The sequence below is a fragment of the Oreochromis niloticus genome, linkage group LG18, assembly GCF_001858045.2.
Source record: "Oreochromis niloticus isolate F11D_XX linkage group LG18, O_niloticus_UMD_NMBU, whole genome shotgun sequence".
In the NCBI taxonomy this organism is placed as follows: Eukaryota; Metazoa; Chordata; class Actinopteri; order Cichliformes; family Cichlidae; genus Oreochromis; species Oreochromis niloticus.
The window spans coordinates 37,643,892-37,788,070 of NC_031982.2; the positions used below are offsets into that span (position 1 = coordinate 37,643,892).

The 144,179-nt window shown below is 42.4% G+C and overlaps 4 protein-coding genes, 3 long non-coding RNA genes and 4 gene segments (V, D, J or C); 5 read left to right on the forward strand and 6 right to left on the reverse strand.

Moving 5' to 3' along the window:
• Positions 1-5,328: 5,328 nt before the first annotated feature.
• On the reverse strand, positions 5,329-12,573 carry LOC106097647 (gastrula zinc finger protein XlCGF8.2DB). Of its 3 annotated transcripts, XM_019363251.2 has the most exons (3): positions 12,306-12,564; positions 7,753-8,121; positions 5,329-5,975 (listed from the first exon to the last, which is right to left on the reverse strand). In XM_019363251.2, exons 1-3 carry the CDS (start codon positions 12,475-12,477, stop codon positions 5,695-5,697), a joined length of 822 nt encoding a protein of 273 aa, XP_019218796.1. In that variant the 5' UTR covers positions 12,478-12,564; the 3' UTR covers positions 5,329-5,694. The 3 variants fall into 3 exon arrangements, with proteins under 3 accessions (XP_019218796.1, XP_019218793.1, XP_019218795.1); XM_019363248.2 differs by lacking the exon at positions 5,329-5,975 and having other exon boundaries at positions 6,872-8,121; positions 12,306-12,573; XM_019363250.2 differs by lacking the exon at positions 5,329-5,975 and having other exon boundaries at positions 6,872-8,121; positions 12,231-12,336.
• An 894-nt stretch (positions 12,574-13,467) lies between these two features.
• On the reverse strand, positions 13,468-22,412 carry LOC102079115 (zinc finger protein 3). Of its 5 annotated transcripts, XM_025900180.1 has the most exons (4): positions 22,118-22,407; positions 20,106-20,225; positions 18,255-18,734; positions 15,305-17,078 (listed from the first exon to the last, which is right to left on the reverse strand). In XM_025900180.1, exons 1-4 carry the CDS (start codon positions 22,287-22,289, stop codon positions 17,032-17,034), a joined length of 819 nt encoding a protein of 272 aa, XP_025755965.1. In that variant the 5' UTR covers positions 22,290-22,407; the 3' UTR covers positions 15,305-17,031. The 5 variants fall into 5 exon arrangements, with proteins under 5 accessions (XP_025755964.1, XP_025755965.1, XP_019218797.1 ...); XM_019363252.2 differs by lacking the exon at positions 15,305-17,078 and having other exon boundaries at positions 17,159-18,734; positions 22,118-22,412; XM_025900179.1 differs by lacking the exons at positions 20,106-20,225; positions 22,118-22,407 and having other exon boundaries at positions 13,468-17,078; positions 18,255-18,392.
• A 6,863-nt stretch (positions 22,413-29,275) lies between these two features.
• LOC112842805 (T cell receptor alpha variable 38-2/delta variable 8-like) lies at positions 29,276-29,965 on the forward strand. The segment is given in 2 exon segments: positions 29,276-29,477; positions 29,568-29,965. Coding segments are annotated over 2 exon segments (429 nt in total).
• An 8,362-nt stretch (positions 29,966-38,327) lies between these two features.
• On the reverse strand, positions 38,328-43,811 carry LOC100690514 (zinc finger protein with KRAB and SCAN domains 8-like). Its single transcript, XM_005465095.4, has 2 exons — positions 43,458-43,811; positions 38,328-40,516 (listed from the first exon to the last, which is right to left on the reverse strand). The coding sequence occupies exons 1-2, from the start codon at positions 43,627-43,629 to the stop codon at positions 39,597-39,599; spliced, it is 1,092 nt and encodes a 363-aa protein (XP_005465152.1). The 5' UTR covers positions 43,630-43,811; the 3' UTR covers positions 38,328-39,596.
• A 7,945-nt stretch (positions 43,812-51,756) lies between these two features.
• Positions 51,757-52,628, forward strand: LOC109203499 (T cell receptor alpha variable 18-like). The segment is given in 3 exon segments: positions 51,757-52,030; positions 52,121-52,504; positions 52,591-52,628. Coding segments are annotated over 3 exon segments (468 nt in total).
• A 55,646-nt stretch (positions 52,629-108,274) lies between these two features.
• LOC112842833 (uncharacterized) lies at positions 108,275-109,268 on the reverse strand. The gene is made up of 2 exons (XR_003214852.1): positions 108,958-109,268; positions 108,275-108,335 (listed from the first exon to the last, which is right to left on the reverse strand). It is a non-coding gene; the product is annotated as an uncharacterized LOC112842833 (long non-coding RNA).
• Positions 109,269-115,854: 6,586 nt separating this feature from the next.
• LOC109203623 (uncharacterized) lies at positions 115,855-119,358 on the forward strand. 4 transcript variants are annotated; one of them, XR_002063390.2, is made up of 7 exons: positions 115,855-116,056; positions 116,602-116,641; positions 116,788-116,834; positions 117,141-117,185; positions 118,488-118,556; positions 118,758-118,832; positions 119,228-119,358. It is a non-coding gene; the product is annotated as an uncharacterized LOC109203623 (long non-coding RNA). The 4 variants fall into 4 exon arrangements; XR_002063391.2 differs by having other exon boundaries at positions 119,262-119,348; XR_003214832.1 differs by lacking the exon at positions 119,228-119,358 and having other exon boundaries at positions 118,758-119,067.
• Positions 119,359-121,418: 2,060 nt separating this feature from the next.
• Positions 121,419-125,169, reverse strand: LOC112842852 (uncharacterized). Its single transcript, XR_003214878.1, has 3 exons — positions 124,724-125,169; positions 122,144-122,235; positions 121,419-121,949 (listed from the first exon to the last, which is right to left on the reverse strand). It is a non-coding gene; the product is annotated as an uncharacterized LOC112842852 (long non-coding RNA).
• A 6,352-nt stretch (positions 125,170-131,521) lies between these two features.
• Positions 131,522-132,322, forward strand: LOC109203624 (T cell receptor alpha variable 38-1-like). The segment is given in 2 exon segments: positions 131,522-131,760; positions 131,914-132,322. Coding segments are annotated over 2 exon segments (423 nt in total).
• A 4,817-nt stretch (positions 132,323-137,139) lies between these two features.
• LOC109203500 (uncharacterized) lies at positions 137,140-140,341 on the reverse strand. The gene is made up of 3 exons (XM_019362879.2): positions 139,996-140,341; positions 138,698-139,411; positions 137,140-138,268 (listed from the first exon to the last, which is right to left on the reverse strand). The coding sequence occupies exons 1-3, from the start codon at positions 140,339-140,341 to the stop codon at positions 138,243-138,245; spliced, it is 1,086 nt and encodes a 361-aa protein (XP_019218424.1). The 3' UTR covers positions 137,140-138,242.
• A 1,866-nt stretch (positions 140,342-142,207) lies between these two features.
• Positions 142,208-142,976, forward strand: LOC112842801 (T cell receptor alpha variable 3-like). The segment is given in 2 exon segments: positions 142,208-142,496; positions 142,581-142,976. Coding segments are annotated over 2 exon segments (435 nt in total).
• The last annotated feature ends 1,203 nt before the right edge of the window (positions 142,977-144,179 follow it).

Consider the following 144,179-nt stretch of genomic DNA (forward strand, 5'->3'; position numbering starts at 1 on the left):
AATATCAGATTACTCAATTAACTGGTCAAAATCTACAGTCCTTCCGATTAATTGCTCCTTCCATAATTCCTCTTCTACTCCACTGCAATCGGGAAATATAAAATATTTAGGTATTAATGTTTCTCCCAAGCTTGCAGATCTAACTAAATTAAACCATATCCCACTTTTAAAGAAAGTAGAAGGTGATCTGGCTAGGTGGAAATGTCTACCCATATCACTCATGGGAAGGGTTGCCGCTATAAAAATGATGGTATTACCAAAAATAAATTATTTATTCTCAATGATCCCAACTAAACCGCCGCAAGATTGGTTCAGATCTCTAGATTCATATATGTCCAAATTCCTTTGGAAAAATAAGCCCCCACGTATAAGCTTAAAAACACTACAAAAGACCAAGGATAAAGGAGGATTAGAACTACCTAACTTTCAGCACTACTTCTTAGCCAACAGGCTTCAGTTTATCTCAGGATGGCAAAAACATACCCTCTTAGATGAACCTTGGCTAGATGTAGAACAAGCACTTTGCAATAATCTAGAGATTTCAAATCTACCATTTATTAGCTCAAACATCCAACGACATGAATGCTTCAAAAGCATCAACATCAACTCTTCTCTGACAGCATGGTGGGAGTTTCTGAAGTTGACAGAGTCTTCATTAATCCCATGCAAACGTACACCTATCTGGAACAACCCTGACATATTACAAAACAATAATATGATAAACTTTTCAGATTGGAGTGGTAAAGGAATCAAATATTTAGAACATATACTAGAAGGAACAGAATTTATTTCATTTGACAGACTAGTTACACAATATGGGATCAGCAAGAAAAGATTTTTAGAATATCAGCAAATTAAATCCATAGTAAAAAAGAGATTTAAACCAGGTCAAGATGAACTACAAACACCACCAAGTGTGGTTCAATTTCTGACTCTTAAAACCCCCAAATTACTGTCCAAAATATACAGAATGCTTTCTAAAATAGATGAATCAATATCACTTCCTATTGCAAAATGGGAAGCGGATTTATCAGTTAACTTAGACCAAAACTTCTGGTCTCAGATTTGCTTAAAAACCTTTGATCTAATTAGAAATCCCAGTCTTCAATTAATTCAATACAAAATACTACATAGAGTGCACTATACAGGTCATCGGATGTTCAAGATGGGCTTTACATCTACTAACAACTGCTCACACTGCCAAACCAATTCACCGGACAATTATATCCACGCTCTTTGGTTCTGTCCACCAGTTCAGAAGTTTTGGCGCGAGATATGTGAAGACTTATCAAAGTGTCTGAAATGTAACATTCCAACTTCGCCTTTAGTGTGTTTGTTGGGCAGCTTAGATAATGTCACTACGGAAAAGAATATAGCCCATATGGTTTTCACTGCACTATGCATAGCCAAGAAAACAGTCCTCATGAACTGGAAAAATAAAAATAATCTTAATTTCTATATTGGTTAAAATTATCTATTAGATCACATTAGTCTTGATACAGCCTCTGCCACCACATCAGATCAATTGCTCTGGGCTCCTTTGATCAGCTCTATCACCTAGTGGGGGTGGGGGGTCATAGTTTGGTCCCACCTTCACTGTTGTGATAGGTGTGGGGGTAGGGACAGGCTTAGGGCATCGGGGGGTTCCCCAGGAGCATCTTCCTTGGGGGGCTCAACCCGGGGTAGCGGTCATGGCCAATTAAGGGCTCTGTTGGCTCTTGGGTGACGGTTTCCTCGTGGCTGCGTGCAGCGGGGCTAGGGGAGGGTCTGTGCTGACGGACGTGGGTTACTGACCTGGTAGCCTGGCTGCCCCTGGGTGGGTCCGGGATGGGCGTTCCGTCTCTGGGCTGGGGCCCTGGCCGGGCCTCAGGGGCCTGGGTCCTGGTTGGTGTATTGCCGGGGTTGTGGGTGGGCGGGTGGGTGTATGGGGGCCCGGCCCTGGCGCAGGGTGCCGCCGGTGCATCGAGCCACCTCGGGGGCTCTTCAACTGGTGGGGGAGGTTATCACATCTTGCAGGAGCTTTCCTCTCTTCGGGAACTCTCTCTCCAGGAGGGGGAGATACAGGAGAGGTGGAGGAAGCTCTCAGCCTGGGCGTCTATTGTCTTGTGTAGTCTGGAAGATGAGTGGATGATGGGGTGGGTGTAGTTTTCTCTGTGGTGGGGTCGGGTGGACTGTCCCGGGCTCTGTGGGGCTGGGCGGCGCTGCTGCACTGGGCCCCGGTCCGGATGGGCCTGGGCCCCCCTTTCCCTGGCGGGTTGCAGAGTATGGGGTGCCTACTGGGGTCAGCGGGGGAGCTGGCCCCAGGGAGGGGTCACTTGCCCCTCCCTTCCTTCCCTCCCCATCTCCAGCTGCCTCCCTCTTCTCGCTCCACCACAGTCACCCACACATGCAGGGCCTTGGGGTAGGGGTGTGTCACCAGGGTGCAGGGGAGGCATCCCCCCCTCTGTCCCCTTCTGGCTGCCTCTGCCTCAATTTTATCCCACAACTTAGACATTCACATTACTCACACTCTCATTACACATACATATAGGATCTTGGGGTGGGCACGCCACACAGAATCCAAATTACCATCAGGGTGTACACCTCACCCCTGGCGTCGTTGCCCACCTCTCAATTTTAAATACACGTAGACATTGAGGGCTAGCAGGAGGGGCTATGCGCCTACCTGCTGCTCTGGCAGGTAGCTCCATGCCCTCCTGGGTTTTAAATGCACCTTAGAACACACATACATCAACACTACATATGAGCGGGTGGAGGGAGGTTTGGAGTCTTCACACACCCCCGTTCTCTGCGGCCTGCTGGAGCGGGGGGACTAGGAGGAGGAGTTGGCCGTCCGACTGGGGTCTGGAATGTGGGGCCTCCCTGCTGCTGCGGAGTCGGGGCGGTCTGCTTCTCCCCACCGCAGGGAAAAGGGTAACACCACCTGGGTCTGGGTGCAGTTTCCCCCTCCAGGGGCAAGGGTACCCGGACCCGGTTCTTAGAGTACGCTTGGGGAGAGTGATTGTGTGTACAGCGTCTCTTTATGTCTGTCTCCGCGTTGGTTGAGTGTGGAATAATTGCCTATGAGAGCATGAGGGTGGGAATGGATGTTTGTATCTGTGTGTGCCTGTATGTCTGTGTCTATATGTCAGGTTGGGTATCAGACGCCACCTCTCTGGGGACATCTCAGGCCCTCCAAGGTTTGGAGGCCTATCTCCCCCACCACTTCCCCTGCCGGTGGTGGACGCCCTCAGACATCGGTGCGTTGGTGGTTCTCTGTGTCCGGGGGTGGGCGCCCAGGTACACACCGGCTCACTCCTTGGCGGCTGCTCATCGGGGCCTGGAGCCTGGGGCTTGCTCGGGCCACTTCGGAGGCGGTGTGCCCTCGGCCTCTCGGCCCGGGGCTCGGTCACTCAGGCACAGCTGGCTGCCGGCGGAGCTCACGGGCACGTCACTGCAACCCCCCCGGCTTCTGCTCCGCGGCTGCTGAGTGACCCCTCATCTGGGACTCTCCTCAGCTCTTTCTGGGATAGTGACGCGGCTGCCCCTCTGTTGGTCTTCCTTGGCCTCTTGTGTTCTGGGGGCCTCTGGATGTCTGGAGTTTTGATCTCCTCCATACCTGCTTCATGCCCTGGAGGACGGGGCAGTGGCCCCCCACACCCTCTAGCAGATCATTACATGAAGGAACCTTTTAAAAACAAGCGCGTTCATGCTCACAGGTGTACACACAGGTGATCACACACAAACTACACCCTTTTTGGCTCTTACCTCAAAGAAAACTGTGCGCTGTCGATCTTACGTGCTGCACAATAATGTCTAACATTTAGTATTTACTGTCATATTCCCATAGATCATTGTGATGTTGTTTATTACTCTCGTTTTCTTCTGCTTGCTTTCTCTTTCTTTCTCAACAGGTGAACCAGATGATCGATATGTATTTTTTTTGTCTGCTTATTTTGTTGGTTTTTGGTTTTTTGCCCTTTTTCCCCCGTCCCTCTTCCCCGCTGTTTTTCTTTCCCTCTTTCTTTCTCCCCTTTCTTTCCCCCAGTTAAGTCTGTCCCGTATTCAGCAAGTGAAAATAAAATAAACAATAAAAGGTGAATCAAATGGACCATTACGGCAAGGCTGGGATGGTCAGTTTGGTAAAGTAAATCCGTTGGGCATCTTTCTTCGCCTTTAGACAATAATTCTGATGGCAAAAGAACCAAACGGGACAGGTTAAAAAAAAAAAAAAAAAAAAAAAAATTTCATTTAAAAAAAAAAAAAGGAAAAAAAAAAAAAAAAACAAACAAAAACAAAAAACAAAATGTTTCTTCATACAGCAGCAGAGGTAAGGATGAAACAGGAAGACAGAACTGTGTCACATGACCACAGATGTTTCTGCAAGAGCTGCTGCCCACATTCTGCAAGAATACAACGGGCGTTTATCAATATGCGTACTTGTGCGTACTTGCGTTCTCGTGTACTCGTGATACGTCATCAGTCGGAGACCAAGTACTGTTCCAATTCGAAGTACGCATCACGCCGAGAACGCAAAAAAGTCCCGGATGTGTTCTCGATCCGCCCATTTTATCGAGCATGCATCGGTGTAGACTTGGGACAGCTATATATCCCAGAATGCATTTCGTCCAAAACTCAACAGCGGACTCCCAGCACATCGTCCGTCCCCCCCCCCCGCTCGCGGACTTCTCACTACTCAGGTTAAAGAAACCCCAGCAGCTGTCTATAGTATTGAGTGTCCACTAGAATAGAAATAAAAGCGTTCTCACATCTCACCTGCTTGTTTTTATTAAGGTATGTACATGTACACTATTTTTATTATTAGAGGTTTCACTACTGAGGTTAAAAATGATATATAAGTCACTTAGATCACTTCTAAATGTTAATGTTTGGTTTATTTCAGTGTTTTATTTGTTCCTGAGTAAACCGGTTTGGCTGTGATTAAAGTTAAGCTTCATAACATGTTACTCACAGTTAAATTAGGAGGGGACGGCAGTAAAAACTCCGGACCTGTGACATCATCACGTACGCTGGTGTTCCGACTGTACAAATCACGAGTCCGTGCTCGCGTACTTGAAAATTGAGAAACGGCCCACGAGTCCGTGCTCGCGTTCTCGGCGGGTACGTACTCCCGTGCGTTCTCGGCGAGTACGTACTCACCGAGCACGCGAGTACGTACTGGCGTACTTGGGCATTGATAAACGGCCAACGAATCTAACCCCACTAACTGCATGGAGGAAGCCAGAGAAAACCCAACCCAATAAATAAGGATGTGACTTATTGTCTCTTCACTGAGGACAGACTGACGAGAAACCTTTTTCTCAAATACAGTAAGTACAGGAGATTTTAAACAGGTGAAATGTTTAATTTAACGCTTGCAGAGGAACAGAAATCATCAATGAAAATGCTAACTACCTCTATATATGAGCGTCCCACCACGTCTTGAGTCTTAAAAATCTACAAAAAAAGCTAAAAGTAACAGAAAACTAATGTCAATGAATTAAATGACCAAAAGAAAATGAGACAAATAAATGATATAAACATCAACATTAAAAAATTATATCTAAATGAACTTTCAAGTTATTCTTATTAAAAGAATTGAAAAAGCAGCATGGTGGTGCAGTGGTTAGCACATTTTTAAAAAATCTCAAATTTATCACAGTGTAGTCTGACAGCTGGAGGTTCGACTGATCTCACAGGATTACACGCAACAAACTAGAACACAGGGTAAAGCTGTACTCTGCGGAAACACAAATCTAAAATAAATATTTTATTTCCTTTTATTTTATCACTCACTGGCCTTTCCATGCTGCTGTTTATTTTTAAAATGATGGATGCACATTTGAAATTTTTATAAGACACCTTTAAACATGAAAGGTTACTGTCCAGAACCAGAGCACAAACAAACAACCTGAAATGAAATAAAATCGAAAAGAAATTAATTTCATTGATTAAGCAGGTCTTCTCGGTGTGTGTTCTGTTCTGTGATGTAGTAGCTGCAATGACAGCAATGCAAAAGAGATATAAGAGCAGAAACCAAACGTTTGCACTTCATTCAGTTAGGAAACAGTTTAACAACTTCTACATAGAAAATGTATTCCTCAGTAGTGTTGGGCAAGTTACTTTGAAAAAGTAATAAGCTATAGTTACTTCTACAAAAAAGTAAGTTATTAACTAAGTTACAATATTATAAAAGTAACTAAATACAAAGAAACGTAACTATTGTGTTACTTTAGAAAAAAAAAGTTTAACCCTCTGAGGTCCAGGGTTGATTTGACCTCTACATTTCACCTTTCAAGAACTATTTATCATGTCTTGTTTGGTATCATTCTTTTCAGCACAACCTCACATCTGAATTTACAGTTATGTTTTCATTAATACAATTGATTTAAAAAAAAAACATGTAAATGACCAAAACAAACAACCCCCCCCCCCAAATCATATATATATTTTTTAGTGTAACAACAAACATTTAACAAATCATTTTCATAACATGAAATGCAAATAGATATTGTACATTTTAAAAACCTATGCAGCAGTTTTGCAAATAAAAAAAGTTATATGCAACTATCTACCTAAAAATGCAGCAAAGGCCTTTTTTAATAACCATTTGAAACTATTTACAGAACACTCTGCATCAAATAAGATGCCACACAAATTATTTGTGCCACCACGTTATCTTAAATTGGTCATGTAATTGGTTTACCATGACTACTTTATTCTTCCTCAGCCAACCAGTGGGACTTGTGTGACTGTTTCGCCCCACTAGCTCCCAGCAAGATGAACACAGCTTCAACCATCCGTGTGTTGAGAAACTGTAACTTGCCCGCACCGCATTTTCTTCTTCGTAACAGTAACAGTAACAGCAACAGCATTATAACGATAGAAATAGTAATTAGTTAGATTACTAATTACTGAAAAAAGCAATGGTGTTATCCCCATCACTGTTGCTTGGGTACAGAATTGATAATGCCCTTAAAACATTTTGTAAATAGAATAATTTGTAAAAATGTGCCACTTCCACCTGCTTTTAAACTGACACTCTAACCATAACCCCCTCACTATCATGCTGTGTTTACCATTAGTTCCCATGCTGACTTATGTTTAACTTTGCACTCTACACAGCTTGCTAAACTGTTAATTTTGTTAAAAGAGTACACCTCTATATGTGTATTTTCATGTGACGCAACAAATGAGCACGATATCTAAATGCATTCCCACAAGTTTTACAATGATATGGTTTCTCACCTGTGTGTATTCTTATGTGCTCTTTTAAATGACTGTTACGCTTGAACATTTTCCCACATGTTTTACAATGATATGGTTTCTCACCTGTGTGACGTTTTGTGTGTATCAAAAACAAATTTCTAAGTGGAAATGTTTTCCCACATGTTTTACAATAATAAGGTTTCTCACTTGTGTGAATTTTTTTGTGCCTCAATAAGCCATTACTACGTGCAAACATTTTCCCACATATTTCACAGTGATGTCGCTTCTCACCTGTGTGCGTGATCATGTGGACAGTCAAACCGTTTGTCTGTCTAAAACTTTTCCCACACACTTTGCAAGAATATGGTTTCTCACCTGTGTGGATTCTCATGTGCTTCACTACAGAACCACTACGTACAAACATTTTCCCACATGTTTTACAGGAAAACGGCTTCTCCCCTGTATGGATTCTATAATGTCTTTCCATTTCATAATTATATTTGTAGGCTTTTCCACAAACATCACATTTTAAAGACTTTTTACTTTTGTCAGACTTGCACTCACTGTCTGGCGTAGGTTGGTGTTCTACATTATTGTGACCCTTTCTGTTATTTCTTGGTGATTCTGAATCTTTCTTCCTTCCTCCCTGATATTGTCTCACTGCTACAGCAGAGCTGACACAGTTGAGTTGCTCTCTTTTTGGTTCTGGTTCACTGTAGTCTCTTTCCTCAGCAGCAGTCACCATAAAGGTATGAATCTCCTCCTTCAGTACCAGCTGCTCTTCTTCCTGACTGCTACAGAGTTGCTCCTGTTCCTCTTTAATCTGTGGAGCTTCTGGTTCCTCTTGGTCCAGATTGGAGCTCCTCTCCTGGTTCCAGAGCTGCTGGTCAGCGATAACTTCCTCCTCCTTACAGAAATGCTGCTGTGGGACATCTGGAGGGGAAAAAGGAGACAATTAAAAGAAAGGTGATGTGAAAATAGAAATAAAAAAATCATACTGAGCAAATATACTGCACAAAAAATAAAGGAAGACTTTGAACACGTATCAGATCACAATGGAAAATTAAATTAAGCTTGATATCTATAGTGCTATGGATTGGATATGTGTTGGGAATGAAAGGATGCCATGTGGCTGAATTCAAGGACTCCCTAAAAATTTTACTGCAACTCAAAATGGTACTCAGCAGTTTAATTGGCCCTATGTGCTTGTAGGGCAGGGGTGTCCAACTCCAGTGCTTGAGAGCTACTGTCCTGCAGCTTTTAGATGCAGCCTTGTTCCGACACAACTGAATCTAATGAATGACTTGTTACCAGGCCTTTGCCAAACTTGATGGCATGCTGAAGAGGTATTCCAACCATTTGATTAAGCTGTGCTGGGGTAGGGATGCATCTAAAAGCTGCAGGATAGTAGCCCTCGAGGACTGGAGTTGGACACCCCTGTTGTAGGGCATGAAATGACAGATGTGTCCTGGGGGATCCCCCTCTAGATCTTGATCTGCCCATCACTGAGCTCCTGGACAGTCTGAGTTGTAACCTCGTAGTATCAGATGGAATGAAACATAACATCCCAGATATGAATGGAAATTGAGAAGAATTTAGTGATTCCAAATGATTATTGGTAACGCTTAATGTTCCAATTTTGTATCAATTCTGTCTTCCATCCTTATTGCCTCTGCTTTGAGAGTCACCGCTATCATTAAGCAGCATATCAAAGACATTACATTCATACAAATTAATTTGTGCATGTTAGAGGCATTTCTCCTCTGTTGCGATCAGTGCTGGGGTGGTAAATGACAAAAAACCCCAAAACAAAACAAAACGTTGCTACACATATTACATAGAGCACTTAAAATTAATGTGAATTAGTACAGTACTGCAGTATTTACTCCTAGAAGAAAGTAACTCATTGTACTAGTCGTTACAAAACTTTAATGTTAATGTGGTCAGCTCTCAACTGCAGCGTCACTCTGGGCTCTTGGCTAGCTTAGCGTTAGCATGCTGACTGCACAGGTGCTTGCAGAGCCATAGTTGTGTTAGCAGCCATTTTGTCCTGGATGCAGTTTCTACTTTACCATCATGTTCTCATCCTTTGGTGCAATAAAAATAAATGTAATGTCCACATCCATGTTGCAGAGTGCGCCGCTATTTCACTCCTCTCACACGCAAACTAAAATCAGCTGATTGTAGTGCACGAACAGTGGGATCAATAACCAGACAGCCTAACAATTGAATTACTTGAATTGGATTACCGGGAACCGGTTCTTGAGGATAGCCAGTGCCCAGCAGTCCAGGTCCTTGGATTCCCGTCCCTAACCCACTCTGCTACTTAACTGACCAGATCAATATGCCAGTAGTTTGACTGACCTGATGCTATACTCTGGTTAAAAAGTGTTCCTTTAATTTTTCGAGCAGTGCATACTGTTAAAACAAGGCTTAAAAGTAGGAATGTCAGTCAGAAAAACACAGAAAGTTTACACCTCGTCAGTGCTGATGATGACTGATGTCAACAGTTGAAAATACGAGAGAAATGCAGAAATGTTGGCTGAATCCTCACAGTTAACAGATAAATAAACTCTCATTAAAAATCAACTACAAGGAAAAAAGGCCACAAATGAATACAGAGAGAATACAGACCCTATTCCACAAGTTAGCCCAAGAACAGAGAAAGTCCAGCAACAAGGAGAGAGGAGGGTTTAACTACAAGCTGCAGTTGAAAAGCTGTAGATAATAAATATACTGTAGTGAGCTGAGGAATCACTAAACCAAGAACTCACACAGAGGAACTCAAGCTTCAGAGCACAAGTGGACGCTCTTTTATGTAGCATTTACATACCTTCTAACTATCTAAATCAGTGGTGCCCAAATTTTTTTTGCTCCCCCCCCCCCCTTTTTTTTTTTTACAAAAAAAATGTTCGCGCCCCCCACCCCCCACGCGTGCACGCACGCACACGCACAAACTCAGCCTCCAACCACACACACCCATATTTTGCTCCATTGCGGTTTATTTCACACCTCAAACATTTAGTAAACAATTAAGCAAATACAAGTAACAGACACAATTGAAAGGTACAAATGTGTTGTGCATGAAACGAATTCAAACGTGGTGCAGATGTGTGTCACAAGTTGATCTGGCTGTAGGCTGTGGCACTTGGCCAGAGGTGGCGCTGCTTGATTCGAGTCCATGTTAGTGCACACAAAGTAAACTGCACGCTTTAGTTGTGAAGCAAAAACGCTGAAATCGGAGTAATGAAATGCAGGAGGGGGACGATAACGACGACTAGAGTCTCCCGATCGTTTACTCTTGCTGTCCTGTGAACAACATTGGCGTGGTGTTAATTGTTTGCTGTTTTCGCGATCGCGTCGCGCTTAGAATATCACCAGGTAAACTCCCGACATTTTTAAACATTTTGCTGTTCAACAGCATCAAGACCAGTGTTGGGTAAGTTACTTTAAAAAAGTAATTAATTACTAATTACTTAGTCAATATTGTATTTACAATACTTATCTAATTACTGTGTCAGAAAAGTAACTTAATTACTAAATAAGTAATTAAACTAAATACTTCTTAAAATCCCTATAAACCTTGAGTGGGCAAACAATAGAAATTAAACTCTTTAAATAATAAATACATTTTTTTAAAGACGTAGACTCTACAGTACGCAGCGGTAGCATCTCTTCCACAATGTAGCCTGCAATCATTTTTTAAGCTCGCCTTCAGACGCTTTCTGTACTGCTGAAGTAAAATCAAGTTTTGCCTGCTTAGCAGGAGTTGCCGCGGTGTTATCCATGGATGATGAACAAGGATCACTCAGAAGTGTTCGCCTATGCTCTCGTGTCAGGCGCTTCAGTAGATTACTCGTGCTATTAACTGCAGCTGATAGTTTTTTCTCCCCAGGACATAGCTTACATATTACTGTAATGTTCTTGTCTGCTTGTTTCAGAAAAGTGAAGAGACGGGAATATGTCCATTTCAAAAAACAGCCACTCGCTTCAGCCCAGTCCGACATCTTCCGCTTTAGAATACGACTATGCAGCAAACTGGCGCAAAATGACGTGCAGCTGCACTACAGCGATGTTAAAGCGGCAGAGTTTACTTCTACGTTTAGAAGACAAATTATTGAAATTAAATAATGATATTCAGCGAGTTTAATTATTTTACAATGTAACGCAAGTACATTGTAAGTAACTGTAATTAAAATACCTAAAAATGAACAGTAATTAGTTACTCTACTTTTTCAGTGGAAAAGTTATTTAATTACAGTAACGCATTACACCCAACACTGATCAAGACTGACGGAGTGTGTTTGAGATAATCAGAAGGTCGGTGGTTCGATCCCAGGCTGCCTCCTGGCTGCATGCCAAATATCCTTGGGCAAGATACTAACCCCATGTTTGCCTACTGGTGGTGGTCAAAGGGCCCGGTGGCGCCAGTGTCCGGCAGCCTCGCCTCTGTCAGTGCGCCCCAGGGTGGCTGTGGCTACAATGTAGCTTGCCATCACCAGTGTGTGAATGTAGTGTAAAGCCCTTTGGGGTCCTTAGGGACTAGTAAAGCGCTATACAAATACAGGCCATTTACCATTTACCATTTACCATAACCTCACAAGTGTCACAGATGACACATTTGGCGTTTTTTTTGCTGGTTTGTCGGTAGCAGCTCCTGAAACGCAAGTCTGACACACATCTGTTCGACCAACGCCAGTTAATCTAAACGCCAGTTAATCTGTAACACCGGCAGAGCCACACGATGGTTGTACTGTCGTTGTCGCTAACGAACCGACGCTTGTCCGTCCAAAGTGTGGTTATTTTAAATATAAGAGAAAGAGAGAGTTTTAAGAAATTAATATAGGCACTACAGTGACCATCAAAACGATGAAAAAATAAAGTAAACAGTGTGACACACGAAACAAACGATAGCGTATAACGTGAAACAACAGATGTTTTCACATCGTGATCCGATATATAACGGTCACATCTACCAGCTGTACATTAAACTGCATAATCTTCTGTGAAAAGTGGTACATAAGTACATTTTGCTTACTTACGTCTCCAAAAAGTCCTCACAATCATAAATGTCCCGCAGAGCTGTGATTAGGATCCTCCCTCAGAGGGACACTCACCTGTCCTGTGCAGCTTGATTTGGGGTTTCCAGGTGATATCCAGCAGTCTGCGCTGACGGTCGATCTCTTCCTCGTACTGGACGATCGTTTTTTCAAACTCCAAGAATATTTGTTCAGCAGCAGCAGTTAGTCGCTCGTTGATAAACTCTCTCAGATACTGAACTGAAGGCATCGTTACTGCCACAGCTCACACAACACAACACAACACAACACAACACAACACAACACAACAATCTCTGTGCTCAGACACACACACGTGGAACAGTAATGACGCCTTTGTTTGTTTACTTCCGCCTGTGTCACATGGTGAGGTTCCGGCAGAGCAGAGTGTTGCCTTTAGTTCCTCTTTAACGTCTCGGTTTGTTGCAGTAAATTATTTATTATTATTATTATTATTATTATTATTATTATTATTTATTTGTTCATTTCAGGCACAACAAAAAATACATATATTAAGCATAAAGTGCACAAAACAAAAAGCAAAATTTGCCTGAAAAGGAGCGGGACGAAGAAAACTTATTAAATCCCACCCCTATACTCACTCATCAACAACAAACTTCCCGCAGCTACGCCCATCGTTGCAAACCAAACAAACCCATCAACAGCCCCGGGCACATGCAAGCATCTCAACGCCAGCTCGCAAACAACAAATAGAACCTTCATAACTGAATACAGAATATATTAATTATAAACTGCGTTACCACAGGTAACAGGCAATAATAATTACATAGTAACAAACACACATCTACACACACATGTACATATATATACATACATACGCACACACTTTTTTTTTTTTGAATCCATACCAGCAATGGTAAGAGAACAGACATTACAGAGCACACTAAAACCATCATTGATTATACTGTGACCAGACCAACTGTTTGTAGAGGAATTTAAATCTATGAATATTTTTGCATTGTTTCAGTTGTAAACTCAGACTGTTCCAGATTTTCACACCACATACAGACACACAAAAACCTTTACGGGTTGTTCGAGTTCTGGGTAATTTGAATTCTCCGAAGCCTCTCACATTATAAACCCTTTCTCGAATTTCAAATATAGTTTGTAAATTTGCAGGTAGAAGTTTATTAAAGGCTTTGTATAAGATTATGGATGTATTGTAATTAACCAGATCCTGGAATTTAAGTAACTTTGCCTGAAGAAAGAGTTTGTGAGTATGATCTAGATAACCAGCCTTGTGAATAATACGCAGTGCTCGTTTCTGTACTGTGACTAATGGATTGGTTGTATTTTTATATGTGTTTCCCCACACTTCCACACAATATGGAAAATATGGAAGAACCAGGGCACAGTACAGAGTACGAAGTGCATCTTTATCAAGGTATGGTTTCACTTTGTTCAAAACTGCGAGGCTTCTGGAAATTTTGGTTTTTATGTGTCTGACGTGGGGTTTCCATGAAATTTTATTATCAATTACGACTCCCAAAAATTTGTTTTCACTCACATTATCAATTGGTACACCTTCAATGATAATTGGTAATTCTATATTATATTTTAAATTACCAAAAAACATTGCTTTAGTTTTATTTATATTTAATGATAATTTATTTATATTCATCAATTTTTTTTATTAATTTTAGCTCCCTGTTTACGATCATTACAAGATCAGTATAATCATCGCTACTGAAAAATATGTTGGTGTCATCTGCGAACAGTATGAGTTTAAGTACTTGAGAAACATCAAAAATATCATTTATGTATACATTGAAAAGTTTTGGTCCCAACACTGACCCTTGGGGAACACCACATGTAATACCAAGTTTCTCTGAATGGTAATGCCCTATGCTAACATATTGTTCCCGACCCGTTAGGTAACTTTTTAACCAGTTACCAGCTTTCCCTCGAATACCATATCTTTCCAATTTATCCAATAAAATTGAGTGATTGATTGTGTCGAAGGCCTTTTTGAGATCAACAAAAATACCAACTGCATATTTATTTTTATCCAGTGCATTAGTAATTTCTTCTACTGCCTCAATTATCGCCATTGAAGTGGTTCTTTGCGTTCTGAAACCATACTGACCAACATTTATTATTTGATGTTTTTCAAGGAATTTTTCTAATCTTGAATTAAAAAGTTTTTCTAAAATTTTTGAGAATTGAGGCAGTAGAGAAATAGGCCTATAATTGGTAAAACTGTGTTTGTCATTACTTTTGTATAGTGGTATTACTTTTGCAATTTTCATTTTTTTTGGAAAACAACCGGACTGAAATGATAAATTACAGACATATGTTAAGGGACTAGCAATGTTCAGAATAACCTGTTTAACTACAGACATATTTATGTCATGATAATCCATTGAAGACTTACTTTTGATATTTATTACTTCTTGCTCATTTGTAGCTGAGAGGAACAGTGAAAAGGGATTTGATTTTATATTACTGATATTTTCATTTTTTTGACACGGGATGTCCGCTGCTAGTTCAGGGCCAACATTTATAAAAAAATTATTGAACCCATCAACAATGTTACTCATGTTGTGATTTTCACCATTTGCATCAATGAAATATTCAGGATATGATGTTCCAGAAGATCCTTGTTTAATTAAATTATTTAACACATCCCAAGTTCCTTTTATATTGTTTTTATTTTCATATAATCTTCTTCTATAATAAAGTTGTTTACTCATTCTTATAATATCAGTCAATTTATTTCTATATGCTTTATATCTTTGTTCCACTTCTTTTGTTTTTACTTTGATGAACTGTTTATACAGATTGTTTTTCTTTTTGCATGCATTGATGATTCCTTTTGTGAGCCAAGGACTTTTTATCTTTTTTTTCTTTGTCTTGTGTTCGTTTACAGGACAATGTTTATTGTACAACATAGTGAAAATATCTAGGAAATTGTCATAAGCCTTGTCCACATCTGACTCTTCATACACCAAACTCCAATCTTGTTGTGCTAAATCGAAATTGAAGGCATGAATTGCTTCTTCATTTATTGTTCGCTTTGCTATCGTAATCTTGGTATCTATTTTTTTTAAATCACAGTCACACAAAGTAAAAACTGGTAAGTGGTCAGTTATATCACAGACAAGCAGGCCACTATTAATTTGGAAATCCATGACATTAGTAAAAATGTTGTCAATAATAGTGGCGCTATGTGATGTTATTCTGCTTGGCTTTGTTATTGTTGGATATAGTGATAAGCTGTACATCGTGTCAGTAAAGTCATCAATGGCTTTTAACCTTGTTGGGTTTAGCAAATCAATATTAAAATCACCACAGATGAAAAGTAATTTTTGGTTCACCGAAGCAAACATTTTTTCTATCCATTCACTAAAAGTGTCGATACTTGAACTGGGTGTCCGATATATGCAACTTATTATAGCATTTCTCTTTTTTTCATTCATGATCTCAATAGTCAAACATTCCAAAATTCCATCAATAGCCATAGACATAGTTGTTACAAATGAATAAATGATTGTGAGCAGCAAGGCTGCAGTGAGAAGAGAAAACAGATCCATAATGAATTAAACTCCATGCAGGCTGTGGAATAAAAACAAAGGAAATTATTTTGACTGTTTAGCTTTCAGTGTTGACTTTCATTTAATTTTTGATACACAACTAAATAAATCCATCATACTGATATAAAAATATCAAAGACAAAAGAGCAGAAACTGCAGCAGCTTTTTTTTAGCTGCTGTATTAAATAAAAGGAGTAAAACCTCCTTCATCTGTGTCACTGCGTTAGTTTTCAGGTCTTTCAAATCTGACTCCAAGAGTTTTCTCAGAGTTACACTTATTATTACACAAGCTGTAAATGTTTACTGGTTACAGATTTACATAAATGTAATATTTTATTTTCAAAGTGGAGCCCAGACGTGAGTGTTTAGTGGATGTTCTTTGGCTCAGACACCACAGAGAGAAGAATCAGATTCTCTGTGTGAACAAAGTTGAAGCAGGAAAACTTTAAAGAACAGCACGAAGCACAAACTGTGCAGGATCTCCTGCAGACACACAAGCTGTCATCAGGATTCAACAGGACACATCACATCACAACAAAAGCAGCTCCTCCTCCTGACTGTAGAAACCTGTCTGACTCCAGCTGTGAACATCAAACCACTCACAGCTAATAACGCCAAAGACATGTTGCTGCACCTCTTTTTGCTTCTATCTCACATTATAGGTGAGTTTAAGAACAGGGTTAGGGGAAAGAGTTACAGGAGTCTAATGTGGGTCTGACTCCTGCATCATAAACCTTTTAAACCAATTTATACTCCAGTCCTTCTATTCATTAAAAATAGAAACAGAGGTGGTGCAGTGGTTGGCACTGTCCCCTCGCAGACAGAAGGTCCTTGTGGCTTCTCTCTGGGTACTCCAGCTTCCTCTCACAGTCCAAACACGTGGATGGTAGTTTAACTGATGAGTTTCAAATCGACATCAAAACATACAAAAACATAAGAAACTGATCTCCAAAGGTGGTTTGACTCTGAACCTTTATAAAGTTGTACATGTTTTTTCAGCCTCGCCTTCCCAGACACTGTTTTCTCTAGAAAGACTCCGACTTCTGACCTCAGGGGTAGATGATGAATGAAGATCAACACAGCCAGGCTTCCTTTGTGTAAACTGACTCAACAAAAACTAAAATCAGTCAGAGAAAACAGTTTTACGTCAGTTGACGTGAACTTTTTATTTAAGTCGGGCTTTCTGCTTCAGACTCTGAGCCTGCTCACTTCTTCCAAAGTGCGAGTGTAACCTACTCCATCAGACATGAACAGACGACGATAAAGTGATTTAAAAAATCTATAAAGAAGATAAAAATGTAAGTTAAACAGAACACGACGGAAAGATATGATAAAAGGTCAACACAGAAAACTACTGCATTGAGCAGTAAAATAAACATTTTAATGTGATCATCATTTTCTCTTTGAGTGTACGCTCAGCTCTCATTAGAGCTCCGAAACGCTGAACTGGACCCATGTAAACATTAAAGCTTACAGTCCCAAAGCCTGATAAAAGATTTGCTTTAGTCTGTAGCAAAGTGAAATTAATTTGATTGTTTTTGTGTTTTTGTAATAGCTACAATTCAATCTGTGTAAAAGAGACTTAGCAGATTAGAATCAAGTACAACAACATACTTTACATTTTCTGCATTATTAAGTTACACATACGTGGTCACAGTCTGGCCACTTTTAAACTGAACCTCTGAACATTACCCGCTTTCGACCAGTTTATTTATATGTTCAACGTAAGTTACCATGGTGATTTAGCCAGGTAAAAACTGCGACTTTAGTGACACAAACGTAGTTTCAGCTCAAAGCAGCTCACTAAGCCAATAATCTTGATTGAGGACACACTTCTCTCTGTGAGTTTTCATGTGGTGCAACAAATGTTCCCATGTTTTACAGCATGTGTGTTTTTGTGTTCCTGTCATGTTCGGGTCAAATCCGACTGATTTACAACTTAAAACACTCATAAATATTGTGTTTTACATACAATTGCCTTATGTTATGCTAATTTAAGAGCTGTTAAAACAGTCCGGTCAATTCTGACCGGGAACATTAAAGTAAAGGGGGGGGGGGAATCTGGAGGGTTAAAGCTACTTCTGAACATTTTTCCATGTTTTACGAGACGGTTTCAAACCTGCATGAACTCTCATGTGCTTGAATAAAGAACTACTATATCCAAACACTTTCCCACATGTTTTACAATGATATGGTTTCTCACCTGTGTGACTTCTTGAGTGTTTTAGTAGATCCCTGTTATATGCAAACATTTTCCCACATGTTGGACAAGAACAACACTTTTCACCTGTGTGAGTCATTATGTGCTCTGTTAAGTGAGAGCTACGTTTGAACATCTTCCCACATATTGTACAAGAAAATGGCTTCCCACCTGTGTGGGTTCTTATGTGCTTTGACAAAGAATTATTACATCTGAACATTTTCCCACACATTTTACAAGCGAACGGCCTCTCACCTGTGTGGATTCTGTAATGGATTTTCATTTGATAATTAAACTCAAAGGCTTTTCCACAAACATCACATTTTAGAGACTTTTTACATTTAGCCGAGTGACACCGACTTCCTGGTGCAGTGGGGCCTTCTTCAATTTTGTGACTTTTATTTCTTTTTCTACTTGATCTTGAATTCTTGCTTCCTTCCTGATCCTGGTTCTCAGCTCCAGCAGAGCTGTGAGCGAGGAGCTGCTCCCCGTCTCCTCCTGGTTCACTGTGGTCTCCTTCCTCAGCAGCAGTCACCATAAAGGTATCAGGCTCCTCCTTCAGTCCCAGCTGCTCTCCCTCCTGACTGCTGCACAGTTCCTCCTGTTCCTCTTTAATCTGTGGAGGTTCTGGTTCCTCCTGCTCCACACTGGAGCTCCTCTCCTGGTCACAGAGCTGCTGCTCAGGGAGAACCTCCTCCTCCTCACAGACAGGCTGCTGTGGGACGTCTGGAGGAACTGAAGGAGACAAAAAAAAAGAAAAGGGATGTGATAACAGAAACACATATCTGAGCAAATATAACGTCAAAATAAGGCTCTACAGTGAGAACATGTTCCTCAGAAAGTTGCCACCTCTTGTCAGTGCTGACAATCACTCATGTCTGCTTTTGAAAACACTGGAGAAATGGATGCTGTTCGCACAATCCTCACAGTTAAAGAAAATTCAGCGACAAGGAGAAAGACCACAAATGAAGGCTGCAACAGAGAATACACATCCTACTGTAGAGTTAAGCTCACCATCAGAGGAGCATAAGCAATAAGGGTCAAGTGAGGTTAGGTAATACATTTACTGTAGTGAGCTGCTAAATCAAACCAAGAACTGACACACAGGCACTCAGATGTTACGTCTACAGAGTGGAGAGACAGAGAGACAGAGGGCAGGGCGGGAAGCTTGCAGAGTATTAAGAGGCTGTGATTCGGAAAGAACCGACTGTAAAGCGCTATACAAATGCAGGCCATTCTGTTCCTCCAGGAGACGATCATCCTGAACAAATGATTACAGCAAACAGTCGCAGTCGGATTATAAAGTAAAAGGAGGACAGATTCTGATTTTTGTGACCTGTTAATACAGACTTTTGCTGATTTCAATTTTCTTTCTTAAAACTATTACTGATAACATATACAAGGAGAAATCCACACAAAATAGCTTTCATTATAAGAAAAAACATGAGCAATCATAAAAGCTAAATATTATAATATTATTGATTATGTAATTTATTTCATATAATATAAAAGGTAATAATAATAATAATAATAATAATAATAAATAATAATAATAATAATAATGTATTTAACAATTAATGTTCATGTTTTCCATATGAAGAACACAGCTTGTGGCTTTTATCCCAAATACACATTATTGCTTAAAGCTTATTTTTTCATTCTTTGATTCAAGTATTAGTTTTAATCATCACAATCAAACATTCACATTTATCTAATGAAGCCAGTCACGGCCTGTTTAAATAAATAATTAAATGTGATGTTTAAGAGTGGTTTAACCTTCACTAAGATGTGGTGTCCATCTGGCTGAGGATCTGCCAGAGATCTTATCTCTGGTGTTCACCAGAGCCAAGCTAATCAAGATCGAACCAGAGACTGGCTGGGATGCACGACCCAGCGGATGGAGATTCCCGGGGACAACATCACCTCTACGGAGGCCAGGCGCACAACGCCAGGGAAGTTGGTCACGGAGGTCAGGTAATATCTTAATCCATTGATGGCGAGGTGCCAGGGAGCACCAGAAAACAAACCAAGCATGATCCGAAGATAGACCACCCAGGAAGCAGCGAGGATCAGCTGTCGAGGAAATGGACACCGATAAAACCTCACCGATATGCCTGACTGTTTCCCCCATCTCCTGCGGCGTTTCCTTCGGGAAGCAACCCATGCCGGCCGGCAAAAATCCTCGGGAACATCCACCAGAACAGTTTGGAAGACATCTTCTTGGAGCTACCAGGACAGTGTATCCACAGAGGATCGGATGTGGAGGAGAGTTGGGCAATCATAAATCATCAAAGTAGACGCAAAATGGAGCAAAGTTAACATCATCAATAACACAAAAACAGGACAGGTAAGACAGGTAGACGGTGAGCCAAAAATAGCAGCGCCATCTTGGAATGTGATCATTCCACCCTGCTTTATAGAAAAACAAACAAACTTCAGGTACTTCCATTATTTTTCAGCATGTGTATAATGTCAGTTAAAATAACAGGACATACCGAGGCTGCCGGCTCTGAGCTCTGGCTAGCTTTAGCTTTAGCCACTTTGCCTTTGTTAGATTCTTTAAAATGTCCATGTTTTGCTGATTAAAGGAGATTTAAGCATTGGATCAGGTTCGTTGACACCAATTTCATTTAGGTTCTCACGTGGTTTACTTTGGAGATGGTTGTGTCTTCACTCACAGTGAAGAGCTTCCATGGTACCAGCATGAAATTATCCGAAAAGTCTTGGTATGTTGAAGAAATAAAAGTTCCTTTGACTGGAACTAAAGGGCAAAACCCAACTCCTGAAAAACAACCCCCTCCACCAAAGTTACACAACGCAGTCAGGTGAGACCAGTTTCCCTGCCAACCCTGGAAACCCCTCATCAAGCCCAAAGGGGGAGGGGACACACACACACACAAAAACAATTCTTATAGCATCAGCTAATAATTGTCAGGTGGTGTAATCAAATAAAATATTAATTAAAAGCACAAAATAATAGTTTTTTTGTACTCTCTACAATAATTTGTGCATTTATATTTGTATTTTTCTGTGTTTAAATACTACATTGAAGAATAAAAACAGAAATATTTACTGTTAGAACACAAATATTACAATTTCCTATAGAAAAAACAATCAAACAGAAAATAATGTGATCTGCACTGTAGACAATCAACGGGACGTTATTTATTTTAATGAACATTTGGCTGAACCACCTGACAGTTTTGTGGTGGTGAAGAGAAAAATGAGTACGAAACAGTAAACTGAAGAAAATTCTAAACATGTTAAAAGAGAAACAGCCTGAAGATAAATCACCAAACACATTTTATTATTGCAGTTCATATTATGCTTCCAACACTTTCCAATTAAACACTGTTTTACTTTCTTCTTCTTCTTCTTCTTCTTCATCATCATCTCTAGCTTTCTCAATCATTGGTCGTTATTATCATCATTATGATTATTATTACAACAACCATTAATTATTAATCTCTGGCTCTCTTCCACAGCTGTCTTTGTCCTGTTTTCCTCCCCTCACTCCCACATGGCTGTCCCTCCCTTAGCCTGGTTCTGCTGCAGGTCTCTTCCTGTTAAAAGGTTGGTTTTCCGTCCCACTGTCACCAAAGCGCTTGCTCAAATTGCGTCATATGATTGCTGGGGTTTCCTTGCATTACTGCAGGACCTATACTTTACAATATAAAGTGACTTCAGGTGGCTATTTTGATTTGGTGCTATATAAATCAGGTTGAATAAAATGCTTAAATCCGGCCTGATTTCAAAGCTCTACATGTCCCTCTCTTCCTGTTTGGAGCGCAAACAGGAAGAGAGGGACAGAGCGGGGAGGAAACGGCCCAGGGCGGAGTCCAACCACGACTCTTCTGGGAGCTTTTCGGCACATGGGTCCCCTCTGAACCAGACTCACAAATCTCCTAATCCTAACTTTGTTTCACTAAATAATTAAGAGAGAAAGTTCTGACTAAAGGCTCAAATCCAGGCTGAGTTCAGCGCCTGCCGTTTGAATGGAGCACAGTGCAGTCCTGTCCTCTGTTTGCTCTTTGTTAGCTCACATCTCCAAAAAGTCCTCACAATCATAAATGTCCCGCAGAGCTGTGATTAGGATCCTCCCTCAGAGGGACACTCACCTGTCCTGTGCAGCTTGATTTGGGGTTTCCAGGTGATATCCAGCAGTCTGCGCTGACGGTCGATCTCTTCCTCGTACTGGACGATCGTTTTTTCAAACTCCAAGAATATTTGTTCAGCAGCAGCAGTTAGTCGCTCGTTGATAAACTCTCTCAGATACTGAACTGAAGGCATTGTTACTGCCACAACTCACACACAGCACAACACGACAAACTCTCTGTTCGGTCACACACGTGGAAAGCTAACGGTATTAGCGCCTTTCCTTTATTTTCTTCCGCCTGGTGTCACGTGGTGAGGTTCCGGTAGAGCACACGTGTTGCCTTTAGTTCCTATGTGTACATTTTTAAACTCACTGTTGCAGTAAGTCAACAGATTCTGAGCAGCAAGGCTACAGTGCGAAGAGAAAACAGATCCATCAAAAAAAAAATAAAATAAATTAAAGCGCTCAAATTAAACTTAATATCCTTTTGCCATAACCATTGTTTGATTGTGTGAAACTAAAACCAGTGAGCATTAGTTTGATGATGAGAGAGCTCAGAGGACAACGATCAGACAGGTTGGAGCTGACAGAAAGAACAGCTGTGAACATCAGATCCAACATTTATCCTCTGAAAACATGAAAAACTGTCAAACAGTTAAAGCTGATAAGATCCAGTGGTATCAACAGGATCCTGGATCAGCTCCTCGGTTCCTTCTCCTCATCACTGATACAAGTGAGCCGAGTGTGGTGAGAGCAACCCCCCCAAACCCTCGACTGACTGCTGCACTGAACAAGGAGAGAAATCGAGTTAATCTGGAGATCTCCTCTGCTGCAGTGACATACTTTACTTTTGTAGCTGATCCTGAGTATAATGCTTATCATTTCCTTCCTAATCTTGGCTTTCAGCAGAGTTTTAACTTTGTTTCTATTCAGATTTTCTACCTTTACACACTACAACACACAGTGCTGAACACTACAAGCTACATTCACCTATTCACACACACTGGTGATCTACTTAAGTGGGGGATAGGTTTGCTCGCTGTACTGTGCAGTGACCAATCCTCCTTTTTAATGACACTATATTCATTATGGCTGACGACACATCACTATACCCAGAGGGCCTTGGAAGATGTGTTAAACACAGGCTGATGTAGGGCTGTTCGATATAACGATATATATCGGATGACGATATAAAAACATCTATCGTTTCATTTTACTCTATCGTTTGTTTCGTGGTGTCGCAAAATAAACTGTTTATGGCAATGTCTTGATGCATTCTCAATCATCCAGGAAAGTAAATCTCCAAAAGTTGAATCTGTTCATCTGGACGTAGCGTTTGGTGGGAGAAACGTTTCGTCACTCATCCAAGTGACTTCTTCAGTCTCAGCTGACTGCAGGTTTCCCCAATCTTATAAATAGTACATTTGCATAATGACTGAAACCAGCCCACTGAAGGAACAATGGGCTGTGATGTCAGTTCCTTAATCATAATTATGCAAATTCCCATGACCATTGATCAACAATCACTGACCAAAACCCACTGATCAAAGAACACTGATCAATGGCCATGAGTACCATTCACAGAGAGTTGGGGAATGGCTGCAATCACAGCATTGTAAGATGGCGAAAGATGTACCCTTAGGCCCCCTCCTCGATTCAGAGATGGTCTTTCCCTTTTCACGTAAATGGCCTCCTTGACTCCGCGCTCAAACCAGCATTCTTCCCTGTCCAGGATGTTACATCCTCATCATTGAAAGAGTGTCCACTGGCCTGTAGGTGTAAATAAACTGCAGAGTCCTGGCCTGATGAGGTTGCTCTTCTGTGTTGTGCCATCCGCTTCGCTTGACTCTCTGTGAATGGGACTCATGGCCATTGATCAGTGTTCTTTGATCAGTGGGTTTTGGTCAGTGATTGTTGATCAATGGTCATGGGAATTTGCATAATTATGATTAAGGAACTGACCTCACAGCCCATTGTTCCTTCAGTGGGCTGGTTTCAGTCATTATGCAAATGTACTGTTTATAAGGTTTGGGGAAACCTGCAGTCAGCTGAGACTGAAGAAGTCACTTGGATGAGTGACGAAACGTTTCTCCCACAAAATGCTACGTCCAGATGAACAGATTCAACTTTTGGGGAAGTTTATGGCAATATTTTTTCATCATTTTGATGGTCACTGTAGTGGCTATATTAATTTCCTAAAGTTCTCTCTTTCTCTTATATTTAATATAATTACACTACAGACGGACAAGCACCTGTTTTTATGCGTTGTCGTTAGCAACAACGACGGTAAAACCACCTCGTGTCCGCTTGTTTATTTTCCACATAAACCTTTCACAATAAAGCTCAAGATCCTGTTGAGACTTTTCAAAATAAACTGAATCACGTGAAAGATGCAGAGTATTTACGGATGAGAAGTAAAAAAGAGCCGTCAGGCGCTAAAAAATAAACCTTAGACTCAAACGTTAGAACAGGCTTTTCCCCGCAGCACGCTGTGTAATAAATACTCACAAAGAAAACGGCGGCCGTTACAACCTATGTCTAAAAATGTATCGTTTCATGCATCAGTTAAAACACTCGACTCCAGGTACGCGACGCCCAGCTGGAAACACTTCACGCAAGTCGAGCTGCCCGACATTCACAGAATTTACAGAAAATGTTACATTTTTGTGATTTATATCGTTATCGGACGATAGATGTCTTAATATCGGGATATGAGATTTTGGTCATATCGCACAGCCCTAGGCTGATGGGTTGGGTTGCTGAAGTGGCCGCATTCCCCCCTTCAGTGCCATCTCCCCTCAATTAGACATTGAGGGTTTTGGAGGTGTGGATGAGAACCACTGACCAGCATTTTGGAGCTCATGCCAAATCTGTCTCCTCTATTTTCATAGGCCTTACTCTAGTTTTAACTTCATATATTCACATACACCAAAACACGCAGCCAATATGTCCCCTTCAACACAAAGTGGGAGGGTCACCGCTCAGTGTTCCGGTGTGTGGATTCTATAATGTCTTGTCATTTCATAATTATACCGGAATACCTTTCCACAGACATCACATTTTAAATACTTTTTACTTTTATCAGAGTTACACCTACTCCCTGATGCTGTCGAGTCTTCTTCATTCTTGTGACTTTTGTTCGTAAATCGAATTGATTCTGAATCTACTTTCTCGCTTCGTCTCTGATCTTGGTTCTCAGCTACAGCAGAGCTAAGAAACAGGAGCTGCTGCCCATCTGTTTCGTTTTGGTCACTTTTGTCACAAGTAGCAGTCACCATAAAGATATCCGTCTCCTCCTTCAGTACAAGCTGCTCTCCCTCCTGACTGCTGCAGAGTTCCTCCGGTTCCTCCTTAATCTGTGGAGATTCTGGTTCCCCCTGTTCCAGACTGGAGTTGTTCTCCTGATTACAGACCTGCTGCTTAGTCGGTACCTCCTCCTTCTTAAGAACATGTTGCTGTGGGACATCTGGAGGCACAAAAGGAGACAACACAAAGAAACTGATATGATATGATACCAGAAAAACAGAAGCAAATTTACTGTCAAATCAACTAAAGAACAGCAATAAGGGTAAACCAACATTAAACTACAAGCTGATGTTGGAAAAAAAATGTTTCCGGTTAGGTTTTGTATTGTTGATTGTCATTTATACTTAGAAATATCTACTCATATATGCTTAGAGTTTTATAATTAGTTGTAGATTAATAGAGGTTTGATCCTTAGTAGTCTGCAGACACACGGTGTGTGCATTCCAGAGCACTCTGGCTTTCACACCCACATCTTGGGAGCATGGGAGAGGCCGTGCCTTGTCTTATTGTTTTATGGTATAGGAGGACACCTACTCTGTATCTGGTTAAGCATAAGAGTCTTTTGTTTAGATGGACCGCGAGACTCCTGGCACCAGCTTTGGGGAGTCTTCCTGGGGTCACATCTTGACCCCCCACACACACGGTATTCTTTGTTCACATGTATACCTATGTAAGATGTCATATGTTAATGAATCTATGCATATTCATGTAACCACAATAAAAGGAGTGCTATAGGGCTTTGGAGTGTGATGTCACAGGGGTGGGCGTGGAAAGGATTTTGGCCCGATCCGCCATGTTGGGGGTCTAGCGCAAGTGAAAAGGGAGCGAAGGCACACACAACAGCCATGGTTCGTATTTGCTGTGTGGTCGGCTGCAATGTTCGATCGCACGACCGGCAAGAGAATTAGCTTGAAAATGGTTTGTCTTTTCATTCTTTCCCAACCTGGAAGCAACATGAGGCAGCTCGTGTATCGATGTTACCAAACGAAGGCGTCTAGCCTGGATAGCAGCTGTGAGACGAGCTGATATCCAGCTCTCTTCCATCTCCAAATATCTGTTGGTGCTCCAGACATTTTCATTCCGGTAAGTTCTAAATATGTTCGTATCACTCTTTATAGCCTATTAGTTTTATTTTCGATGCACTCTGAGGTCATAGCAAATTAGTACAAACATCCTACTGAGTGATTTTGCAGAACTACCTTCTCTTTATAGAGTTTCTAATTATTTGGCATTATTGCAGCAAACCAGCCTATGAAATGGATGAAACGCATCGTGACTGGGTTCCAGCGCTACACAAGGGACCTGCTTCAAACATACCACCATGCCCCTCCGGTGGTACTCCTTGGGCTCTCGCACTCTGGGGCCTCTGGATGTCTGGAGCCTGGATCTCCTCCATGCCTGCTTCATGCCCTGGGGGACGGGGCTATGGGCCTCCACACCCTCTAGCAGACCGTTACATGGGGAAACCTTTTGTATACAAGCGCGTTGATCGACACAGGTGTACACACGGGTGTTCACTGTTCGTAGACAAACTACACCTTTCTTAGCTGCTACTTCAAAGCACATTGTGCGCTGCCTGTCCTGCGTGCTGCACAACAACTTTCAATATTTAGTATTTACTGCTGTTCACACTTAGCTAGATTAACGTGATGGTGTTGTGTTTAGTATGTTGCTTTGTTTTTGTTTGGGTTTTTTTTTTTTGCTTGTCTTCTCTTCTTTTTCTCTCAACAGGTGATCCAGGAGATTTTTCTTTTCTTTCTCTTTGTCTTTGTAAGTGCCCTTTCTCACTGTCCCTTTTCCCTTCTGTTTTTCTTTTCCTTCCTCTCTTTCTTTCTCCCTTTCCTATCCCCCAGTCATGTCTGTCCCATCTGTAACAACTGAAAATAAAATAAATAATAACAACAAAGTTTGATCAAATGGACCAATACGGCAATGCCATGATGATCCATTTGGCAAAATAAATCCATTTGGTATCCTTGTTGGTCTTCAGACAACAATTCTGACGGCTTAAGAACCAAATGGGACAGACAAAAAAAAACAAACAAAAAAAAAAAACACACCACCATGCCAATCAGATTACTTCTTCCATGTGAGGGTGAAGAGGTGACCCTTTGCTGCGTTTGGTGAACAGTGTGGTAGTAAAACCAGGGAAAATGAAACTTGCTCCTGTTAAATATTCTTAAGTCTTTTGCTGTATAAATAGTGGGGTTTTTTTTTTTTTTCAAAAGATACAGTAAATAATGTTAGTAGTGGGTGATATCATGTAAACACTGTCATGATTTTTATGTAAACATTTTGTCTTTTGTAAACTATAAATGACATGGATTCTACACTGTAACTGATGTGATGTTCTATAAAGTGGTTTTAATAATAAAAAAAGAGGCAAAACTTAGTTTGTTTCTTTATTGAACTTTTCAACAGTGGGACTCAGTCAGTACATATTCAGTAAATGCAAATTATTTACATGGCAGTGCACTACAGGCATAAATCTGGACCCCTATATAAAACATTATGGCATTATAGCAGTGACAACTCCTCCACAGCAGCAGGTGGGATTTTTCTTTTTTGAGGACGGCTCCTTTTACCTTTCAATACGGATGGTCTGTTTATGTTTTGATCAAGAGCCTTTTTTTGGGCAGCTGAAGAGGAGAAGTCTTATGGCCAACCACTGGCTGTATCTTGGTCATATTACCAGGCAAAAACCCGGTATGCAGGTTCATCTGTAACAGGCCTTGTGCCACAGATCCGCACTGTTGCTTCTACATTAAACAGAAGAGCAGCGACATGGCTGCAGGTCTCCACGACTCCGGCCATACAGGTGCAGTGGGCGGCTTCAACCTTCCCTGTGATGCTCACAATGACCCATGGCTGCAATGCTGGTTCATTCAGTCTTTGAGAGTGCAGCACCTGAAACACACACAAAGTTAATTTAAAGACAAGAACTATGAGCCAAAAAGCCACAAATGTGTTTTATCTACTTTATCATAAATGTAACAGTGTTTAGAAAGTTAGCACATACATGTCATTTTTCATTTTTTTTTTATGTGTTCATCTATAGAACGCTGCATTTTATAGGGTAAATCTGCCTGTTCTCTGTCAGAAACCTGCCTGCAGAAAATGAACCTAAAGTATGTAATGCAAGGATGTCATCACTTTAGAGATGGAGAAAGCATAAAGTGACAATTATGAATCACTTAATATGATAAGGAGATTCTGCAGGTCATTAATCAATGTATAAAACTAAAATAAAATTTATTTTTAGTGACACAAGATACAAATATTGAAGCAAGATCTATAATTAGAATTATTTATAATAAATATGAATAAATCATTGCAATTTCTTTGACCATAAAGAATAACTAAATCCTTCAGGACAATGTCACATCAATGCACTGAACTCACTATGTTATTCCTCTAACAGCCTCCACATGTTCTCACTGTAATTTCCCCCTCATGAATGAATTTATGCTGCACTAATCTGAATGTTCGGGGGAAAATCAAACGCATTTCACACGCAGTACTTGAGCTGACTTACCTTTGTTTGAATGACGATTTGTACGCACTGACTCCATAGATAAGGTACGAAAATATGTCAGGCTACGTCAATAGCGGTTTGGTCTTCAGGGTTTCTACTCCACCGCTGTGTTTCATACGGGTCCACATTTCCAATGCATGCTGAACAGTGCTGAACACTACAAGCTACATTCACCTATTCACACACACTGGTGATCTACTTAAGTGTCTTATCCAAGGACTCTTCAACATGTGCATTGAAGGAGCAGTAGATCAAGCCACCAACGGATAGATTTCAGTTCATAGACTTCCTGCTGCCAATGAAAGCAGAGCAGCAGAAAGACGTGCTGAGTGTAAAGCTGTCAGCAGGGGGAATAACACAGGGCTGTGAATGAGTCCTGTCACTGTGATCAGGCTCCTCCTTCTAATCCACCAACTTAGTGTTGATGAAGACTAAACAGAGAGATCACAGCTTCTTTATACTTGCTGTAGCTCACAGTTACTCTACACTGCAGATATGACGCCTCTGTTCATCTCAGTGCTGCTGGCTGCTATGTGCCTCGGTATGAACACAACTCTGTTTCTTTGATATCAATCCAACATTGACATGATTCTTTAACAGCACACTGATACTGTTTGTTGGTGTTTTACAGAATGCAGAGCACAAAAAGACAACGTGCTGCAAGCAAAAGGAGAAGAGACTGCTGCTGCAGGAGGCACAGTAACACTTGGCTGTCAGTATAACACCAGTGGAGATAATCATTATCTGTACTGGTACAAACAGGATGGACATAAAAGCCCCAAATTCATCCTGAGCCGCTTTAGGATTGGTGAAGGGAAAACCGAGGCTGGAGACAGATTTTCATCCACACTGGATTCCAGCATCAGATCAGTTCCTCTGAAGATCCAGAAGCTTCAGCTGTCTGACTCTGCTGTGTACTACTGTGCTCTGCAGCCCACAGTGACAGGAAACAGCAAAACTCTGTACAAAAACCTTTGGAGCAAAGACAACAGAATACTCCACAACATCCACTAGAGGGAGACACACACTGTTAAACTGCTCCCCAGTCAGGATTACAGTCTACATTGTTTTTTCTACAAGGCCTATTATTTTCAGTCTTACTCTGTCTTCTTTCTACATTTTTCATTTCAGTGTCTGATCGATGCACTCCTCCACTTTTCATCAGGACCAAATTCTGTGGGTCTTTCCGATATTTGCCAGTAAAATATAGTACAGCGGTCCCTCGTTTATTGCGGGAGTTACGTTCCAAAAATAACCCACAACAGGTGTAATCCGCGAAGTAGCCAACTTTATTTTTTACAATTATTATAGATGTTTTAAGTCTGTAAAACCCCTCACTACACACTTTATACACTTTTCTCAGAGAGGCATGAACATTTTCACACTTTTGAATTCTCTCAAAGTTCAAACCGTTGTAGAAAAATAAGTCCTTTTTATTCTATAAGACATTATAGAATGAAACCTAAGGCACCCACGGTTGCATTTGATGGTGCAAAACGTTTCGTTGACATTGTTGTGTTTGTTGGGGAGAAAACTTACAAACACACAGTAAAGCACTTCACAGTAACACTGCTAGGGACCTGAGAGAGCTGAGCCAGAGACACGACAGCTGCAAAGTCCAAGTGTGAATCATTGTTGGAAAAATGCATGTTCACCTGCCCTGCAACATATTGTGTGTGAGAGTGAGATTTGTGGACACCAGAACACAGGAATGTCATGCTTTGAAACAAACATGCCCCAAAACAACATTTATTATTTTCGCTGTGTTCATCAGCAGAGGTAATAATGAAACAGGAAGACAGAATTACAAAACAAATTGTAGTCTTTCTGTTCTAATTTTGACTTCATGCTAAGCTAAGGATGCTGTAGCATTGGCCAGGTGAGCTGGAACTTTTTTTTAACATTTCCTTCGTGTTTTAATTGTGTTGTAGGTTAGGTGTGGCTCCAGCGCAGCAACAGCATTTCTCTGGAATAAATGTGTCCATGTAGGGATTCAGCTGGCACGCCTTTGGAGAATTTCTCTTTGATGGGTTAGGGTGGAGGAGCTTCGCACGTGTTTGGAGTCTACAGACTGGGACACAATGAGGGCTGCTTCTAACAGCTTGGATGAGTTTACGGACACTGTCACCTACTATATCCACTTCTGCGAGGACAGCATTGTGCCATCACGCACCAGGGTGAGTTATAACAATGACAAACCCTGGTTTACTCCTAAACTCAAAAAGCTGTGGCTGGAAAAGAGAAAGGCGTTCAGAAGCGGAGACAGGGACTGCTACAGAGAGGCCAAGTACAGGTTCACTAAAGAAGTGGACATTGCTAAACATCTGCACTCTGAGAAGATGCAGCAGCAGATCTCAGAGAATGACTCGGCCTCTGTGTGGAAAAGTTTTAGGAATATCACCAACTACAAGCCTAAAACCGCCCACTCCACTGATGACTTGCTCTTGGCTAACACCCTTAACGACTTTTACTTAACGAGTCCCATCACTCTGGAAGACATCCTGCCTGGTTCCTGTCCCTAAAAGGATCAACCCGTCGACCCTCGGTGACTACAGACCAGTGGCTCTGACCTCACATGTCATGAAGACGCTGGAGAGACTCATCCTGAAACATCCTGAGACTCATCCTGGAGCCTTGGCCGGACCCCCTGCAGTTTGCTTATCAACCTCGTATCGGCGTGGAGGATGCCATCATCTACCTGCTGGACCAGGCTTATTCTCACCTGGACACTGTTGGGAGCACTGTGAGGGTCATGTTCTTTGACTTCTCCAGTGCTTTTAACACAATCAGAACATCACTGCTGGGGAATAAGCTCACGGAAATGCAGGTGGACGCCCCACTGGTTGGTTGGATTACGGACTATTTAACAAGTTGACCACAGCATGTCCGACTGAAGAGCTGCCACTCAGATAACATCCTGAGCAGCACGGGGGCGCCGCAGGGGACTGTCCTATCACCCTTCCTCTTCACCCTCTACACATCTGACTTCAGGTACAAGTCTCCGAGAATTTCTGCAGATGACATGACTGCATGTCATCTGCAGAAATTCTCGGATGATTCTGCCATTGTGGGCTATATCAGGGATGGACAGGAGGAGGAGTACAGGAGTGTGGTGGACAGCTTTGTCGAGTGGTGTGAACTAAACCACCTACAATTTAACATCACTAAGACAAAGGAACTGATTATGGACTTTAGGAAGCAGGCTCCTCCTCCTAACCCTGTCACCATCAGAGGGGCTGATGTGGAGATAGTTGAGGACTACCGGTACCTGGACTGTAAACTGGACTGGACCAAGAACACCAATGCTATCTTCAAAAAAGGGCAGAGTCGGCTTTTCCTACTGAGGCGACTCGGGTCCTTCAATGTTGGTAGGAAAATGCTGACCATGTTCTATCACTCGGTGTTGGAGAGCGTCGTGTTCTTTGCAGCTGTGTGCTGGGGAAGTGGGGTGAAGACAGCTGATGCCAACAGGCTGAACAAACTGATTAGAAAGGCTGGTTCTGTCCTGGGTGTCAGACTTGAGAACCTGGAGGAGGTGTCTGAAAGGAGAATGCTAAAAAAGCTTGTTTCTATCATGGACAACCCCTCCCACCCCATGCACGCCCCCATGATGGGCCATCAGAGCAAACGCAGCAAAAGACTCATTGCCCCGAAATGCAGAACTGACCGCCACAGTAAATCCTTTGTACCGGTGGCAATAAGACTTTAACTCTTCCTCACTCTGTAGGTGATTTTCCTGAGACGATTACCAGACCGTGCAATATTACCCAACAGTACCTTATTGAATATTTCTTTCATCCCCCCATCATATGCTGCTACTCCCTTTATTCTATTGCACAATACTTTGTCACTTTCTAGAATCGCCTGCACTGATAGTTAAGTTATTTATTCACCAGGATATAGTTATGTATATTACTTCGTTAGAGTTATCCGATACTACTACTCACACCGGTAATCATGACATGCTTTGTGAGACTAGTCCTTCAGCACATCAAGGATTACCTCCCCCCAGAATTCGACCCCCACCAATTTGCATACCGTGCAAACAGATCCACAGAAGACGCCATCACCACAGCCCTCCACGCTGTGCTGAGTCACCTAGAGCAGCGGCAGAGCTACGTCCGAATGCTCTTCGTGGACTACAGCTCAGCCTTTAATACAATCATCCCGGACATCCTCATCACCAAACTGGTCACTCTTGGCCTCCCTCCTCTCACATGTGCCTGGATAAAGGACTTTCTCACAAACCGGCCCCAGACTGTAAGACTCGGCCCTCATCTCTCCTCCACTCGTACACTGAGCACCGCCTCCCCACAGGGCTGTGTGCTGAGCCCCCTCCTGTATTCTCTCTACACCCACGACTGCAGTTCGACCCACAACAACACTCTCATCATCAAGTTTGCTGATGACACCACAGTAGTCGGACTCATCTCGAAGGGAGACGAGGCAGACTACAGAGAGGAAGTCCTGAAGCTGGCAGCATGGTGTTCAGAAAACAAACTGGCACTGAACACTAAGAAAACCAAAAAGCTCATTGTTGACTTCAGGAGACACAGCACCGACTTGGCCCCCCTCTACATCAACGGGGAGTGTGTGGAGAGGGTCCAAACTTTCCGGTTCCTTGGTGTCCTCATCTCTGCTGACATCTCCTGGACAGAAAACATCTCAGCGGTTGTCAAGAAGGCCCAACAGCGGCTGCACTTCCTGAGAGTCCTCGGGAAGTACAAGCTGAACTCCAACCTGCTGCTGACCTTCTACCGCTCGTCCATTGAGAGCCTGCTAACCTACTGCATCACGGTATGGTACGGCAGCTGCACCAAGGCGGATAGAGCGAGGCTTCAGAGTGTGGTCAAGACAGCACAAAAGATCATCGGCTGCCCTCTCCCCTCCCTGATGGACATTTATTCCTCCCGCTGCCTCAGCAGAGCAGCAAACATTATCAAGGACAGCTCCCACCCTGGTTTCAACATGTTCAGCCTGCTTCCCTCAGGGAAGCGCTACAGGTGCATCAGCACAAAAACCCACAGACTCAAAAACAGTTTCTTCCCCAAAGCCATAACCACCCTGAACTCACACATGCACCAATAACACAGCCCCCCACTTCCCACTTCCTCTATGGACCACCACTGTGCAATACCAATTCTATGTGCAATACCTCAACTGTATATACATAACACTATTTATTACATATTACTTTCTTTTTTTTCTTCTTTCTTAAAAATACGGCTTGTATATTGTACATTATAAAAACACCCAGCACGCCCCTGCGGGCGGTTTATCCTTCAAGCTCGGGTCCTCTACCAGAGGCCTGGGAGCTTGAGGGTCCTGCGCAGTATCTTAGCTGTTCCCAGGACTGCGCTCTTCTGGACAGAGATCTCCGATGTTGTTCCCGGGATCTGCTGGAGCCACTCGCCTAGCTTGGGAGTCACCGCACCTAGTGCTCCGATTACCACGGGGACCACCGTTACCTTCACCCTCCACATCCTCTCGAGCTCTTCTCTGAGCCCTTGGTATTTCTCCAGCTTCTCGTGTTCCTTCTTCCTGATATTGCTGTCATTCGGAACCGCTACATCGATCACTACAGCCGTCTTCTTCTGTTTGTCTACCACCACTATGTCCGGTTGGTTAGCCACCACCATTTTGTCCGTCTGCATCTGGAAGTCCCACAGGATCTTAGCTCGGTCATTCTCCATCACCCTTGGGGGCATCTCCCATTTTGACCTTGGGACTTCCAGGTTATACTCGGCACAGATGTTCCTGTACACTATGCCGGCCACTTGGTTATGGCGTTCCATGTATGCCTTGCCTGCTAGCATCTTGCACCCTGCTGTTATGTGCTGGATTGTCTCTGGGGCATCTTTACACAGCCTGCACCTGGGGTCTTGCCTGGTGTGATAGACCCCAGCCTCTATGGATCTTGTACTCAGAGCTTGTTCTTGTGCTGCCATGATTAGTGCCTCTGTGCTGTCTTTCAGTCCAGCTTTGTCCAGCCACTGGTAGGATTTCTGTATATCAGCCACCTCCTCTATCTGCCGGTGGTACATACCGTGCAGGGGCCTGTCCTTCCATGATGGTTCCTCGCCTTCCTCCTCTTTCTTGGGTTTCTGCTGCCTGAGGTATTCACTGAGCACACTGTCAGTTGGGGCCATCTTCGTGATGTATTCGTGGATGTTTCTTGTCTCATCCTGGACTGTGGTGCTGACACTCATCAGTCCCCGGCCCCCTTCCTTCCGCTTAGCGTACAACCTCAGGGTGCTAGACTTGGGGTGAAACCCTCCATGCATGGTAAGGAGCTTTCTTGTCTTGATGTCAGTGGCAGGGCGTAGGTGTTGATGGCCCGGATCTTGTTCTTACCGTTCAGCTGACTCCTCAGGACTTGCCTGACCCTCTGCAGGTACTTGGTGGTTGCAGCTTTCCTAGCGGTCTCTTCATGGTTCCCATTCGCTTGCGGGATCCCCAGGTACTTGTAACTGTCCTCTATGTCTGCAATGTTGCCTTCTGGTAGTTCAATCCCCTCAGTTCTGACTACCTTCCCTCTTTTTGTTACCATCCGACTACACTTCTCCAGCCCGAATGACATTCCAATGTCATTGCTGTATAGCCTGGTAGTGTGTATCAGTGAATCGATGTCTCGTTCACTCTTGGCATACAGCTTGATGTCATCCATGTACAGGAGGTGGCTGACAACCGCTCCGTTCCGTAGTCGGTATCCGTAGCCAGTCTTGTTAATGATCTCACTGAGGGGGTTCAGGCCTATGCAGAACAGCAGTGGGGACAGAGCATCTCCTTGGTAGATCCCGCACTTGATGGTGACTTGTGCTATGGGCTTGGAGTTGGCCTCTAGTGTTGTATGCCACATCCCCATTGAGTTCCTGATGAAGGCTCTTAGGGTCCTGTTGATCTTGTACAGTTCTAGGCATTCCAGTATCCAGCTGTGGGGCATTGAGTCATAGGCCTTCTTGTAATCAATCCAGGCTGTGCACAGGTTGGTCAGTCTGGTCTTGCAGTCTCGGCTGACTGTTCTGTCTACCAGTAGCTGGTGTTTTGCGCCTCTGGTATTCTTGCCAATCCCTTTCTGTGCCCCGCTCATGTATTGACCCATGTGCCTGTTCATCTTAGCCGATATGATGCCTGACAGGAGCTTCCATGTAGTACTGAGGCAGGTTATTGGTCGGTAGTTGGATGGGACCGGTCCCTTCTTGGGGATCAGGACCGTCCGACCTTCGGTTAGCCATTCCGGGTGTCTCTCGTTAACTAGCAGCTGGTTCATTTGTGCTGCCAGACGCTCGTGGAGTGCAGTCAGCTTCTTCAGCCAGTAGGCGTGAACCATGTCGGGCCCTGGTGCTATATATATATATATATATATATCTTTTTCCCTATGTTATACTGTCCATATGTACATAGCACTGCAGAACTGTACCCCCCCCCCCCCCCCCCAGCATGTTTACACTGAGTAGGAGATGCTCTGTATCTCATTGTACAACTGTATAGTGACAATAAAGGCATTCTATTCTATTCTATTCTATGTCTTGCACTATCCTACTGTATATTACTGTACACTACTATTCTTATTGTATATATTGTATATCTTATATCTTATTCATCTGTTCCTCTGTCTCTCCTGCTGCTTTGAGCATGTACATGACAAAAGAATTTCCATCGGGATAAATAAAGTTATTCTTATTCTTACTGCCGTTTTGACGAGCCATCAAGCAGCCTTCACACCTCCAACAGCCCCAACAATAGAGACACTTTGGACACTCATTCCCCCACCTCTCCCCCCACCATAGAGCCATCACCACCATCAAACACTTCACCTGCAACACCCCCCTCCTCACCCCACACCACGGAGGATTTCACACCACCTTCTCCCACTACAACCCTTCATATTCATGAAGCAGATGTGAGGAAGCAGTTTAAGAGTCTGAATGCTCGAAAAGCTCCTGGCCCAGACGGTGTCTCCTGCCACCCTCAGACACTGTGCAAACGAGCTGTCCCCATGGTTTTCTGGCATTTTCAACCCCTCACTGCAGGCATGTCATGTGCCTGCCTGCTTCAAGTCCTCTACCATAATCCCTGTCCCCAAGAAACCAAGGATCACTGGACTAAATGACTACAGACCTGTGGCTCTGACATCTGTGGTCATGAAGTCATTTGAGCGCCTGGTTCTCTCCTACCTCAAGACCCTCACGGCCCCCCTCCTGGACCCCCTGCAGTTTGGATACAGAGCCAACAGGTCTGTAGACGATGCTATCAACATTTCTCTACACTTCATCCTGCAGCATCTGGACTCCCCAGGAACCTACGCCAGGATCCTGTTTGTGGACTTCAGCTCTGCCTTCAACACCATCCTTCCAGACCATCTCCAAGGCAAGCTTTCCCAGATGAATGTGCCTGATCCCATCTGCCGGTGGATCACTGACTTCCTGACGGGACAGGAAGCAGCATGTGAGGCTGGGAAAGAATGTCTCGGACTCCCGGACCACCAGCACCAGCGCCCCTCAGGGCTGTGTTCTTTCTCCTCTGCTCTTCTCCCTGTACACCAACTGCTGCACCTCCACCCACCAGTCTGTCAAGCTAATCAAGTTTGCAGATGACACCACCGTTAATGGACTCATCTCGGACGGGGATGAGTCTGCCTACAGGACGGAGGTTTTGATTTCATTCTGCTTCCTGGGTACCACCATCACCCAGGACCTGAAGTGGGAGCCCACCATCACCTCCGTCATAAAGAAAGCCCAGCAGAGGATGTACTTCCTGAGGCAGCTGAAGAAATTCAACCTGCCAACACGGACGATGATGCAATTCTACACTGCAATCATCGAGTCCATCCTCACCTCCTCCATCACCGTGTGGTACGCTGGAGCCACCATCAGGGACAAGCAGAGACTGCAGCGTGTTGTGCGCTCTGCTGAGAAGGTGATTGGCTGCAGACTCCCATCTCTGCAGGACCTGTACACCTCCAGGACACTGGGGCGTGCAGCTCGGATCACAGCTGACCCTTCTCACCCTGGACACAGTCTGTTTGACCTGCTCCCCTCAGGCAGGAGGCTCTGGTCCATTCGCACCAGAACCTCTCGCCATAAGAACAGTTTCTTCCCCTCTGCTGTTGGACTCATGAACAATAACCATATGACTGTTCCCACCACTAACACATGACCCTACACTGTGTTCACTGCATCATTCCATTTTTGCACTGATCACCACCTGCATTCATGTATATATCCATCTACTTAGTACTTTTAATTTTTATTTTTATTTAAGCGTTGTCTGACAGTATGTTTTGGGCTAAGTACTGCAGCAATTTCCTAATGTTGTAAACCTGCTCAACATTTGGCAATAAAACCCTTTCTGATTCTGATAAAGTTAAGAGTTCATGACATTTGATATCTTTGAGCCACACTGTGAAGAATTTATTTTTGAGACATGAAGCATTTATTACTGCAAGGGCCAAATAAAGAAAACAAAAGCATCAACATTTTAAAAAAGGCTAAATAAAAATAAATATCTAGCCTAAAAAAAGTGCCCCCATCAATTTATTAAAAAAGGTGTTCCTAGTGGGCTTGGGCCACCTTGTGTGTATGGGTTCTCTCTGGGTACTCCAGCTTCCTCCCACAGAAACTTTGGCAGAGTTTTAGATGGATAAAAAACAAGCAGCTCAGATGCATGTTTGTTATACTTCATAATTGTAAAATTTAATTAAACAACACAGTAAGTTTTTTTTTTCAATACAGAGCAAAGAAAAAAAATGAAGAAAAACATAAGAAACTGATCACAGTGCAGTTTGACAGCTGGATAGGTCAGACTGATCTCACAGTGTAACTTTTAGAGTTGAGCCAAAGGTGGCTCAACTCTAAAAGCGCAACTCTGAACCTCACACGTTTTTTCAGGGTCGCCTTCCGAGACACTGTTCTCTAAAAAGACTACGACTTCTGACCTCAGGGGTAGACTATGAATGAAGTTCAACACAGCCAGGCTGCCTTTGTGTTAATTGACTCAACAAAACCAAAATCCCAGTCAGAAAAAAATGGTTGTACAACAGTGGATGTGAACTTTACATTGAAGCCGGACTTCTGTTTCAGGCATGAACAGATGATGATAAAGTGATTAAAAATCTATAAAGAAAATAAAAATATAAAATAAAATAAACATTTTAATGTGTCTTAATTATTTTACCCTTGAGTGTGGTCTCAGTGCTGCTGTTCATTTCTAAAGTAAGAGCTGCACGTTAGAGCCCTGAAACTGAAAGCTACTACATTTTTTGCTTTACTTTATTGCAAATTTAAATATATTTTTATTGTTTTTGTGTTCTAATAGCTACAATTCAGTCACTGTAAACGAGAACTACCAACAGATTAGAATCAAGTCTAGCAACATTTCTACATTTTCGGCATACTAAGTTAGTACACAAATATGTGGCAACAGTCTGGTTAAACTGAAACTCTGAAAATTGCCTGCTCTTAACCAGGTCATGTGTTCAGCAAAAGTTACCCCCCCCAGATCTACATGGAAACCAATATGTAAGATGAGAGTTAAACAACTTAAGATAATGTCTCCCACTACCGGAAAGAGGAATGAATAACTAAGCTAGGTAAAAAAAGCAAATTTAGTGAAATAAACCTCTTTTAGCTCAACGCAGCTCACTTAGCCAATAATATCTTCAATCGAAAGTACAACTATCAGTGTGCGTTCTCATGTGGCGCAACAAATGAGTACTAGATATGAACCTTTTCCCACATGCTTTACAGCGATATGGTTTCTCACCTGTGTGCGTTCTTATGTGCTCTGTTAAATGACAGTTACGTCTGAAGGTCTTCCCACATGTTTTACAATGATATGGCTTAACACCTGTATGAATTCTCATGTGCTTCAATAAAGAACTACTATATCCAAACATTTTCCCACATGTTTTACAAGGATATGGCTTCTCACCAGTGTGCATTCTTGTGTGTTTCAATAAATCACTATTGTAAGCAAACATTTTCCCACACGTTTTACAAGGATATGGCTTCTCACCTTTGTGAGCTCTAATGTGCTTCCCCAAAGAACTATGACTTCTGAACATTTTCCCACACAACTTGCAAGAGAACGGCCTCTCACCTGTGTGGATTGTATAATGTCTCTTCATTAGATAATTATACTTAAAGGCTTTTCCACAAACATCACATTTTAAAGTCTCTCTACTTTTATTAGCGTTACACTGACTTCCTGACGTAGTGGGTTCTTCTTCATTGTTGTTGCTTTTGTTTCTACATCCGGCTGGTTCTGAATCTGCACTCTTGTTTTCTCCCTGATCCTGGCTCGCAGCTACAGCAAAGCTGTGAGAGAGGAGCTGGTCCCCATCTGGTTCTGGTTCACTGTGGTCATTTTCTTCATAATCAGTAGTCACTATAAGGGTATTAATCTCTTGCTTCAATATAAGCTGCTCTCCCTCCTGACTGCTGCACAGTTCCTCCTGTTCCTCTTTAATCTGTGGAGGTTGAGGTACCTCCTGGTTCAGACTGGAACTCCTCTCCTGGTTACAGAGCTGCTCCTCCATGACAACCTCTTCCTCCTTAAGGACATGCTGCTGTGGGACATCTGGAGTGAGAAAAGGAGACGACACAAAGAAAACAGATATGATACCAGAAAAACACACTGGAGCAAATACACTGTCAAAATCAGCAGAAGTCCAGCAGTAAGGACAGACAGACTTTAAACTGCAAAGAGTTTGTTTTCATCACCAAAAAAGCCCCTCATAAAGCTAAAGCATCTTACTATTCATCAATCAGTGATGAATGCCCCGTTATCTTATTGTTGGGGCTTTCTCTATATTTTTGTAGGGTCTTTACCTTACAATATAAAGCACCACGAGAGGTTTGTTGTAATATGGCCGTATATAAATAAATCTGAATTGAGTTACAATGAGTTTGAATATTTTCCAAAACAAAACAAACTATACTTTTCTTCAATAGAACTTTAACAGCTTGATCCCAAGTGCACATTTATGTACGAGCCTTTCATTCTGGTATTCTAGGGTCTTCCAGCTCCCGAGGTAGCAAATCAGCCCATATTTTACTGTTGGTATGATGTTCTCTTTCTGAAACGCTGTGTTACTTTTATGTCAGATGTAACGGGACTCAAACCTTCCAAAAGGTTCAACCTTTGTCTCGTCAGTCCACAGAGTATTTTCCCGAAAGTCTTGGAGATCATCAAGATGTTTTCTGGCAAAATTGAGATCAGCCTTTATGTTCCTTTTACTGAGAAATGGTTTTCATCTTGGAACTTTTTGCCCAGCCTCTTTCTTATGGTGGAGTCATGAACAGTGACCTTAACTGAGGCAACTGAAGTCTGCATTTCTTTGGATGTTGTTCTGGGGTCTTTTTGACCCCATGGATGAGTCGTCATAGCTGTTTCATCCTCTGCTCGTAACAAGGTTGTTGGCTTCTGGATGGCTCTGAGCTTTAGCTTTAAGCACTGCGCATCTGTTAGCTTATTTTAGATGTTCATGTTCAGCTGAGTGAGGGTGATTTAAACATATGAAGTGGTTTGTTGTTACAAATATTTTTAATGGAGCTCCAACTCGTAAACCACAAAGGGATTCTAAAACCATTTGTAACAATAAATGGTCCCCTTGTGGTTTACTTTAATGAACTTTGAGTGTGCACAACAATTTGGGTGCATCGCTGTGCTTGTGTTGCATATTCATGAAATGGACTGGCTTGCGATTAGACATATGTGAGGCTGACTGGCCAATCACCAGTCAAAGCACAGAATACCAACAATCGGCTGATTACGGTCCCTTCCTAGTTGATCGATTCATCTGTAGTTAAGAGTGCGGGAGGATTAATCATCATTAAATAGCTGTAACTTAATAGGAACTGGATTCATAAGTTTTTTCTCGCCATTTTGGCATGTGGGAAAGAGGACAAACAGCAGCAGCCTCCAGTTCACCCCCAGCTACTGAAGATGATCCAGAGCTTCCCTGTCCCACAAAGAAAAAGAAAAGTTTAGGTAGCTACTTCAAAAAGGCAGGTCAGTCCACCACCCACTCCCAACCCAGCAGAGCATCCATTGAACTGGAGCTCTCCGTGTATCTTCAGACACCTGGGCCTGACTCAGAGACTGACCTGCTGGAATGGTGGAAGCAGCATGAGACAAACTTTCCATTGGTGGCCAGGCTGGCCAAAAAGTACTTGTGCATTCCTGCTACCAGTTCTTCATCTGAAAGGGCTTTCAGTGCGAGTGGGAACATCATCTCATGTAAGAGGTCATGTCTTACATGTGACATGACCTCAAACACAGTTGACCAACTAGTCTTCCTTGCACTCAACCTATAAATTCAACAGTAACATATCTACTTCTGCAAAGTAGCCATTTTCTGTTTGCACTTTTATTTATGCTTAATGCCTTAAACAGAGTTCTGTTCAACCCTGATGCTTAATTTTGTCACTTTATATTGGTTTGCAAACTTTGCACTACAAGGTTACAGATTTCAGAAAGTTGAGAAATAATTTGTCTTTATGTTTTATAGCTGAACTTTTGTGCAAATCAGGGTTTTCTTCTCAGAAACTTGAAACTGTTGTGCACTTTAAAAAGTTTGTTTTGACAATTCATTTTAAATGTATGATTTTGAAAAAGAAAAAAAATGTGAAGGCCACAGCTTGTATGTTTCTCAATTGTGACAGTTCCGTTAAATGTGTCTTCAAAATAAAGTGGGAGAAAAGTGAGCAATGAAATTTGTCAAACTTTTCAGAGAATAACTGGAAATATTGTGGTATATCGTGATATATATATATATCGTTATCGTGATATAAAATAATTCATATCGCGATAAATATTTTTTTCCATATCGCCCAGCACTATCAGCAACAGCAGAAGAGATTCTCAGGGTCAAAGGTCATGCCACTGAAAAAATGCTACTTCACACATTCAGGAAATACTGCTGGGACAGAACATGTCTGACACCCTCACAGGTAAGTTTGATAATCACAGCCATCCTGTCACTGTCCACACTGCTTAACCCAACATGTAAAACCATTCAAACACAGTGAAGACAAAATGTGACCACTGATGAAGCGCACACTGGACATATCTACTGATCATGCTTCAACATCAGCTCCACCTGCACAAAGTCCACCCAACACAGGTAAGGTTACAAATAGCTAATTATTAATACGGTTTGTCAATATCTTTGACTGTCCCGTCCCACGGACACAGGCACATCCTCCATGTCGCCTTCTTCCAACTATTACATTACAGAGCTTTACAGATCAGCTGACCTGTCACCCCATCTCTCCACAATTATGTTTACATCATTCATACAAACCCCATTTATAATCAGCGCATGATTATTGAGAAATTAATTTTGCTGGCTCTTATTTCACTACTAAAATGAAGCTTTGAGTACATGAACCCGTTCTCAATACAGCTGAAGAAGTGGTTCAAAACTGGTTCATAGCTTCGTTCGCGCATCACTACCGACGAGGATCCTCCGTGAGTCCCATTCATGTGTTCACTCCTCCCTCAGAGGGACACTCACCTGTCCTGTGCAGCTTGATTTGGGGTTTCCAGGTGATATCCAGCAGTCTGCGCTGACGGTCGATCTCTTCCTCGTACTGGACGATCGTTTTTTCAAACTCCAAGAATATTTGTTCAGCAGCAGCAGTTAGTCGCTCGTTGATAAACTCTCTCAGATACTGAACTGAAGCCATTGTTACTGCCACAGCTCACACACTCGGCTCACACACTCGGCTCACACACACTCGGCTCGCACACTCGGCTCGCACACTCGGCTCACACACACTCGGCTCGCACACTCGGCTCGCACACTCGGCTCACACACAACAACCGAATTCTGTCCGCTCCACACACGTAATGGCCCCTTTGCCTTTGTTTACTTCCGCCTGGTGTTATGCGATGAAGTTCCGGCAGACGACAAGAGTTACATTTAGTTCCCCTTTGTGCATCGGGTAACATGTACGACGGAGTATCAGGGCCAGATTAAGAAAAATATATTTAATGGATTATTTTGAGAGAAAAAGCTGAAATATGGAGATTACAGTTGTGTATCAAGTTAAACCTCCACGGCTTCTGTAACCTCTGAGTCAGCGAGGTCGTAATTCAGAGTTAGTTTTAGTTAAAGGAAGGAAATGATTTGTGTTTCAGCTCATAAACACAGGGCGGTGATCAGCATGAGATAAAGAGATGGTGCAGAAAACTGCGCATGCTCAGACTGAAAAACACGTAAACGTTTTTATTACACAAAATTAAAAAAAAAAAACAGCTGTTCGTTGACAGATGTGAGGTCGCCATCGTTACAGCCTCGTACAGTAAAGAGGATGGATGTTGTATCACAGGACAGCTGATCAGTTTGTTTCACTGACTCATCAACACGAGGCTTTTTATAGAGAACAGCTGCCATGGCAGTTTGTAATCAGCATATATGACCTTTTTACTTTCAGAATTTCTACTTTATTCATAAAATTATCAATAATATTTTTTTCTTAATGTGGACGGAAGGCTCGTTTTTGAAAATGTTTATGGAATAAAAAAAGGAAATAGTTTTGAGCTGTTTTCAGCTGCTGTATCAAATGAAAGGAGTAAAACCTCCTTCATCTGTGTCACTGCGTTAGTTTTCAGGTCTTTCAAATCTGACTCCAACAGTTTTCTCTGTGTTACACATATTATTACACAATCTGTAAATGTTTATTGGTTACAGATTTACAGACATTGAATGTTTTATTTTCAAAGTGGAGCCCAGACATGAGTGTTTAGTGGATGTTCTTTGGCTCAGACACCACAGAGAGAAGAACCAGATGCTCTGTGTGAACAAAGCTGAAGCAGGAAAACTTTAAAGAGCAGCACGAAGCACAAACTGTGCAGGATCTCCTGCAGACACACAAGCTGTCATCAGGATTCAACAGGACACATCACATGAGAACAAAAGCAGCTCCTCCTCCTGACTGCAGAAAACTGTCTGACTCCAGCTGTGAACATCAAACCACTCACAGCTAAAAACTCCAAAGACATGTTGCTGCACCTCTTTTTGCTTCTATCTCACATTATAGGTGAGTTTAAGAACAGGGATTAAAGTTTAGTTGAAGCTGCTGCATTAAGCAGATATACAGACTGCATTTCACTACTTTTCTTCTTTCTTTTTCCAGGACTCACAGCTGGAGACTCAATCACTCCTCAACGAACTGAAGTCACTGAAACAGAAGGAAAATCTGTCAAACTCACATGTAACTATCAGATAAGTGGTGGTCGTTATGTTCACTGGTACAAACATCATTCTGACCTTCAGGCTCCTCAGTTTATACTCTGGAGAATATCAGGAGGAGGTGATCAGTATGCCCCGGATAAACGATATGAATCAGAAACATCTTCTACAACAACTAATCTGACCATAACAGCCCTAACCCTGGCAGACACAGCTCTCTACTACTGTGCTCTAGAAACACAGTGATACAAAGTGTAGAAGAGGCTGTACAAAAACCTGAACACAGATATCTGACTACTCTTCAAAGAGGAGGGAAGTGGTATTCAAAGCACAGCTTCATATCAGATGGATTCTGCTAATTCCTGTTTTATCAGAGTCACTGTGGTTACAGCTGCTAATGAAACACTGTGGGAGGATTCACATGAGCAGCAAATCCACATCAACCACAAACCAACTGTAGGAACGTTCAGACACAAAGAAACAATAATGAAATAACTACAAACAGTAAAAACTGTTGATGTGAAATAGATTCATATAGTCAGGATGACAATGTTTAATAATCAGAAACCAAATACAGTAACCCATTTTCACATCCAACAAACTCACAACATTGTTGATAAATTATAATCTAAAGGTGCTTCTTACCTGCATGATCTACTTTCATATTCTCTCAGTTTTTTCTAGCAGGGATTAAACAGATGTGCTGTGTCAGCAGTTTTTCACACAGCTTCACTTAAAAACAGAGAAAATGTATCTTCATAATGTTTCTCACTATTATTCACAACATGAAACTAAATCATAACCAAACTTGGGCCCATACGAGTCACGTGTTAATGAGACTAAAACTGTTTCATCTTTCTTTTTCTTTAAGATCCAAATAAAACATTTATGAGATGAAATCAATAGAAATTTTCTGAGAATCATATGTGCTGATTATTTTTCGGTGAGCTGTACAGTAACAGTGTTTTATCATTTTACAGTTTATAGATTTAACACAAAGATTGTGATTAATAAGTTGATTAAAGTCGTGTTGAACGCTCCGTCTTGTATTTGCTCATCAATAAATGTTTTATGAAATATGACTGGAGGAGTTGGAGCGTCATTCTGCCTGCACACAGCTACATATAAACTACTTCCTGGTGGTGTAATATAAAACAGCCACAACACTTTTGATTCAGAGTTTTAAATGCAGGAAATATCACCAAGAAGATTAGTAGAAGTGTGCAGCTCTGCATGATGGAGCCTCATTCCTGGTTATTACACAGAAACTACCACAGCTGTTTCCAGGTAATAAGTCACAGCATCACAAATCATATTTATGTTGTTACCTTCACAGACAGGAGAATGACAGGGACATAAAGTCGGATTAACTCCAGCATCATAATACAGTAATAGTATCCCAATATGTGAAACATCAACCAATATTACCTTGTTATTGTCAGGTTCCTACAGCTGTACATTCAATATATGAAAAATAGAATACACAGATATTTCTATTTTATTTCTAGCAGGTCATCATATTGTGAACAAAATATTAACAAATACTTTAGCCTCATAGGCACATTTGTTTTGACATAATAACTTCTAGTTTCAGGTCCTTTTTAACACAGTTAAATCAATTTCAGGGTAATATTATTCAGTTTAATAGCCCACTATCACCACGCTCTAACAAAAGATGTTTTATGTGCTTACACTAAATGGTTCAGATGAAAAAATAAGTTTTGAAAAGAAAAATGATGATAAAAGAAACAAAGTGATATTTGTTTAAAAGGATGATTGACTGTGTGGAGACGACACAAGTGTCAAATACAGCTGTGAATTCTGTTTGAGCCTGAGCTGGTTAAAATAAACTGACTGGGTTAGCACAAAAATAATAAACATCTGTCAGTAAGCACGGCTCGTCACTGCCTCCTCACTCTTTATTACACTTTCACCGATCACCACCTTTCATACTGTCATATAGTTTGACTACTTTTCCTGCTGCTCCACAAACATTTTGCAGGACTGCACCCGTTCAGAGTCATGTATCCACGTATGCTTCATTTCACAAACTCCAGATTCTCACACAAATGTCTTTGTTTATAAGTTAAACAAATACTCCATACTCTCAAGCGACTTATTGACCAATCAAAGAACACCTCTCCTGCTTATGATATCCTTCCATCTCGTATAGTTAAGGATTGTTTCAGCGGAATTGGACCCAGCATCCTATCTCTAATGAATTTATCCCTACTTGCAGGCTCTGTTCCTCTAGCCTTCAAACATGCTGTTGTCCAGACCGTTCTTAAAAAAAGGAACCTTGATCATAATGATCTTGGGAACTATAGGCCGATCTCTAAGCTTCCATTCCTGTCCAAAATACTGGAGAGGATCGTTCTTTCACAACTTCAGCCGTATTTGGATGTGAATGCCATTTATGATAAATTTCAGTCTGCTTACAAACCCTGTTACAGCACTGAAACGGCGTTGCTCAGAGTCCTGAATGATCTCCTTCTGATTGCTGATTCTGGACGCTCTTCAGTCCTGGTCCTACTAAATCTATCCTCGGCCTTTGATATGGTAGATCATAACATCCTATTAGCGAGGCTTGAACACACAGTTGGCATTGGAGGCACCGCCCTAGATTGGTTTAAGTCATACCTTTCTAATAGGTCTTTCTCGATCAATTTTGGCCCTTATTTCTCCTCTGCTGCACCTGTCTCCTGCGGCGTGCCTCAAGGATCTGTCCTTGGCCCCCTGCTCTTCTCACTGTATATGCTCCTCTTAGGCGCAATCTTTGAGAAGTACAACATTGCACATCATTGTTATGCCGACGACATACAGATGTATTTCGAACTAACTGATGATCCTGCTATGTCTTTGTACGGCTTTTGCGAGTGTATGCATGAGGTCAAAAATGGGCTCGCAGGTAACTCTCTTATTCTAAACGACAGGAAAACTGAAATTATCGTGTTTGACAGTAGAGTCCCCCGTGGCCAACTCCGTGACGCCCTCGGTTCCTTTAACAGTTTCCTCACCGACACTGTTAGTGACCTGGGTGTATTTTTGGATAGCTCTTTTAAGTTTGACAAACAAGTGTCTTCAGCTGTTAAATCTTGTTTCCATCAATTGCGTCTTATTAGCAAGGCCAGACATTATGTTCCACATAGGGACCTTGGAAAGCTTATCCACGCCTTTGTGACATCTAGGTTGGATTATTGCAACTCACTTTACTTCGGTCTTAACTCTACTCTCCTCCATAGACTCCAAATTGTTCAGAATGCAGCTGCTCGTCTCCTTACTGGTAGTGGGCGGCGTGTCTCTATTACCCCTGTCTTTGCCGACCTGCATTGGCTTCCCGTTAAGTACCGCATTCAATTCAAAATCCTGCTGCTTACCTTCCGAATTATTAACAATATAGCGCCAAGTTACCTCATTGAGCTACTTAGATTATACACCCCTGCTAGAGCATTAAGATCATCTTCCCATTCACTCTTGGTGCTGCCGAGATCCCGGCTGAAGACTAGAGGTGACCGCGCGTTTGCCGTGGCTGCACCCGATTTATGGAATCACCTCCCCATCGCTATACGCGAGTCTGATTTCATTCAGTCCTTCAAATCGCGGTTAAAAACCCACTTATTTAGCCTCGCCTTTTCTACCAGTTAATGCTTGCTTGTTAGTTAGCTTAATGCTTATTCTTACTTTTAATCATTTTTAATTTTTTTGACTGTTTTATCCTTACACTTAGTTTTCTTTTATGCTTTTATATGCAATTCTTTTGCTTTTGTGTTTTAATGCCATTCAACCTGCTAGCATGTTTTGGTACCTTGCCATACCCTCATCCTTCCCTGTTACTTCATCCTACTCTCTTGCATGTTACGCACTTTGGTACACCACTGGTTTTTAAATGTGCTATATAAATAAAGTTTGTTTATAAGTTAAAGTCTAATGAAGGAAATCTGTGAGCAGTTTAATGTTCACTCACAGCAACATTCTTACTCAACTCCATAAAATTCACAACTTCATTTTCCTGAATTTGTCACATTTTGAGGTTCAATTTCTATAAAGATCTAAATGATGGGATGGTGTTTCCATCTGTTAAAGATGCTTCTTTGAAAAATTATATTCATAGATATTAATATCATTAAATATATTATTTATTTGTTGCTTTGTAGCTGTGTTTGTTCACGTTTCCTTTGTTGTTGTGTGTCACTGCAAACACAGAGCAGAGACGAGGAGCAGAGATTCAGGGAGGAGCTGAGCTGTTACTGAACTATAGAAGAGAGAAAAACCTCCACATTCAACAGAGTTCAACACAAAACAAACTTTATGTTCCTCAACATGCTGTCATTACATCACTGTGTGTTTCCTCTGATTCTTCTCACTCTCACAGGTATGCTCACCTACACAGGAAACTATGTTCAATTCAAATGATTCATTAATGCCAATTATTTATTGAAAAACGTTCTCTCTTCCTTCAGGTGTCACATGTGATCAACTCACTCCAGTCAAAGATGAAGAGTCCAGTTTAGAGGGCAGCACAGTTACTCTGACCTGCACGTACACCAAAGGTGCTGCTGATTATTTCTTCTGGTATCGACAACATCCAGGAAAAACACCAGAGTTCCTGATCTCTCATTTGGAGACGGGAGAAATACTAACACCACCCAGCAGCTCCAGACTCTCTGTTGGAGTCAGAAAGGAAGAAACAAAAATGGATCTTCAGATCTCCTCTGCTGCAGTGACAGACTCTGCTGTGTACTACTGTGCTCTGCAGCCCACAGTGACAGGAAACACCAAAACTCTGTACAAAAACCTTTGGAGCAAAGACAACAGAATACTCCACAACATCCACTAGAGGGAGCCACACACTGTTAAACCTCTGATTCTTGTGTCATTGGACCGATGACAAAGACAACAGAGAAATGAAGCAGTAAAGATCAGAGACAGTTGCCGTTTCTCAATTCTCAAGTACGTGAGTACGTACTCACGTACTTGAGAATTGAGAAACGGCCTTTGTCTGTGTTTCGGACGAAATGCATTCTGGGATATTTAGCTGTACCAAGTCCACACAAGTCACCACCGATGCATGCTCGATAAAACGGGCGGAGTGAGAACACATCCGGGACTTTTTCGCGTTCTCGGCTTGATGCGTACTTCGAATTGGAACAGTACTTGGTCTCCGACTGATGACGTATCACGAGTACACAAGAACGCAAGTACGCACAAGTATGCATATTGAGAAACGCCCACTATTTGTTGGTCATTGTGCTGCAGTGGAAGAACATTGTTCATGTGCTGTCTGTCTGGCTTTAATAACGCCAAAGACATGTTGCTGCACCTCTTTTTGCTTCTATCTCACATTATAGGTGAGTTTAAGAACAGGGATTAAAGTTTAGTTGAAGCTGCTGCATTAAGCAGATATACAGACTGCATTTCACTACTTTTCTTCTTTCTTTTTCCAGGACTAACAGCTGGAGACTCAATCACTCCTCAACAAACTGAAGTCACTGAAACAGAAGGAAAATCTGTCACACTCACATGTAGCTATCAGATAAGTGGCACCCCTGATGTTCACTGGTACAGACATCATTCTGACCTTCAGGCTCCTCAGTTTATACTCTGGAAAGAAGCAAGAGGATCCACAACTCAGTATATTCCTGATAATCGATATCAGTCCACAACATCAGATCGATCAACTACTCTGACCATAACAGCCCTAACCCTGGCAGACACAGCTCTCTACTACTGTGCTCTAGAAACACAGTGATACAAAGTGTAGAAGAGGCTGTACAAAAACCTGAACACAGATATCTGACTACTCTTCAAAGAGGAGGGAAGTGGTATTCAAAGCACAGCTTCATATCAGATGGATTCTGCTAATTCCTGTTTTATCAGAGTCACTGTGGTTACAGCTGCTAATGAAACACTGTGGGAGGATTCACATGAGCAGCAAATCCACATCAACCACAAACCAACTGTAGGAACATTCAGACATAAAGATATTTTTTTCCTCATTTAGTGATGATGTGTGTAAAAAAGCATCAGAAATCAAATAAAGTAACTAGTAATAAACTCCCAACATTGTTGGTGCATTAATGATGTTTTACAGCTGAAAGATTTACTTTGGTATTCTCACATTTTCTCCTGCATGGTTTAAACTTTTCCTTTATTTTGTAAGAATCACCTCTTTGTGTTTTTTCTCGATGATGTCATAGGTACAGTTTCTCCTCTGTGTTCTGATTGGGCATTTAAAGCAGTGCCATCATTGATGGTATCAGATCCATTTCATACGTTGTTGAAGTTCAGTCTGAAGTCACTTTAAGTCTCAAAGCTTCACTTTAACCTGCAAAGACCAACAATGTTTCACTTCTTAGTGATTCTTCTCCCCACACTGCACCACGACACCGGATATCAGGACTCCTCACTCTCCAAATTCCCAGTGTTAAAATTCAGTCATGAAACATTTTGGCAGATACAAGAAGATTCTTCTACTGTTTTCTCTTCTTCAGTTTTTAAAGATGAACATCATGATCCACACTGACACGCATTCATATTGTTTGGTTCACTGGATTAAAACTGAGCCTCTGCTCTTTATTTATCCTGTGCTTGTTTCTCGACTCACAGTTCAGTCTGTTAAACCTGCTTCCTGCAATAGGAGCAAATATCCAATGAAAGCAGAGCAGCAGAAAGACGTGCTGAGTGTAAAGCTGTCAGCAGGGGGAATAACACAGGGCTGTGAATGAGTCCTGTCACTGTGATCAGGCTCCTCCTTCTAATCCACCAACTTAGTGTTGATGAAGACTAAACAGAGAGATCACAGCTTCTTTATACTTGCTGTAGCTCACAGTTACTCTACACTGCAGATATGACGCCTCTGTTCATCTCAGTGCTGCTGGCTGCTATGTGCCTCGGTATGAACACAACTCTGTTTCTTTGATATCAATCCAACATTGACATGATTCTTTAACAGCACACTGATACTGTTTGTTGGTGTTTTACAGAATGCAGAGCACAAAAAGACAACGTGCTGCAAGCAAAAGGAGAAGAGACTGCTGCTGCAGGAGGCACAGTAACACTTCACTGTCTCTATAACAGCAGCGGTTTAACAGGCAATTATCTCTTCTGGTACAAACAGGATGGAAACAACAGCCCCAAATTCATCCTGAGTCGTGTTAGTGGGGATGATGGAAACACAGAAGACGAGTTCAAGGAGAGATTTTCATCCACACTGGATTCCAGCATCAGATCAGTTCCTCTGAAGATCCAGAAGCTTCAGCTGTCTGACTCTGCTGTGTACTACTGTGCTCTGCAGCCCACAGTGACAGGAAACACCAAAACTCTGTACAAAAACCTTTGGAGCAAAGACAACAGAATACTCCACAACATCCACTAGAGGGAGACACACACTGTTAAACCTCTGATTCTTGTGTCATTGGACTGATGACAAATCTTTAATCTTTCTTTCCAACAGAAATCAGACTGATCAATAACAACATGATAAATGATTGATCACTGATCCCACAGAGGTGGTTGTAGGTAGGTAAAGTACAGACATCCAGGACTTTTTCCATCAACATCTTTACTCAAAAGTGAAAAAGTGCAGAGTTAACTGAACCTTGTGCTACATTACAGTTTTTTTCTTATGGCTTAAGCATATTTTTTTGTAACTATTGGCTATTTTTGCAAACTCTATACACAAATAAGAAAGCTCTTCACCAAATCAGAAAAAAAATGTAGTTTTCTTGCAAAAGCTAATAACTCTTGCTTATGTAACCCACATAAAATGAGGGTACCACTTTAAGGAGTGATAAATATGAGGAGAGATGGACAGCCTGCCCAACCAATCAGATTGCACAGGCCCCAGTATGCTTTGACCAATGGGAAAACGTCCTGCCGCTGTGTTTCAATTTAATTCAATTCAATTTTATTTATATAGCGCCAAATCACAACAAAAGCCGCGTCAAGGCGCTTTATATTGTACAGTAGATTGCACAATAATAAATACAGAGAAAAACCCAACAATCATATGACCCCCTATGAGCAAGCACTTTGGAGTCTATTAGATAGATATGATACAAACCACTGCAGTGCAGTACCTGTAATACCTACAGCATGTTCTAATCGCTCTAATAGGATATTATGGTCAACAGTATCAAACGCAGCACTGAGGTCTAGCAGGACAAGCACAGAGATGAGTCCGCTGTCAGAGGCCATAAGAAGATCATTTGTAACCTTCACTAAAGCTGTTTCTGTGCTGTGATGAGCTCTGAAACCTGACTGAAACTCTTCAAATAAGCCATTCCTCTGCAGATGATCTGTTAGCTGTTTGACAACTACTCTTTCAAGGATTTTTGATATTTTGATATCCCACCCACCTTCTATGAGTTCGCTGCTATTTGTGGAGGTGGTCTCCTGCTGGTAGGAGAAAAGAGAGACAGAAGCTTTTGAGCTGGAAAAAGTATTAGATATAAGTTGCAACCAACTGTGCTGCACATAAGTTCGCTGGTTATCAGCTACCTTTCATGTTAAAAGTAGCCAAAGTAAGTAAACAGGCGAATGAAAGTACTGTGTGGAGCTGTTAGCCTTCATTAGCTCTAGTTGTTATCAACTGCCTGAAAATTCATCTCAATCTGCTTCCAGAAAGCCCCGCATTTTCCGACCGAGAGACACCATACCATTGTCTTCGGCCGTGATGCACTGAGATCGGTCAGGGGTTTTTTTGTATGCTGAATTGTTCCTGAGGTGGATTCCTCGGGTGAAATAGATAGCAAGCCTTCCCACCTGGACTTAGAGAGACTGAGATTCGCTTCTTTTCCACTTGATGATCTGCTGCACCTTGCGGTGTGGTAGGACTGTATCACTCACACTTTCACACACAGCTGGTTATACATAAGACCACTAACTGACATTCTCTCACCCCTACTTTATTTCACACCCTAGGAATTTTTTGGACTTTACCCCTTGGACATTTTTTAGTTGGGACTTTGAATAATAAGCTGTTATGTAGAACATTCTCCACATGTGAAGGGAGTGTGAAATTTTCATTTGAATGTACATTGGATTTGTGTAATCTGTTTCTATAAGAGTTAAGGAGTCAGGTTACTAGGGTGCACCCGAGCATTGAAACCCGAGCTTTGAAACCCTACATTGAAAACCAAAAATGACACTTGGCCAAGTCATTGTTTTAGTAGTTTGTGTTTTACTTTTCTTTCATTTTTTGTAAGTTTCCTTTCTACCATTGTAAAGTGCCTTTAACCTGTGCTTGTCAACTATATGGTTTATTTCAATAAAGTCGGCTGGTTGTTTTGAGTTACATTCTTGTCTCTGTGTCTCATTTAAACACACCCCTGTGCTCCAATAGTCGAACCTATTGGCCCATTTATATATTCTTTTCAACAATTCCCCTTACTGTGTTACACCTAACTCTCCAAACCTTCGTAAAAATGGTATTTTCGTATCAAACAGTTAACACAAGCCATGACATTAATAAGCACACAATGCACCAACTATACACTGATGGTATGAATATAAAACACATCTGGCTTTTGCTTTCTCTGTGCACAAGGTAGGCTATGTCAGTTTGAGCTCATACTTTTGTCATAGGTCCGTAAACATAGAGGGATCCAAACTTCAGGTACTGGTGTTTATTCACACACATAAAAAAAAACACAAGTGTTTATTTCCAAGTCAGAACAAAATAGTATTTTCACTGAGGAAAACAAAGAAATCAGTCACATCGTGTCGTCTCTCCGGCCACAAAATTTCGTCTACATCACATCCAATGTCCTCTAGTCCAAGACACCGGGGAAAATATCTTCTGGAATGGAGTATCCAGGCTTGACATGATGCCTGGTCAGTATTCCCACGTCTCCTCCATTGTCTGTAAAAGGGCTATGCATTGATGGGGTTGACGGTCATAGACCATCCAGCGCCAGGCAGAGAAGAACTCTTCAATTGGATTCAAGAATGGAGAGTATGGGGGGAGGTTGGGTACAGTGAAGAGTGGGTGATCTGTAAACCAGCTGCGGACCAAAGCAGCCCTATGGAAGCTAACATTGTCCCATATGATGACATATCTGGTCTGCTCTGGTCTCTGAACATTAGTGAGCATGTCATGTAACGCGTCCAGGAATGTAATAATGTGTGCAGTGTTATATGGGCCCAGGGTTGCATGATGGTGAACAACAGCATTTTGTGGTCCGGTGCACGCTTCGTGGTCCCATATATCCCACAATTCATAGCGCAGCGGTGGGTGTGGATAATTTTGCCGCAAAATACGGCAGAAGGGAGCAGCTGAAGAGTGAACTGGCAAAAGTAAGTACTGAATATTATGTCACTTATTTATGTGCAAATGTTTAATAATGAAGAACATTAAAACATTACTGTTGGCCACATGTCGGCAAAGTTATGTGACATTAGTGATGTTTGTACTAACTTTGTTTTAAAGCCTTTACTTTAAAATATACGCCGTCCAATAGTCGACCTTAATCTTACAGAGAATGTGATGATTTTATGGATAATTAAAGTCAGTCATATATCCACAAACACAACAAGCTGAAAGTCAGTGATGCTGCTCGGTTTGCAGTCCTGAATATGACGGCACAAGCAGGATTCACTGCACTGTTAATGTTAGCTATGTTATATTGCTGCCTCTGTTCGGTGGTGTCGAGCCAAACGGACTTTAACGTGTGTTTGAACGAGCTGACGGTTCACTCGTTAAGCTGAAAGAAAGATGCTTTAATCACAGGAGTCACACATGTGTCCACTGGACCATCTGGAACTCTTCGTGTTTAGCACTCGTAATAACACAAACACTAAATCCTCCTTCTCTTGTGCTGTTTTGTAGCAGTGTGTACACCTGAGACCGTCACCTGTCTGTCTGTCCTGCACTCTCTCTCTCTCTCTCTCTCTCTCTCTATATATATATATATATATATATATCATAATAATCTGACAATACATATAATATTGGCCATATTATATTAACATTACCAAAGTAAGATGACTTTAGTCTCATGAACAACATTAGCTGATTGTTATTTACTAACTAATCTTAAATGACTGTTCAGTACAGAAATGACGCCCAACAATCATGTTTTACAGTCCTGTGGTCTCAGCCTCAGATACTCAACTAATCAAAGTGATGTCATGATAAAAATGAAGGACCAACAAAACATTTTTTCTCCTTAATTTCTGTCACACACTGCTGTATGACACGTTTCTCGCGGTTAGTATCATGGTTGCTAGGCAACCTGAACAGTGCGACGAAGGCTAGACCGTCCCATTTCACAAGCCTCTCACTTCCGCATTTCCCGTACTTATAGTACGCACCGTCCGTAGTAGGCGTAGTGTGCGTACTTCAAGCGTGCATACCCTGAATTGGGACACAGCCATAGTTGTGTTACCACCACGTTGTCCTGGGACATTGATTATGGCACGGTGTCATAATGTATGTTCCTGCCATGTCTCCTCGTCTTAGTGAGACGAAAACCAGCCTCATCCACAACAAACTGCTCATGACCCATCTGCCTCTAGCTCCATCACTCTCTAGACAAGACAAAAAAAATGCAGCACAGCAGGCACATGCACAGTACTACAGTATGCACTTCCAGATTCAGTACCAATGATACTATAGCTTACCTGCACATAGTCATATCGCAGCTGTTTTACACGTTCACTGTTTCTTTCCAAAGGTGCTCTGTAGATTTGTTTCATTTGGATTCTTTTGTGGGCAAGTACACGACCTAATACAGAAATGCTCACATTTTGTATGTTTTGGAAGGTGGTGTCATCCTCAGTTATGCGCTGCTGAATTTCGCGTAGCCTTATGGAATTATTTGTAATCACCATATTGACTATATAGGTTTCTTGGTCTGCAGTGAGCATTCTTCCTCTGCCCCCAGCATCTGGTCATCTACCAAATCAAATGTGCAGGTACACTGGTACAGTACATGTGAGTGAAATTCTTGTGTGCGAGCTTCACAAGCAACAGAGGTGTGCAAAAATACAATAACATGAAACAAGGAAAATATAAGGATGGTTAAATCTTAGAATTATATGAATAAATATATGTACAATATAAGAGTGTATGCATATTACTGAATGTGTATACTAAATATGTATGTCTACGTGTGTGTATATATATGTGTGTATGTGTGTGTATACATATTTTACAAATTAAATAGAGTAAAACAATAAAATAAATATATAAAATATACAGAGGTTGGTAGTTGGATATTGTGCAAAACAGTGGCATTAATGTACAGTATGGAGTGAATAATGTTGGAGTTCCAGTAATGAAGGTGAGGTGTCTATGACGTGTTCAGCAGTCTGATGGCCTGGTGGAAAAAGCTGTCTCTCAGTCTGCTGGTACGGGACCGGATTCTGCAGAACCTCCTTCCTGATGGAAGTAGTCTGAAGAGTTTATGGCGACTGGAGTCCTTGATGATCCTCCCCGCTTTCCTCAGGCACCGCTTCCTGTAGATGTCCTGGAGGGAGGGAAGCTCACCTCCAGTTATCCGTTCAGAGCACCGCACTACTCTCTGGAGAGCTTTGCGGTTGTAAGCGGTGCTGTTGCCATACCAGGTGGTGCATCCAGTGAGGATGCTCTCAATGGCACAGCGATAGAAGGTCCTGAGGATGCGGGGGCTCATGCCAAATCTTTTCAGTCTCCTGAGAAAGAAGAGGCGCTGCTGCGCCTTCTTCACTTTTTTGTTTATGTGTACTGACCACGTAAGATCCTCAGCCAGATGTACAACCAGGAAGTGGAAGCTGCTCACTTTCTCCACAGCAGCGCCGTTGATGGCGATGGGGGTGTGTACTTCTCTGCACCTCCGGAAGTCCACTATCAACTCCTTTGTCTTTGCGACGTTGAGGGTGAGATGGTTGTCTTGACACCAGTGGGTCAGGGCACTGACCTCCTCCCTGTAGGCCGTCTCATCACCGTTGGTGATAAGACCCACCACTGTAGTGTCGTCCGCAAACTTCACAATGATGTTGGAGTTGCTAGTGGCCGTGCAGTCGTAGGTGTAGAGTGAGTACAGTAGAGGGCTCAGTACACACCCCTGTGGAGCACCAGTGTTCAGTGTGATGGGGGATGAGGTGGTGCTGCCCAGTCTGACCACTTGGCGTCTGTCAGACAGGAAGTTAAGGATCCAGCTGCAGAGGGAGCTGCTCAGTCCTAGATCCTGCAGTTTCCTGTCCAGCTTCGAGGGAATGATGGTGTTGAATGCTGAGCTGTAATCTACAAACAGCATTCTCACATACGTGTCTCTCTTCTCCAGGTGTGACAGGGCAGCATGGAGTGTCAGGGCTATGGCATCATGAGTGGACCTGTTGTGGTGGTATGCAAACTGTAGAGGGTCCAGTGAGTCGGGTAGTGCGGAGCAGATGAAGTCCCTGACCAGCTTCTCGAAGCATTTGCTCACGATGGGGGTCAGGGCTACAGGTCGCCAGTCGTTCAATGAGGAGATGGTGGAGGATTTGGGTACAGGGATGATGGTGGCCATTTTGAAGCAGGCTGGGACTACAGACAGAGAGAGGGAGAAGATGTGTGTAAACACTCCAGCCAGCTGAGCCGCGCATGACTTGAGGACGCGACCGGGAATCCCGTCCGGACCAGTAGCTTTGCGTGCGTTCACCTTCCTGAAGCACTTCTGCACATCCTCCTCAGACACAGTGTGTACACTGACGTCATCCGCGGTGCGCACACTGTCCAGTCTCGTGGTGTTCGCTGTGTCAAATCTAGCGTAGAATACGTTTAGATCCTCACACAGAGAGGCCGTGGTCTGCAGTGTGCTGGTTTTCCCTCTAAAGTCTGCGATCATGTTTAGTCCCTGCCACATACTCCGAGGGTTGTCAAACTGTTGCTCCACCCTGTCCCTGTACTCACGTTTGGCTACTTTGATCGTCTTCCGGAGTTGGTAATGTGCGTGTTTGTAGTCCGATGTGTTCGCGGAGGCAAAAGCGGTGCTCCGTGCCGCCAGTGCCGTGCGAACATCTCTGTTAATCCTGCATCTCTGTTAACTGTTCTGGATGGGACGACATCTTCCACGCATTTCCTGATAAATCCACAGACTGAGTCTGTGTACTCATCAATGTCATTAGCAGCCACATGAAACATTTCCCAGTCCGCGTGATCAAAACAGTCCCGCAGCGTAGACTCCGATTGGTGCGACCAACTGTCCACCACCCTCAGGGTTGGAGCTTCCTGTTTCAGCTTCTGCCTGTGGGCGGGCAGGAGCAGGATGGAGCGGTGATCTGATTGGCCGAATGGGGCACGGGGGAGGACTTTGTACGCATCCCGGAAAGAGGTGTAGCAGTGGTCAAGTATCTGGTCTCCACGAGTGTTGAAATGGAGTTTGTTAAGGGATTTTGTGATTTTATGATGTTTTTCCTTTTTGATACATCTTCCTTTTTAATGTTTCATTTACTCAGTTCTCCTTATAATGCTCCATTTACTCATTTACTCATATGCTCCTGTTAAGAAAGGCTTGGAAAGCACATAGTGTTCACATATCTTTATGTTTTGTCTTTGCTTCTTCTCACACACATACACATGAGCCCCGCAGTATTCGCTGACTCCTGTGAAAGTCTCTTGCAGACACCCTTGGAAACAGGACCCAACTGGCTTCTGTTTTCCTCGAGATAGACAATACACTCACACACACACACACACACACTGTGTCCTATACATGCCCAGATTGTCTGTTAAAGCCTGAAAAAACAGGGAATGTTGCGATGTATAAATAAAGCTGACTGCAAAGCCTCGGTGTGGGTATCACCCGATCACTCACCCGTGCGCACGTAGTTCTCTGAACAAAACTCTGACTGTTTCTGTATTCTTTCAATGTTTAAAAATGTCTTGCCACTGACATTTAATTGGTCCTTCGAGCCGGATAGTTTATTGATATTATTGTATCATCTAACTATTCACAGACGGAGCCACCAGATCCTGACGTCGTGACTACCTGCACTGCAACCACCGTTTCTAGCGAAGCGAGGAAAAGCCCAGAGTCGTACATTCGCCTACTGGCCAGTGTCTTATACAGGTCCACGACGCCGGGTTCTCGGTGACGCCGGGAAAAAGAACACAGCGCAACATTGAAGGTGAATATAAAGCAGCCAGAAACACTTTGCGTTGAATAATCGATTTTAGTTTGACACTGCTCAAAGTAGAAGGGTCCTGTGTGGACCGAAAAGGAAAAGGACAGACGTGTCCTATGTAATATGCTCGCCCGGGTAAGACGAAACAACCTGCCCTGTGGGGGCCTGTTTCGCACCATAAGTAAGGGTTGGTAGCCAGTATATCTCACGCTCGCCTGTGTAAGACGGATTAACATGCCCTGAGAGGCTCAATCCGCAACAAAAATAAAGGTTGGTAGCCAGAGAAGCGAGAGTGTCAAATAAAAATAGGATTTTCTCTAAGCGCGCTAACTGTTTGCTGAATGTTTGTTGAGGAGTAAGTGCTTCATTGAATAGGAGCTCTAGGCTCCTGCACTACTCCTATTGTTTTCCTGTGAGTACTGGATGGTGAGAAAGAGAAAAGGTTGCGCGTCAACGCGTAAAATTAAGTCCGCCCTGAATTTAGTTCAGGGTAGAAGGCTGACTTAATAACCTCCTCTGACTCTAGTACCAGAACGTCTCACAGTGTGTGCTGGCAGTATTAATAAATAAAAGCAAAACAAGGTGTAATGTTTTAAAGCATGGAAAGAGGAATGAAGTGGAATAAACAAAAGGTTAAATTAAATTAGAGCTTAGTTAATGTATTCAAATTGATAATAGAAGGATAGCAACTGGTAAACTGGTATTAATAATGAAATATAGTTGGCAGGACGACCGTGCCTAGAATGGATAGAATGCATGAAACCAGATAACTCACACAAACACATATTAAATGAAATAGAGAGACGCACAAGGTATATTAAGGTTTTGTCATTGTTCAGCCAAAGAAAGTGTGTGAAAAGGAAAATGTCTCCAGCTTGGGAAAGGGTGAGACTGCAGCTCACCCTCAGCCCTTGGTGGACACAAATAAAATATTGTAATATACTATTGCTGTTATATAAAAAGATAATAACATTAATAATGAAATAATATTAAATATGAAGAGGCACCTCAGTCAGTTGTGATGTGAGGTGGATAATTGTTAAAAGTAATCTGTATCAAGCTTAAGGTTTGCTCAAACTCAGTATAATGATATATGAGATGAAGAAAATACCAAATCTAATCAAGTGCATAGAGACGCTTGACCTGCTTGAAAACCTGTCATCCTAGATGAGACATTGTTGAGATATAGAGCACACCTATACTAACAACTAAACACCCTTTATACAACAGCTAAGGCCACACAATTGTGAAGCTGAATTAAATATATGGTCACTGCTAAGCTGATGAGCAGGTTACACATTTTTTAGAGCAGAGGCTGCATAAGAACACATCAGAGGGAGGGAAACAGAGCTATTAAAGCTCAAACATGAAGCTGTCTGTGGGCTCAGTTTTTCCCCCATGCTTCTGATTTGTCTTTGGCAGCAGCCTTTTTGCATCCTGACTCGCGTGTAAAGCGTTCAAGCCATCAGTAACTTGTTTTTGTTTTGTTTTGTTTTGTTGGGTTGAAAAATGAATAAATCAGTTTCAGTTGTATCAGTTTGATGATGATAAGTCCAGAGCCAGCTGAGAGCTGGGTTGTCTGTTTTTTGTTTGAAATGTAATTTTGTGTTTCTCAGCAAGGAACAACTACAATTTCATTTTCTGTTTTTGAGAAAGGAGAATTTAAAATAATAGTAATAATAATAATAATAATAAAACAAAGAGTGAGTGATGTTTTGTTTAAGTGATGAAGACAGCTAATACTGCAAAATACCGTTTAGTGCATGATCTGCGAGCAATAAATGAAATCATCTTATTTATCTTTAAATAAACTCCAATCATGGAGACCTGAAATCACATGCTTAGGGCACACCCTCTCAGGTGAAGGCAGAAAGCTACACAAACAAAAGAAGAGAAGCTATACAAAATGCGCCACAGCCACAAAACTAAGCATTCACATTTTTTCTGACTCTTTGTGAGCCTGAGTTATGACCTTGGCTCCCTGTTTTTCTGCCTCCACCAAAGGTGGGGGTGACGCTCCCGTGGCATGTGCTCTGTTCTTTTTACTATCACAAAGGAAAAAGGGAGGCCCCTACTCTCTGACCACAGTACTCTTTTCATAACTCAGCGTTATGAAATGTCATGAAACAGTGTAACTCACTCACAGTAAATCAGCAGTATAGGATAATACAAACCTATCTAATAGATCTGGTGATTTTCACATTCTTTCAATTGGGAGGTGTGATGCAAACTGAAACTAAATACTGATTAAACAAGAAGTATGATGTGGCCTACAGCAGTATCATGATTCGCTCATTTTGTTTACAGGTATAATGTGATATAATCTCACAACTACTACAAGCACATTTGCCTTTCTTAGCACAAGCGAGTGAAGGGCAACTGTTAGAGAAATGCCTTGTTTGAGAAAAAGTTAAAATTAACCTGCCGACAAACGCAATGAAAAAACAGCTTACACTCATGAACACGTGAAGATTTTCCAGCAAGGTTAAAGCAGCAAAAAAAATTAATATACACCTGTTGTTAAATGATGAAGTTTATCTATTACTAACTAATAAACCCTCTGGGTTGCAGGACAACAATTAAACTTCAAAAAGAAAATAAAGAGACTGGTATGACCAACCAGTGATTATACAACAATTTTAGTGGTTAAGAGTCAAATTGTGAGACGGAAGGAAAATTCCTTTTTGTGCTTTTAAACATGATCTTAAGAATTTAAATATCTACCTGTGTTGTCCTGTCAACTTGGTGGGTTATCAGTTGATTACATCGTGAGAGGAAAAAAAAAGAAAAAAAGGGGAAGGCTGACACAGGGCCTGCCCGGTGTTTCTCCCCTCTCTTTGTATCACAGCCAGCACAACATAATTTTCCTGTTCGTACACTTCTGTTTGTTTTTGTTTTGTTTTGTTTTTTCTTCTCTTTATGTTTAAATACAGGCTGCTTTGCTGGCCCTGAAAGCCGAGGCTGACCTGGACTCCTGCTCTCCCCTGTACCACCTTCGACGTGACCCTGACCAAATGCTGCAGCAGCTGGACTTACAAAAACAATTTCCTGAAAATGTCAACAGGGCTGCAGGAAAGCGATCTTATGCAGCGGAGACGGAGAGCGTTAAAACCAAGGCCCGTTTCGCTACACGGGGAAAATTCCCAGACAGCTTCAGCTGACAGAGCTGTGACGAGACGCCTGCCAAGCCGACAACTTATGACAAGTAAGGCCGAGCAAAAGAATGCTGACCTTAACAATTCTGCATTAACACTGTGCAGGACAGGGATGGACCAACACGGCAGCAAAAAGGGCGTGCCAGAGACAGGAGGAGCAACTGAGGTCGAATGGACAAAACACAGAAGAAGATGCAGTTTTCACCTGCGGTGAGCATGGACACTGGAGAAAAGGACTGTCCCAATTGGGGCCAGAACCAGGACAAACTGAACTTTGAACAGCAGCAATGGTGGCAAGCGGACTGAAAAGGAGGAGGGCAGGACCCCAGGGCACGCTTCAGGCTGTGGTTTACCCAGAACACCAGAACAGGAAAGTGATGAACACACACACATCTACATACACCGATTCAGAATGAAGTGAAACACACACATGAACACATGTGCACTCGTTGATAGAGGGAGAAATGGCACACACACACGCTTATGCAATGAAGAATGCTTTGCTCGCAAATGCTTATGCTGATATGCAAAATGCTGCACACAAACATCCCAATACATAATTTTTATGAGAAGCAATTGATTACTTAAAATGTGTTTTATGTCACCCAGAGGATATTTATGTAGATTTAAGGAACAAGGTCTAAAATTGTCTGGTTATGAAAACAATGTCTGTGCGTGAGGTCTGTTTATGGCTCAAGGTCTTGATTGAATTGTCTATTGTGCTACACACTTCGTAAATGAAGTAATATCAAAAGTCTCTGAAGCACTGGGCTTCAGTATAAAACATCACTTCTCATATCCCCCGCAGAGTACCTATTACAAGTGAACCGATAGACAAATCCATAAGAGAAACAACACTAGCAGAATGGATGACAAAACTGTTAGAAAATAAAGAAATAGTTTTGAACAATCAACTGCCAGATGATTCTCTTCCAGTCTCTTCCAGGTTGAAACCAGGAGATTGGATCCTGATAAAAGTGCTCCAGAGGAAAAAGTGGCATTCCCCGAGGTGGGAAGGACCCTACCAAGTCCTCCTGGCCACACCAACAGCCTGCAAAATTGCTGAACGACCTTCCTGGATTCATCAGAGCCACTGTAAAAAGTGAGTGACAGCCCATAAACACTGAGACGCCAACACCCCTGCCTGTGAGTGATCTGGGAGGTGGAGAGAGGGCTGTTTGGGTAAATCCCGCCCTTGTTCTTCTCGCCCCTAGTCTACTCACTCACAGGACCAGGTGTGTTCGGTCATCATGAAGACCATACTCGTTCTAATGACCAGTGTCACAATTCTGTTGGGACTGCTGTTACTGATTCCACAAGAAGAACAACAGCACCACCTGGAGACAAGACTGACACATGACGCAATACATCCAGACGACATGACACAAGATCACAACCACCCATGGATGAACAATGCCTGGTACCGTTATGTGTACAACTCCACAAGAGACAGAAACTATTACATCTGTTCGCACATGCCTCTTAATGCAAAACACCTGATAATGTGCATTCCACCAACTTGTCTGACACACTGAACACGCTACGTCAGCTCAGACGAGTACAGCAGCAAGATTACACGCAAAACACAGAGGACTGGCTCACATGGCTGCTTAGCGGGTCATGGAAGTCATTACTCACAAAAGGACTAACATTCGTTGGGATGCTCCTTCTGCTACTTTGCTTATTTTCCACATGTGTACTGCCTTGTATTCGGAGTATGATAAGCAAAATGTTTACTGTAAGAGTGCAAGCTTACATTGCATTATCTCAAGTTGAACAAGCTCGAGAAGAGGTACAAGTTGAAGAAGATGATTTTTTAAGCACTAAACTGTGTGAACCCAATAAAGTTGATCATGTACGTTTTCACAAAATGATACTCTAGTTGACAATGCTTCTGCAAGTGACTAGTAGTTGAGGTACATAAATATATATGAACAACAGCAGGGAATGTTAAGGGATTTTGTGATTTTATGATGTTTTTCCTTTTTGATACATCTTCCTTTTTAATGTTTCATTTACTCAGCTCTCCTTATAATGCTCCATTTACTCATTTACTCATATGCTCCTGTTAAGAAAGGCTTGGAAAGCACATAGTGTTCACATATCTTTATGTTTTGTCTTTGCTTCTTCTCACACACATACACATGAGCCCCGCAGTATTCGCTGACTCCTGTGAAAGTCTCTTGCAGACACCCTTGGAAACAGGACCCAACTGGCTTCTGTTTTCCTCGAGATAGACAATACACTCACACACACACACACACACACTGTGTCCTATACATGCCCAGATTGTCTGTTAAAGCCTGAAAAAACAGGGAATGTTGCGATGTATAAATAAAGCTGACTGCAAAGCCTCGGTGTGGGTATCACCCGATCACTCACCCGTGCGCACGTAGTTCTCTGAACAAAACTCTGACTGTTTCTGTATTCTTTCAATGTTTAAAAATGTCTTGCACTGACAGAGTTGGTGGAGTTTTGGTGAAACTTTCTTCAGGTTTTCTTTGTTAAAGTCCCCGGTCGTGATAAACGTCGCCTCTGGGTGTGCGGTTTCCTCACTGCTGATCGCGCTGTACAGTTCCCTGAGTGCTCGGTCAGTGTCGGCTTGTGGGGGAATGTAAACAGCCGTAATAATCACTGCTGTAAATTCCCTCGGTAGCCAGAATGGCCGGCACTTAACCATCGGGTACTCCAGGTCCGGTGAGCAGAAGGATTTGACCGGGTGCACGTTCGCATAATCACACCAGCTGTTGTTGATCATGAAACACACACCACCGCCTCTGCTTTTCCCAGTAAGATCCTGTGACCTGTCCGCGCGGTGCACAGAGAAAGTTGTATTGCGGAGTCTGGTACCTTGTCTGATAGCCAGGTTTCTGTGAGGCAGATCACGCAGCAGTCCCGCATCTCTCGCTGGAATGAGATCCGTGCCCGAAGCTCGCACAGCTTGTTCTCCAGAGACTGCACATTAGCCAGTAATAAACTGGGTAGCGGTGGTCTGTTAGTGCACCGTCTCAGTCAAACAAGAATGCCAGATCTTCTCCCTCTGCGTCGGCGTTTGCGGCCTCCAGGGCCAGAGAACAAAGGCGTCTCAGGTGAGATGAATGGGGGGTCTGCAAACGGAGGGTCCGTGTTGCAAAACTTGAACTCCGGAAAGTGATGAGAAAGTCCGTCTTTTATGTCCATTAAGGTTTGTCGGTTGTACACAAGGAGACATGTGCTACTCGTGAAAAAATAAAGGAAAAGTAAAATTAAACACAAAAACAGCTGTTGCTTGGGGGAGCTTGCGACGAGGCTGCCATACTCGGCGCCATCTTAGATGAACTTCTTGTGTCATTTTACTGATGACAAAGACAACAGAGAAATGAAGCAGTAAAGATCAGAGACAGAGACAGAGCTGCTGTGGAAACACAAAACTATTTGATTGGCTCAGCTATCAAACTGGCCCCACCCACTGAAGTTGAGCTCATCCAATGACATTATTTGTTGGTCATTGTGCTGCAGTGGAAGAACATTGTTCATGTGCTGTCTGTCTGGCTTTAATAACTCCAAAGACATGTTGCTGCACCTCTTTTTGCTTCTATCTCACATTATAGGTGAGTTTAAGAACAGGGATTAAAGTTTAGTTGAAGCTGCTGCATTAAGCAGATATACAGACTGCATTTCACTACTTTTCTTCTTTCTTTTTCCAGGACTCACAGCTGGAGACTCAATCACTCCTCAACAAACTGAAGTCACTGAAACAGAAGGAAAATCTGTCAAACTCACATGTAGCTATCAGACAAGTGCAGATGGTTTTAGTCTTGACTGGTACAGACATGATTCTGACCTTCAGGCTCCTCAGTTTATACTATGGAAAGCAGAAGGATCATGGAGTGGTGAATATATTCCTGATAAACGATATGAATCAGAAACATCTTCTACATCAACTAATCTGACCATAACAGCCCTAACCCTGGCAGACACAGCTCTCTACTACTGTGCTCTACAAACACAGTGATACAAAGTGTAGAAGAGGCTGTACAAAAACCTGAACACAGATATCTGACTACTCTTCAAAGAGGAGGGAAGTGGTATTCAAAGCACAGCTTCATATCAGATGGATTCTGCTAATTCCTGTTTTATCAGAGTCACTGTGGTTACAGCTGCTAATGAAACACTGTGGGAGGATTCACATGAGCAGCAAATCCACATCAACCACAAACCAACTGTAGGAACGTTCAGACACAATAAAAACTGTCAAACATCCAAAGCTGCTCATTTACACTATTTTATATTTAGTGGATGAGGACATGCAAAAATGCAGCAGAAGCAAAATAAACAGAGTAACAGAGGTTTATCTCTTTAAGTTAAAATCTCTCACATGAAGCTAAAAGTCCAACCAGGAAGACCATCTCATGCTTATTCCATTTATTCTCTTTGAACTCATCACATCAGATGATGATGCTCTCCTTCAGATCTGGTGAAAACATCATTGTCCTGCTCTCATGTTTAAGTGTTTCCCCTCTCAGTGTCAGATGGATGCAGCCCTCCTCCACCTTTCATCAGGACCAGAGTCTGTGGGTCCTTCCACTGAGGTCAGTAGCAGTCCTGCTCCACATCACATCCATCCAGATTTTCAGCATGGTTCTTCAGCCCTGCTCCACCGCCACAAGAGTCCAGACTCCCTCTGATCTAAACACTGAGGACTCCTCACATATTTCTGCAGCAGCAGGGAGACTTTCCAGTGAGCAGCTTCATGTTCTCACAGTCAGGCGGCTAAAATAAAGAAAGCAAAGTGAACAACACATAACTACACAAAGTTTGAACGTTGTAGATTGTTCATGAATGATGCGTGCAGCTGTGAAAGCTGTTGTGTAACCACAGCAGTCCAGATTTTTGGACATTTCAAACTTCAGTCGTTTGATGATTTTCCAACTGAGTTCTTAAAGTATGACCACACACCAGATTCAAGGAAACATTGAACGTGCTGTCGATGCAGGCCCACACCGAGGGCTCGCTGGTGTAGTCTTTGCAGGTGAAGGACGGATAAACCAGTCTGCACAGATCAGACTGAAAGATTCCAACAAGCAAATCCATCTATGAGGGGTTCTTTCCTTCAATCTAAGAGCCGAGATTTTTACTTTGTGCTCTGGCTATTTATCATAAATCTAAATCTGTGGAGTTCATCCAAGGTAAGTAAAAACAGGACATCACAGCTCCTTCTGCCTCTCATTCACTGGTAAAAAAAACAAAACCCAAAACATTGAGCTGTTCCCAGTGCATGCTGGTCCACAGCAGAGGTAGACTCTCGTTAAAGCCAAAATAAATCAACAAATAAACTGAGCAAAATGAAGCAACAACTAACAGGAACAAAACTTTGATCTATAACGTATACAAACAAAAAACAAACATAACTAAACTCAACATTCATAATCCAACATCTAATTATTAGAAAAACAAACAAAATAAATGTTTTTGATGTTTTTCCAGCATTACTTTGCTGATTTTGACTCATGTGGATTTTCACGTGTAAAATAAATAAAAGTCTACAATGTCAGAAAAATTTCCCACAGGTTTTACAGTGATATGGCTTCTCTCTGGTGTGAGTTCTTGTGTGAATAGTCAAAACAGAACAACAGTTCAGAGTACGCAGCCTTCTTGGAGTTAGTGGGTGGGGTGCTTGAAGCTGCTCTATCTGGTGACTCTGTTGTCCTACTGGGAGAGTTTAATGCTTATGTGTCCAACAACAGCAGACTTGGAGGGCTGTGATTGGGAGAAACAGCCTGTCTGATTTGATTTGGGGTTTTGTTATTGGACTTTGTCTACAGCGAACACCGTGTTCAAACATAAGGAAGGCCACAAATGCACGTGGCACCAGGACACCTGAGAAATATTACTTTGAGGACTTTCTTAATCCCACTGACATCTCTTCTGTAGAAGAAGTGGAGTCTTTGAATGAGGGGGACGACTCACCTATCACGAGGGGTGAGGTCACTGAGGCACCAAACAACTGCTTGGTGGCCTACAGACTTCTGCTATTAAAATGGATTATTGATAATAGTTTTCTGTGTTGATGGTGTGACTAAACTGTTCATCAGTGAAGTAGCAGCAATGTTGATGATGTTGTAGAAGAACTTATGTGTATTGTGTTTCTGAGTTTGTTTGCCAATCAATAAAAGCTGCAGCCTTTAAGTTTAATACTTCGTCTCAGAGTCCTGTGTTTGGTTCCTTTTTCCAACCACTGCCAGCCACACAGTTTACCATCACAAGTGCATGCATTTATTACTTCCAGGCTGGACTATTGTAATTCATTATTATCAGGAAGTCCTAAAAACATATCACCCTATTAGAGCACTTCGCTCTCACACTGCAGGCCTACTTGTTGTTCCTAGAGTATTTAAAAGTAGAATGGGAGGCAGAGCCTTCAGTTTTCAGGCCCCTCTTCTGTGGAACCAGCTTCCAGTTTGGATTCAGGAGACAGACACTATCTCTACTTTTAAGATCAGGCTTCAAACTTTCCTTTTTGCTAAAGCATATAGTTAGGGCTGGACCAGGTGACCCTGAATCCTCCCTTAGTTATGCTGCAATAGACGTAGGCTGCCGTGGGATTCCCATGATGCATTGAGCTTTTCCTTTCCAGTCACCTTTCTCACTCACTATGTGTTAATAGACCTCTCTGCATCAAATCATATCTGTTATTAATCTCTGTCTCTCTTCCACGGCATGTCTTTATCCTGTCTTCCTTCTCTCACCCCAACCAATCACAGCAGATGGCCCCGCCCCTCCCTGAGCCTGGTTCTGCCAGAGGTTTCTTCCTTTTTTTTTTTTTTTAACCTGTCCCATTTGGTTCTTTTGCCATCAGAATTATTGTCTAAAGGCGAAGAAAGATGTCCAACGGATTTACTTTACCAAATGGACCATCCCAGCCTTGCCGTAATGGTCTATTTGATTCACCTTTTATTGTTTATTTTATTTTTTATTTTCACTTGCTAGATACAGGACAGACTTGAATGAGGAACAGAAAAGGGAGAAAGAAAGAGGGGGAAAAAAACAGCTGAGAAGAGGGACGGGGATAAAGGGCAAAAAAACAAAAACCAACAGAATAAGCAGACAAAAAATGCATATATCAATCACCTGGATCACCTGTTGAGAAAGAAAAAACAAAACAAGCAGAAGAAAGCGAGAGCAATAGAATAAACAACATCACGATGATATATGGGAATATAACACTAAATACTTAATATTAAACATTATTGTGCAGCACGTAAGATCGACAGCGCACAGTGTGCTTTGAGGTAGGAGCCAAAAAGGGTGTAGTGTGTGTGAGAGCACCCGTGTGTACACCTGTGAGCATGAACGCGCTTGTTTTTAAAAGGTTCCTTCATGTAATGATCTGCTAGAGGGTGTGGGGGGGCCATTGCCCCATCCTCCAGGGCCTGAAGCAGGTATGGAGGAGATCAAGACTCCAGACATCCAGAGGCCCTCAGAACACAAGAGACCAAGGAAGACCAACAGAGGGGCAGCCACGCCACTATCCCAGAAAGAGCTGAGGAGAGTCCCAGATGAGGGCTCACTCAGCAGCCGCGGAGCAGAAGCCAGGGGGGTTGCAGTGACGTGCCTGTGAGCTCCGCCGGCAGCCAGCTGTGCCTGAGTGACCGAGCCCCGGGCCGAGAGGCCGAGGGCACCCCACCTCCGAAGTGGCCCGAGCGAGCCCCAGGCTCCAGGCCCCGACAAGCAGCCACCAAGGAGTGAGCTGGTGTGTACCTGGACGCCCATCCCTGGACACAAAGAACCACCAACGCACCGATGTCTGAGGGCGTCTGCCACCGGCAGGGGAAGCGGTGGGGGGAGATAGGCCTCTGTCAGGAGATTTATTCTAAAACACTTCTTCAGTTGAGAATCAGAGAGGAGAAACACAGTTTTACTTGCATACAAGGGCAGCACAGAGCATCCACAGTGAGAGTGATGGCTCTGTGACACGCGCTCTGAAACTGCCCTGGCCTTTATTTATACATCAGTGGGTGTTTGTTCCTTACATTGGAATGTGGATGTTTAGGTGTGTGTATGTGTGTGTGTGTAAATCCATAAAATGACTTCCTAAACCTGCTGGCCTGGAAGTCCAGCAGTTCATCTAAACCAAAGGCACTTAGACTAAAACAGACATAGACACGTTTATCCTACCATAAAAAAATAAAAGAAGGTACGACCTCTCCCATGCTCCCAGGTTGTGGGTGTGAAAACCAGAACACCCTGGAATCACACAAGCTTCCTAGGATGAGACATTCTTTCAGGATACTATCAACTACATACTTCTAAACACAAATGATTACATGCAGCATTCTACCATAAGTAAACCTATATAATTAAAAGATAATACTGACATTATATTTGACATTCTATTGACAGCCTCCATACCTTGGAGGGCCTGAGATGTCCCCAGAGAGGTGGCGTCTGATACCCAACCTGACATACAGACACAGACAAACAGGCACACACAGATACAAACATCCATTCCCACCCTCATGCTCTCATATGCAATTACTCCACACTCAACCAACGTGGAGACAGACATAAATAGACACTGTACACACAATCACACTCCCCAAGCGTACTCTAAGCCCCGGGTCTGGGTACCCTTGCCCCTGGAGGGGGAAACTGCACCCACACCCAGGTGGTGTTACCCTCTTCCCTGCGGTGGGGAGAAGCAGACCGCCCTGACTCTGCAGCAGCAGGGAGGCCCCACATTCCAGACCCCAGTCGGACGGCCAACTCCTCCTCCTAGCCCCCCCCGCTCCAGCAGGCTACAGAGAACGGGGGTGTGAGAAGACTCCAAACCTCCCTCCGCCCGCTCATATGTAGTGTTGATGCATGTGTGTTCTAAGGTGCATTTAAAACCCAGGAGGGCATGGAGCTACCTGCCAAAGAGCAGCAGGTAAGCGCATAGCCCCTCCTGCTAGCCCTCAATGTCTACGTGTTTTTAAAATTAATAATAATAATAATAATGGATTGGATTTATATAGTGCTTTTCAAGGCACCCAAAGCGCTTTACAATGCCATTATTCATTCACGCTCACATTCATACACTGGTGGAGGCAAGCTACAGTTGTAGCCACAGCTGCCCTGGGGCAGACTGACAGAAGCGAGGCTGCCATATCGCGCCATCGGCCCCTCTGGCCAACACCAGTAGGCGGTAGGGTAAAGTGTCTTGCCCAAGGACACAACGACCAGGACAGAGAGGCCGGGGATCGAACCGGCGACCTTCCGGTTACAGGTGCCCTTCCCAACCCCCTGAGCCACGGTCGCCCCTTAAAATTGAGAGGTGGGCAACGACACCAGGGGTGAGGTTTTACACCCTGATGGTCTTTTGGAGTCTGTGTAGCGTGCCCACCCCCAAGATCCTATATGTATGTGTTATGAGAGTGTGAGTAATGTGAATGTCTAAGTTGTGAGATAAAATTGAGGCAGAGGCAGCCAGAAGGGACAGAGGGGGGGATGCCTCCCCTGCACCCTGGTGACACACCTTTACCCCAAGGCCCTGCATGTGTGGGTGATTGTGGTGGAGCGGGAAGAGGGAGGCAGCTAGAGATGGGGAGGGAAGGAAGGGAGGGGCAAGTGACCCTCCCTGGGGCCAGCTCCCCCGCTGACCCCAGTAGGCACCCCCATACTCTGCAACCTGCCAGGGAAAGGGGCCCAGGCCCAGTGCAGCAGCGCCGCCCGGCCCACAGAGCCTGGGACAGCCCACCCGACCCCACTGCAGAGAAAACTGCACCCACCCCGTCATCCACTCATCTTCCAGACTATACAAGACAATAGACGCCCAGGCTGAGATCTTCCTCCACCTCTCCTGTATCTCCCCTCCTGCAGAGTGAGTTCCTGAAGAGAGGAGAGCTCCTGCAAGATGTAACAACCTCCCCCACCAGTTGAAGAGCCCCCAGGTGGCTCGATGCACTGGCGGCACCCTGCGCAAGGGCTGGGCCCCATACACCCACCTGCCCACAACCCCGGCAACACATCAACCAGGACCCAAGCCCCCGAGGCCCAGCCAGGACCCCAGCCCAGAGATGGAGCGCCCCCAGAACCCCACGCCCGTCCCGGACCCACCCAGGGGCAGCCAGGCTACCAGGTCAGTAACCCACGTCCGTTAGCACAGACCCTCCCCTAGCCCCGCTGCACGCAGCCACGAGGAGACCATCACCTAAGAGCAAACAGAGCCCCTAATTGGCCATGACCGCTACCCCGGGTTGAGCCCTCCAAGGAAGATGCTCCTGGGGAACCCCCCAACGCCCTAAGCCTGTCTCTACCCCCACACCAATCACAACAGCGAAGGTGGGACCAAACTATGACCCCCCACCCCCACTAGGTGATGGAGCTGATCAAAGGAGCCCAGAGCAATTGATCTGATGTGGTGGCAGAGGCTGTATCAAGACTAATGTAATCTAATAGATAATTTCTATATTGGTTAGAATTAAGATTATTTTTATTTTTCCAGTTCATGAGGACTGTTTTCTTGGCTATGCATAGGGCAGTGAAAACCATATGGGCTATATTCTTTTCCGTAGTGACATTATCTAAGCTGCCCAACAAACACACTAAAGGGGAAGTTGGAATGTTACATTTCAGACACTTTGATAAGTCTTCACATATCTCGCGCCAAAACTTCTGAACTGGTGGACAGAACCAAAGAGCGTGGATATAATTGTCCGGTGTATTGGTTTGACAGTGTGAGCAGTTGTTGGTAGACGTAAAGCCCATCTTGAACATCCGATGACCTGTATAGTGCACTCTATGTAGTATTTTGTGTTGAATTAATTGAAGACTGGGATTTCTAATTAGATGAAAGGTTTTTAAGCAAATCTGAGACCAGAAGTTTTGGTCTAAGTTAACTGATAAATCCGCTTCCCATTTTGCAATAGGAAGTGATATTGATTCATCTGTTTTAGAAAGCATTCTGTATATTTTGGACAGTAATTTGGGGGTTTTAAGAGTAAGAAATTGAACCACACTTGGTGGTGTTTGTAGTTCAACTTGACCCGGTTTAAATGTCTTTTTTTACTATGGATTTAATTTGTTGATATTCTAAAAATCTTTTCTTGTTGATCCCATATTGTGTAACTAGTCTGTCAAATGAAATAAATTCTGTTCCTTCTAGTATATGTTCTAAGTATTTGATTCCTTTACCACTCCAATCTGAAAAGTTTATCATATTATTGTTTTGTAATATGTCAGGGTTGTTCCAGATAGGTGTACGTTTGCATGGGATTAATGAAGACTCCGTCAATTCTCCGTCAACTCCCACCATGCTGTCAGAGAGGAGCTAATGTTGATGCTTTTGAAGCATTCATGTCTTTGGATGTTTGAGCTGATAAATGGTAGGTCTGAAATCTCTAGATTATTGCAAAGTGCCTGTTCTACATCTAGCCAAGGTTCATCTAAGAGGGTATGTTTTAGCCATCCTGAGATAAACTGAAGCCTGTTGGCTAAGAAGTAGTGCTGAAAGTTAGGTAGTTCTAATCCTCCTTTATCCTTGGTCTTTTGTAGTGTTTTTAAGCTTATACGTGGGGGCTTATTTTTCCAAAGGAATTTGGACATATATGAATCTAGAGATCTGAACCAATCTTGTGGCGGTTTAGTTGGGATCATTGAGAATAAATAATTTATTTTTGGTAAGACCATCATTTTTATAGCAGCAACCCTTCCCATGAGTGATATGGGTAGACATTTCCACCTAGCCAGATCACCTTCTACTTTCTTTAAAAGTGGGATGTGGTTTAATTTAGTTAGATCTGCAAGCTTGGGAGAAACATTAATACCTAAATATTTTATATTTCCTGATTGCAGTGGGGTAGAAGAAGAATTATGGAAGGAGCAATTAATCGGAAGGACTGTAGATTTTGACCAGTTAATTGAGTAATCTGATATTCTTGCAAAAGTGTTTATCAATTCAATCACCCCAGAGATATTGGTTTGTGAGTTTTGGAGAAAGAGTAACACATCATCCGCATAAAGGCTGATTTTATGTTCCATGTTCTTGCATTTTATGCCTTTAATTACTGAATTCTGTCTAATTGCTGCTGCTAGTGGTTCAATAAAAATTGCAAACAGTGAAGGGGAGAGTGGGCATCCCTGCCTGGTGCCCCTCAGGAGACAGAAGCTGGAGGATGTTTCATCGTTTGTTTTGACACAAGCTGTTGGGGAATTATATAGCATTTTTAACCAGCTAATGAAAGAGGATCCAAAACCAAATTTGTGTAAAGTTGCAAATAGAAATTTCCAGTTAACTCTGTCAAACGCTTTTTCTGCATCTAAAGAAAATATTGTAGTTTCGATGTTTTTACTGTATGAGTAGTCTATCAAATTAAGTAATCTACGTGTATTTGTTGATGAGTGCCTACCTTTTATGAAACCAGTTTGGTCAGGATGAATTAAGAGGGGGGTTATTTTCTCTAGTCTCTTCGAGAGAGCTTTGCAGATTATTTTAAGGTCTACATTTATAAGGGATATTGGACGATAGCTTGAGGGACATACAGGGTCTTTGCCTGGTTTTAGCAGGAGATTAATGTTTGCAGAATTCATATTTGATGGAAGTCTGCCCTTTTCTTTGATTTCCAACAACGTTCTGTAAAAAACTGGTGCTAGAATCGTCCAGAATTCTTTGTAGAATTCTGCAGGAAAGCCGTCTGGACCTGGAGCCTTATTATTGGGCATACTCCGGAGGTTTCTTCCTGTTAAAAGGGAGTTTTTCCTTCCCACTGTCGCCAAAGTGCTTGCTCATATGGGATCATATGATTGTTTGTTTTTTCTCTGTATCTATTATTGTAGCATCTACACTACAATATAAAGCACCTTGAGGCGACTGTTGTTGTCATTTGGCGCTGTAGAAATAAAATTGAATTGAATTGAATTGAAATGAAACTTATCAGTCTAGCTGACCAATGTGCAATCCCCCTGCCAGCTCTGTTCACCCCTTTAGTACTTAGCAGAGTGGTGAGAGCTTGATGATCCGTTCTGAGGGTAAATCGGTATCCCCATACATACGTCCTCCATCTTTCAACCGCCCATGCACAGGCGAGGACCTCTTTCTCTATGGTCAAATATTTCCTCTCAGCTGGAGACAGGGTCCCGGAAAAAAAAGCAGAACCATGAAGTTAAGCCTTAGAAGGAACGAGCGCAGCTATGTCCTTTGGTGCAGGAGCTTCAGAGATGGCAGTCAGGTGGTCTGGGCTAGGGCGCAAGCCCTCCTTGCAAATGACACGTGCCAGGAACGGAATATTCATCTGCCTGAATGAACTTTTAACGGAATTGATCTGCAGACCAACATGCTTCAGACACTGGAGAACAGCCTGTAGGCGTTCATCGTGGTCTTCTCTGGAATGTCCATACAAAATAATGTCCAAGAAGTTCTGCACTCCTGGTAGATCTTTCAGAACTGTGTGCATCATCTTCTGCAAGGCAAAAGGTGCTGAAGCAAGTCCAAACGTAACTCTGGTGAACAGAACGAGTCCCTCATGTGTTATAAAAGATGTAAGACTGGGACTGTCAGGGTGAAGAGACAGTTGATGATAAACTGAGCCTTAATCAATCTGGCTGTCGTGTGTAGCACCAGCCAGTTTTGTGAGGAAGTGGACGATGGTCAATTATTACACTTTTATTAGGTTCACGTAGATCCACGCAAAGTCTCAAGTCGCCTTTATGTTTGCTTGCCACCACTAAAGGACTCACCCATTCAGATGCGTCCAGTGGTTCAATGATGCCTGCTTGGAGTAGACGTTTCAGTTCGGCTGACACCTCTTCACGTAGGCTGAGTGGTAGATGCCTCAGTTTTTGGCGTACAGGTTTTACTGCATTGCTAACCTGAACTTTGTGCATGAACCCTTTAGCACATTTAACGCTTTTCCATCTATTATGTTAATCTTAAGTGCTTTCAAGTCAAGCCCCAACAAAGGTGATCCATCTTTAGCTATGTCAAATAATCCTGGCACCTTTTTGTCATCGTGTGCAACTCTCACTGTAGCCAGTAGGCAGCCAATGACATGCAGGGCACCTTTTGCATAGGTGACTAGTTTAACTTTGGGTTTCATTCAGAGCACAAGGTGCAAAATGTTCTTTGTAGGTGGTTTCTGGAAGTTTAGATACTGAAGCCCCAGTGTCTACAATGAACTCCAGGACCTGAGCGTCTCCCTGTGGTGTTTCAGTGTCCATTTGGCAGGTGATTTTATCACAGACTGCAGCCACCAGTTTATGATCATTAACACATAATACTGCTAACTCAGGGACGACAACTTCTCTCACTACAGCAACAGCTGATTTACATACTCTGGCAAAATGTCCTTTTTTATTGCATTTATCACATTTCACTTTTGCTGCAGGACAGTTTTTATCATTAGACAGGTGCTTATCAGATCCACATCTGAAACCATGATGCTGTTGCTCTTTATCGCTTGCTTTTTCATGCCAACCTTGAGGTGTAGGTCCACGAGGCTGAGCTAATCGCGCTCCTCTCTTTCCCCAAAAACGCGAACTCATTACCTCGATGGCTTGTACTGAGCGGTCTAGAATGTGTGTGCAGTAGAGAGCAGTGTAGCATTGTGAACAGCAGCCTCCACTTGACATGCATTGGTAACAGCTTTGTCCAGTGTAAGGTCCTCATCCAGCAGTAATTTATCTTAAACAGCAATGAGATTAGCATTAGCAACAAGCTGATCCAGAATCATTTCAGTCTCCATTGCTCCAAAACTACACGGAGCAGCTAAAGCTCTGAGAGCGGCGACATATCGGGTCAGGGTTTCCTCAGCGCGCTGAATTCGCTGTCTGAATGTGTGTCTGCATGCCACTTAAGGAACAAAGTGTTTTTCCGCCACGTTACAAAGGTATAGGTGGCTCACCAGCATGGTGCAGGAAAGGCGGAGAGCTCTGTCCTGATGTGCACATCCTCATCGCCAATGTGTTGTATTTGTGTATAACACTGGAGACAGTGGCTCGTTTTTAGGCACACTTTAATGTTAGCGAAAACTGCTCACATCAGACTCTTCCACTTCTTCTCTCTCCTTCTCTTTTTCCTGTTTCACAGCGGCACCTCTGGCCTGAAGGAGTAATAGCAACCATAGAAGCACATAAGATTCAGATTAAGTCTACATAGGCTTGTAAACACGACACATAGGGATACAAACTTTAATCTAATTTTTTGATTCTAGTTATATTCAGCTTGAATCTGAAGCAAAAGGAAAATAAAAAAAACATAGCTCTATTTCCTGTTGCCTCCACTGTAGAGGGCGACTTTGCCTCTAAACAGGGAAATGAATACAGTCAGAGGTTAAAGTGGATTCAGCAGGTGGGGGAACCTAAAAGTGGTTGTAATGGCTCAGTGTGGGGAAAAGAATCAAACTCACAATCATTTCAATTGAGAGCTCCAGTAGACTTTCTTAGTTTACAGGCTGTGATCAGCTGAGCTGCTGTTCTCTGTGGACGTACACAACTGAATTCAACCAGATGTGAGCAGATGTTTCATGAGGTGTCCTGGCTGATTTCCATCCTCCACTGAGAGTAAACTGTTTATGCTGTCTTTATATTAGACACTATGAAGTTGGTATGAAGGTGGAATTCAGTGAATGAATCTCACCATCATCAGCTAAACTTCATATGAATCTGTGCTAAACTTGATGTAAGCTAACTGTGACCATGAACCCACAGCCACTGTGCAGCAGTCTGTTCTTTACTTTAAACCAATCATAGTGCAGCAAACTAACCTGTTTATCCTGCACTAACCTGCAGAGAAATAAATAAATAAAAACAAAAGTAACAAACATGTTCTGATGTAAGGAATAGAAAGTACAGGTATTTGTTTAAAATGTAGGAAGTAAATGGAAAAAATAGTCAGAAAAAAGCTACTCAAATAAAGTTCAGACAGCTGAAAATTCTACTCAAATACAGTAACGAAGTATTTGTAATTGGTTACTTCCCAACTCTGCTCACAGCAACAGCACAAAACACAGAGACGCTCCACTAGAGGGCGACATCATCCAGTAGGCGGTGCTCTCCTTCTGCACTGTGTTCAACCATTGTGTCAATAATAAGTGCTGCTGTGAAGAGAACAATTCTCAGACTGAATGTTGAACATCAGCTAGTTTCTCCTGTTGATTGAAACCTTGTTGTACAGATGGAACATTGGCTGTGGATTATTCTTGCTGCTCTTTTCTTTGGTAAGATACAAACATCAACATGTTTCCTCTGCACACGATTCACAACAAGGACAGAAAGAGGAGATTTCATCATTTACACTGTGGAACTTTTCAATAACTTCAATCATGTTTATTGATCCATCTCTTCCTCTGCATGTTCTGTTCTTCCTCAGAGTGTAAAGGAGAAGACAAAGTGATCCAGGAACAAGGAGATGTCATTGCTGCTGAAGGAGACACAGTTACACTTGGATGTAGATTTGAGACCAGTGACTCCAGCCCATATTTGTTCTGGTACAAACAAGAAGTAAATAGTTACCCAAATTATATGCTGCGTTGTTTCTCAAAATCAACAGTTAAGGCTGAAGAATTCAACAACGACAGATTTGATGCTAAAATCAACAAGAATGAAAAGTCAGTTTCTCTGAAGATCCAGAAGCTTCAGCTGTCTGACTCTGCTGTGTACTACTGTGCTCTGCAGCCCACAGTGACAGGAAACACCAAAACTCTGTACAAAAATCTTTGGAGCAAAGACAACAGAATACTCCACAACATCCACTAGAGGGAGCCACACACTGTTAAACCTCTGATTCTTGTGTCATTGGACTGATGACAAAGACAACAGAGAAACATGAATATCCAGTTCCGGGACCAGGAGTTGCAGTTTTAACAGTCGTCCACACCAGCTAATTATTTTTGTTTTTGATAATTTTTTTTTATTTTTAAAACATATTTTTTCCAACATTTAAAACAAAAACAAACAACCATGCGCTTCACAAACACCACAGGTACCAAAAGCTGGAGTTGATTAGAGTTTACAAATCTGGGTCCAGTTTAGTCCAATATGGCTTCGCAAAGTGTTCCAAGAAGGGGTTCCAGACACTCCCAAGAGAATCTGTTGAGTCTTTGCTGAACTTTTTCATTAGTATTATGGACATCATGTCTGTTTCCCACAACTGGAGGAAAGGAAGGAGGAGTGGGGGACTTCCATTGCCTCAGGATTAGCCTCCTGGCAGCAATCAAACCTACTTCCAATGGCCGCTGCACTTTAAACGGGAGCAGCTCTGACGTCAGAGAACATCCAAAAATGACAAGTTCAGGTTCAGGCTGCACAGGTTTCATATATGCTTTGGAATACCAGTCAAATATTTTAGACCAAAAGTCTGTTAATGAGGGAGAAGACCAAAAGGCATGGAACAACGTACCTTCTGCCAGTCTGCACCTGTCACACATTGGGGAGACAGAAGGATAAATGTTGGGCAGTCTGAGCTTAGAATAGTGTAACCGGTGGAGGATTTTAACTGAATTAACTGGTGTCTAATGTTCAGGGAGCAAGAATGGATTTTAGACAGACACTTACTCCACATAGATTCAGGCACCTTCATCCCCCATTTATTCTCCCAAGCCTGCCTAATCCCAGCTGTATGCACTACAACAGAAGTACCAAATAACTGTACAATTTTTGTGATATGATGTCTGGAATCAGGTCTCGAGTATTTTGTAGATGCCATGTTCTGACGGTAGAGTTGCAAAATCTTTAAACTTGGACTGGATGTAATGCCTGACCTGCAGATATCTATATAAATGTGAATGCAGCAGATTATGTTTCCCTTTTACTTGACCAAATGAAGAACATTTGTTATCAATATACAAATCCTTAATAGACACTAAAGCCTTTTCTCTCCAGTCATGAGAATTCTTATCTTGCCAAGGAGGCATAAAATCATGATTAAAACATATCTGTACAGATGTGTCTGGCAGTTCCAAAAATCTTCTACTCTGATTCAAGATTCTAATGGTTTGTTTTAATTAAAATATTAGCAGCCCAGTAATAATGTCTGAAAATTGGCAGGCCCAGCCCTCCGTCTGTCTTGGATTTCTGCAAATGCACTTTAGAGATTCTGGCCCTCTTGCCATTCCAAATATAGGACGTTGGCAGCTAATTCATGTGGTTCTGTAGGTCAGTCCGTACGGACAGCACCGACTGGAACTTGGCCTCAAAAGCATCAAACCGTTCATCAGGTTTCTCCAGGATTGATTCAGATATTGTCTTACATATTTCCTGGCATATGTTCTACATTTCAATCTTGTCATCTGTGGTGACAACTTTAGGCTCAGCCAAAGCCCTGCTAGCGCAGCTATCATTAGCACCAAGCGAGAGCTCAAACCCACGCGTCTACATCATACACATGTGCACTAGCCTTCCACACCAGCTTGTTAATCTACCAAAGACCCAGACAGAGTTTTCATTCATTTTAAAGCCTGAAAGCTGTTTTATTTGTTATCATCTATCGTCCACCTGGGCCTTACACAGAGTTTCCATTGGTGGAGGGACTCAACCAAACTGGAGCAGGGCCAAGCGGTGGGTTTGGTGACTCACCCCCAGTTGCCACAGACGCCTCCCCAGTAGGGTGTGGTCCACGAGGGCTGTGTGGTCACCGGCCATTGGACCAGCCATTGAGAGTCACACCACATAAATGTGTTGGAGCTGCAAGCTGTGGTCCTGCCATGGTCACAGCAGCCTACATGAAGAGGTGGGGGGCCTAAGCTCTCCCCTCCTCTCCAGGATGGCTACTCGGCTGTGGCAGTGGGATCACCTCCTGTTCCACTCACTGAGAGCAGTTCATGTTCCAGGGCCACTGAATACGGCATCGAGTTCTGGAGAAACAGAGACACAAAAAGAAAACTGATGATGATGAAATTAAAAGTTTGATTCATTTTAGTATTACTGCATTTATAACTGTTGAATGATTGTGGCTGAGCTGGGTGCTTAGTTAAAGTGTGTGCGCTAGAACATAAAGGATCATTCCCCAGTAAAAGCAGTAAAAGCAGCTTAAAAACAATCCAACAACTAAAACTGGTCCATTCAGAAAAGAGCTGCTGTTAAAAAAGTGCTTCTGCTGGTGTTCTTGTGGTCAGCAAGCAAACTAATGAAGCTCTGCAATGTGAAAGTGTTATTCACAAGCACACAAAAGGTGCTCTCTAAAACCTTAAACACCAAACAGTGTGAACTTTCCATTTAAATGAAGGAAGAAGAACTGTTTTTAAGGATGACTGGGACATAAAGTTTAACAGGACAGCATATACAGCACTTATTTTTCACTGAATAATGAAAGAGGCAGCTTTCTGCAAGAAGTCTACACTGACCTTTCACCCTTCAGTAAAGGCTCAAACTTGTATATAACTATTGAACATTTCTGAGGAGGAAGAGGAAGTGAGAGAAGTGAACATCCAGCTCAAAGAGGAGACAGAGGGCGACATCATCCAGTAGGCGGTGCTCTCCTTCTGCACTGTGTTCAACCATTGTGTCAATAATAAGTGCTGCTGTGAAGAGAACAATTCTCAGACTGAATGTTGAACATCAGCTAGTTTCTCCTGTTGATTGAAACCTTGTTGTACAGATGGAACATTGGCTGTGGATTATTCTTGCTGCTCTTTTCTTTGGTAAGATACAAACATCAACATGTTTCCTCTGCACACGATTCACAACAAGGACAGAAAGAGGAGATTTCATCATTTTACACTGTGGAACTTTTCAATAACTTCAATCATGTTTATTGATCCATCTCTTCCTCTGCATGTTCTGTTCTTCCTCAGAGTGTAAAGGAGAAGACAAAGTGATCCAGGAACAAGGAGATGTCATTGCTGCTGAAGGAGACACAGTTACACTTCGATGTACATTTGAGACCAGTTACACAAATCCTACACTGATCTGGTACAAACAAGAAGTGAACAGTTACCCAAAGTATATGTTGAAAACTTTCTCAGAAACAACAGATAAATCTGAAGAGTTCAAGAACGACAGATTTGATGCTAAAATCAAAAAAACGGAAAATTCAGTTCCTCTGAAGATCCAGAAGCTTCAGCTGTCTGACTCTGCTGTGTACTACTGTGCTCTGCAGCCCACAGTGACAGGAAACACCAAAACTCTGTACAAAAACCTTTGGAGCAAAGACAACAGAATACTCCACAACATCCACTAGAGGGAGACACACACTGTTAAACCTCTGATTCTTGTGTCATTGGACTGATGACAAAGACAACAGAGAAATGAAGCAGTAAAGATCAGAGACAGAGACAGAGCTGCTGTGGAAGCACAAAACTATATGATTGGTTGAGCTATTAAACTGGCCCTGCCCACTGAAGTTGAGCTCATCCAATGACATTATTTGTTGGTCATTGTGCTGCAGTGGAAGAACATTGTTCATGTGCTGTCTGTCTGGCTTTAATAACTCCAAAGACATGTTGCTGCACCTCTTTTTGCTTCTATCTCACATTATAGGTGAGTTTAAGAACAGGGATTAAAGTTTAGTTGAAGCTGCTGCATTAAGCAGATATACAGACTGCATTTCACTACTTTTCTTCTTTCTTTTTCCAGGACTCACAGCTGGAGACTCAATCACTCCTCAACAAACTGAAGTCACTGAAACAGAAGGAAAATCTGTCAAACTCACATGTAGCTATGAGACAACAACAGGTTATGCACGTCTTTTCTGGTACAGACATCATTCTGACCTTCAGGCTCCTCAGTTTATACTCTGGAAAGAGGGACAAGGAGGCAGTAGTGAATATATTCCTGATAATCGATATAAAACCAAAAGATCACGTTCATCAACTGATCTGACCATAACAGCCCTAACCCTGGCAGACACAGCTCTCTACTACTGTGCTCTACAAACACAGTGATACAAAGTGTAGAAGAGGCTGTACAAAAACCTGAACACAGATATCTGACTACTCTTCAAAGAGGAGGGAAGTGGTATTCAAAGCACAGCTTCATATCAGATGGATTCTGCTAATTCCTGTTTTATCAGAGTCACTGTGGTTACAGCTGCTAATGAAACACTGTGGGAGGATTCACATGAGCAGCAAATCCACATCAGCCACAAACCAACTGTAGGAACGTTCAGACACAATAAAAACTGTCAAACATCAAAAGCTGCTCATTTACACTATTTTATATTTAGTGGATGAGGACATGCAAAAATGCAGCAGAAGCAAAATAAACAGAATAACAGAGGTTTATCTCTTTAAGGTAAAATCTCTCACATGAAGCTAAAAGTCCAACCAGGAAGACCATCTCATGCTTATTCCATTTATTCTCCTTGAATTCATCACATCAGATGATGATGCTCTCCTTCAGATTTGGTGAAAACATCATTGTCCTGCTCTCATGTTTAAGTGTCTTCCCCCCAGTGTCAGATGGATGCAGCCCTCCTCCACCTTTCATCAGGACCAGAGTCTGTGGGTCCTTCCACTGAGGTCATCAGCAGTCCTGCTCCACATCACATCCATCCAGATGTTCAGCATGGTTCTTCAGCCCTGCTCCACCAACACAAGAGTCCAGACTCCCTCTGATCTAAACACTGAGGACTCCTCACATGTTTCTGCAGCAGCAGGGAGAGTTTCCAGTGAGCAGCTTCATGTCCTCACAGTCAGGCGGCTAAAATAAAGAAAGCAAAGTGAACAACACATAACTGTATAAAGTTGGATCGTTCTAGATTTTTCATGAATGATGCGTGCAGCATGAAAGCTGTTGTGTAATCACAGCAGTCCAGACTTCAAACTTTTGGACATTTCAAACTTCAGTCGTTTGATGGTTTTCCAACAGAGTTCTTAAAGTATGACCACACAGCAGATCCAAGGGAACACTGAACGTGCTGTCGACACAGGCCGACACCGAGGACCTGCTGGTGTAGTCTTTGCAGGTGAAGGACGGATAAACCAGTCTGCACAGATCAGACCAAAAGTTTCCAACAAGCAAATCCATCCATGAGGGGTTCTTTCCTTCAATTTAAGGGCTGAGATTTGTGTCCCGGCCAGTGTTGGGCAAGTTACTTCGAAAAAGTAATTATAGTTACTAGTTACTTCTTCAAAAAAGTAACTGAGTTAGTAACTGAGTTACAATATTCTAAAAGTAATTAATTACTTGAAAAGTAACTATTGCGTTACTTTAAAAAAAATGTTTAACCCTCTGGGGTCCAGGGTATAATTGGCCATTTTTAACTACTTCTGATGTTTCCTCTACATTTTACCTTTAAAAACTATTTACTTTGCCTTGTTTGGTATCATTGTTTTCAGCACAACCTCAGGTGTCTGAATTTACAGTCATGTTTTCATTGTGACATACTGTATTAACACAATTGATCTAAAATTAGACAAAAAGCATAAAATCAGAGTAGAAAAAGTTATATTTTTACTGTAACAACCACAAACATGTTTAATGAATCATATTTCATAACTTTAAATGCAAATATAAACTGTCAATTTTAAAATCCTATGCAAAAGTTTTGCAAACAACAAAGTTACTTGCAGCCATTTATCTTTTATCCTTTCATTTTTTGATTGGTCGACATGGTGCATTTTTCCACCAACACCAAAGGGGTGATTTTTTGTTTTGTTTTTTTGCTCATAAGCAGAGGTCTCGCTGCGCTGTCCTTAGACAGTAAACGTGACGAAACTATTGAGGAAAAAACGCCGCGTATATATTGTTTATCATGACTCTGGTTTTACGTGGCCTATCAACACAGTTTATAAACTGGTATATATCACCTTGTTGCTTTGTCTTTAAGTGGTCATGTGATTGACTTACCATGACTACTTTATTCTTCCTCAGTCAAACAGCAGCACTCATGTGATTGTTTTGCCCCCTTAGCTCCAGGTGTTGTGCTAGACAGTGATCGTGATTGTCGCCCGCGGGAGCGCACAGCTGCTTAAAGCTGTAGCGTCCAGATTACTTACTGGTAATTTAGGTGCACCGGGTCTGTCCAGCGTCCTCCCCCGCCACCTGATCCAACTCACCACCAGGTGGTGATCAGTTGACAGCTCAGCCCCTCTCTTTACCCGAGTGTCCAGAACATATGGTCGCAGGTCTGGTGATACGATTACAAAATCAATCATCGACCTGCGGCCTAGAGCATCCTGGTGCCACGTGCACTTATGGACACTCTTATGTTCGAACAAGGTGTTCGAACATAAGAGTGTGATTTGCACAGAAGTCCAATAACAAAACACCACTCGGATTCAGATTAGGGAGGCCGTTCCTCCCAATCACGCCCCTCCAGGTCTCGCTGTTGTTACCCATGTGAGCATTGAAGTCTCCCAGCAGGACAACAGAGTCTCCAGGTGGGGCACCTTCCAGCACCCCCCCCAGGGACTCTAAGAAGGCTGGGTACTCTGAACAGCCACTCGGCGCATAAGCGCAGATGACAGTCAGGACCCGTTCCCCGACCCTAAGGCGCAGGGAACAAACCCTCTCATCCACCGGGAAAACCCCAACGTACCAGCAGCAAGCCGAGGGGATATTAGAATACCCACCCCAGCCCGCCGCCTCTCACCAGGGGCAACTCCAGACTGAGACAGAGTCCCGCCCCTCTCCAGGAGACTGGTTCCAGAGCCCAAGCCATGCGTAGAGGTGAGCCCGACTATATCTAGCCGGTACCTCTCAACCTCACGCACTAACTCAGGCTCCTTCCCCACCAGAGAGGTGACAATCCATGTCCCTATTGCCAGTCTTGGCAGCCGGGGATCAGTCCGCCAGGGCCTCCGCTCCTGGCCGCCGCCCAGCACACAATGCACCCGACCCCTATGGCGCCTCCTGCGGGTGGTGGGCCTGCGGGAGGATGGGCCCATGTCTCCTCTTCGGGCTGTGCCCGGCCGGGCCCCATGGACTAAGGCCCGGCCACCAGACGCTCGCCCTTGGGCACCCTCCCCGGGCCTGGCTCCAGGGCGGGGCCCCGGTAACCCTATCCTGGGCAGGGTAAACTGTTCCCTCGATATTCTCTTCATAAGGGTCTTCTGAATCGCTCTTTGTCTGGACCCTCACCCAGGACCAATTTGCCATGGGAGACCCTACCAGGGGGCAAAAGCCCCCAGACAACATAGCCCCTGGGATCCCTGGGACACACAAACCCCTCCACCACGATAAGGTAGCGATTCACGGAGAGGAAATCCAATGTACATTCAAATGAAAATCTCACACACCTTTCACATGTGGAGAATGTTCTACACAACAGCTTATTATTCAAAGTCCCAAATAAAAAATGTCCAAGGGGTAAAGTCCAAAAAATTCCCAGGGTGTGAAAGAAAGTAGAAGTGAGAGAATGTCAGTCAGTGGTCTCATGTATAACCAGCTGCGTGTGAAAGTGTGAGTGATACAGTCCTACCACACCACAAGGTGCAGCAGATCATCAAGTGGAAAAGAAGAGATTCTCAGTCTCTCTAAGTCCAGGTGGGAAGGCTCGCCATCTATTTCACTGGAGGAATCCACCTCAGGAACAATTCAGCATACAAAAAAACCCTGTCCTGTTAACAGACAGGGTCAGAAGAGCAATTCAAATTTTAATTATGCTGTTCTAGCTATAATTCACAACTTAGGATTTTGTTGACATCATATTCGACATCAATTTGCAATTAAAATACTCTCAAATTTGCAAAAATAAAACAGCTCTCTTACATAAACTATGCATTACTGCAATATATTGTCAACATTCTCTTTTGTACATTGCAAAACACTTCTTCAAATATAATATGAAAACATTACAACTTACAACCAAACTAAGTTATTGCATATGCCACAAATATTAATCAAACAAATCAGATAAATTCAGTTACTGAACAATAAAGTGCAATATGTGCTCACCGATCTCAGTGCATCACAGCCGAAGACAATGGTATGGTGTCTCTCGGGTGGAAAATGCAGGGCTCTAAATAACGTAACAGGACATGTTTTTTTTCTCTTTAATCACAGTAATATGACGTGAAGGAAAATAAACATAAGTTACGCTTCTAGTGTTACCTTACTTCTGGAAGCAGACTGAGATGAACTTTCAGGCAGTTGATAACAACTAGAGCTAATGAAGGCTAACAGTTTAGCTTCACACAGTACTTTCTAGCGTTACTAAACTGCAGCATTCGCCTGTTTACTCACTTTGGCTACTGTTAACATGAGAGGTAGCTGATAACCAGCGAACTTATGTGCAGCACAGTTGGTTGCAACTTATATCTAATACTTTTTCCAACTTATAAACGTCAGTCTCTCAGGGATCACAATTTTGCAGCGCAGCTCTCTTTTTCTCCTGCCAGCACGCGACTACACACTAGTGATGTGCGGATCGATACCGAAATATCGATTCCTCCGATACCAATCATTTATGTTCTACAATCGATTCTCACATTAAAATATCGATATTTTAGCAATTTAGGGTAAATTTGTAGTTTATCATTAACAGGAACACAGTGGAAAGAAACTATAACATTCGGATTGTCTACATTCAAAGGAACTACTTCCTCTTCCGCCTTTCATAGTCATGTGCGAAATACGGCTGCATAAATGTCTCGCAGCCGCTGGCGTGCGCACTCACAACAATGGCTGAGCGTAACTGGAGTCATGTGCGGATGTATTTTACCTCCACAAACAGCTGAGACGTGGTTTGCGATACATGTGGCAAAAAAGTGAGGTGTTGTGCCCATACTAGGGAGACATTCAAAAAGGCTGTTGGGGGGGGTGATAAATTCATTTTACAGTGTTTATTTATTGGATAAAATACGTTAAATGTCACCGTTATTATTGGCCGGCCCGGAAACAGCGGGGGTGTCCAAATTCAGTGGCTGCTTCCACCTGAGTACCCGGAAAGCCGGGTAGTACGTCACGAGCTCCCTCGGTGGAGTGAAATGCTGCCGTCTGCTCATGTTATCTAAAATATAACCTGGTGCTGGCGTAAACTCTCCACCGTCTCACACTTCTGTTTAATCAGTTTTCTGTTTGACGTTTATTCAGCTGTGTGAAAACCCCAGAGGAACCCTCCCGAGGGATTAATAAAGTTAAATTTAATTTAATCTAATCTAATAACTTTAATCTCAGCCAAACCGATTTACTCACGAACAAATAAAACACTGAAAAAGCCAAACAATAACATTTTTAAGTTATCAAAGTGACTTATATATCATGTTTAACCCGAGTAGCGAAAGACCACTGGGGTTTGAAAACGATGTGTCGGTCGGCTCAGATATTTGAAGTTTACACAGCTACAGTCTCACCTGAAAATATGTTAAAATTCGGATTCTCCTGGAAAAATCAGGAGGGTTGGCATGTATGGTTGTGGCAACATCACTAACCTTGTCAAACACCTCAGAGTAAATCATATCACAGAATATGACGAGCGTATGTTGAGGCGAACTGAAGAGGAGGAGAGGGACAGGTGCTGCCAGGGCGAGACAGATGTCTCTCACGGAATCCTTTAGTGCTGCAGGCAGGCAAGGTGTTCAAGTAGCGCACAACTTCAGTTTTTTGATTTCTATATGATGATTTCTGCATTATTAAGTGATAAGAACAAGTAATCTGATGTCCTGTAATCATTATGACGCTATAATTTGAGATACAATAAATAAAATACGTTTTTGTACAAAGTATCAGTATCTGATCAGTATCGTCGATACCAGCCTGAATTTTACTTGGTATCGGATCGGAAAGGAAATCAGTGGTATCGCACATCACTACTACACACACGTAGCACCGACCACAGAGCAGGTGGGCGGGACACACAGTGGCAGGCTGCTTTCCCATTGGTCAACACATACTGGGACCTGTGTATTCTGATTGGTTGGGCAGGCTGTCTATCTCTACTCATATTTATCACTCCTTAAAGTGGTACTCTCATTTTATGTGGGTTACAACCATTGACTGTAGAACACATGGACGACGCGACAGCTCCCCAAAAATGAAGCCAAAACGTCTCTATCGCCCCCTGGTGTCTGGCTGCAGTATAGGTCATAAACCCCGCCTCCTCCATGTTAGTGGATGGGACTGGGGACAGACTAAAATAAATTTATTCTCCTCAGATAATTTTTTGCCAAAGGGAGCTGCTGGTGAAGATCATGAGTCCTGCTTGATCAATGCGATGAGCTTCAGTCTTCCTGGTGTTTCTTAAATGAAGCCTCTCTCAGTGGGTCAACAGAACTTCTGACACAGGACAGCTGTGATGAAAGAAAAGGAAGAAGTTGCTCCAAACCTCTGGACCCAGGAAACCCAGCTTGGTCCTGATGGCCTCCCTCACTAGTTTCTCCCCAGGGTGAATGTAGCTGTTGATAAAATATGGACTCTATTATTAAATGAAAAGAACAAATTAGACTACACTACTGAAACCTTCTGCTGATGTTTTTAAAGTCTCCATGTTACCAGGCTGTAGAGGGCTCTGAAGATTTAAACAGTTTTAGATCCATTACACTCACAGTCTTATGTTAAAATCTCAAAGGACAGCATTATATTTTTGATATTAACAGTAACTCTGGGCTTCTGTAGAGTGTGCAGGTGATCATCGCTGTCTAAAAATGGATAACAAACATAAGAAGTGCTGAATCCTTCAATAACACAGACTATTAAGAGTATTAGGTGTGTAGCATCGCTAACTAGCTAGCAACAAGCCTCCAACACAGTGCGTATGCTAGCGGCTAATCTAGCAAACGAATTAACAACAGAGTGATTTTAGAACTATAAGATGATAAACTGTGTGTCTTTTTTATAACAGTGACGTGGTTGTATTTACCTTAATTAAAGGAGTCATCAGTCGCGGTAAACCAGCAAAAAACTCGAACAGCCGGGCTACGTAAAAAGCGTAGGGGGGCGTGTTTGTGGTCACGTCCAGCGGGTGTGTGGGCGGGAGCGTTACACAGTCGCTCCACCTCAAGTCACTACTGCGCAGACTCTGGCTCCAAATTTGCAAGATGGCAGCCGCCACAAGAGGGATATTTTGGCTTCATTTTTGCACAATGGTAGGAGGCGGAGTCGCGTCGTCCATCTTTTCTACAGTCAATGGTTACAACAGACTCTGCTGTGAGGCCCACAGTGACAGCAAACCCACAGTGTCTGTACAAAACACAGAGACCCTCCACTAGAGGGCGACATCATCCAGTAGGCGGTGCTCTCCTTCTTCATTGTGTTCAACCATTGTGTCAATAATAAGTGCTGCTGTGAAGAGAACAATTCTCAGACTGAATGTTGAACATCAGCTAGTTTCTCCTGTTGATTGAAACCTTGTTGTACAGATGGAACATTGGCTGTGGATTATTCTTGCTGCTCTTTTCTTTGGTAAGATACAAACATCAACATGTTTCCTCTGCACACGATTCACAACAAGGACAGAAAGAGGAGATTTAATCATTTTACACTGTGGAACTTTTAAATAACTTCAATCATGTTTATTGATCCATCTCTTCCTCTGCATGTTCTGTTCTTCCTCAGAGTGTAAAGGAGAAGACAAAGTGATCCAGGAAGAAGGAGATGTCATTGCTGCTGAAGGAGACATAGTTACACTTAGATGTAAATATGAGACGAGTTACCCCAGTCCCACTTTGTTCTGGTACAAACAAGAAGTGGACAGTTATCCAAAGTATATGCTAAAATCTTTCTCAGAAACAACAGATAAATCTGAAGAGTTCAACAACGACAAATTTGATGCTAAAATCAACAAGAAAGAAAATTCAGTTCCTCTGAAGATCCAGAAGCTTCAGCTGTCTGACTCTGCTGTGTACTACTGTGCTCTGCAGCCCACAGTGACAGGAAACAGCAAAACTCTGTACAAAAACCTTTGGAGCAAAGACAACAGAATACTCCACAACATCCACTAGAGGGAGCCACACACTGTTAAACCTCTGATTCTTGTGTCATTGGACTGATGACAAAGACAACAGAGAAATGAAGCAGTAAAGATCAGAGACACAGAGTCAGTCCCTGTGTTGACAACAGCTCTCTAGTTACCTTCCTGTCCTCTCATGCTTGTCCTCTCTTTCCACTGAGTGTGTCTCTAGTCATAAGATTGTGCAGAAGCAGATGGTCATGGTCTGGGTGAGCGGCCGTTTTTTTACTTTATTTTTATAGCACATTTAATAACAACAAAATGTTGGCTAAAGTGCTATACAAAGATAAAAAAATTACACAGTAACAAATAACAAATACCTGGTAGCTGACGAGTATATGGATAAATAGGTCACTCTCATGCTGTGTTGAAAGCCAATGAGTAAGTAAGTCAGACAGATAGCCTGACCGTTCAGCCCTTTATAAGCCATCAATAAAATTTTGTATATAATTCTAAAGTGGACTGGGAGCCAGCAAAGTGAGGCAAGCACCAGGAAAAATACGTCCATCTCTCTTCATATGTCTCAGGAGACGAGCTGCAGCGTTCTGGACCAGCTGGAGCCATGCTAGACAAGACTGGCTAACACCTACATATAATGAATTACAGTAGTCCACAGCGTGAATAAAATTGTGACTTGCCCTTTCTAGGTTTATAATCTCACCTTAGATAAGAGCCTCAATTTTTAAAAAGGCAGCTGTACTACAGAGTTAATCTGTTTTTTAAAGGTAAATTTTCTATCCAGGATAACCCTCAAATATTTTGCATGCGTTTTAACAAAAGGTGCTAAACTGCGCAGGTCAACATCTGGGTACTAGAATTGCAGCTTGGTCCAAAGATGATCACTTCAGTTTTTTCCTCATTAAAATTAAATTTTTTTTAGGCCATTCAGGTCTTAACTTCGCAGAGACACTGAAACAAAGATTCCAGCAAAGTGGAGGTGTTACTCTTTATCCAGAGATATATCTGAGTATCGTCGGCATAACAATGAAAACAGATGTTATATTTCCTGAAGATTAAGCCTAGCGGCAACATATAGATAGAGAGCAGAATTGGGCCAAATACAGATCCCTGCAAGTAAAGGGAGCTGAAGAGGAGATAAAATCTCTGAGGCTCACAGAAAAAGTCCTGTCGGAGAGGCATGGCCTGAACCAGTCCAATGGAGTGCCTTTGATACCGCAGTGCTCCAGTTGGGAGATCCAGATGCTGTGATCGACGGTATCAAAGGCAGCGGTCAAGTCTAAGAGCACAATCACAGCTGAGGCACCTGAGTCAGTGGCTAATAAAAGATCGTTAAGAACTTTTAAGAGTGCAGTTTCGGTAATGTAAAAGGCTTTAAAGCCCGACTGAAACCTCTCTAGGATATTGTGACTATTTAGAAAGGATTGCAACTGATCAAATACAATCTTTTCTAAGATTTTTGACAGAAAGGAGCTTAGAACTAGGTCTAAAATTTGCAAGGACAGAGGAATCAAGGTTAGGTTTTTTTGAGTACATGCTGCACAACAGCATGTTTGAAACAGGCTGGCACCACTCCAGAACTAGGACTGCTATTAAAAATCACTAAAATTTCAGAACTGACAACCTCAATTTTTTTTTTTAAGAAACGTGTTGGCACAGCATCGACAGGGTAAGATGGTGTCTTTTTTTACAATTTCAACCACAAACATGTTTAATGAATCATATTTTATAACTTTAAATGCAAATATTGTCATGGTCCCCGCACCTCGCCAGCTGACGTCAGTCAGACGCCATGTTTTTGTTTTTGTTTATTTCCCTTCTCTCGCCTCTGCTCTCTCTTTCTCTCTTTCTCTCTCTCCTGCTCTCTCTTTCTCCTGCCGGGGCGGAGCTCAGTATGGGCTCCCGCCCCTGGCCCACACACCTGGGGATGATCAGCAAACCTGCCGCTGATTATGAGAATTAGAGTGCTACTTAAGATGGCCATCGTTGAGCCATCAGCGTCAGTCGCCCTGCAACCTGCAAGTTTAATTCGTGAGTACGTCTGAACCAGGAAACTAACTGATTATCTGTATGTGTGTAGATCCTCCCTCGACCTGTTCCCTGTGCACTGTGACTGAGCGTGAGCCAGAGTGGTGGTGGAGAGAAGAGGAGCTGTTTGTGTTTGAGCAAGCCGTGTGGAAATCTTCCCCCCTGGACTCCTGCTCCTTTCACTCCTGGACCCTGGAACCCTGGCTCCTTTTCCTCACACACCTTTGTATATATATTTCACTGTGGAGAGCACTGTAAATAAATTCACTCTTGTTTGAAGGAGTTTGTGGTCTGTGCCTGAACCTGCTTTGCTAGCCGTGACAAATATAAATGGTCAATTTAAAAATCATATGCACAAGTTTTGCAAAAAACAAAGTTATTTGCAGCCATTTACCTTTGACCCCTTTTAATAACCACTTCAAACTATTTACAGAACAATCAGCTGTTCTCCATTCAATAAGATGCCACACAAATTATTTGTGCCACTCCAAAAAATAATTTCTGTCCACTATAAAGGAAAACATCACAGCCTGATATCTGCAGACAGCAATCACCTCATTGTTCCGATACACAACTATCCACAACACTACACAATCACTACACAAGACAACACATAAACTAAACAATACAAACACGCTAAACGTCACAAATCTCTCACATCTCAAAACTCCCCTCTCTCTCTCTCTCTCTCGCCGTCACTCCTAAAACTTCCCCCTCTTCCTAAACAACAAAATGTGATGTCGCCATATCATTTTTGATTGGTCGACATGGTGCATTTTTCCACCAACACGAACGGGCTGGTTTTGTTTTTTTAGTTTTTGCTCATAAGCAGAGAGTGCTTGCTAGCGCTGTCCTTAGACAGTAAATGTGATGAAAAAACACCACGTATATCAAGGAGAAGGAGAGGCTGTAGTGTGATTGGCCAACGGGCCATTGTTGGTGTGGCAGCGTGGTGGCTATGTTGCATTGTGTGCTGCCATCAGCAATCCTCCTGCAAGCCATAGAACTGGCCTGTGGTGACATGGGTGTGGAGGCATGTCAAGCCTGGATACGGGATGCCAGGGGTTTTTCCCCCATTGCCTGGCCAGAGAAAATGTGGCCTGTGATGTAGATGATGTCCTATGGCCTGACCCAGTACAGAGAAATGATGCTGTGGCAGAGTGATGCACTTCTTTTCTTTGTGCTTCATTTTCAATTGTGAAAAACTGTAATGAAGTGGGAACACTAGGAGTCAAAATGCATCACACACAATGTTCCCTCTAAGCTAGACAAGATGGAAGAGCTAACTGCGCTAACTAGACTGCAGTGGGAGTACAAGCAGAGCAGCCTCCTGTTCACTGAGACATGGCTCACGGACCACACACCGGACTCATAACTCATAACTCTGGATGGCTTTCAACTGGTTAGAGCAGACCGGAATGCAATGGAGAGTGGTAAGAGGAGAGGTGGGGGACTAGCAATGTATGTCAATGAGAAATGGTGTAACCTGGGACACATCACTATGTGTTAATAGACCTCTCTGCATCGAATCATATCTGTTATTAATCTCTGTCTCTCTTCCACAGCATGTCTTTATCCTGTCTTCCTTCTCTCACCCCAACCGGTCGCAGCAGATGGCCCCGCCCCTCCCTGAGCCTGGTTCTGCCGGAGGTTTCTTCCTGTTAAAAGGGAGTTTTTCCTTCCCACTGTCGCCAAAGTGCTTGCTAATAGGGGGTCATATGATTGTTGGGTTTTTCTCTGTATCTATTATTGTGGGATCTACTGTACAATGTAAAGCGCCTTGAGGCGACTTTTGTTGTGATTTGGTGCTATATAAATAAAATTGAATTGAAATTGAATTGAATCACTGTGAAGGAACAGCGCTGTACCAAAGACATTGAACTGATGGCAGTTAGCGTCCGGCCATACCACCTGGCCAGGGAATTTTCACACGTTATTGCGCTGACTGTTTACATCCCACCCTCGGCCGACGCTACAGCAGCCTGTGAGTACATTCACTCCACCGTCTCTCAGCTACAGGTGGCACATCCGCAGTCCCTCATTATTATCTCTGAGGACTTCAATCATGCCTCACTATCTGTCACTCTCCCTAACTTCTCCCAGTATCAGAATCAGAATCAGAATCAGAATACTTTATTGATCCCTAGGGGAAATTATTTTTCGTTACAGTGCTCCATTATAAACAAACATTAACAGAGACAGACAATACACTAACTAAGAATAGCACAATATATACAGGCATATATATACATAAAAGTTACTTATTAATAAATAGCTGAAAAAGAACATGTGCAAGAAGGGTGTAGCTGTTGCAGTAAACAGTGTGTTAGATGGATGCGTTGTACAGGGAGATGGCCACAGGCAGGAATGATTTCCTGTGTCGTTCAGTGGTGCTTTTCGGTAATCTCAGTCTCTCACTGAGCGTGCTCCTGTGACTGACCAGCATGTCATGGAGTGGGTGGGAGGTGTTATCCAACATTGTCTTTATCTTGGACAACATCCGCCTCTCCGACACCACCTTGAGGGAGTCCAGCTCCATCCCCACAACATTACTGGCCTTACGGATCAGTTTATCGAGTCTGTTGGCATCTGCGACCCTCAGCCTGCTCCCCAGCATGCAACAGCATAGAGGATCGCACTGGCCACAACAGACTCGTAGAAAATCCTGAGCATTTTCTGGCAGATGTTGAAGGACCTCAGTCGCCTCAAAAAATAGAGACGACTCTGGCCCTTTCTGTAAAGTGCTGTGGTGTTTTTAGCCCAGTCCAGTTTATTGTCAGTGTGTACTCCAAGGTATTTATAGTCCTCCACAATGTCAACACTGACCCCTTGGATTGAAACAGGGGTCAAGTGTTTCCTGGTCTTCCTGAAGTCCACTATCAATTCCTTGGTCTTTGCCACGTTGAGCTGCAGATGATTCTGCTCACACCACGTGACAAAGGAGTCGACCACAGCCCGGTACTCTCTCATCATCCCTGCTGATGCATCCAACCACCGCAGAGTCATCAGAAAACTTCTGAAGATGGAGGTCTCTGTGCAGTGGCTGAAGTCTGTGGTGTGGAGGGTGAAGAGGAAGGGGGAGAGGACAGTCCCCTGTGGTGCCCCTGTGTTGCTGATTACCTTGTCAGTACAGTGTACATATTGTGGTCTTCCTGTCAGGTAATCAACAATCCAGGACACCAGGGAAGCATCCACCTGCATCGCTGTTAACTTATCACCCAGGAGGGTCGGCCTGATGGTGTTGAAAGCACTGGCAAAGTCCAAAAACATGACCCTCACAGTGCTCGCCAGCTGGTCCAGATGGGTGTAGGCACGATTTAGCAGGTAGATGATGGCGTCCTCTGTTCCGAGACGAGGCTGATAAGCAAATTGAAGGGGATCCAGATGTGGTGTGACGATGGGTTGCAGCTGGTCCATGATGAGCCTTTCCAGGGTCTTCATGATGTGTCAAGTCAAGTCAAGTTTATTTATAAAGCACATTTAAAAACAACCGAGGCTGACCAAAGTGCTGTACAATAAAATACAAATATAAAATACTATAAAACACAGGTACATAAAATGCCTCACAAATAAAACAATAAATTAAAACAATAGGTTAAACCTTGCTAAAAGCCAGTGAAAATAGGTGAGTTTTAAGAGCAGTTTTAAAAGTTCCTAGGCTTGTGGAGAATCTGATGTGAGGGGGTAAACTGTTCCACAGTCTGGGTGCAGCCACAGCAAAAGCCCTCTCTCCCCTAGTCTTTAATCTGTACCTGGGAACATCTAAAAGCATCAAGTCTGCTGACCTCAAAGATCTCCTGGGGCAGTAAATGCTAAGAAGCTCTGCCAGGTAAGGAGGTGCAGTGCCGTTAAGAACCTTAAAAACCAGCAGTAAAATTTTAAAATCAATCCTAAAAGCAACTGGGAGCCAGTGGAGAGAGCAGATTACAGGCCAGTGCCACAGGCCTGTAATCCTGGGGGCCACTGGGACATGGCGTCTTTGGAATAGGGACGAGGCATGATGTCTTCCACATCACTGGGACCCTCTGCAGACTCAGACTCAGCATAAACAGTTTATGAAAGACTCCACACAGCTGGCGGGCACAGGCCTTGAGGACGCGGGGACTCACTCCGTCTGGTCCAGCAGACTTGCCTGAGTGGAGTCTCCACATTTGCATCTCAACCTGGTATTGAGTGAAGGTGATGGGTGGGGGAGGGGTGTCAGGAAAGGAATCTCACAGGAGGAAACAGCGCCATGTGAAGAGAGAGGCTGGCACAGTGGTGTGGCTCTGGGTTCCAGGCTGACTACAGGTGAGGTTGTGGGGGTGTGAGCAGACACTGTGGTGTCGAATCTATTGAAAAACAGATTCAACTCGTTAGCTCTGTTCTCACCTCCCTCAGCTCCCCTGCTGTTGGTTGGCCTGAATCCAGTGATGGTCTTCATGCCCCTCCACACCTCTCTCATGCTATTCTCCTGGAGTTTCCACTCCAGCTTTCTCCTGTAATTGTCCTTAGCCTCTCTGATCTTGTCCTGTAGTAACACCTGGACCTTCCTCACCTCCTCTTTATTGCCCCCTCTGAAAGCCCTCTTCTTGTCATTGAGGAGGGCTTTGATGTCCTTAGTCACCCACGGCTTGTTATTTGGGTAACAATAAACAGTCTGAGGTGGAACAATGGAGTCGGTGCAGAAGGTTATGTAGTCTGTGATACACTCAGCCCACTGATGTCCTCTGCGTGAGGCTCACAGAGTGTTACCCAGTCGGTCACCTCAAAACAGCCCTGTAGTTCCGCCAAGGCCTCCTCTGACCACCTCCTAACGCTCCTCGTGGTCACAGGTTCCCTCCTCACAATTGGCACATAGCGTGGGGTGAGGTGAATCAGGTTATGATCTGACCTTCCAAGTGGGGGGAGGGAGGAGGAGCTGTATGCATCCTTGACATTAGCATACAGAAGGTCTAAAATTTTCTCTCCCCTGGTGGGACAGTCCACATATTGTCTGATGTTGGTAGTGTATTGTCCAGTGATACATGGTTGAAGTCACCCGAGATCACAATAAAGGCACTCGGGTGCTGAGTCTGTAACCGGGCTATGGCAGAGTGGACAGTGTCACATGCAGCTGTGGGGTTAGCAGAGGGAGGAACATAAACAGCCACCAAGATGACATGAGAGAATTCCCTGGGTAAATAATACGGCCTGAGTCCTACAGCACATAGTTCAATGTCCGGGCAACAAATCCTTTCTTTGATTGTTTGATTGTTGGCCGCCAGAGATTCTACGCGGCGCAGAGAACAACAAAGGACGGGCCGCTCATCCGAGGCGTAGAACAAAGAAGCGCCGGGGGAAACGCGCTGGCATTAGGAACAGACTGAGACAGCAGGCGCATCGCGCACCACTGCCCAGTATCCTACTGGCCAACGTACAATCCATGGAGAACAAACTCGATGACCTAAGAGCAAGAGTCACCTTCCAACGTGACATGAGGGACTGCAACATTCTGTGCTTCACGGAGACATGGCTGACCCCCACCGTGCCGGACCAGGCCGTAACTCCGTCGGATTCATTCTTTGTGCTCCGCGCGGACAGAACGGCAGAGTCGAACAAAACAAAAGGTGGAGGAGTGTGCTTCATGGTAAACAGAAAGTGGTGTGATGCCAGGAGCATTTCTACTCTTTCCAGCAGATGCTCGCCACATCTGGAATTCCTGAGCATTAAGTGCCGCCCTTTCTATCTGCCCCGTGAGTTCAACTCGGTCATCGCCACGGCAGTCTACATCCCACCCCAAGCGGACACAGGTATGGCTTTGTCCGAACTACATGATGTGCTGAGTTCGCTTCAAAACAAAGATCCGGGCGCAGCCCTCATTGTAGCAGGAGACTTTAATAAAGCGAACCTCAGACAAGTCATGCCAAACTTTTACCAGCATGTCTCGTGTCCGACGAGGGGGGACCGAATTTTGGATCACTGCTACACACCATACAAGCAGGGCTGCAAAGCCGTCTCACACCCGGCTTTTGGGAAGTCTGACCACAACGCCATCTTCCTCATCCCCCAGTATAAACAAAACATACGGAGGGAAGAAGTAACCACAAGGGAGGTGAAACGGTGGTCTGCCCAATCAGAAGCTACGCTACAGGACGCACTAGACGACGTCGACTGGGACATGTTCAGAGCATGCGCAGTCAACATCAACGAGTTTACTGAAGTAGCAGTAAGCTTCGTCAACATGCTAGCGGAGGAGATTATCCCCACTGCGAGAGTCACCACATTCCCTAACCAGAAACCGTGGATGGACAGATCGATCCGCGCTGCAGTAAACGCCAGGACCGCCACCTACAACGCGGGTCTCGCCACTGGCGATATGAGCGCCTACAAAGCGGCATCATACGGCGTGCGGCGCGCGGTGAGAGATGCCAAACGCCGGTACCGGGAGCGTGTGGAGTCCCGCTTCCACCAGGGCGAAACACGGAGTATGTGGCATGGACTACGCACCATTACGGACTACAAACCCAGGGACACTGCGCCGATCAACGCCCACTCTGCATTCACCAATGAGCTGAACCAGTTCTACGCCCGTTTCGAGGTTAGCCAGGCGGCTAATGCCATCTACCGCTGGACTACCAAGGACAATGACGTCATCAACGAGAGACCGGTGACCAGCTTCGCGGAGCATGACGTCCGAGCGGCATTGAGGAGAGTGAACACAAGGAAAGCGGCGGGGCCAGACGGCATCATCGGCCGTCTGCTGCGCTGCTGTGCTGACCAGCTAGCAGGTGTGTTCACTTACATCTTCAACGAGTCCCTGGCAAAGTCTGTGGTCCCCACATGCTTCAAAAGATCCACCATCATCCCGGTGCCCAAGAACAGCAAACCCTCATCCCTGAACGATTACCGGCCAGTTGCGCTGACCTCGGTAGTCATGAAGGTGTTTGAGAGGCTGCTGAAGAACATCATCTCCTCCTCCATCCCAGACTCCACAGATCCGCTCCAGTTCGCCTACCGACCCAACAGATCCACTGAAGACGCCATCGCCCATGTCCTGCACACCACCCTCAGCCACGTGGACAAGAAACAGGGTAACTATGTGAGAATGCTGTTTGTTGATTACAGTTCAGCGTTTAACACAATAGTGCCCAGCAGACTGTTCACAAAGCTGAGGGACCTGGGACTCAACAGCCGTCTGTGTGCATGGGTGTTGGACTTCCTCACCGGCAGAACTCAGGTGGTGAGGGTGGGTGGGTGTGTCTCCGACAGCATCACCATCAACACAGGAGCACCACAGGGGTGTGTCCTCTCGCCACTGCTCTACTCCCTCTACACTTCGGACTGTGTGGCCACCCACGGCTCCAACACCATTGTGAAGTTTGCTGACGACACAGTGGTGTTGGGTGCCATCTCCAACAGCGATGAGGCGGCCTACATGGACGAAGTGAAGAATTTGGCATCATGGTGCCAGGACAACCACCTCCAGCTGAACGTCAGCAAGACCAAGGAGCTGGTGGTGGACTTCAGAAGGAGTCAGCACAGAGACTACAAACCCATTTTCATCAATGGAGCTCCAGTGGAGAGGGTGCAGTCCTTCAAATATCTTGGTGTCCACATCTCCTCAGACCTGACATGGGCTGCCCACATTCAGGTCCAGACCAAGAAGGCTAGGCAGCGCCTGTATCACCTCCGACAACTAAGGAAGTTCAGGGTCTCTCCAAAGATCCTCAGGATCTTCTATACAGGCGCTGTGGAGAGTATCCTCACACAGAACATGACAGCGTGGTTCGGGAACAGCTGTGTGAAGGACCAAAAAGCTCTCCAGAGAGTGATCCGTACAGCAGAACGCTGCTGCAGGATTGCTCTCCCCCCACTTCAGGACACCTACACCAGGAGATGCCGGACTAGAGCAACGCAGATACTGAAGGACCCGTCCCATCCTGGCAACAAACTGTTCCAACTTCTACAATCTGGTAGAAGGTTTCGCATCATCCGGGCAAGGACAGAGAGACTCAAGAAGAGCTTTTATCCTCAAGCCATCCGGGCCCTAAACCTCGTCGATTTTATTCAATAAGGATCGCACATTTCCCATTACGATAGACGGCAGAGACGGTTTATACCTCCTCCTCGCTTTGAGCCTCCGCTGTCTCACCGTCTCCTTCTTTCTTCTCTTCTGTCCTTGACCTCTGCATCCCCGATGTGTTTTTCTCCAAATTTCAGCTGGTACTTTTGTGGGTCTGGCCAGCGAGCCGGCCGGCATCAGGGCGATCAGCTGATCTCTGGAGTAAACAGTCCGTGCGTGTAGGAGATGTGCCGCGGTCCCGTTCCTTGATAAAAGTAATAGTTCCACGGCCACCAGAAGAACAAGAACCCTCTCAATCCACATGATTGAGTGAAAGATAATAAACGGATGAAAATACAAGTCAGAAAAAAAAGAATACGTAAGAAAACAGAGCTAAACTAAGAGAAAAAGCAGGAGCGACTGTAACAGGCTGCACGCTGGTTGGTGCATGCGCACTGAATGAATGTATGTATGTTGACTGCCATACAAGGGACAGCAAAACCCTGGATCTATTGTTTTGGCAAACAATAGATCCAGGGTTGGTGCCCCGCTTGGTACTCAGACCACAACCTGGTCCTTCTCCACCCCACTTACACTCCTATGGTGAAGAGGAAACAGCCCACGAAGAAGGTGATAAGAGTGGTCTGACGAATGCACTGAGGCCCTAAAAAACTGTTTTGAATGCACAGACTGGCAGGAACTCTGCAAGCCTCACGGTGAGGACATCGACGCCCTCACCCACTGCATAACGGACTACGTTAATTTCTGTGTTGAGAACACTGTGCCTACCAAGAAGATACCGTATTTCTCAAACAATAAACCGTGGGTCACCCCAGAACTGAAGGTCCTGCTGAACAAGAAGAAGAGGGCTTTCTGGTCGGGAGACAAGGAGGAACTTAAGAAAGTCCGAAAGGATCTTAAATACAAGATCCGAGAAGGCAAGGAGCGCTTCAGGAGGAAGATGGAAAACCAACTCCAACAGAAAAATGTCAGAGAAGTCTTGAGGAACATTTAAAAAATCTCTGGACACTTCCAGGACAATGGAGGAGCCACAGTGTCTGCTGGCCGGGGGTGGGCTAACGACTTGAATCTGTTTTTAAACTGATTTGACAATGGCCCACTTATCATCTCCCCCACCCCCCAGGTTCCATCAACCCCCCTCCAGTTGCTGCCACCTCTCTCCGGGTGCAATGCCATTGTCACCTGAGCTCTCCTCTCACCACAACCCTGCTTCACCCCTATCCACACATCTACTCACAACAGAGCCAGCCCCACCCCCCACTCCAGCCCAGCCTCACATCTACTTCACAGCTGATCAGGTGAGAAATCAGCTCAAGAGGACGAAGGCAAGGAAGGCAGCAGGTCCGGATGGAATCTGCTCCAGACTGCTCAGGGACTGTGCAGACCAGTTCTGTCAGGTGGTCCTGTACATCTTCAACCTGAGCCTGAGCCTGGAGAGGGTTCCTGAACTGTGGAAGACTTCCAGTGTGGTTCCAGTGCCAAAAATCACACACCCCAAGGAGCCCAACCACTTCAGGCCTGTGGCCTTGACTTCTCATCTGATGAAGACCATGGTGTTGGGATTTAGAGATTCTTTTATTGCTGCCATATACTCTGCCTTATGATAAATGCATTAATAACATGTTCTACAGTATTATTTTATCAGTAATATTGTTTACAGGGTTCATATTGCATTGAATATGTTTGTCATCACATTCATTCTATTCACAGGTTGAGTTCATTCTATACACAATGCATAACTGTGCTTGTTTAGAGTTGATGTTCTATCCAAGAGGGTTTTAAGCTTCACTGGTGAGAGTGTCCAGGTGATACATGTTGAGGGAAGATGAGAACATAGCAGGTTAATTGCATGCATGCTTACAATACACATAAATCTAGTAGCAGGCCTGAGCGAAGGCCCAAGTGTCTTCTGCTTTTCTTTGAGACCTGCTGCAATTCTGTCTACTTAGTGATTGATGACGAGGGTCCATTATTAGCCCTTAGAGACCCTGAAGCTTGAGGTTATTACCTTAAAAGGAAGGTGTTATCAAAAAGAGAAGTTATATGTCTGTTCATAGTTATTAGAGATGTACAAGATGTACCCTTGTCTGTAAACAATGACTGGACATAATGTATTTTTGACCTGTATTGACGTGTATGTGGGGGTGTCATCCTCTATGCTATAAAACCAGAACTCAGTGTATTTTGGTCAGAGCAAAACAGGCCATATGCTGATGGTTGTTCTCCATTGTCAATAAACTCATCGTTTGATTGCACTTGTCTGGTGCCTCCGTCGTTTGTTGTCTGATCTGCAGTTGAATGATCCCGCTTCAATGGAAAGGCTCATCCTGCACCACCTTTTGGTCACTGGTGGGCTAGATTTTTTTTACATTTTCATTGTAAGTGGGCTAAAGCAGTTAATTAAAAGTAGTCTAACATAAATGTAAATGCTGTAATTTGATTATTTTAATAAACCATGTAACTTGGATGGATTAGATGCTGGCGTGACCACAGTGCACACGTCTGCTGTTGCTCACAGTGGTCCAAGGGACGCTCAGGGAGTTTGTGTGTTCGCTCAGACACATGAAACATTAGAGGGAACATTGATCACACAGCAATCAGAAAATTTGATGGATAGACAAAAGGGCCAAAGTCAGCACATTCAGGTTTGAAACAATGGATCCAAAGACATGCAAAGGAAGAAATTCAGTTTTGGCCGACGGTCATAGGTTCTTTCCAATAATATGATGCGAGACTGGAAAAAAATATATCCATGTACTGGCACTTTATTAAAGAAGCCACCTGTTCACAGCACAAACACCAACTAAAAACAAAATGGCTTCCTTTTATACTCTACCTATTCAGGTGAGCATCCGGACTAGCCTGAGTATGTGGGTTAACTAATCAAAATGAAAACAGACAATAACATTAGAGCACATGACAAACATATACATATTTCCAAAACGTACTGTAAATAAATCAATAACATAAGCTTCAACCATTACTATCTAACCCTTCTTAACCAGACGCCCGTAACCTGGCACGCTGGTCTGCTCCAGGAGCTCTTAAGCAGGTGATTGAGCTGCTTCCACTCTTTTGCTCCACACCCATACGGTAAAAAAATACATTTTTCCTGGCCAAAATATATTTCAAATATATGGTAAATATATTTTGTATTTGTGATGCTCCAAAAAAATATATTTTTGAAATTGAAAATATATTTCTTTCAAACCAAAATACATTTCAAAACATATTTTAGGGTGAAGAAAATACATTTCCAACCTTACAGTAGAATGTATATCAAAGTATCCTTTATTTAAAATGTATTTAGTGCAATAATGATAATAATACTAAAAGTAACATGTTTTATGCACATCTGCAAAAAACAGTTGGATTAAAAAAAAAACAGAGTCAAAGGTCTATCACGAATTAGGTTGTTTATTCATTTGCTTACAGTATTTCACATTACACAATATCTCACTATAATGTAGCGTTCATTGACTTTGAAATTATCTGTCAGTGATACAGTAAACAAGATACAACAACTGCTATGTACACTTTAGTTTTTGACAATATATACAATATAGTACTTAAAGGAACACACTCCACTTTTTTGGAAATAGGCTCATCTCCCTCAGAGTTAAAAATGCAGCGTCTTCTTTCTAGATCCGTACGTTAACAGGACTCTGGAGCGTGATCTTACGGGATGGGGCGTAGCCAGGATTTTTGGTCGAGGCGCCATATTAGCAGGCCAAACAAATGCTTGCTGTGTGGCCGGTTGTAATGTTAGATTGCACTACCGGCAAAGGAATAAGCTTGAAAACAGGCTCTCTTTTCATTGTTTCCTCACCTGGAAGAATCATGAGGGAGCTTATGTGTTGGATGTTACCAAAAGAAGGCGTCTAGCCTGGATAGCAGCTGCAAGACGAGCTGATATTCAGTTCTCTACCATCCCCAGATATCTGTTGGTGTGCTCCAGTATTTTCATTCAGGTAAGTTCTAAATAAGTTCATATCATTCTTTATAGCCTGTTAGTTTTATTTTCAATGCGCTCTGAGATCATAGCACAAACTTAGAACAAACATGCAGAACTACCTTCTATTTATAGAGTTGCTAATTATTTGGCATTATTGCAGCAAACCAGCCTATGAAATGAATGAAACAAATCCTGACTGGGTTCCAACACTACACATGGGGCACTACGAAATCCCTGCTTCAAACTACATGCTACATACCACCATACCAATCAGATTACTTCATCCATGTGTGGGTAAAAAGGTGACCCTCCTGGATAAGATGGCAAAGGTTTGCTGCGTTTTAGTGAACATGTGCCCCAGTGTGGTAGTAAAACCAGGGAAAAATCAAATCAAATCAAATCACTTTTATTGTCACGTCACATGTGCAGGTACACTGGTACAGTACATGTGAGTGAAATTCTTGTGTGCAAGCTTCACAAGCAACAGAGTTGTGCAAAATACAATAACGTAAAACAAGCAAAATATAAGAATGGTTAATCTAAAAAGTAATAAATATATGTACCATATATAAAGGTATATACATTACTGAATGTGTGTACTAAATATGTTTTTCTACGTGTGTGTGTGTGTGTGTGTGAGTGTGTATATACATGTTTTACAAATGAAATAGAGTAAACAATAAAATAAGATATATAAAATATAAAATATACAGAGGTTGGTATGTGCAAAACAGTGGCATTAATGTACAGTATGGAGTGCATAATGTTGAAGTTCCAGTAGTGAGGGTGAGGTGTCTATGACGTGTTCAGCAGTCTGATGGCCTGGTGGAAAAAGCTGTCTCTCAGTCTGCTGGTACGGGACCGGATGCTGCAGAACCTCCTTCCTGATGGAAGTAGTCTGAACAGTTTGTGACTGGGGTGACTGGAGTCCTTGATGATCCTCCCCGCTTTCCTCAGGCACCGCTTCCTGTAGATGTCTTGGAGGGAGGGAAGCTCACCTCCAATTATCCGTTCAGCACACCGCACTACTCTCTGGAGAGCTTTGCGGTTGTAAGCGGTGCTGTTGCCATACCAGGTGGTGATGCATCCAGTGAGGATGCTCTCAATGGCACAGCGATAGAAGGTCCTGAGGATGCGGGGGCTCATGCTGAATCTTTTCAGTCTCCTGAGAAAGAATGCTCTTGTTAAATACTCTTAAGTCTTGTGCTGTTTATGTAGTGATAAGTTTTCAAAAGAGACAGTAAATTACAGAATGCTAGTAGTGGGTGATATTATTTAAATGCTGTCATGATTTTATGTGAACATTTTGTCATTTGTAAACTATAAACAACATGGATTCTACATTGTAACTGATTTGATGTTCTACAAAGTGCTTTTAATTAAAAATAGGCAAACATTTCTTTGTTTCTTTATTCAACTTTTGAACAGTGGTACTTAGTAAGTACATATTCAGTAAATGCAAAGTATTTACATGGCCCCCTAAATTAAAACATTATGGGTTATTCAGAACAGAACTATGCTTGGAAAAATATTGTCCCATCAGTTGATCCAACTCCTCCACAGTAGCAGGTGGAACTTTTCTTTTTTGAGGATGGCTTCTTTTACCTGTCACAACGAATGGTCTGTTTATGTTTTGATCAAGAACCTTTTTTGGGGCAGCTGAAGAGGAGAAGTCCATCTTATGGCCAACCTCTGGCTGTGTCTGACCAAATGGCGGTGGCTGTGGCTCAGGTGGTAGAGCAGATCAGCTACTGATCGGAAGGTTGGTGGTTCGATTCCTGGCTTCTCCAGTCTGCATGCCAAATATCCTTGGGCAAGATACTAACCCCAAGTTGCTCTCCGATGCGTTCATCGGAGTGTGAATGTAAATTACACTTGAGTTTAGAAGTGCTTGTATGAGTGGGTGTGAATGAGGCATGTTGTATAGAGCGTTTTGAGTACTCCGGGAGAAAAGCGCTATATAAGAATCAGTCCATTACCAGGTAAAACCCAGTATGCAGGTTCATCTGTAACAGTCCTTGTGCCACAGATCCACACTGTTTAATCTACATTAAACAGAAGAGCAGCGACATGGCTGCAGGTCTCCACGACTCCGGCCATACAGGTGCAGTGGGCGGCTTCAACCTTCCCTGTGATGCTCACAATGACCTGTGGCTGCAGTGCTGCAATTCAGTCTTTAAGAGTGCAGTACCTGAAACACACACAGACAAAGTTCATTTAAAGACAAGAACTTTAATAAGCCAAGGCCGACACAAATGTGTTTTATCTACTTTCATATCCATTTATCATAAATGTAACAAATAAAGTGTTTTTATGTATCCATGTATAGAACGCTGCATGTTATATTCTAAATCTGCCTGTTTCTTTTTAGAAACCTATCAGCAGAAAATGAACCTAAAGTATGTAATGCAAGGATGTAATCACTTTCAAGATGGAGAAAACATAATGTTCGACTTTAAGTGACAATAATGGACACCTAATATGATAAGGAGATTCTGCAGGTCATTAATCAATGTATAAAACTAAAACAGAATGTATTTTTAGTGACACAGGACACAAACAAGGAAGCAAGATGTGTAATTAGGATTATTTATAATAAATATGAATTAATTAGGGCAATTTCTTTAACCATAAAGAATAACTAAATCCTTCAGGACAATGTCACATCAGTGCACTGAACTCACTATGTTATCCCTCTAACAGAGCCTCCACATGTTCTCAATTTCCCCCTCATGAATGAATTTATGCTGCACTAATCTGAATGTTCGGGGGGAATCAAACGCATTTTACTCGCAGTACTCAAGCTGACTTACCTTTGCTTGAATGACAGCGTACTCACAACGTGGAGGCTTAAAAATAGCCAAATCTTGTACCCAGTCCTTGGTGAATTGGATGTGCGCCTCCAGAGATTTATAATTGCGAAATTGGTGCGCCGTGTATGCGCTGACTCCACAGACAAGGTACGAGAGTAGATCATGCTAAGTCAATAGCGGTTTGGTCTTCAGGGTTTCTACTCCACGGCCGTATTTCATACGGGTCCACATTTCAACAATCAAGTACCGTCTCTTTGCATCTGGACACAATCTGTCTCTATACCATCATTTTTCTTTTGAGCTACGTTTCAGAATGGTTCTAGCAATCTCGTTTTGATTCGTGGCCTACCAAGATGGTGCTGCGCTCCCACAATGCATTGCGACATTACGTCAACTCCAAAGCCCTTTGCGTGCAGGAGAGTATGCGCATGCGCATTGCCATGGTGGTTTAAAAAATAAAGATATAATGAAAAGTAATTAATAAAAATTAAATATTTAAACATTCCCACAAATATGCAATGAACGTGCAAAAACTCTCTTTATTAGTTGTTGCTGTTTCTTTCTTTCTTTTTTTGAAAAATAATGACGTCTCTGAGGCGCGAATTCCGACAGTGAGAGGAACGGCCGGTGTTCTGACAAAACGTCCTACTTTGGCAAAACGTCCTACCAGTAGGATAATTTTACGCTGCCTTATGACAAACTGCCCTACTTTGGCAAAATGTCCTACTGTACGTAATTTATGCACATTTCTGCTGCCACACAATAATTCCAGCACAAATTTAAGTAGGTATGACGGTTTGCCACTTAACTTTGCCCATCAGAGTATGTTTGTAGCTGATATTCATAAAGCCAGTACGGTTTGACACTTCTTTTTACCCATTAAAGTGTGCTTGTAGGTCACATTCACAAAGGTAGCATGGTTTGGCACGTAATTCTTCCTGTCAGAGTATGCTTCTACTTTATAATAACAACGGTAGCATGTTTTGGCACTTGTTTGTAGAAGCAGTCTGCATGCCAAGGTGCTTAAGTTATACAGCTGTCACCATTGAAGTGATTGGAACACCTGACTATATAAACTTTGACAATGAACTCACTCCATTATAGTTACAGTATGTATTTACTGAAAATATTTACAGATATATATATATTTGATATTTACAGATCCAACAGAACACAGGGAGAAAGAAGTGGAAAAGAAACAGTATTCATAACAAATTATGCACATTTGTCGCACAAGTACTTGACCAGGCTGCTCTCATATTGAGCACATCCAAAATGTGCCCATCTGAGACAAAACTCACACTGCACCTGAAGAGGGAGAAGGGGGGGTAAGTGTGTTAACCAACATTACGAATTTCATGAGAAAATAATTACTACAGTGGCTTGCAAAAGTATTCGGCCCCCTTGAACTTTTCCACATTTTGTCAGATTGCATTCACAAACATGAATCAATTTTATTGGAATTCCACATGAAAGAACAACGTCTCTACCTGGTAGAAACATACCCTAAAAGACTGGCAGCTGTAATTGCAGATAAAGGTGGTTCTACAAAGTATTGACTCAGGGGGCTGAATAATTACACACACCCCACTTTTCAGTTATTCATTTGTAAAAATTGTTTGGAATCATGTACGATTGTCATTCCGCTTCTCACGTGTACACCACTTTGTATTGGTCTTTCACCTGGAATTGCAATTAAAATTGATTCGTGTTTGTGGCTGTAATGTGACAAAATGTGGAAAAGTTCAAGGGGGCCGAATACTTTTGCAAGCCACTGTATATTGCATTTGTGGTTTATTTGTTTTACCATTTCAATCATACTGGACTCAGGATCGGCTTCCAGCATGGAACAAACCACACAGTAGTCATCAGCATTACCTAGAAACACACTGGCGTTCAACCTAACAGTTTTTAAACAAAACTGAAAGTGCTATTGCAATACAAAAGCACATGACTCAACTTACTTTGATGTTCTAGCAGTTCGCAAGCAATTTCTGTGCATTGCAGCCCAACGGCTTCTGGAGTAGACAGCACCCTAGTAACCTCTCCACTCATAAGGTAGTGTTCGGCAAACTGTAAAATATGTTACAGTAATTGCAATTGATTAACTTAATTCTAGTTAAATACAATAAATACAATTAAATACAATTGCTTATTAAATATCTTCAACACTAAAACTCCACAACTGCTGGAGTCCATCTGCTTGTTGTGTGGCAGAGTCTCCATTTTCCAATCCACTCGGGACTCTTCCTTTCCTTTCATCTTCAGAAAATTCCTAATAAAAATAAAACAAGTTTTTAAAATGTAGCCAGCATTTTGCTCTAAATATAAAAAAACCCCCACAAACCAAACAACCCAAAACAGAATTAATGAATGATGAATACCTCCAGTTACGCATAATTTTCCTTTCATAACAACCTTCATTTCCAAAGGGTCTAACAGCAGTACAGATGGTGAGGAGATTTTGACAACCTAAAATAAAAATTGTATTTAGTAGAATATGTGTAGTACACTAACTCAAGTAAACATAATCAGTTGTAAGCATTTTCAAAATAAGAATATGCTGCTAAAAAGAACAATGTACCACAAGGATCCAGTGTGCACCGAAGTTCAGTGGGCACAACCAAATGTCCTCAGCCGGAAACAACATCTGTGGAATATTTTTAAGTTTATAAAGGTTTAGATTCATTTACATAACATGCACTATATGACCTATATAACATCTACATTACCTTGCTGACACATTTAAACTTCCCAGAAAACAGAGAGGTTGCAACAACGCAAGACAACTGATACACAGGTTTCTGAAAAATGCAAGAGTTTTTTTTAAAAGATTACAAAATTGTATAAAATGCTTTTGTGAAATAACCGGCATATGTTCTTACTTGCCTTTTGTTTCCTAATGAGGCAGTGCAGGTATGCATCAATGACCTGTTTGGATTAAAAGAAGATTATTTTTACAGACCACCACTAGGACCAAAAATGATTACTTCACTTACCTCATCAGAAAGCCACCCACTGTCCTCCAGTGTGCGAAAAGAAGAGTCATACAATTTGTATGGCCCAACGACTGCCTCCACACGCCCGGTGTCTTTTGCAGCCCAAAGCCACTTCACTAAAAAAAAAAAAATATGATAAGTTTCTTTAGTAATAACAGTTGCCATTTGAAAATCACGGTCAATGGCCAACGGGCCACAAACAGACAAGGGCCAACGGGCCACAAGCAGACAAGGGCCAACGGGCCACAAGCAGACAAGGGCCAACGGGCCAACAAAATAACCATGCCAGAGGGGAGAAATTAGCCAAAATTGGACCAACAGGTCAAAATTAGCAATAGGGGAGAAAAAAAATAAAAACATTCTATCCATTCGACTAGCCAAACTGGCAACAATTGACCAACCGGTCAGAATGAGATTTTTAGCTATGCCACCTTTTTCTTGCGTGCTGGGTTTCTGGGGGGTCACTGGTACAAGCTCTTCTGGTGCTTGGACTGATTTTACCTGAGCTATTTTTGGTGCAAACAGACAGAGAGTCTGTTATTTTGCAGCGCTTCATGATGAATCTGAGGACTGCAAGGCTGCATCTCAGAAGATGGGCTACTCTCAACAGGTTCAGTTGGAGTTGAGACTTGGACAGGGTGGCTTGTTCTATAAGGTTTAATGTGGTCAATACTGTATAGACTTTTTAAAGTATTTCCCTCAGCGTTTTTCAGTCTAACACATTTTCCAGTGATGTCATCAATTGTGTAGGGACCTGAAAAATCCGGTTCAAGTCTTCCACCTTTTCGCCCACGTTTCCTCATATTTAGAAGCAGAATTTGATCCCCTACATTGTACACAACACTTTTGTACTTTTTCAGGACCCGCTTGGCGTATGCAACCTTTTGCTTGTCTTGTGACTTCGCAATGTTTTCTTGTGTAGTTTCTTTAACTGCATGTTGTGCTTCACTTTCAGACTGTACATAGTCACTGTACCTTTTGTCGTCTGGCAGAATGATGTTGGAAATCTAAAATTTTGTAGATATTAGCAATTAAAACAAGATGATATCATATTCATAAAGACATTACTGGGTTTTTTACTTAAATGGTTTCAATTCTTAGTTCTGACATAGAAAGAATTTGACAAACACTCACCGGCACTTGAGCAGGCACTTCTGATGGAAATACTGCCTCTCTTCCATACATCAGAAAAAAAGGTGAGTATTTTGTTGTGGTGTGTACTTTTGACCGCAGTGAAAACAGGGTGGGATCTAGATACAGATCCCAGTTATTCTGCTGGTCATTCACCAGTTTTCGGAGGGCTCTAAATGCAGGCATCGAAATATGTAAAGACAGTAATGAAAGTTTAATTAGAAGTAAAGAAATAATAAATTATTAAGTAACAATTAAGTTTGAATAACATAAGTAATGTTATTAAAAACTGATAGATAAAAATTAGGCATACCTTTTTATGTTGTCATTGGTCTTTTCATCTAGACCATCGGTCTGTGGATGGTATGCTGCTGTGACACTTCTTTCAATTTGCAATAACTTGCAAAGATCAGAGTTGAGCTTCAACAGATAAGGACAAGGTTCTTATACTTCTTATACAAGCACACAAGAAAAAATCTTTGACCCCAGTGAAGTAAAGTTAAAAAATGTAACTGAAAATTATTTAACACTTACTTCATTCACAAACTCTCTGCCTTGGTCTGACAAAATCCTTTTGGGGCAGCCATGTCTATATATAATGGAGCACAAGTGCTGGGCTACCTCAGATGCAGATTTCGTTTTTAATGGGAAAGCTTAAACCCATTTTGAAAAGTAGTCAGTTGCAGTCAGTATATACTGGAAGCCGCTTGACGTTTTAGGAAGAGGTCCAGTAAGATCTATACCAATAAGTTCCCACACTTCAGACACCTATCAAGGACAAATTAATAATTTGAATAACAATTTGTATAATGTACACATTAACATCGATGGTTAAAATTAGTTGGCAAACCCTCCTGCCTTCATGAATATGAGCTAGAAGCATAGTTTGATGGGTAAAAGGGGCATAATATTTACCTGAATACACTGCAACGGTTGCACAGCAGTCAGTGGTTTCCCAACTTTTTGACACTGATCACATTCCAGAATCTTTAAGGTAAAAAAATTTATGGAGTTCACGTAAATGTTCAACATTCTCATTTATAAAAAAAAATAAATAAAAAAAATCATTAATGATATATTCTCTAACGAACAAACAATTTAGCAACAAAACTTTGTGTGTGTCTTCAAATCTCTGCCAGGCCTACAGGTTATGTTACGGGTTCGAAATTGAGGACGAGAGTAAAACAATGATGGTCCAGAAGAGGTCAATCAAACAATTGATTTTAATGAATACACGCAGCGTGGAGAGGTGCAAACTGCAGAACAGTTGTACATCTCTGCCCAAAATACACTCTAGATTGCTTTTATAACATCAGGGTATTGTAACGCCCCTTCTTGCGTTTACAAGCACATAATTTGCATGTACAGAACATTCATGTATTTTAAGAATTAAATGCAACATAGAGGTTCCTCCTTGTGGCATACTCTTCCGAATATGGTGATGACCTAAGGCCTTTGAGGTCACCCTGGACTGGACATCCTTCTGTCACCTGTAACTAAGCAAACTCAAATACCACAAGAAGCTGAATACATTCAGGCCTTTGCTCAGCTACTATTTTACTGTAACAATATACTCAGCATATGAGTTATGATACATATATATTTAACTCAATCATTTTAAAGTAGTTATAACTGCACCTGTAATAAAAATGTTAGTATTTGATTATGATAACCCCTATAATATAAATTATAACATAATGCCAGCAACTTCAATAAATGCTTGGATGAAATGATAATTAATGCAATGACAAAGATGATGGTTATATAAATAATCCCTATAATTCTACAGTTATTACTGTAATATCACTAATTAACCATATTTATTTATATTTTGCAAGTGTACAGTTTCTCTTTTAACTGATATTAAAAAAAAAATTCTTATTCTAAACGGCATTTAACAACAATGCAAACAGTTAATACATACCCATGTTTTAATGTCAACTGTCATACCAAACCAGTAAAATCTGGAACACACTGCATTGAGCGTTTTGTGTGTGCCAGTGTGTCCTCCAATTGGAGATGAATGAAACTCATGAAATATCTTCCTGGCATCATCCATGGTTTTTACTACTTTTCTGGTTCCAACAAAGAGTTCTCCATCTGCAGTAGAACAATATATATTTATAAATTAATTTAACCACATATATGAGTTGTTAGTATTAACAATAAATTACTGACCCTTTTGTTGGAATTTTGAGGCATATCTTCTGAGGTTTTGCCTTTGAGCCTTGTCATATCCTGAAGGGTAGGAGCCCGCAGAAATAAACGCGTAAATCTCTTCCCACTTCTTCTCCATATCTACGAATGTAAGTAAACATTTTCTTCTGAGCTTCAATATGTGCAGTTAACAATGCAAATAATGTAACTTATTAAATAACGACATTACCGAAACAGCCTTAAAACACCGAAGCTGCGGATTCAGAAGTGTTGTGCAAATACCATGTGTCCAGTAACTTGACAGCAGACTTCACCGAAGCTGCAAATTCGACAGTTTTGTGCAGAAAGCAGATAGCGACTTTACTTTAATATTGACAAACAATCACAAAGGCTTAAAAAAATCAAGTATCAACGTCAATAAAAAGTACTAATACTTACTACTTACCTATTTTCCTGCAAATATGACAACGGAGTAGCATTAAATCACAGCCGGATGCGCTTTGCTTCCCTTTATGTGTTGTGCGCATGCACGCACATGCTCAGGAACAACGGGTAGGACGGTTTGCGGGGTAGGAGAAATTCTCAGAACACCTGATACAGGAGACTGGAAGAAACAAGCCGATTATGTTCGCGTTAATTAAGTGGTTGGAAGATGTAAAATTCTCAATTCTGCCAACTGAACATATACGAGATTTTAATGAGGATGAATAATTAGCCGGCATGGAGGAAACGGACCTTTATTTGGTGGAGTGGCGACAAGAAGCCAAAAGACGGGTGGCCGGTCTATGAAGCCTCCATCATCAAGCTAGCAGGTGCCTTTTCTCATATAATATTACTTTATTCTCGCTTATTTGGCACGGAAGCGTAGAGCTGCCACCCAGGCAAAAGAGAAATATAAGTATATCACGTTATAACGTGAAAAGTTTATCGTTCTAACAATATACTATCATGTTAGTACAATATACTTTTCATGTTTGAACAACATGTTTGAACAACATTGTACGAACAATGTACATAATTATCACGTCCGTACAATATCGTGCGAACGTGATAATTATGTATATTGTAATAACGTGATATTATATTATACAAACATGAAAAGCATAATGTTAGAACAATAAACATTTCATGTTATAACGTGATATAGCTCTATTTTTCTTTTGCCTGGGTGGCAGCTCCACGCTTCCATAATTTGGTAATCAAAATATGTAACTTAATTAATTATATTGTGACGTACTTTTGCCTTTTCTTATTATTCTGCCTTCTCAGAAAGGGAAAAAAATACAAATAAAACTGTTTACACTTGTTATATACAATAACTATCAAAACCTATTCACATTTAATTTGGCTTTCACAGAAATCCCACCTCTCCTTCTGGCTACAGAGCACTTACCAAGGTTAGAAACAAAGCACAGTTATGCTTTATTAATGTTCGCTAATTACAATGTTCCACATTTCCTTGCTTTTTAAGTCATTTTTAGGCTTTTTAGAGTTTTTGTTTTTTGTTTTTTTTAGCAGTAATGTTTCTGCCTATTTATTTCAGCCCATGAAATCGAATGCAGATCTTCATGATGTGAGATTTACATAAATGTAAGTAATTTTGTTTGTCATTGTCATTAATGTTGTTGCTGTTGTTGTTTTGTGCAGTTTGCAATCATATAAACCTAGCAAGCATCAGTCAGCACAGTGACTAACCTAAACTGATTCTTGCTTTATTCACATATATTATATGTAATTATATATACCTGCACATTGTACCTAGGGTTGCAGCCACCCCCACCCCATTGTTGTGACAGCCCTGATTGTACTTACACACTGCATCTGAACAGGGAACAGTCTGCCACATTAATGTATTTTTAGTGACTTATTTGTAATACATGAATTTGTTTCTTACAGATGTCGAAGTCTCAACCTCATGCTGCCCTCCCCCATCCTCCTAAAGTAAGTATTTGTTGTTGTAGTTTTTTATGCAGTGTCTGTGTCACACGCTAATCATAATTATTGAAATAACTGTTTTCTAACAGATTTTCCAAAACACTAGTTATGTTTGTTGTCATTCAGACCAATACTACTGCTTAGACATTGCTTAGTGGTCATGCATGTTTGACAAGCTTGTTATGATACCAAAACAGTAGGCCTGTCACAATAATCGATATATCGACTTAACACACAATAAATGTACATGACCTCAATAATTGTTAATGATGCAATTTATCTGCCATTATATTTACAAAAATAAAATATAATAATAACAACACAATAACATTAAATAACATTGTTTTCTATTTGTTATAAAATTTACTATTTATTCAAGTTTTTATGGTATCTAATATTTTGATACCTAATTTCCATGATCTAAATATTTTAAGAATTAGATGTTGGTTTGTCAATTGAAAGTGTGTAGATCTTGCATTATTATGGTGTTATATTATGATTATACATTCAAAGACATAAAATGGTCTTAAAATGACAATGACATAACTTGTCGCAATTGTTTATGGGGCAATATACCGACCAACAAAAAGTTGTTATCGTAACAGGCCTTCAAAACAGACGGTTTTATGATTGATAAATTCAAAAGTAAATACATTTAATTTCTCTGAGATTCTCTAATATTCAGTTACAGTTCACAACACAGCTACCTGTACATGCTGTATTATACTGTAAATATAAATCTCTGCATTTAGCATCCCACTAGAAGAGTCACAGTTACTGCCTCTTTTTTTTTTTTTTTGTTTTACAAATACCTGTACTATTACTAACACATTTACTGTTTTACTTTTAGCCTGTGGTTACAAATGCAGATTTCCTTAATGTAAGTTGTGCATTTTAATTACATCATGTTATTTTTATTATTATGTATTTATTTTATTTTACATTCAAATATGATTGCTAGTACGCAAAGAATAGTTCACCTATAATTGATATTCCCAATTAATTTCTCACCTCTGATTGAATGCCTTTGTTTGTTTGCCTTTTTTTACTATAACAAAACATTTTTGCAGGATATATATGGTGAATTTATATGCATAGATACAGTCGTAGTGCTTGACACATGCACACAGCAGTAGATGTACTAAAAAGGAAATAATTACAATCATGATGTTGATTGCTGATGTCAGTATATATATTTTAGGGGAATGTTTTGTTTTTCACCCAAAATGAACTATATTGTTTCAGAAGAGATTTATTACCTGACTCTTATATATTGTTCTGTTTTTTGTTTGTTTTTGTTATTTTCAGTTTCAATGGTGCGTGTTCTCCTAATGGCCGCCTTCCCACTGGAGGTTTTGATCCACAGCAATTTAAAAGGTAAACAGCTTTGAAAGTCAGTTCAAATGGTTAGCTAATAGTATTCTAAAAAGCCTACTTCTCTGTCACCAGTTTCTTTACCAAAAAGTACCCATAAAAGTATATCGCATATCATTGTAGTTCAAATGTTTAGTTGTACAAATATCAGATTTTTGGAAATCTAAAACTAGTCAAACACTCAAATGTTCATGCTTTTTATAGGAGGACAAAGCAAAACGGACATCGGCGCAGAGTGAAGAACTGCCCTTCATAAGGACACTATGACAGCCATATATAGTAAGTGAAGACTTTCTGTGTATCTAAAATTGCATACAGCACAAGTAACTTACTTTGCAACCATTAAAATAGGTTGTAAAGTAAGTTACCAATACAAATAGGTGATGATGCATTGTAGTGGTTGGTCTCAGACAAAGAAGGTCAACAGATTTATGAATGCTGGAGGGTAAGGAGAGACGACCAAAAGGGGTGTTAGCATTACTGTAATGTGAACTGGATAGACTTTCCATCTAGGGAAAAAAAGGGGTAAAATTATGCGTAAAATATATCTGTATTAATATCTGTATCTATATAAACAGAAATATCTGTTTGCTAAATGAAGCCAGCTAACATAAATCATATTTTTATTTTAACTCTGATAAAAGTAATAGAACTGTGACTTTTGTTTGTTACAGTGGCCGTAAGGAAGAGGTTTCCCAATGTGTCCAGAAGGGCTTTGAGGATTGCAGTGAAAGCTGGGGGAACTGAGACTGCTGGAAAAGGAAAAGAAATTACATTTTAAGTATGTTGACTTATGTTCATACATTCACACACACATATACACATACACACACACACACACACACACATATATATATACATATATATATATATATATATATATATATATACATATATATACATATATACATATATATATATATATATATATATATACACACACGCACACATATATGTATATGTGTGCGTATATATATGTGTGTGTGTGTTTCTTTTAGAATGTTTAAGTATGTAATGAGAATAAAATTATAAAATGAATATTCCTTGCTTGATTGATATGTTATATGTATGTTTTAAACATCAAATAAAGATTTCTTTCAGCTGTTACATGTGAATGTGTTTTCTTAGAAATATATGAAGGGTTAAATTTATATATTTTTGAATGATTTTAAATAAGTTTAAATTGTATTTTGAAATATATTTTATAAATATATTTCAAAATATAAAAAAACAGCCAAAAAATGTATATTATGTTGTAATGTTGTATATTTTGAAATATATTTCAAAATGTATTTTAAAATATATTTTTTTACCATATGGGCATCCTGCAGGAAGCAACCAGGACAGGTGAGTACTTTTACAAATTCTCTTTTCACATGTATTTAGGTTACCGACAAATGATTAAATGTAAGCAGCTCTAACGTCGGCTCTTTTTGGACACAGGTAGGATGGACAGTCCCCTTGTCGCTTCACCTTTACAAGCTGTCAAGTTAATCCTACCTCAAATAAATCTAATAAAGAATTCATAAGAACTAATGTGTGCTTTCTTTATTATATTATTTTTAATTCCCAATCAATCAATCAATTAATAAAAATGTAAACGAGGTAATGGAACCCCTGATCTCCATTACATTTCCTCCCCCCTTCTCCTTAGACTACTGTACTTCAGTCTTCATACATACATGACAGACAGTCTGTGACACAGATTTCCCTGGACGGTAGCATGCTGTGAAATCATAGGGTTGCAATGACAGATACCATCTCGTAACACGCATGTTGGTCTCCTTCATCTTGTGCAACCACTGAAGGGCACCGTGGTCTGTCTCCAGGGTGAAATGTCTACCTAGAAGATACCTCAGTGGCTCCACCGCCCACTTCATTACAAGATACTCCTTTTCCACGGTGGAGTATCTAGACTCCCTGTCCTGAAGCTTTCTGCTAAGGAAAACAACTGGGCACCTCACTCCACCTCCTGCAGCGGCACGGCTCCTATGCCTACTACAGAAGCATCAGTCTGCAGTGTGAAAGGCTGAGTGAAATCTGTGTAGAACAGAATCATTCGTGATGGCTGATTTAAGGTCATTGAAAGCTCTGTCACAGTCTTTTGTCTACTTGACCTTATTTGGTGCAGACGCTTTTTTCAAGTCCGTGAGAGGTGCTGCCCTCTCTGCAAAGTGGGGGATGTATTTACTGTACCAGCCCACTAAGCCTACACTGTGAGAAGTCATCGATATAATTTCCCCAATAAATCTGAGGTAACAATTTGCATTGACTTTTTTGGGGTAGATTTAAGTCAATATATTGTGTATAAAATAGCTTCAATAAAAAGCTATGAAATACTTAATTAAATTGGGCAAAAGTTACCCCATATTTATGTATCTATTCAACAGCTACTTACTCATTGAAATTAGGTAAAACTATCTCTTGTTTGCTAGTTGGTAATACCTGATAATTACTAATATGTTGGGAAGCATTAATGTAACAAAGTGTTCTGCAGGTTACCTCTGTGGTGGCCATCTTGTTTTCCCAGTAAAGAGGAGGCCTGCCTCAATTGCAGCTCTTTTATAGGCCAGTCTGAATTGAGAAGGCGTGGTCTCTAGAGTATTTAAAGGGGGCAGGAAATGGATTGGCGGCCATTTTGAGAAGTTGCTGTCTGTATGTGCATGATATTGGCAAGAGACAGTAAAGCAATTACTTCAGTTAAGATAGAGTGAAGTCTGATGTTTCCCTCACCACACCTCTCTGCGTAACATAATAAAATTTTATTATTATCAGTTGATCAACATTACCTATTCACATAAGGTAAAATGTACCCCCCAAAAAGACATTCAGATGGTTCATCATCTCAATGTTTTTATTCCATAAAAACACAGAATAAAGTGCATCACAACAGCTAATGCAGAGAACACTTTCAAATGCCACTTAGTCCATTTTAAAAGCCAAAAGCACATACAGAAACTCTACGAGGTTGTTTCTGTGCATGTACGTTATCAAACATATGGATAGAACAGCATTCAATCTGCTTGCTGTCAGAAGAAAAATTACAGCCCCATCAAGCTATGTCAGGACTAAAGATCCTCTTGGAACAAGAGAAATGTGTTTGCATTGCATAAGTTTATTTTTGAGGCCGCGGACCTTTTTCAGTAGTTTCGCCCCGTCAAGTTCCAAAAAACGTTTTTGAAAAGTGTCAAATGTGTTCTTCAGCTCCTTTGGATATTCGAGGTTGAGGGCATAAATCAGTTCCATCAGCAGTACACATGCCTTTGTTCAGCTTCCACATCCCTCCATCACTTGGTTTCCCTCAATCACAATGGACACATCTGATGGATCCTCCTCAGCCATGATGTTGTGGATCACGATCACCTTCATCATATTGTTTGTGTAGTCCTCCCATTCCTACGTGTTAAAAAGAAAGAAACAAAGAGCATACACACGTTTTATTTAAGATCCTTTTTCAATATATTTCAGTTTATCTAAAGAGGGGAGTGGACAGAAGATGAATGGAGAAGGGGAGAACATAGGAGAGGACAGGAGAGAAGAACATTAGGATCCCTTGAGTTAATAAGTAAACTGTTATCAACATGACATACCTGGCAGTCATGAAAAAGATCTTCTTGTCTTTCCCCGAGGTAGCTAATGAGGCAGCAGATAACAACATCCCTTTCTTCTCAATGCTCTGTGTCTGTAGGGAGATACAATTTAGTGAAAAGACTAAGTCGAGAGATTTACATAAATTAAGACTGAATTACTTAGACATCAGCCATGTTTTTGTTTTTATCTCCAGCTTTCAACAGGTGAGAGGCTGGGTACACCCTGGACAGTCAATCACAAGGCAACATAGAGACAGACAGGAAAAACAACCATGCACGCACACACTCAAACCTAAGGACCATTTAGAGAGACCAATTCATGTTTTCTGACTGTGGGAGGAAGCCGGAGTACCCGAGGGGAACCCACACATGCACAGGGAGAACATGCTTGCATAAAGACCCTGGGCCGGGATTCGAACCCAGGACCTTCTTGCTACCCACTGCAGCCCTCCATAATTACATATTTGTGAAAAAAGTCAAATAACATATGTCATTCAAAGTGTCCAGCAGAAGTCTCATCTTGGAACCAGCAGCTCCTCCTTTGGCACGCACACTACACAATATAATATAAAATCAATTCAAAAATCTTTTACTTGATCCCACAATTCCCCCCAAAAAACTTAGGTGCAGCAACAGTGGGTATTTTCACACATACTAGTGGGATACAGTAGTACTTTGTTTTATTTTTTAACATCTGCCATTTTAATATTTTAGGAAAAGCTAGCATTGACTAGTTCTTAAACTTAAAACAAGCAGTCAGACAGTCATGCACAGGCCTGGACTGGGACAACATTTCAGGCTGGGAGCTTTACCCCCCTCCCTGCTTTTATTTTGGTGTGACACCCTGGGGCAACTCCAGCTACTTTCTGACAGAGACCGTTGGCAACACTGATGGTCTCATGAGACGCCCTCCCTCTCTCAGACACACTTGTCCCACCCCATGAGCGAGTATCTTAATCATCAGTAAGTAGGAGAGACTTTCTATCCAATCAGAGGTGACGAAGGTGGGACCTGCCCCTACTTAATGATGAGTAAGATACTCTTTAACCACATATCAATAAGTACAGTTAATAATTCAAACTCTCAGATCAGTCTTTGGTTTTTTCTGATCGTTTCACGTTGGTTTTATTTGTTTTGCTGCTGAAAAATCTCCCTATAACTGGAGTTCATGATGCTGCTGTGTCCCAGTGTTTCCCCGCAGTGTGAACAGCTGAGCGGATTATGAAGCAGATACGTGAGTAAAGCTGTATCTGGATGACAGAACAAGCGACTACTGCCGCGCACATTTTTAAATACAAGCAAGCATGCTTCAGAGCTTTTTCAGAAAGTTCTGGTGCAGCTGAAACAAAGCCGCCAGTTACAGCTGGGAGAAAGCTTTCAGTGAGCTCTCCGGGATGATGAGGAGCTGACGCAGACGGATGCAACAGCTGTTTTTTAAGAGTTTTAAAACAAGACTGTTGGTAATGATCTGCCCAGTGTTCATAGAATCTCAAAGACATACAGGATTTAAGTTTGTTTACCTGTTTTATGTGTTGGCCCAGAAGCAGAGCCACCACAACTTAAGGATTGCTGTCTGATGTCCATTTTCTTTTCCATCAAGGCAGGAAAGTAGTTTGCAAAGACCGTGATTGTAATTATTGGGGGTGTCCAAATTCATGGGCTGCATCCTCCTGAGGACGCATTTGTAGACCGATTACGTCACAGCGATGAGCCGAAGGCTGTCCAAATTCATGGACTCCTCCGAATGCAGGCGAGAATGTAGCTGTGTAAACTTCAAATATCTTCTCGGTTTATCAAGATATCACATATTTGCAAAAGTGCTTCGACGTTTTCGGAGATGTCTGTTATCCACCAGCTTGATAGCTAGCCGAGAGCTCGAGGGTCACTAGAGCTGCTGAGAACAGCACAACTCCCGGCACATCATTTTCAGATCACCGCAGACTTTCGCTACTCAGGTTAAACGTAGGTTTACATCCCGGCCTACCCAACCTTCTGAGGACCCGGCCCACATAGCCCGCGGTCCTCAGGAGGATTCAGCCCATGAATTTTGACACGACTTCAGTGTTCCGATTACCAGTCCGGGACTGCTCATGCATGCTGACTGATAAAAAGTGCACCACGAACACATTTCATTGCAACTTACCGGCAGTTGTCTAGACTGTTAACAGACAACAACAGATTCAAAGTTTCATTTCAAGTAATGGTGCTTTACACAGATGCAAGCAATACAAGTGAAGTGTAATAGCTCATCACTTCAAAAATTACCATTTGCATGTGCTATTATATATTATTCACCCTATGTAAATAGCTTAGCTTCACTTCTGTGGTTTGATCGGGTTCGATGGAAGCCGGAGAAAAGACCCAGAATTTGCTGGCTGCCCTGCTCAGTCAAAAAGTGCGGTCTGGCGCATGCACAATTAGGAACACAAGACTCACAGTATGGGGGTATATTTTACTGCATTTTTTAATGTTATGTTGTTACTCTTAAGAAAAGGGTATAATTAACCCATTAATTTATAATTTCTTTGCTGAGTGCAATAATAGAGTACATTTTTTATGATTTGCATAGATTATATATACCTCTCTCCAAAATAGCTTTTATCAATGTATTAATGCCCGCACCTTCTTCTTCGTTGTAGGCACTGGATATGCATGGATTGCCTCCATTTTCCCCACCGGAGGCTTCACCTGTCCATGTCCAACCACATATCCAAGGTACTCCACCTGAGTCTGTGCGATCTTAAACTTGTGAGGATTGATAGTAAGACCAGCAGATTTAATCAGCTTCAGAATGCGCCGCAGGTGAGCCACATGCTGCAAGAAGGCCAGGGAAATCCTTGAGACCGCAGCTGGCACCAATATGGTGCATGAAATAATGGTGGTGTTCTTGCTTTAGTGCGAACAGCTGCATGTCAATTTTACAGTCGGTCTAATGTCCATCACTGGTTCCTCACCCTTCCCGTTGGAGAGCCGTGAGCTTCTCCACGATGTTATCCATGCTGCGTCTAATGAGCCCATTCTGAGAAGCCACGGCTTGCTCCATTGTTCCAATCAACATAACGCGCAGCCTTGTGGGGGTTTGTACAGCTGTTTCCGCTTTCTTTATTATTCGCCGAGCAGCAAGAACCCTGTTATCATGGTTACAAAAAGGTAGATCTCTTCAATGTCCTCAATCGACAGTCCAGGCAAACGACCCTCCAGTCCTTCCACCCATCCATCGTGTATCCTGCAGGGAACATCCCAACAGGACACACGGGCTCTCCTGAACCAAGGCTTCTCGTCGAGAAGAGGGTGTCAATTGCATTCAGGGACCAGTTTACGAAATCCATAAATCCATAAAATGGAGGCTCTGCTCTTTGTTTACCTGTTGTCATGGTAAACCCTGTATCAGAGCTCCATTGATGATTTCTTTCTTTCCTGACTCAGTTCAGTTTGTTAAACCTGCTTCCTGCAATAGGAGCAAATATCCAATGAAAGCAGAGCAGCAGAAAGACGTGCTGAGTGTAAAGCTGTCAGCAGGGGGAATAACACAGGGCTGTGAATGAGTCCTGTCACTGTGATCAGGCTCCTCCTTCTAATCCACCAACTTAGTGTTGATGAAGACTAAACAGAGAGATCACAGCTTCTTTATACTTGCTGTAGCTCACAGTTACTCTACACTGCAGATATGACGCCTCTGTTCATCTCAGTGCTGCTGGCTGCTATGTGCCTCGGTATGAACACAACTCTGTTTCTTTGATATCAATCCAACATTGACATGATTCTTTAACAGCACACTGATACTGTTTGTTGGTGTTTTACAGAATGCAGAGCACAAAAAGACAACGTGCTGCAAGGAAAAGGAGAAGAGACTGCTGCTGCAGGAGGCACAGTAACACTTCACTGTCTCTATAACAGCAGCAGCTCATCAGGTAATTATCTCTTCTGGTACAAACAGGATGGAAACAACAGCCCCAAATTCATCCTGAGTCGTCTTAGTGGGGACCAAGGGGAGACAGCAGCCGAGTTCAAGGAGAGATTTTCATCCACACTGGATTCCAGCATCAGATCAGCTCCTCTGAAGATCCAGAAGCTTCAGCTGTCTGACTCTGCTGTGTACTACTGTGCTCTGCAGCCCACAGTGACAGGAAACACCAAAACTCTGTACAAAAACCTTTGGAGCAAAGACAACAGAATACTCCACAACATCCACTAGAGGGAGCCACACACTGTTAAACCTCTGATTCTTGTGTCATTGGACTGATGACAAAGACAACAGAGAAATGAAGCAGTAAAGATCAGAGACAGAGACAGAGCTGCTGTGGAAGCACAAAACTATTTGATTGGCTGAGCTATTAAACTGTCCCCGCCCACTGAAGTTGAGCTCATCCAATGACATTATTTGTTGGTCATTGTGCTGCAGTGGAAGAACATTGTTCATGTGCTGTCTGTCTGGCTTTAATAACTCCAAAGACATGTTGCTGCACCTCTTTTTGCTTCTATCTCACATTATAGGTGAGTTTAAGAACAGGGATTAAAGTTTAGTTGAAGCTGCTGCATTAAGCAGATATACAGACTGCATTTCACTACTTTTCTTCTTTCTTTTTCCAGGACTCACAGCTGGAGACTCAATCACTCCTCAACAAACTGAAGTCACTGAAACAGAAGGAAAATCTGTCACACTCACATGTAGCTATCAGACAACTGCAGATGGTGTTGAGCTTCACTGGTACAGACATGATTCTAATGTTCAGGCTCCTCAGTTTATACTCTGGAAAGATGCAAGATCATGGAGTGGTGAATATATTCCTGATAATCGATATAAATCAGAAACATCTCCCACAACAACTGATCTGACCATAACAGTCCTAACCCTGGCAGACACAGCTCTCTACTACTGTGCTCTACAAACACAGTGATACAAAGTGTAGAAGAGGCTGTACAAAAACCTGAACACAGATATCTGACTACTCTTCAAAGAGGAGGGAAGTGGTATTCAAAGCACAGCTTCATATCAGATGGATTCTGCTAATTCCTGTTTTATCAGAGTCACTGTGGTTACAGCTGCTAATGAAACACTGTGGGAGGATTCACATGAGCAGCAAATCCACATCAACCACAAACCAACTGTAGGAACGTTCAGACAGAAACAAATTAGTGAATACAGTCAAACAGCAAAATCTTCTGATAAACAAATATCTCACATTTAGCATATTTTATAACTGACTGTCCAAGTAAAACAGGAAACTGGGCACAGAACTAAACCTAAGAACTAGAATTCAAAAACAGAACTCAGAATACAAGAAGTTATAGACAAAGGAGAAATCAAAGAATAACAACAGTGTTTCTGTTAGGTCTAATTGTTGAATGTTGCCATTGTGTTTCTTAAATTTGTACAGTCTTAGTTCAAGCAGTATTATCAAAGCCATTCCTTTGATCCTGAGCACCTCTAACCACTTTGTGCTGGGGGAGGTTTTATTGTAGATACATCCTATCTGAAAGATCTGTTTCTTGTGTTGTAAGCTTCCTGCTTTTACGACCCTTTGGTCAGCAGGAGGTTTCACACACACACACACACACACACACACACACACACACACACACACACACACACACACATTCCTACTTACATATAAAAGTTCACACATATACATACAATGCCTTAGAACCATGTGGGCGTTGCTTTGCTTTTGTGTGAACTGTCTCTCAATAAAAGGCAGCGAGAGGAGGCCGGATTTGGGGTCATTTTCGTGCTGGACACAGATGAGGCCTCCCTTGCGCAAGTAATCGATCGATCGACTGTCTTATTTTCTTTCATGATGAATAAGTCTCTAGAACTAGCGGGGTTTGTGGGAACAGACCCAACAGTTTCAGTGTGTAATGTGGAGCTGAGCGGTGTGGGTCCGTTGCACCAATGGTACATGATTAATTCCCAGACCACTGCTCATTTCTCCGCTGCTTTTACCAACTCTGTCCTTTGTGATGCTAACAGTAATGAGGATCTTTCGGTTGATAAGCTCACTAATCTGTTTATCTCAGCTTGCTCCTCTATTCTCGATACCGTGGCTCCTCTAAGGCCTAAGCGCACTAAACTGTTACGTCAACCCTGGTTGAACGAAACTACCTGAGCTCTCAGATGCGAATGCCGTCGCGCTGAGAGAAAATGGAAAAAGGACAAACTTCAGGTCTCTTCTGAAATCCTCCAAAATTGTTTATCAAAATATCAAAAGACTGTTAAAGCTGCCAAGTCTGCCTTCCTGTCAGGTATAATTACAAAAAACAGTCACAAGCCTCGAGTCCTTTTTAAAATCTTTAACTCTATGATTAACCCTGATGTCATTACTCATAGAGATGCTTCCCCCGCACTCTGTGATAACTTCCTCAAGTATTTCACTGATAAAATCTCAGCCCTAAGGGCTCCATATTTGCTGACATTGGCTGGCCAAGTTCCTGCTTCTCAAGTTCAGATTGTTTTTCAGCAGTTTGAGTGTCTTTCTCCACCTTAAAGGAGATAATTGGTCACCGTAGAATTTCTAACTCCCCGCATGATATTCTTCCCTCCTGCATCTTCAAGGAAGCTTTGAACACCATTGGGCCTTATATTCTACTATTGCTGAGCGCATCACTGTCATCAGGTTGTGTGCCGATTGCCTTGAAACATGCTGCTGTACAACCTGTTATTAAGAAGAAAAATCTTGACCCCTGTGCTCTCTCCAGTTACAGGCCAATTTCCAAACTCCCTTTTATGTCTAAAATTTTGGAAAAAGTAGTTCTTAAGCAACTTCAGTCCTTCTTAGACGCTAACAATATTGGTGAAAAGTTCCAGTCTGGTTTTAAACCTCGCCACAGTACAGAAACGGCTTTAGTAAGAGTTTTTAATGATTTACTTTTAACTGGCGACTGATCACCACATTTTATTTTTGAGGCTGGAGCATGTTGTTGGTCTCAAAGGCACAGGACTATCTTGGTTTAAATCATATCTTTCAGAGAGGACTTCCTATGGGTCAGTACTTTTCTTCTTCTGCCCCTATCCACTGTGGTGTGCCTCAGGGGTCTGTTCTTGGTCCTACTTTGTTCTCCCTGTATTTGCTGCCTTTGGGCTCTATTTTCAACAAATATAACATCTCCTTCCACTGCTATGCCGACGACATCCAAATTTACTTCCCCCTGAACTTGGATGTCTCTGACCCACTACAACCTTTGTTCAACTGTCTTCATGATGTTAAAGTTTGGCTATCACAAAACTTTCTCACTTTGAATGAAAATAAAACTGAAGTAATTGTCTTTGACAGTCATACCCCTCTGGGTCAGTTAACAGACACCCTTGGTCCTCTTGCCAGCATCTCTCTCACACGGTAAGAAACCTTGGAGTGTTTTTGGATAGCTCTCTTAAATTGGAGAAGCAAGTGTCCTCAGTGGTAAAAACTAGCTTTAATCAGTTGTGTTTGATATCAAAGGTGAAGCCCTATATTCCTTTAAAAGTACTTGAAAAACGTATTCATGCATTTATCACCTGTAGACCGGACTATTGTAACTCTCTATACCTGGGCCTCCAACAATCCTCCCTCTACCACTTGCAGTTAGTTCAAAATGCTGCTGCACACTTTCTAACAGGTGCTAGAAAGTATGATCATATCACCCCAGTTCTGGCTAATTTGCACTGGCTCCCTGTCAAACACCGTAAAGATTTTAAAATTCTTACTTTTAAAATTTTAAACAATTTGGCACCCAGTAACCTGACTGAACTCCTCTGCTTGTATGACCCCAGGAGGGCACTAAGATCATCTTGCCAGATGCTCTTAGAACAACCTAGATCCCGACTGAAGTCCAGAGGTGATCGGGCCTTTGCAATTGCAGCACCTACACTCTGGAATAGTCTCCCCGCCTCTATTCGCATTTCTGAGTCTATACATTCATTTAAACCGCATCTGAAAACTAAATTTTTTACTTTGTCTTTTGGATCAAATTAGTTTCAACCATCATCAGGCCTGTTTTATGTCTGTCACCTTTGATGGTTGTTGGTGTGTTTGTTGTTTGTTTGTTAACTTTTAATCTCTTGCTGTTTTTTGCTGATTGTTAAGCAGTTTGATCAACCCTGTTATTTGTAAATGTGCTATATAAATGAATAAACCTGAACAATAATGCACAAAACACTGGCTCAGCGAAGCAGGACCTTGACAATAATGTTCCTAATTTAGTGGTTAATGGTGCACAAATTGTAATCATAAAGAAAATAAACAGAGGTAAGTCAGAGTCAGACAGGCAGAGTTTCTTTTCCTTTTTTCATTCATGTTGCAGTGACAGCAATCAGTTGAAGCTTTTGTGGGAAACTCCTGCAGCTCCAGCAGGGGATACCTGTAGGAAAGAAATAACGTCTATGTTAGATTGTACACATGTGGACACATTGGGCAAAGTTTATCTGTTAGACTGTGCAGCAGAGAGACAATGGAGTGCATGCTGTGCAGTGGAGTGAGGAGTGCTCAGACCTCTACACTGCAGAAAACAAACAGCCACTCCATAAATGCATGACACAATACAGAAGAGGACAAGACTCAGGTATACATCTGCACCTAAAGGTCAAAGGTCAAATCACTCTTGAGGATGCCAGTGTTCACATTTTGGGCAGAGAAGACAGATGGTTTGAAAGAGGAGTGAAAGAAGCATCTATGTCCACTGTGAACGACCCCCTTTAAATAGAGGGCGGGGCTTATGGCACCAACCGTCTGCTACCTACAGTGTAGTGTGAGATCCTTCCCAGACGCCTCACCCCCCACTCACATCTTGTGTCAGGTGATCTCAATGGATCAGATGATAGGATGAGGTCTCAGAATGGTTTCACTGGAACCTCTGGTGGTAATGATTCACACCTTGGCTCATGATGACAAACATTATTAATCATGGATCAATGACCTTCTTAAAGGGCAACTCCCACTGGGCTTTAAATCCCTGGGACTCTCCACCATTTGGATTTAGAACAGAAGAAGCTTCTTGGATGAGATTTGACACGTCTTCAGATAATATAATGAAGTCCAGCTGACATCCTTTCAAGCTCCTAAGACTACCATGACCTGGATGGCTGAGAACCTACAAATCTACATCCAAGACAAGATCTCCAATGAAAGCAGAGCAGCAGAAAGACGTGCTGAGTGTAAAGCTGTCAGCAGGGGGAATAACACAGGGCTGTGAATGAGTCCTGTCACTGTGATCAGGCTCCTCCTTCTAATCCACCAACTTAGTGTTCCTGACTTTGTTTCTGCTCACAGTCAGAGGGAGCTGACATATTTAACATGAACACAGATCATGAAGTTACAGAGTTATTCTGTCTGTTCTGACTTAAAGTTGTTGATGGTCAAAGATGAATGGATCTTCAGATCTGCTCTGCTGCAGTGACAGACTCTGCTGTGAGGCCCACAGTGACAGCAAACCCACAGAGATGCTCCACTAGAGGGCGACATCATCCAGTAGGCGGTGCTCTCCTTCTGCACTGTGTTCAACCATTGTGTCAATAATAAGTGCTGCTGTGAAGAGAACAATTCTCAGACTGAATGTTGAACATCAGCTAGTTTCTCCTGTTGATTGAAACCTTGTTGTACAGATGGAACATTGGCTGTGGATTATTCTTGCTGCTCTTTTCTTTGGTAAGATACAAACATCAACATGTTTCCTCTGCACACGATTCACAACAAGGACAGAAAGAGGAGATTTCATCATTTTACACTGTGGAACTTTTCAATAACTTCAATCATGTTTATTGATCCATCTCTTCCTCTGCATGTTCTGTTCTTCCTCAGAGTGTAAAGGAGAAGACAAAGTGATCCAGGAACAAAGAGATGTCATTGCTGCTGAAGGAGACACAGTTACACTTCACTGCAAATATGAAACAACTTCTACATACGCATATTTGTTCTGGTACAAACAAGAAGTGAACAAATTTCCAAAATATGTTTTAAGACGTGACACAGCATCAGAGGACAACGCTCAAGAGTTCCCAAAAAACAGATTTGATGCTGAACTCAGAGACAAATCAGTTCCTCTGAAGATCCAGAAGCTTCAGCTGTCTGACTCTGCTGTGTACTACTGTGCTCTGCAGCCCACAGTGACAGGAAACACCAAAACTCTGTACAAAAACCTTTGGAGCAAAGACAACAGAATACTCCACAACATCCACTAGAGGGAGCCACACACTGTTACACTGTCAAAGTCCACCTGTAGGTCTGAATTCTCTGTTCTTATGATTAAACCAAGTCTTATATATAATTAGTTATGTTACATTTTATTACTGTGCTGTTGTTTGATTTTTCTCTGTGTTTCTTGCATTATGTATAATATGAAGAATTGTTTTATGAAAGTTTTATATTATAGATATTATTTTGCTGTTTTTCTGGACCCTCTGAAAAACACTTTTACACTACAAGCGTGTCGAAGCCTCTCATGTAGTTGTTGTGTTTTCTGGGACTGTGCTGATGTGTCTTCCATGATTAAACACAGCTGCAGTCATCAGAGTCGTGCACTACTTTGTGTTATCCAGATAACTTCAGGGTTGCCCCGGGTTTCTGTGCTACGAAGGTGGGTCACTGCTCACCAGGACAAATCACCAAAGAAACTTATGCTGTGAACTAAATGCCACAGAAAAAGGTTCAGTTCCACATTAGAGATCAACAGGTATGACATCACCACCCACCGACCAATCAATTCTCCAGGAAACAGGTCATCATTCCTGGAAGATCCTTTGGACCTCCATGCAACAGTAGGAAGGTCCAAAGTTTTTTTCTTTAATATAGAGTAATGTCCTTCAGTTTCCCTGGTGAGCATCAGTAAGAAGTAATAAATAATCCAGATTTTTATTTAGTGATTTTTTCCTTTGGTAAGAAACAAACTTACAATAAATGTGTTGCTTTATTGGCATTAATGTCTGAGGCTAAAACAGGAAACCTGCTCTGTACTTGCTGCCTTCATATCAAATTTGTAGTAAAGTTTTATTCTATTTTTATATTGAATCTTTCCTCTCAAACTGCAGCTGGTCTGCATGTGAGAGAAGCAAAGCTCAGGAGCAGGTTATGTTCTGAGCTCTGAGCTTTTCCACTGATTCTTTTATTTAAAGCATCAAACAGATTCTCTGCTGGGGGAATATGTTCTATGAGTGCAAGCTGTAAGTGACAACATCTTGTTATACTTCTAATCTGCTGTTGCTGAGTCTGTTTCACTCTCCTGGAAACACACATGAAGATCACCTGTTCTATCGATCACATTCATTTCACTTTGATTTGAGATAAACTGAAGAGATTTCCAGACTTCTCTGTCAGTCAGCTTTAATCTTTAAATGGATCCAGTTTACAGCTCCACAGCTGTAATGTGCAGCTGTGACCTTAGAAACAAACAGAGCAGTGAGAGCGCACTCACAGATGAAATTATTAACTAGAATTCAAATGTTTACTGTGTGTTAAATCAGCAGATTCACTGAAACATTTCCTGCAGGATTCATTTCTTGTCTTTTTAACATCAGTCTTGCAGTTGCTGGTATAGTTTTATGTTCTTTATAGATGTTTAATCACCATTCAATAACATCTCTGGAGTAGGTGACACTCATAGGGATGATTTTCAATGTAAGAGTCATGTGATCCATGAACCGCCCCTTTCAGATTGGTCAGATGCTGCCATCATCATGCAGGGTAAACCCTGCTTTAACTTCATGAGTTTGTAACAAGCTTCATGTGATGATTCATCCTGATCAGCAGTCTTAAAGTAAGATAATGGAAAGATGTCCTGGGTGTGCTGAATGAGGTTTGGAGTACAGCGCCCTCTTCAGCTCACTTTGCATTGATGAGCATGAGCAGAGGGAGACCTTGGGGCTGAAGCTTTCTGCTGATTGCTGTTTTTTGTTGCAGTTTTTCTTGGTTTTATGCAGTTTGTGTGTTTGTTGATAATGTTTTCATGCACTGATGTGTGTTATTAGCTGTGCAGTGACTGAATAAAGCAGAACTAACAGCCACAGAAGTGCATCTGATTCCTTTGTGTGCTTCATCAGTTTCTCTCATGCTTAGTGTGCCGCAGCTATTTTTGGTCACTAGTTAGCAGCATCAAAGGTTTTTTCCACATATAAGTTTTTAAGCACATTTAATAAAAGCCCGCTGCTGATTGGACACATCAGACTAGGATCTAAGAATTCAGGGATTGTGTGAAGAAGCTTTATCATTTGCTTTCCTTTATAGTTCATGCTGTAGGTTAACTAAGGTGCTCTTTTTAAAGGCTTTGATTTCATGCAGTTCTCAAAATTGTGCAGAGAAATGTTTTTCTTTTAATACATTTGCATTTGTAGACAATAACCTGAAGATGGAAAAGTGGTCTTAAAAGTTAGAAATTACAGTTTGTCTGTTTTGCTTGTAAGAGACACCAGGCAGCAGACAAAATCTGCTCAGGAAGTAAATCCCACATAAGAAATGCCAAAACGTGTGCACTACTGAGAGTCGTCCAGCATTGTTATCAAAGCTGAGAACTTTCACCTGCTGCTCGAACATGTTTCAGTCAGAGTGTGTGTGCAGGATGCAGTCGGAGCTCTGCAGGCTCCTCCTTCAGTCTGACCTTCTGGATGATGATGACGACTGCAGCATCACTGTCATTTCTAAAGCTTCATCAGCCTGAATGGAAACAGAGCTCAGCAAGAGGAGGAGCTACAAGTGAATATGAAAGGCTTCATTTAGGAGCTGAAGAGCTGCTGTGTTCTCTCTATTGTTCATTCAGTCCAAGAGAAAATCATGTTCCTGCTTTTCATTGGGATGATGATGGTCTCCTTTCAGACTGGTGAGTCATCAAAAGATGGAGTGAGATGTAAAAGGAGATGATAGACATGAAAAGATTTGGATGTTGTTTGAATTGATTCACTTTTTATAAACTAAACTAAGTTTAAAGATACAGAAACATCCTGGTGAAATATGTCTTTGTTGTTTTCAGGATCCTCTGAGGATTTACTGACACCATCTAAAGATGTAGTGATGAGTTTGGAAGGAAACACTGTGACTCTCTCCTGCAAATATTCAGGCTCTGAAACTTACTTCTTCTGGTACAAACAGAAACCTAATTCACATCCAGACTTTCTCATCGCCTACCATTCAGACAAAACAGAAAGGATGAAGTTTATACATGACGATCAAAAAAAGGAGTTTCATCTGGAGATCTCCTCTGCTGCAGTGACAGACTCTGCTGTGTACTACTGTGCTGTGAGGCCCACAGTGACAGGAAACACCAAAACTCTGTACAAAAACCTTTGGAGCAAAGACAACAGAATACTCCACAACATCCACTAGAGGGAGCCACACACTGTTAAACCTCTGATTCTTGTGTCATTGGACTGATGACAAAGACAACAGAGAAATGAAGCAGTAAAGATCAGAGACAGACTAGCAGGGTTTTAGTCACAAAGACAGACGTGCAACAAAACAGATTTTCAACCCATGTTGAAAATCCATCCTGGGTTTTCACCCTCCTCTTTTGTATGATGACATCACAAATAAACAGGAAATCACCAGGAGAAAACAGCTGTACAATAAAAATGTAATTCAGTGTTTTTTTTTGTTTTTTTGTTTTTTTGTTTTTTTTTTTAACACACTAAGGTAGAACATGTCAGAGGTGGAGTAAGAAGCAGGAAAAAAAACACTTTCCTTTATCATGGGAGGTTTGGGCCCATCAAGCCTGCTGTGAGTCCAACTCTGGAAGGAAAGTAGACGATTCAGCAGATGGTTTAAAAACTGGAGGGAACCTTCAGAAGGAAGATCCAGATTGTGAGACAGTGGTTGGTTGAAGAGGTTTCAGTGACTAAAATCACTGATAATTTTCAGAAAGAAAACACACACACACACACACACACACACACACACGAAGTCTGGTGTGTCCACACTCTTCATCTCAGCTGAGATATGAATCTTCAAATAAGAAAGACAATCTGAGTGACAGTCACAGAAAGACTCACTGCAACATTTTGATTATTTATCATCACTGTAAATTTTACTGTTTCATTCACCTCCAAATCAACCATAGGCCCCGCCCACCAAAGTCCAGCTCAACCAATGAGATGATTTCTGTCTGCAGAGCAAAAAGTTTAAGGAAATAAAAGCACAACCTGATGAATCTGCTGCAGTGGAAGAACATTGTTCATGTGCTGTCTGTCTGGCTTCAGCAGCTCCAAAGACATGTTGCTGCACCTCTTTTTGCTTCTATCTCACTTCATAGGTAAACTTTTGTCTCTTTCTCAGAACGCAACATTTCTTTCTCTGCTCTGAACTCTGTGCTTGAAATGAATCATTGGTCTGGAGGATTGTAGATTTTCACTTCTGTCCTACTTTTCCTCATTTCCACTGTCTTCTCCTCTCAGCCTCATGGACAATGTTAATCTGATGGCTTCATTTTATTTACTTTTTCCAGGACTAACAGCTGGAGACTCAATCACTCCTCAACGAGATAAAGTCACTGAAACCGAAGGACAACCTGTCACACTCACATGTGACTATCAGACAAGTGATAGTGATGTTTGGCTTCACTGGTACAGACATCATTCTGACCTTCAGGCTCCTCAGTTTATACTCTACAAAGGGGCAAAATCAAAGAGTGGTGATGATTATATTCCTAATAATCGATATAAATCAGAAACATCTCCTACAACAACTACAACTGGGCAGGGGTAGCTCAGTAGGTAGAGTGTCTGCCCCATGATCGGAAGGTCGGGGGTTCGACCCCACTGAACGGCTACCCTGAGGTACCCGTGACCAAGGTACCGTCCCTACACACTGCTCCCCGGGCGCTGAACTGGTGGCTGCCCACTGCTTCACTGGGTGAATGGGTTAAATGCAGAGGAGTAATTTCCCTTCGGGGACTAACACAACACACTTTACTCTGACCATAACAGCCCTAACCCTGGCAGACACAGCTCTCTACTACTGTGCTCTACAAACACAGTGATACAAAGTGTAGAAGAGGCTGTACAAAAACCTGAACACAGATATCTGACTACTCTTCAAAGAGGAGGGAAGTGGTATTCAAAGCACAGCTTCATATCAGATGGATTCTGCTAATTCCTGTTTTATCAGAGTCACTGTGGTTACAGCTGCTAATGAAACACTGTGGGAGGATTCACATGAGCAGCAAATCCACATCAACCACAAACCAACTGTAGGAACGTTCAGACACAATAAAAACTGTCAAACATCAAAAGCTGCTCATTTACACTATTTTATATTTAGTGGATGAGGACATGCAAAAATGCAGCAGAAGCCAAATAAACAGAGTAACAGAGGTTTATCTCTTTAAGGTAAAATCTCTCACATGAAGCTAAAAGTCCAACCAGGAAGACCATCTCATGCTTATTCCATTTATTCTCCTTGAATTCATCACATCAGATGATGATGCTCTCCTTCATCATTGTCCTGCTCTGGTACTTTGTGCCTGGCCTTCTTGAGGTCTCTGAGCAGGATCCTGGACGCTGCATCATCTGGTAACTCTGTTGTGCTTCTGAGGACTTTATGTGTCAGAGTGACAGAATGGTGGTTTCTGTTTTACTGGACTTGTGTGCTAACCACAGTATCGGTGGATGTCTGACTCTGTAATTGCATCATCAGGTCTGCAGCAGTATGTTCTGGACACTCTGGTGAAGAGAGGAGCTGAGCTGTCATCTGATCACCATCTGGGGGTGAGTTGAGTCAGGTGGTGGGGGAGAATACTGGACAGGCCTGGCGTATCAAAGTGGTTCAGGTGATCTTCAACTCCCACCTCCAGCAGAGCTTTGGCAGCAGTCTGAGTGAGGCTGGGGACTCAGTGCTGATGGGGCTGTGCAGAGCTTTGGCTGCAAGCTGGTTGGTGCTTGTAGTGTTGGTGACCTCTCAGATTGTTGTCTTCATTCTGGTGGAAATTCAGCTCTTAATTTATGACTTATGAGTTTGTGCTTGTAGCTTCTGTTACCTCACCATGTTCTCTTGTGTCTGCTCATAGCTCTGTGGACTTGAGTTACCTGAAACCTGAAGGATTCTCTCATTGTCTGCTGTTTGGAAAGGACTTACTTGTAACAGAGCTGGAAAACTCACCTGGAAAACTCACCTGCCCATCCACTCTCCACCCACTCAGCCTTCTGAAACCTTCACTTACCTCCCTGACACAGAAACTCTAAAAGTGAAACACAAGAAAGGACTCTAATAAATACTATATAAGCAATTCTGACTGCACTGATACTCAGCAGTCGTTGTCTTGGGCAGTTCTCTGGTGTCTCCCTGTCACAGTCTGGGGGAGGCAGACTGTAAGAATACGGAATAAGTACAAAGAAAGGGCAAGGCACTGAAGTAAACTAACATCAAGCTAAACTGGGAGAACTAAATATACACAAGAAAAATCTAGACATGAAACTTGGAAACATGACATGAAAACCTGGGCATGAACAACAGACGACCTGACCAGGAATGAACAGAAACACACAGACTAAATACACACAAAAAAACTGACCAAAACCAGAGCAAAAGTCCCACAAAAAGGGTGCACAAAGCCTATGAAAGGCACTAAAGCTCAGGAGATAGTTCTTAAAACTTTCAGGGAGCTTACCTGGAGGTCGACAGCATAACAGGCCGACCATGTGGAAGGTGGCAGTGGCAAAGCAGGCTTGGCTGACCACACTTGGATAGCTTGGCTGACGGCCGGTGGCGACGTGGGCGTGTGTGAAGACCATCGGGCGGCTTGGCGGGCGGTCGACGGTAGTATGGATGTGGACGTGACCCCTCAGGTGGTTTGGTGGGTCTCCGTGGACAGGCTGTTTTGACAGGCCCCAGAAACAGCCATGCTGAACCTGGACGTGGCTTGGCAGCGGATGTAGGGAGTGGTGCACTTGGCTTAGCCGGTGAGGCAGGACCAGGCGTGGCGACGACCTCTGGCTGAGTCGAGGCAGGACCAGGCGTGGCAGGACCAGATAGTGGTAGCGCTGCAGGCGAATGGCGTGGAAGCCGCAGGTGGTGGACCAGGTGATGGCGCTGCAGGCGACGGCGTGGAAGCCGCAGGTGGTGGCGCTGCAGCAGATGTGGCAGGATGCTGGACAGGCTCGGCTGAACCTCCAGCTGGCGCGGCGTCGTCCTCTGGCTGAGGCGTGGCAGGGCCAACAGGTGCGGCGTCGTCCTCTGGCTGAGGCGTGGCAGGGCCAGCAGGTGCGGCGTCGTCCTCTGGCTGAGGCGTGGCAGGGCCAGCAGGTGCGGCGTCGTCCTCTGGCTGAGGCGTGGCAGGTGGCGGCATGGCAACCACAGATGGCAGGGCGGTCTCTCCAGAGCACTCAGCAGGAACTGATGGCGGAGTGGGAGCCGCGGAGTGCTGGAGTGGTTCGCCTGAACCCCCAGCAGACACTGGAAGAGGCTGCAGAAACTGCCCAGTGCCCCCCATGGAAGCAGCAACAGGCTCTACGGGAGGTCCTCCAACTCAGCCCCTGGATCCAACTTGGCCTGGGTCTCAGTCCCACAGGGGACTAGCTGATCCTCACGGCTAGCATCTCCAGTGAAAACAGTCTTAACGCCTGACTTCTTAGAAGCATGGGTCGTAGAATGATCGATACACAAGGATGCTAGGCAAGTGTGCAGGGGGATAAGATGTTCTGTGGAAGACTTGGCTGGTAATTTGTCAGTCTTAGTCATTTTATAAACATGCCCATGAACCTTTAAGGTAGTGTTTGTTTCAATATTCTCCTTAGAATAAACACGTGGATTCAGAATATAGTCACCCACCTCACGGCTGTAAGCCGTGGTGATGCCGTGGACGCCACCTCCTCCTGAAAGCTACGATTGTGGAGGATGGTGCCGCCATGTCTGAGGTGAATGTGGTGCTAGAAGCAGCCACTGGTTGTGTCAAGGAAAATGCAGCACTTGTCTGCTGCTGCGATGACATGGACATGGAGACAGGCGGGAGACTCAACACGCCAACTCCTATAGCTGGCATAGGGAGAGCTGCGTCACAGAGGCGCTGGAGTAATTCAGTCTGCATGCTGGGGGGCTGCTGCTTTGGCAACACGGTGCAGACGAAGCCTTTCAAATCCTCCGACAATCCCTCCATGTAAGCCAGGTATGCAGAAAGATTCCGGTCCAGCTGAACTCCAACCGACTCCTTCTCACTCTCCTGTCTGCACGCAGAATAGATTTTCCACTGTCCATGGAGAATAGTCACACGAGTGCTGAACTCCCAAAAATCCTCACAGATGTCCGCTGGGTCCATTCTGATCAGGTCGTTCTGTCACAGTCTGGGGGAGGCAGACTGTATAAATTGAAAAAAGGACCCAAAACGCAGACTCCAAGGAACAGGGAACAGAACTTGAACGTTAACAAAAAGCGAGCCGTTTAATGAGGCTGGTAAAAAAGGTACAAAGAAAGGGCAAGGCAAACTGAAGCAAACTTACATCAACCTAAACTGGGAGAACTAAATATACAACAAGAAAAACCTAGACATGAAACTTGGAAACATGACATGAAAACCTTGGCATGAACAACAGACAACCTGACCAAGAATGAACAGAAACACACAGACTAAATACACACAAGGGTGATTAGGGGAAGTGGAAACACATGGGGAAACAGCTGACACTAATCTGACATAACGAGACAAAGGAAGCAAAGTTGACTACGCTGACATAGGACACAGACCTTCAAAATAAAACAGGAAACATGTGAAGCAGACATGACAATACAAACTTGATAACTTAGGACACGCAACATGAAACAGATAAAGGGCAAAAGGAGACTAAAACACAGGGGTAGAAGACACAGGGGAATCTCAATAAACAAATGAGCTTAGATAACCTAATGAACTAAAAAATAAACCATAAACATCAAAATAAACTAAAACTCAAAACGCTGGGTCAACAGACCCAGGAACATGACACTCCCTGCTCTGTCCCTTTGCAGGAAACCTACTTACCTGCCACCCCCACCCCCGGCCTTTGTACCTTCTCAAAATAAAAGCATGTAAAGTTTTAGCCTCATGTGGGCTGCTTTAGAGTCGATGCATTCCTGTAATCATGACACTGAGAGGTTGTTCCAGTGATTTAAGTCATGTATTAATAGTAGTGGAGAGAAATTAATATGAATATTTCCTGTGTGAAGATGATGGTGTGATATCAGGGCTGCCACATGAAGGGGCAAAGTGAACAAGTTTATGAATACCTCAGAAGAAGAAAAAACGATTTAATGAGTATAAATGATCTTCTGATATTAACAATATCCTGGAACACCAACATGCACGCTCAGTCATCCAGGTAAGCAAATCCCAAAAAGTTGATTCTGTTCATCTGGATGTTTTCAGTGGGAGAAACGTTTCATCATCATCATCAGGTGACGTCTTCAGTCTCAGCTGACCTTTGCACAATGACTGAAACCAGCACCACTGAATGAACAATGGGCTGTGAGGTCAGTTTATGATCATTAATATGCAAATTGTCACAAGGACAATTCTCTGTTAATCATACTAAGCTGCTGTGGAAGCACAAAACTATTTGATTGACTGACATAAAGTTACAAAAACTAATGGTACTAAGATGTAACTGGCCCCGGCCATTGAAATTCAACCAACCAATTACATTATTCCACTTTCAAATTCAGTCATAGACTATGAACATATAGACATAATCTTCAATGTTTCCAACTCCACATCATGTCAATAATAATTATTATTCTTTGCAGAAGTAATTGTAGTATTATTGTAGTACCAGTATTTGTAACTGTATTAGTAGTTTTTTCTAGGAGTTGAGGGAGTTCTTCCTTCCCAATGTTGCCAAGTGTTTGCTCACAGGGAATCAGCTGTTGCTGTGGAGTCTGTATGACATAAAACACCTCGGGGTGCTTTTTGATTTAGTGCTTTATAAATAAAACTGAGTTAAACTAAATATTCAGACTGAAGGAGCAGGGAATTGCACCATCAACCTTCCAGTTAGTAGGCTAACTACCTAATACAGACATTTCAGCCTGACTTACAGGCATGGGGTTAGTGTCTGTGTAGATGTGAGATCAGGTTAATGTGAGGCTGTCAGTACTTTGTACAGTACTGTGTGAAAGTCTTGAGCCTCCCCTCACTGATTTATATTTACAGCATGAATCATCTGTGGACTGAAGCAGCACAGAGCTGAAAGATGAGCTCCACCTGAAAGTGAAAATGCTGCTACTAGTGTGTAAAGAGGAGGAAGTGAGAGAAGTTCAAACCCAGATCAGAGAGGAGGAGGAGAGATTCAGGGAGGAGCTGAGCTGTTACTGAACTAGAAGAGAGAGAAACCTCCACATTCAACAGAGTTCAGCACACAAACCATAAACTTTACCTTCATTCAACATGTTGTCTTTGGACTATTATGCACTTTCTTTACTGATTCTCACCATTCTAACAGGTACGTTACAATCTGTGTGTTTAAAGAAATACATTTGAATTGTGAGGATTAATAAAAGTATCAAATATGTTTCTGTTCCTTTAGGTGTCAGCTGTGAAGATCTCACTCCAACCAACAAAGAAGTGTTCAGTGTAGAAGGCAGCACTGCTACTCTGTCCTATAGATACTCCAAAAAGGCAGCTGGAAAGGATCGCTTCTTCTGGTATCGACAATATCCTGGAAAACCACCAGAGTTCCTGATCTCTCATTTACCATCCGGAGAAGTAATGAAAGAAGAAATGTCTGGACTGTCTGTTAATGTGATTGAAGATAAAACACTGATGACTCTTCAGATCTCCTCTGCTGCAGTGACAGACTCTGCTGTGTACTACTGTGCTCTGCAGCCCACAGTGACAGGAAACACCAGAACTCTGTACAAAAACCTTTGGAGCAAAGACAACAGAATACTCCACAACATCCACTAGAGGGAGCCACACACTGTTAAACCACTGTAGCTATAATTCACTTCTTAAAGGAGAGGTTGTTCATATAAATGAATCATCCACCATCATTGTCCTCGCTCTTCACTGCAGTTTCTAAAAAACTTCCTCAAAACGATCTGATGTGCAGATCACAGCCTGATGTTAGCAGACCTGTTAGTGACACTTTAAATATCAAAGCAGGACGTTTAATCTTCATCCATCATTTTTTGCTTCCCAGATATTTTATTTCCACAGATGTTTCATGAATATAAGAAGATCGGCTTGTTAGAGCCCAAATGTGGTGAAATTCTCATGTTTCAACAGTAAACAAAGGTAAAAAAAAATACACAATGCAGTGGTATGGTTTCTTCCTTATATACGTTCAACCCATAGCAGAGATGATCACTGTCACCTTGGTCTGTCCTGCGTCTGAGCAGTTTTTGGTTCATTTAGAAAACAAGATTTGTGAAATGATTATTTCCTGATGATCGTTTGTAAATCTGAAACAGTTTCTCTAAAAACAAACAGAAACCAAGCTGCTTTCCTTTGATGTGTTTTGACTTGTTTTCAAGATTTGAAATCAGACATAAACAAATAAATCATACATCTGTAGGTGAATATGAATATTCTAAGATGGTGATTTCTGGATGTGTTCCTGAGCTCATGCTCTGATTTTAATGCTGTCTGAAGATCACAGACGTTCAAATAATTATTTCCAGATTCTCTGAATCATTTGATGATATCATCTTCTGTAGATGATGAGATATTCACAGTGAGGAACATTAATCACTTTGTAGATGCTCTTTTCTGCTGATTGGTGAACCTCAGAGAAACTCTAAGATTCTTTTTATACTCGATCATGTGACTGACCAGCTGACAGTTAGCCTCATTAGCTGCTGCATGTTCCTGTCAGCTGTTTGTTTTTAGCACCACTTACTTTGTTGAGCTGTCCTGTTGGGATGTTGTGTTTCCATCAAATTCACAATGAGCTCATATTTTTCTTAAAATGGTTCATTTTCTTATTTTAAACTTTGATATGTTTTCTATCTTCTGTTGTGACTAAAACATAATCATTGTATTCTCCTTTATTCACACTCATTATTTGAATGGAGCTCAAACAGATGCAGTTCACAGATGTAACAGAGCACAGTGTTCGCTGGGTGACAGACTGCTAACCTGTCACAGAGCAACTTCTCCATCCAACCTGTGACTGATGTTCTGC

Bases quoted from the DNA above. Each gene is read 5' to 3' on its own strand.
- LOC102079115 (XM_025900179.1), bottom strand. From the start codon at position 15,799: ATGGATCTGTTTTCTCTTCTCACTGCAGCCTTGCTGCTCACAATCATT.
- LOC109203500 (XM_019362879.2), bottom strand. From the start codon at position 140,341: ATGGACCCAGCGGACATCTGTGAGGATTTTTGGGAGTTCAGCACTCGT. The intron at 139,412-139,995 runs GTGCTGCATTTT...GTTCCTGCTGAG, and splicing joins GTCATCGCAGCAGCAGACAA to TGCTCTGGAGAGACCGCCCT. The intron at 138,269-138,697 runs GTAAGCTCCCTG...TTTCACTTTTAG, and splicing joins GTTATGCTGTCGACCTCCAG to AGTTTCTGTGTCAGGGAGGT.
- LOC100690514 (XM_005465095.4), bottom strand. From the start codon at position 43,629: ATGGCTTCAGTTCAGTATCTGAGAGAGTTTATCAACGAGCGACTAACT. The intron at 40,517-43,457 runs GTGAGTGTCCCT...TTCTCACTCCAG, and splicing joins AATCAAGCTGCACAGGACAG to ATGTCCCACAGCAGCATGTC.
- LOC106097647 (XM_019363248.2), bottom strand. From the start codon at position 12,477: ATGCCTTCAGTTCAGTATCTGAGAGAGTTTATCAACGAGCGACTAACT. The intron at 8,122-12,305 runs GTGAGTGTCCCT...TTTCCCCTCCAG, and splicing joins AATCAAGCTGCACAGGACAG to ATGTCCCACAGCAGCATTTC.